Genomic DNA, 102,961 nt, shown 5'->3' on the forward strand with positions numbered 1-102,961 from the left:
GCGAAAGTATCAGCAAAGGACAACTCTATTCAATTGCACGAGCTGTCCGGGAAAGCGATTCTCGTTGAGTTTAATGTGTCATGCAATGTTGGGGCATGACACCTTGACGATCGCATTCCTCAATATATTTATCGCATAACCCTGGCGGAACACAAAAAATTGTTTTGTTTACTCATAGCAACGTTGCTATGCTTCGCTGGTTTAACGTGATGAGAACGGTGCAAACTTAACTGATGGGATGAGATCTAACTATGAAATGATTTAAGCATAGCCTACAGCAAAGTACTGTAAAATATGTAATTTTAATATAGCCCAAAATGATCGGCTATTAAAGAAAAGTTAGACAAGGCTTTCTGCCCTACCAAAATGTATGGTCACCGCACGCTACTGTAGCCTAACAGTCGGATAACTTTAGACATCAACATAGGGAGCGGGACGGGATTCGGGAGTCTTTCTCTCGGGATTTTGCGGGACAGAATTTTTTTGGGGGGGCTGTCACGTGATCGGGATATGACGGGAGTATTTGTGCGGGCTCGGGATGGGACGGGAGTGAAAATTGCTTCCCGTGTCACCCTCTAGTAGGCTACACTCATATGGTGAAAAACTTTCAGACAATTTTAGTAGGCTACGTCTACAATTAATAAGACTACAGGAAAGGCCTCAGGATGTGAACGTCACCCTTGGAATTGGCTACCCTAGCATTATCAGATTAGGATACATTTAGGCTACAAAGCAAAAGCAATGAAAAATAACTACAATTTACAGTGCGCTTCGCCTGTGATCCGTCATAGCAGATTTATGTTACAACGTAGAATAGACAATCCTTTTTCATCGACGCGAAAGTATCCCAGACGTCATTCTAGCGTTATGGACATATGCTATAGTAAGCCAAGCAACTATAAAACTTCGAATTTACACCATAGACTGTATATGTTTACACATAGGCCGAATTACCTGTCGAGGAGAAAGCAGGCAACTTCGGCGTCCCTTTTAAAATCCTTGCTCCTCACGAGCTCTTTCCATCTTAGAAAAGCCACTCCAATATTGACTTTGGTCTGTTGTTTTTCCGGTCGCGTTGGCGTTTTAATTTTCTTTTTTCGCTTCCTTGGCGAATCCTTTTCATGTCCTCGAGAATAGGTGTAATCCTCCATCTTCAACAGACTTTCAAATCTGCCGGCAGTCGCGAGTAGACTAATCATGCAATGAGTGTTGCCTACAAGCGCGAAAGGCGGAGCTGAATTTCCAGGAATGGCCCTCGTTGGCGAATGTATTTCAAAGATGGAGGCGCAACATGGATTCAGCAAAGATTGTTAAGGCGGAGCAAGATACTTCATCAGGAGCCACTTCCGGGAACCCGGATCGCACGAGGGGGGGCTCAAAATCCCCCTTTATGCAGAGCAGAAGCAGCGACTGCTCCATTGAAGTCTATGGGCATAGCTCAGAATTTTACCACATATGCTAAGGTCTTAGTTCTATAGAGTTAGGAATGTGAATTTCGGGCACGTTTTCATGATCCTCAAACCCTTGTGAACATTTCAGGTACATTTGTAGCATTTTTGAGCATTCCAGTCTGGAGAAAATCGACTTTATATCAGGTGTGCGCCGGTTATTTATGCCGCTGCTGTTGGCGGTTTGCAACGTACGCTCATCAATACGTCATCGACACGCCTCTTTATGCAGACAGGATTCGATCCCCATTTCGCGCCCATAGACATGAACTATGACGAAGTATCTTGCTCCGCCTTAACAATCTTTGGATTCAGCCATTCGCGCGACTCATGCGTATGTATTTGGAATAGCAGATTCTACACTTACGAGAATACTTTGATTAGTAGGTGGAAATAATTACACATGAATGAGCACATATTTTTGAAAGAACAAATGGGTTTTTGCTAAGAATTAACTCAAAAAAGTACACAATGTAGCTTTAATATATTAGTAATATATAACTATTAGTCAGACGGTGAAGGGACTGAGACCAAAACTGGCTTATCACATTTATTCCTTTAAGAAAAGTTAAAACAAAACATGCCTTCAGGCACTGGTATACATAAAACAGCATCTGCACAAGCAAAATAAAAAGAAGTAGTTGAATGGGCTATATTACATGCATCATTCCTATACCATCACTGTCAGCCCTACTAGCAAGGGAGACGTGCGACATGGAATGTTCAGGTGCACAGAACGAGTTTATTAATATTCTGAGACTCACTAAACACTCACAGACGTAGACCATACGGAGGTAGGCCTAATGCATAAACATAATGCTAAACTAAATGTATATTCATTTCCTGCTAGACTTGAATTGCACTTTCCATGAGCACTAAGCGAAACTACACTGAATGCATGGAAAGTTGCTAGCGGAGTTTACAGCTAGTCACGTTAGACTCGTGTGTATGAACTCGTGGTCATAATGAAAACATTAACGGTGTGTCTATTTACACCCCTGGTACGAATAGACTTGGCCACTCAGCTGAGCTATTCATACCCTGTGACATAACAACAAAAAGACGTTGCTCATGTGACCAAAAACATGGCGGACATTCGTTTTTCGTCAGCAGAAAGTGAAGAATTCTGAAAGGTTTCGGCACTATATCTGTTCAAATTAAGTTTTAGATTGAAAAGTTGTGTTTTATTTTCATAATCTTGGTTCAGTGAACACATACAACCGTCAGTTTGTTAGTTAACAGAAATTTTGTGAATATGACGTTCAGGCCTATAAACTATAACTTTACCTGCAAACACTATTTCCTTGTGGAAGCAGATAGTGCAGTGGTCACAGATAAGAGCAGGCATGCGGGAGACTGGGGTTTGATTCCCGTGTGATGCGTTTTGGCAGAGTGAGTGTGCATGTGTACCAACGTCTCTGGAGAGAAGACGAAATCGGTTCTCAAACGGAAGTTTTGATTGCAACAATTAGCTAGTTCATGCACCAGGGTGTAAATAGCATGCAGTACTATAAACACCAGGGTACGAATAGCATCCACTTCTAACTGTACATTGATGCAAACAGCATACCTTATTCAGAGTGTCTATTACACAGCTGAGCTATTCACACCCTGTTACGTAACAACAACAAAAAACATGTTGCTTGTTTTTAAAAAAAAAAAAAAATATTATTACATTGTGTGATCAATATGCCAGAATAAATGCACAGGGGTGCAAATAGCATACACTGATATTTGTACCAGACGGGGTACTAATAGGACACATTGCTGTGTGCACCGGCGTACGAATAGAATTCACTTCTTATTGCACCAGGGTACGAATAGCATACACTGCTAATTGTACCAGGGGTGCAAATAGCCTTACCCAAACATTAATAAACGTTCTCTAAGTTGCTAGAATTGCACCCAAATCCTAACAATACATGTAAAGTAATATAATACAGGTGGTATATCGAAGTTTTCAACTTAAACAACATTTTACAGTTACAAAATTAAAACAAAGTGGAGAGTGCTTTATACATTCACTGATCAGCTATGGCAACAATACAAGGACAAAATGCAGCAGAGCTGCAGTATACCGTTTCTCCAAAGGGGGCTCCAAAACACCAATCTCAATAAAGCGGCTTAATTACGGCGAAAATCACATACAAACACTAAACTAAATTTCTAACTCTGTTACACCACCTCCCCTGAATTTCACCAAATTTAGCAACCAAATAGTACTTCCAAAAACAAACAGTAGCCTACACTACTTTCAAACACTAGACAGAAGGTCACCAATTACAGGACAGCCAACCACAAAGGTATCCAATAAGGATGAAGTGGAAGAAGAGGTGTGCAAACTCAACCAACCACTGGCAGTAGGGTGCCTTATACACCCCACAAGACCATAAAGCCATAAACCATAAATTCCATAAATTCTCCACAAAGCTAATCAGAAAAGCTAGATAAATAATAATATGTCATTCACTTTTATATTAGTACAGTATATAGTTTGTAAATAAACATTTAACATTTAAATGATGTAATAAATAACTGTTAATTAGTGCCAAAAAGACATTTAGTTAACTATTAATAAATATTAATACAATATTAGTTAATAGATTTGTTAAAACATTAACATACAGATTTTATGCAAACAACTAATATTTAATTAATGATGAAAAAACTATTAACTTGTGCCAAATAGATATTTTAGTAAAAATTAACAAATATTAACAAAGGATTAGGTAATTACTAGTTTGCTATTATGGCACCTTATTATGGAGTGTTACCGATGTTCATTCTCACTACAGGACAGTATTAAAACCACTTAATGGATTTGACATGAGGATTTATGCCTGGGATAATAACATCTGCAGAGGTATGCATAAATAATGCAGGAGACGGACACAAAGACCTCCCCGATGCAGAAAGAGTTTTCTCCACCAAGTTAATTAATTCTGTATATCGGGACACCTTGCAGGATGTTATTCTGTTTGTCCCCCATGTTGCCAGTCATTTATGTAGGCAATAGGCATGCATTTATAGCACAAAAAGGGAAATGCAGTCCAGTTTAAAAAGAGGCCGACCTGTAAAATTTGCCGTTCTACATTCATTGGTTACGGAAATGATGGTGGGTAGTATGCCATGCTATGTTACAGTTGATTCCACTGTTGTGAAGTTTGCTTCTTGTCAGTTCAATCATCGATATGGGATGCTGTTTACATTTTTGTTTACCAGATGATCTACTTCATAGGAGCACCAATGACAGAATTAATACCCCTTTGCCAGCCAATCAGAAAATAGTATTTCTTGTCTCTTGGGGATACGTTTTCAATAATATGCCTTGTAGTTTCTTTTTAAAAGGTTGGTATACCATGATTATTGAGTGGATATTTTTGTATTTTCAAAAGACTAATTACTTGTATTTTAATTAAATACATTTTTCACATCAGTATTTTGTATTTTATTTTGTTACATTTTACGAACCAGTATTTGTATTTTGTAACAAAATAGTTTTTGATGTATTTGTGCCCACCTCTGCGCTTACCTTGGTGGTAATGAAAGTGTTTGAGACTCTGCCTCCATCCCCAGTACCACGGATCCACTCCAGTTCACCTACCGCCCTAATAGATTTACGGGAAACACCATTTCACATGTCTTGCACACCACTCTCAGCCATGTTGACAAGAGGAATGGTAACTACATGAGACTGCTGTTCATTGACTACAGCTCAGCTTTTAATACAATATCCCCCTCGAGATTGTTTTACAAGCTGGGTGACTTGGGCCTGATCCCAGCCAACATTTGTATATGGGGCCCATGTGGGTACCATATGTGTTGCCAATATGTGTCCAATATGGGATTGTCCGCGGGTTCCATAGTGGCCCCATGTCATTTGCCCACATGGGCTCCATGCAGGATTGCACTTGGTTTTATTTGGGTCCCAACTGGGCAACATACACTGGACCCTTCTGGAACCCAGCCTTAAATTTTACCTGGGTCCTACATGGGTACCTCATGGGTTGAAATATGGGTTTTTTTGTGGGATTGTCCGCGGTTTCCAAAGTGGCCCCATGTAATTTGCCCACATGGGCTCCATGCAGTATTACACTGGGTTTTATTTGGGTCAGAACTGGGCAACATACGCTGGACCCTTCTGGAACCCACCCTTAAATTCTACTTGGCTCCTACATGGGTACCTCATGGGTTGAAATATGGGTTTTTTTGTGGGATTGTCCGCGGTTTCCAAAGTGGCCCCATGTCATTTGCCCACATGGGCTCCATGCAGGATTACACTGGGTTTTATTTGGGTCCCAACTGGGCAACATACGCTGGACCCTTCTGGAACCCAGCCTTCAATTCTACCTGGGTCCTACATGGGTACCTCATGGGTTGAAATATGGGTTTTTTTGTGGGATTGTCCACGGGTTCCTAAGTGGCCCCATGTAATTTGCCCACATGGGCTCCATGCAGGATTACACTGGGTTTTATTTGGGTCCCAACTGGGCAACATACACTGGACACATCTGGGCCCCAGCCTTAAATTCTACCTGGGTTCTACATGGGTACTACATGATTTAAATAATGGGGTATAGGAGGGATGAATCGCAGGTTCTATAGTGGCCCTATGCCATTTGTCCACATGGGCTTCAGGCAGGATTACAATGGGTTTTATGTGGCTCCAAACTGGGCAATAAATGCCAGACCCATCCGTGCCCCACCTTAATATTTTGTCTAGGTTCTACACATTGGCCAAATGGGTTGCATGCAAGATTATAGTCATTAAGTAGGGCAAAGCTGGGCAATGCATACAAGATCTTGGTCCCGTGTTCAATGTCATATGGCTCCAACATTTACAATAAAATATAATTAAAATCCCAATGTTTACAACATACACTATAAATACCAATCCAAAACCAGACCCATTTGTAATTCACTAGAAAATAATATTAGTCACTTCCAGGGGGCTATGGCTCTAAGGTCCCAGCAAACAGCAGAAAGCAGCCTAATTTTCTTTTTCTGCATTTGATATTAATCATTTAATAAATTACAACACAGAGAACATCAACATCAACACAAAGAACAACAACAAGAACTGGTTACAAACAGCAATACCTAAATTGAATTGAATTAAATCACTTTGTCACTCTGGCTGCCCTCAGCCCTCCCCTGTCCCTTGCCCCAGTAAACCATTTCCCTAATGACTGTTCAGCCTCCTCTGATTTGTAGTGCTGGTAAGGGGGTTCTTCTTGAGGGCCTCTGTAAAATAAAATTATATTTAAGATTAAATGCTTGGATATGAGTATTTGTCATTATCAGACAGGAAATCAACATTCTCAAATATACATTTCACATGATTCCATGTTTAATTTTTTTGAGGATGCATTTCAAAAAGCAACAAGCCCATCAAATTGAATTAGATCAATTCAATTCAGATGCTTTCTACTGACTACTAATTGCAAAATGATTTAGTTCATGAGCCAGTTGGGCCAATGTAGTGTTGCCGCACTTCAAAGTCAATATTTTTACTGTTTGTAATCAGTACTTTTTGGTTGGACCACCTGGTATTTTGGGGGTTATATTAATGTACTGAAAATATGTTTAAATTACACAGGTTTTGTAGATTAAATTGAGGCATTACACATTGAAATAGCTTCAAATAAATTCTAATACTTGGACAAGACAATATACATCATTGACCCAATTACAATATAATAATTATAATTTAATGTTAATCTGTTTTTGTATTTTGTGCATCTCTTTGGATAATAGGTCTGCCAAGTATCATAAACATGTTTTAAGAACAATATGTTTAACTTCATACATTGTAACATTTAGGCCGAACCTGGGGCCTCATTTATAAAGCGTTCTTACGCACAGATTTGATCTTAGACCGTGCGTACGCTCAAATCCATGCCAACGCTCAGATTTATAAAAAACGTCTTTGACGTGAAAAAGTGCTTATCTCCACGTCAGGTTCAAACTTGACGTACGACCATTTCCTTGTGGTAATGCCGGGGTACTGCAAGTAATCTGAGGTCCAAGTGCGATGCATTTTCAAAATTCCAAGATCAACGATCTCATGTCTTTCTTTGCCATATGCATGATCAATATCAGAAGATTTTTAAAGACGTTTTTGGACGCAGCTTAATGTTTCATGGTTTGGCATAAAACTGCTAATGAGAACTATAGCCCAATTAAGAAAGTGAAAAGACGTACTTATTTCACAATATCTAAAAAAAAAAACACCAAGACCTACGATATAATAGCCTAATTGAAACATTCTTACAGGTGATCTAGTATATTTAGTGTTCTCACCAATCTAATATTGACCATCAAATGTCCAATTACCCTCGTTTAGGAGAGGAAGGCATTCAAAAAGGCATTCGAACAGTTTGATAATGTTGGAGGTTATTGTGCAGTATTGGGAATATAGGATAGTATTTGATCATACAGTTTTGAATGTTAAAAGTGAATAAACGTTCTTGAGAGGTGGATAAACTCTAATAAGAGGTGGGTAGGCCTAAACTCTATTTCTGAAATTTCAGAGGTGGATAAACTGCGTTTACTTGCGTTTAGCCTCCACTACATCCTAATTTGCCCTCATAGGCCTATTCCCAGCTTCGTAACAGAAAGGTAATATTTGACTGTAAGCTATACAATGTAGGCTATAGATATTTTATATAATATATAGCCTACACAGCCAAGGGACGGAAGTTATCCTCTGAAAGCAGGGCATCTTCATATTTAGTGTTGCGTCAGAGTTGCGTAAAGAGATGCAGAGCGCGCACCTGTTTGCTTTTTTTGACTGGCAGTGCACAAGCTCAGATGACAGTACGTGAGTTGAATAATGTAGGATGAAATATAAAGGTAAGCCTAAAGCAAACAATAAAGGACAATGTTTAAGCCATTGGACATTATTGAAAGAAAATGATAGCAAAGATATGCAGAATGAATGAAAAATGACCGGCGAACTAGGCTACTTTTTCAGCAAAAACATAGCCTACCCTAAAAGAAACGTTAAGCCTACATGACATATCACGCTTATAATTTAGTCCTCTGTTTTGTAGGCTAAATCAGCATATTACCCTGGGTCATATTGGAAACGTACAGTAGCCTACTGTACCATAACGTACAGGATTATATAGGCCTAGAGGTCTTTCCTTCATAAGCTAGGACTACCCATTTTTTTTTCTACAAAGTAGGCCTAGCTTACTTACAAATATACGAAATGTTGATTATTCACATTACTGCAAGCAAAAGGAATGAAAACGAGCAGAGGACAATGGACATGGATGCATACGATCTCTTTCCAGAAAGCTTTGCTGGAAAAAACATAATTAGGTAAGCTATTCGAACTGACGCATATAGGCTAGTTAACATCAGATGGCATAGGCTAGGCCTATACAATGTTTTCATTCAAAATATAATTTTACATAAGCTACAGCTTTTAGGCCATTGATTTCATGAAAACATATGCTAATGATATTGATGAGGGGGTGTTTACAAGGCGGAGACCTAAAACCATCCGGCTGCGCACAAGTTGACGTTCATTTGTGATTTATAATGGGCACATCTGGAAGGGTGGCGTACGCACGTTTTTTTGTGCGTACGTTCGTTTTCTCTGAATCACACGTACGATCATTTCAGAAATGATCTAAGATCAGATGAAGGATGGTTTCTACACAACCCTTTTATAAATGAGGCCCCTGCTCCCCTCAAGAGGTGTATTACTGAGACAAATTAGCTTTCCATGGGCTATTGACAGTCAGTTTTTTAATGCTTCACATTGCACTTACTGGATTAGTATCAGTTCAATACAGAGCTTCTAATGATTTGAAATTTCACCGAAAACAGTACTGCCGCACTAAGGCAGAAGGTCGTAACTTCGATTTTGGCGAAAATTAGTTTTTGTCATTATTAGGACAATAAACATAAGTTTTATCATGTAGACAAACATCAAGTTTCAATTCGGTTGTTTTTTGGGAGAAATAAGATTATGTTTTTGCCGTAACTTCAAAAAGCCTAGGGGAAACTGTGGCAGAAGCCCGTAACATCAGATACGGCTTTATGCCTTCCTTTCACGCTGCTACTGAACACTCGATTGAAGTTACGGTGCGAAGTTATGGCAAGCTGCCTTCTGACCGACCATCAACGTGAAGTTGTATTGCCGGCTGGCGTCATGTCTAGGCTATGCATTATTCAATTAAATCACCTTAGACACACACTAACTTCAATAAAGTGTAGCCTACATGTTTTGCAGTGCTTGCTTTTTGTTAGATTGATGGCTTTGAAACATAGCCTGGGTCATTCCACGAAATCGGTGCCTTTTCAACTTTAAAAATGTGAAAAATATAATTGTTTTAAACTGATTTTTTTCAATGCCCATTTAATTAACACATCTTAACATGACAATAAATTGTGTTGGGCCATCTCAAGCTATGCATTTTTTTTTTTACCATTCACTTATTACATAGAATATTGTAGGATAGTAACAGGACTGATGGTAACAGGACTGATGATTTCATGCTAAATTGCTCATTTCTAGCTAACAGGTCAAGGTTAGGAAGGCACATGGTATGTAATCTGAAAGGTTATTACTTCTAGATATTAGTAATATCAGTATTGCTAAATAATTGTTTATATATACACTTTAAAAAATGGTAACAGGACTGATGTTGTATGCTTGCCCCTCTCTCACAACCCTGATAAAACATGAAAAATAGGACATTTAAAAAGAGAGAAAGTTACCCTTTCTTACACTGTGGAATCTGCTTCTTCTAAATGATGTCACTTCCTTGAAATTATGTCACTTCTAGTTTGTACCAATTTTTTATAGGGGGTTTTGGTGAAAGTAACAGGACTGAGATAAAATTAAGGGACAATTATAAATTACTTATATTTTCTAAGAAAACATATCTATTTATGTCAAAATCATTGCTTAACAATGAGATTTCACTTAAGACAATATAAAACTGTGAAAATTGTATCATTTTACCAACATTTTACAACTGAGAAGTGCTGTTGAAAAAGAAAAAACATAGCGTGGGACAGGCCAAAATCAACCAAAATCCTTACCCATAGCATATATTTATGTGATTTTAATCATTTTAACTTGTATTTTATTGGGTTTACTTGGTCTTATATTGATGCATATGATCTATAGTAACATTAAGTTTTTTAAATTACACATTTATTTGTTGTTAAAGCAACTTTAGAACTGATTATATGTTGTGGGACGCAAAAGGCACCGATTCGGTGGAATGACCCGCCTAGCCTAAATGCCAAGATCAAGGAATGATTATGCTGGTGCATTAAAGATAGGCTAATCTTGATAGCCTAGCCTAACTTAAAAGCCTAAACTCAACAACATATTCAGTAACAAGCGGTGCATTAGAGCATGGCTTGTAGCCTAGGATATCTTAATTCACTTCACAGCCCGTAATACAAGGCTACATGTCAACTGGAAAAAAAAATGTTTCTCATATAGCTCTCACCAGCAAATGATAGTCATTGACTGAAAACTACGCGAGTTTGTTGGAGCCGCAACGACACACCTTCCACACACACACACATCAGCAGCAGGGATGTAGTAATTTAGAGCCTACCTTTTGTTGAACCCTGGTTAAAATCCATACCAAACAACCGACGAGAAAGCAAATCCATTAAATCTGCCATGAGTTTTTAAAACTTGCTGCCGGCTAGTCAAAACTCCCAAGTTGTTACAGGCTGTCTATTCTATCAATGCAATCCTAAAGTTTAGTGTAGCTGCGGGTTAGTTGGGAAATTAAAGCTAGTCGCAAAGCAGGCAGCTTTAAATTGCAGTAATATAAAATGATCAAATAAAGGCAACCGATCACATCCTAATCTACCTAATTTTTGTGGGAGAACTTTGTTTTATCATCTGCATTTGGTTAAGTTTCCATTCTATCCAGGAAAATGTATAGGCCTAGGCTACAGTGTTTAATCATAATTTTGAAAAGACCTACACACATCAAAATGTTTTCCTGATTTCATTATAATAATGCAAATGATGCAAGTAAAATCCCAAGAAATATGAATTCCTATGTTTTCACTGAAACTTTTCAGCAGACATTAAGATGCTACAATGGGATGATTCTGAAATATTTTTGCTGTTCTAGGCTGGTTATCAAAATAAACAAGCCAATGAGTCTAAATTAGTGCCTCATATCCAAACAAAATATGCTTTATATATATTAAAACATCAAAACACTCTCATTCTTAATTCTGACATCTGTCAGAAGTGACTGTCTGTGTGGTAGGCTACTATGAGTATGAAATACAGAAAAAAAATTAAAAACTATAATTTTCATATGATGTTGATAAATGTGAAGCCATTTTATCATAGTGAGTCCAATAGAGTTAACATTGCTTACATTTTAAGTAGTGATGCACAATATATCGGCCGCCGATATAATATCGGCCAATATGGTCATTTTTTTACACATCGGTCCGATGTCAAAATAGGGCCGATGTGAACAGGCCGATAATCATTCCTGTGTATTTGACGTGTGTGTAGATCCAAGCGTGTTATCTGTATACACTGAATCCGTTAAATATGCCCTTCTATTGCATCATATTTCTTATTTAAAATAGCAGGGCAACAAGACTGACAGAAAGAACACACTGGGCATCTGACAAAAGTTCTTTCAAAACATTGCGTTGTATCGCGCTGCTAGCATTGCTTGCAGTCAAGTTGATGGCTGGCTTGCATGTCATGTCACGCCTAGCACTACATCTCTCGCGGTAGGCTAAATATAACTGTGTATCAGGCAGAATGTAGTTATATGGTCGTAATAGGAATTTAATAGGGCTGTAACGATATGCGATTCAAAACTGAAATCGCAACACTCATATCCACAAACCTGTGTCGCGGTGTGAAAAGGCAGAACCGACACACCCTTTCTAGTGTCTAGCAGTGCTTTGCAGCTTACGCGGCCGCATAAACAACACACATCTCCCGCTTTACTTGGCGGTAGCCTACGTTGCTTTCATTGTAGACTTTACCAAACAGTATAAACCCCCTGTTAACCTTTCCTGCTTTGTTTCAGACCGTAGTCAGAAACGCAGGGGAGATTCGTTATTCGAGGGCCGATGTTATAAGATAGAATAACGTCGGGGTCACGGTCCCATTTCTGATGAGCAAAATACACGAGCTGAACTTTATGGAGTTTTATTTCGGACAGTAACACCGCTCACACTGTGTACGGTACAGACTCCAACTTGAACTTCCACACTCTCTGCTCCAGTCGCATACATACACTTCCTCACTCTATCTCCCTCCTTCCCTTCCCAGCTTCTTCCCACACACACACACACACACACACGGAGCTCTCTTAAAGGAGCCGCAACACCATTTTACAACACCCCTCTCTTTGCCCCGCTCTCTCTCGCTCACTCAATGGACACGCGCGACTCGCCAACGCAATCCAAATAAAACATTACAATCGTGAAAGCAAGGACTCATAGAAGACGACTAGCTAAATTACTATTAAATCTGCTTAGCAACATTAGCATGCTGCACATATTTGTTTAAAACTCTTGGTTTCAAGTTGACTGATCATCTCAATACCAATGTTTCCCAAAAGTGCCTGTACCAAGGAGATCAGATAGCACACATTTTGGCTGAAGTCTGGCATACGTTTGGTATTTTTGGGTTTGTTTTGGCATAGAAGCAGCAAACTAAATGCTTTCGGCTGAACTGTGGCAAGATTGTGGTTTACCATAATAGATAAAAAGGCGCCAGCGGTAGATAACTAGTTATGGCATATGTCTGGTTAATATGGGTTTTTTTTCCTGCCATTAATAAAATTAAAATGAAAACAGTGAAATTAAAATGAAAAACTCGTTTTGCCATTTAATTTTCAAAGTGTCAGTGCAATTATCCTGCCAAATGTAAAAATAAAATGAAATATATACATTTGGCTTTTAATTTTCCTGATAAACACGATACATTTGTGACAAAAATAAAAATAAATTGAAAACGTCTATTTTCATTACCATCCTGGTATATAACTGCCAAAAAAGAAAATGAAAATGTTAGTTGGAAAATGAAAGTGCAAACTTCACTTTGACTTTTCCTGACAATGCGCACAATGTATGCCAAAATGATAAATAAAATGAAAACTGACACCTGCTTGCGATTTATTTTCCATTTCTCGATTTTCATTTTCATTTTCAAGTTCACAACATGCAAATGAGCTGCATTGTTAATGAGATGTATGTGGGTGGTGCTCTGGTGACGACAAATGCAAGTGACTAAATTTTTAATTCCTGGCGGCGAGAGGGAGGGAGGCAGTCGGCAGAGAGAGCCAGGACTCGCAACGAGACTACTGGGCGAGCTGCTAGTGCTACATTCTACAAACCAGCAACTTACTGCAAAACACGTTTTATTGTGTAATTCAACACGTAAACTGTGGATTCAAACCAGTGCAGCAACTCGCAACAGCACCAACGTTTCCATAAGAACGCTGTTGTCACACTACTCGTTTGTCAGATAGGAACTAGCTAGCTGGCTAGCTAGCCAGCAAAGTTAACCACCCAGATGGCAATAGGCTGGCGCCCACATAGACAGTAAAAGAAATGGACGAACAGACTCCGTCGTTTTCAATGGGAGGGCACTGAGTCAAATAGAACGATTTTTCAGTTGGTCCCCCCAGTACTGCGCAGACTCACACTTAACTTCGTGACGTTAGTCATATAACTGAATCTTGTAACTCATATGATAGATACACAGAAATTCTTCTCACACTTCCTTCGCCTTCAAAGTCATCAAAGTTAAACATTTATTTATGTATTATTATTAATATCATCCTCACCAAGTCGAGTTAATGTTGAAGCTACCATACATGATCATCTTCAAAAACAGTCATGCTAAAACAAAACAAAGTTATAGCCTTGAAGCTAATCTTCTTTCCACTTTTCCGACCTATGGTCAATCCATCGAAAACCTCTGAAATGATTAGTGCCCTTTTTAAAAAAAAGGTTTACTTTTTTATTATTATTAGGTTCCCTCTGTGTAATGCTTTACCTTAACATACGGTCGTGTATGTTAGGTTATGCTTATGAGTTACCGTCATAGACAGTAAGGTGGACTGAGCTTCTTATCCAAACAATACGGTTATCTCCCTACGGCGCGAAAGAGAGATTACGTCAAAGCTAGCTTCCCTCCAACCGAACAAGCTAACCGTTCTTCTTACGGGTAACCAACGTTACGGACGAGATAGTGGAGTCTGTTTTGCCTTTGTAGTGTTTATGTGGATTACACAGAAGCTACAATATCGGCACAGGATATATGTTATATGAAGTTATGGAATTTCAAAAAAATCCTACAATGAATGGACTTCTATGGGAGTTAGCAGAGAGGTGGTCCCTCCAGCCTACATCGATTCTTCTACTTCCGGGAATTCGCCTGCCCCCTTGGCGGCCCACCGGTTTCGCTGTCGCCGGCGGACCGCTGAGTTTTTGCACATCGGTTCTACCGCGGTCCGCTGGGCTAACGAGCCTCAGATTTGACAACCTTTTCTTTATTCATTTATACGGCGGACTGCCGGTGGCCAAACGTTACCATCGCGGGGTTACTGACAAGTAGCCCGGTGGTCCGATAGCTGATTGCTATCTGGGCAGTAGCCTATATTTGAGATGAGGATGTCGAGCTTGATCTAACCGGTTAACGTTACAAAATGCATGTTTCTGGTTCATCTGTTGTTAATAAAGCAAAATCGCCCCTTTGTAGGCTATTTGGTTGTAATGGAGAATTCTTGCTGTTAAACTGATAGTCCATGATAATGAAACAACACACCATTCTACTTTTGAGGGCTAAATTAAATGAAATATGGCTCGTTTTCCGTTTGAACAGATGTCAAAACATTGCCTGGTGAGTGCCTAAATGAGTGTTGGCTAACATCTCCCAACACCATTTCAATTACCATTTTAATTATGCTTTGTAACTGATTGGATCCTGATGACCCAATCAGAATGCAGTTAGGGCCTGTAACTTGATCTGAGAGCACAGACATCAGACAAGACAAGCATGGCTCTGAAGCTAAATTTCTCCCCTCATAAATATGAATTTATGTTTATGATAGCCTAACCAATTTGCACTGAGTATAATTCTAACCATTGCAGGTGATGATATTTGAAGTTAGTTTGAATATATTTCATAACAGTGTAGTACAGGAAGTTTAATGTCCATCCCAATGGACATCAGGTGTTGGGAGATGTTAGCCAACACTCATTTAGGCACTCACCAGGCAATGTTTTGACATATCCTCAAGACCCAAGCGATAATTTTGAATGCATTTTTTATTTATTTCAGCTATTTTGGATGAATGTGCACTCATTTTACTAAAATGTGTCGTCATTTTTACTAAATCGTGCTCTCATTTTATTAGATTGTGCACTGAATTCAGTCAAATGTGTGCTCGGTTTACTAAATAGTGTGTCCATTTTGCTAAATGGTGGGCTCATTTAGTCATTTTTTTGTACAATGAGTGCACATTTTAGTACAATGAGTGCACTATTTACTAAAAAGAGTGATTTAGTAGACGAGCACACTATGTAGTAAAACGAGTGCACAATTTAGGGTGCGTTCGTAAATTCAACTGAAAATAGAATAGCTCTCTCAAAAAACTAGTTTATTACATTTTACATAACATTTTAATATATTGTGTGCACGTTTTACTAAATTGTGCGTATGTTTACTAAATTTAGTAAAACGAGTGCACTATTTAGTATAACAAGTGCATGATTTAGCAATATGTGCACACAATTTAGTAAAATGAGTATACGTTTTCTGGATATATAATATCTTGCAATGACTGCTCTAGGGTTCCGTTCTAACCATATTACAATCTATTCTTGTTAGTATAACAGTACCCAGAGTACGATCTGGATGCTCTGAGAGTGTGACACTTTGAATAAACGAACGATAATTCCACCCACGGTCCAAATTTACGAACGGTTAAAAGTTAAGAGTTGGCTCAGAGCGCTTGGAGTGGCAATTTACAAACGCACTCTTAGTAAAATAAGTGCATAATTCAGTAAAACGAGCGTATATTATCTTGATATACAAAAACAATCTTGCAATGACATCTCCTGGGGGGTGTCATTGCAAGATTTTCTATATATTGAGAAAACATACACTCGTTTTACTAAATCATGTGCTCGCTTTACTAAATTGTGCACTCGTTATACTAGATTGTGCACACATTTTTGTGTATTGTGCGCTTGTTTAACTACAGTACATAGTGTGTTCATTTTACTAAATCGTGCTCTCGTTTTATTAAAAAGTACACTTATTTTACTAAATTGTGTGCTCTTTTTCCAAAAATTTAAATGAGAATGTGATGAAAAAAATGAGTGCAATTTAGCAAATGAGCCCACAATGTAGTAAAATGAACACACTGTTTAGTAAAACAAGCACACGATTTACAAAATTGAGCGCACAATTTAGTAAAATGAGCACACACACTTTAGTAAAGCACATTCCCTCCATATACACAAGCAAATATGTTGCAAAAATACCCCCGGTGTTCCTATTGGATCATGTAATTAAAAAAATCTATTTAACAGTTCAGTTCACAAGACTGTGTGAAAACAACAGTGCAAAATGCAAAAAACAACGCAAACTGTGTGTGTATATTGAAAACTGCTAAACATTTTGTACTAGCACCACAGGTATTGTGTGGACGCAATCTGGCACATTAGTTAATGTGCATGTTTTGACCTGCCCATAGACATATAAAAACATTTAGACACATGCAAACATCCAGTTCCAAATGTTTAAGTCATATGTGATTATTACTTTCAATACTATATGTAAAAAATATAGTGTTTTTTTCCCTAAGTCCTCATGTCATTTTACACCTATTTAGTCGAGGCGTCCATTGTAATGGACATTAAAAAATAGTAATAAAGACATGATTTATCAAATAATTATTTTTCCCCTTTATTTCTACATTGGAGAGGAGTAAACATCAGCTGAATAATTTTTTTTTTGCTCAACAGAAAAAAATCAGGTCTGAAGGGGTTAACTTCCAGATGTAATATTGGCGACTTATTCTAGCCACCTTATAAGACAGGCTATATGTTCACAACACTAGATTTATAATGGTCAATGAACAGACGGCATGTAAAACATTGAATGTTTTATTAAGTATTCGCTGGAATTGCAGACGAGAATGACGCACAATTTATTCGGGCAACACTTGTTTCAATCCGAGATAATCCAGGAGTCCTTCTGCCTTTGGATGATGGGTCTTTCAATGCAGCTCCTGCGAACGAGAGAAGACATGACACTAAATCTACGTGTTCTTTTCAAATGCACATATTTGGGTTACCTGTTTTCCTTGGATCAAAATCACACTGGATTACTGGACGAGAGATTGGCAGGTATGTTAATTGTCCAATGCTTTTGAAAACATGTTCCGCACCAAAAGGCTACATCGTTATGCAGGCATACTGTTTTAACCACGTGTGTGTGAAACAGTGCATTTTCCAAGGCATGGTTTTGGCCTAGTATTTGATTCATTGTTTACAATGTAACGTTACGTGTGCAGTAGCAGTACCTGAGCTCATATGGTCTCTAGAATCCAGCGACACGTCTGGCCTCCACTCCATGTGTTGGTCTAAAAGACACAAAAAAGCCAGTTGACAAACAATTCGTGATATGCATAGCTATACACAGGTAGTATAACTAACTTTTTCAGAAAATGTAATTTAACAGCGAATGGCAGTAGCCCATATTATATTATAAGCCTGTAAAACATGCATGATCTGAAACATACTGTATGATCTGAAACTGACTACATGCTATATGGCTGGCTAGTAAATGCATAATGCTTAAGACATAGTCGTACCGTTTTCTTTACCGAAGCAGGCCTCTGTTGTGTGTTCACAGGTGGGATTATACATGGGCCATGGGTGACAGCTGACCAAAGTGCTAATTTTCATGTCCTTTCCAATAGCATCCTTAGGAGGACAACGAAAATCAAATGTGAGTATTGAATCACAAGTGCACACTGAAAAGACAAACATTTTTCTATTTGGATAAAAGGACACAATTTTTATAGACTGATATTGATTCATTTTCCTTTGCAAGATTTGTTTAAAAGCAGTAATAGTGCGTACACAACTTACATTAGAGGTTGAACGTGCACATCGCAGGGATCCATGAAGGTCTTGAACGCTGAAACAAATAAATTATAGTTTTAATTTTCCACACAGGAAATGTCAGATATTTATAAGTACGTTCTCAATGAATTTGACCCATCATGAGTTGGCAATACTTATCAGCCTGGAGCAGAGTTGATTGGTACTTCTATCCTGACATAGATTATTGTGTTATACGGCTTTGTGGGTGATTGAGTGAAGCGTGCATAACGTTATTAACTTGGCCTATACCATCATGTAGCCAATGTCTTTGTAGGTTGTAGCTAGACCTGTCGTCAGATTAACTAAAGCCTGCACCTTTCGTGGTCATCAATTGTCATTATATGACTCTTATCTTGTTGAAATTTAGTTTGATGTGTTGGTTAATAGAGGATTGCCCTTGAATATCGATAGCAGATAACCTAGCAGCTGCTTGGTTAAATGCTAACGTTAACGTTAGTAACGTTATCGTAAAACCACCAATTACCAACCCTTTCGTTCGAAAATTCTAAAACAGCGATGTTTTCTAATACTTCAAAATAACATTTGATAAATGAACCTTATATTTTTCAGTAGCCATAGGTGTGTAGATTTGAACAAAATCTAGTTTGGTTCTTGGTTTGTGTAGAAATGAATATTAAGTGACACATAACGTTAGCAGCTAACGTTAGCACTTTCTAGGCTAAGAAAGAGGTTTGGAAATACCTTAGTTAGCTCTCAGCGCAAAACGTAACGTAACTTACCAGTGGTGGTGACAGTGGTCTTTAGTGGTGATTTGCATAATTATTTTCTCTGAGATAAAGATCTAAAAATAGCAGTGTCTATATGTAGATGAAAGCAGTGCAGACCGTCGTCAGCAGAGAAGTCTTACTTCAGTGGCAGTTAGTGAAGTAGCTGCTAATGTTATTGTCGCGAGCTTCTAGAATTTAGAATGCTTTTCTAAATCAGGCTTGTTGACCTGTGTGATAGGCTAGTTCAAGTTGGTAATCAGAATTTTATTTAGGCCTATACCTACGTACAAAACTAAAGTTAGAACTAAACATGGTGAAGCAGCTTTTAGCTGCTATGCGGCTCAGCTGTGGAACCAACTTTCGGATGACATCAAAAAGGCCCCAACTGTAGCCAGTTTTAAATCTAGACTTAAGACCGAACTGTTCTCAGATGCTTTCTGCTAACTGTGCCGAGTTACAAATTCTGAATCTGCCTTGATAATTATTCTACTTTGTCTTTTATTACTTTTTTTTACTACTTTGCCTTTGTTTTTGCTTACTAATTATTCTTTATTTTTAAATGATTTTACCATGCGTCTTATGTTTTTGTTTTTATTATTTTACTTTTTAACTATTCTTTGACTATATTGCCCTTCTATGCTTTTACTTGTTATTATTGTTTGGTTTTGTTTATGTAAAGCACATTGAATAACCTCTGTGTATGAAATGCGCTATATAAATAAACTTGACTTGACTTGACTTGACTTGACAAAAGGAATTTGATTTTGGTAGGTGTTAACTCTATGTACAGTCAACAAATAAACATGTACTAGTATAATACACCAGGGCTGCCAATCGAATAAACAAATAATCTAATTAATTATACTCTTGTAGATTTTTATTCACATAATTACTAGGCTGTTGCCTTTACTATCCAGTAGGTGGCAGTCCAGGATAAGAAATAGAGCAGTTCAAGAAAATATTAAACTAAACAGTAGGAAAACGAGACAAAGAAAAGTAATGCTATTGGAATTGAAATAAATGTAAACACCTTCAACAAACTTTTGAAGACTTTTAGTTTCTGTAATTAATACATTGAAATGAATGTGTTATTTTGACAGCACTAGTGTACACATAGGCAAATAGTAATATGGATCGGCTACATACTGTAATAATAATAATGTAGGCACATATCAACATAATATACAAAAAATGCAAATAAGACATAGGATTGGGATGTAAAGTACACATGGATTGGGATGGAAAGTGCAAAGTAATATTGCCTGCCAGAGGTTAGGAGGTTAAAGAGAGTGTGTACTCTCCAGATGTGTAATCTGTAATTGTCAAGTACTCCTAAATAACAATTAACCAGCAATGAGTTCTTCTTCTTCTTCTTATTATTATTATTATTATACACATGTGCCAGCTCAACTTAAACAAATACAGTATTTGTTGAAATTAGAAATTAAAATGAAATGTTTGTCAATAAGTCAACAACAGTAAGAATGAATGAAAGCCTTGGACATAGAAGAGAAAAAATAAAGTGGCAAGTGGTGTTTGGCCCAGACATGTGGACTCGAGTCACATGACTTGGACTCGAGTCAGACTCGAGTCATGATTTTAATGACTTCAGACTTGACTTGATAAAATTCGGCATGCCTTGCGACTCGACTTGGACTTGAATACTATTCACTTGAGACTTGACTCGGACTTTGCCTCTTTGACTTGTGATGACTTGACATGTCTCGAATCAAAAACTAAATTTCCTGATCGTGGACCAGTCACCCCACAGACGCTTTCCCACTTTTTTTCCACTAAAAAAAAAAAAAAAAATAGCGGAGACAAGCGGCCAGAGCACAGTTCAGTGCTGCCGCTACCCCCACACGCGTTACGCACTGTGTGTAGGGCACCAAGAGACAGAGGAAGGACCAACATTTAGCCAATCACTAGTAGCTTTACTGCAACCTGATTTGCACTCTTGTTAGAGAACGTTTAATGTCAAAAAGCACCAACAGCATGTTACATAAAGTTGATACTTTTCGAGTCCTCTCCATTAAGATCCAACTTGAACTTATGCTAGCCTACTGCATTTAATTGAGAACGCTAAGCACGCATGAGAGGGAGAGAAAATGAGTAGGTTCCAGCTGGCTTGTCATTGTTGATGATGATTGATATCTTCTTTTAAATATAAGAAACATATAAAAGGAAATCGTGAAGGCAACAAATACGAGATTAGAGGAGATTGTTAATTTATCCGGTTCTCACTAGCCTACTGTACTGTTGTAAACTATGAGATCCAGGTCATTATGACATCCCAGATAGCAATTTCCTTTGGGCCGGATCCGCACAAAAGCCTTTAGATCCGTCTGTAGCTTACATCCGGTTTCTGACTGTGGGCCTGCTCCACACCAGAGATGTGTTTCAGCTTAACATTTAAGGAGTTTTTGTGCCGACTTTCGGATAAGGCCCAGTTCCGTTTACCACCACTCAACCAGGCTTTGTGTGCTGGTTTGGCCCACACCAGTTACACGGATCTCAGCCAATAGTGCCAATTGATTTTTGGAACGCCTGCGCTGTGTGTTAATCTGTTATTTGCATGTCTCCCACACTGTTTGTCCGACTGCTTTCATAGCCCTATATAGGTCTTATGGGCAAGAGTGTAGCTTAATGTGAAGTAAGTCCCGACCATAGACTAAAAAATAGGTCCTGCGACAGGGAGAACAGAACCCCGACGTGCGACTTTGCCGTTGATAGTTAGCGGGATAATGTGTTGAACGCCGGTCATTAAGTTAAATAGCCTACGTCTCTTCAGGGCAAAGCAACACCTCCGCTGGCGCGTCAGGTCCGGTTCACCCTGTCGGGATTTATTTTGCCAATAACCGGCGTTCTATAGGTCTACATTAGGCCCTATCCCTTACATAAAACATGCAAAAGTAATTGTTAAATCTATCCACGAATGTCAGGAAAGTCTTCTATAGGCGTTCTATAGGTCTACATTAGGCCCTATCCCTTACATAAAACATGCAAAAGTAATTGTTAAATCTATCCATGAATGACAGGAAAGTCTGTCTGAGCTGTGTAGGCTATGTCTAGCCGTTTGTCAGATTAATTTCACACTTGGCAGGTGTCTTGCTACAAGCACGAGTAAGTGCAGTGTCAATGTTGACATTGTTTGAAAAAGAAATGCAGACATCGGTAAATCTCGGTAAAGCACACTTTGCCGCTCTCCGCTGGCCACTCCCCCTCTCAGCGCAGGACCAGCGACAGAGGAAACAGAGCTTTAAATCAGTGCACAGGACGGTAGAAAGTCGAGATGCAAGTTGTTTGGATGATTATCATGTCTAACCTCAATAAAGAATGCCTCTACTTTCGTCATTAATGATTCCGCTGCAACACACCAACAAACATGGGAGCAGTGGCTATTCAAAACGAAGTATAGGCCTACAAAAAATGTCCAATAAACTGATCCCTTCAATAGTCCAGGCTACATTACACTGTCTGTAGACTTTCAGTAAACAAGCGATACTTCCAGTTGCAAGATCCCAAACTGAAACGACCGATAATACTCCCCGACTGAAAGGACGTTTCAGAATGCCACCTAGTGAAAGCCCGACCAGTAGGCCTATAGCCTACAGACAAGGAGTGGCAGAGAGACCTTGATTTCACTGATAGGCTACCGGTGACTGTTTTTGAGTCATATGTCATGCATCATTCAGCACAAGGGGCTCTCTTCTGTATCAAGTTATTCAATGGGCTAAACATATACCTTAAGCTTTAGGCATATGCCTTGTCGTGTTGCTCAGCAACAGACAACGAATAGACATGCGTGATCTCATTTGCTATCAGAGATTGTGTTTGGCTTACATCGTTGTACTTCAGAACTGTTAACGTGGACAGTTCCCCTTAGGAACTATAGAACAGTGCAGGCAAGTTCACGTTATGAGCATGTTCGGGAAACAGCAAGCACACAATCAGTCAGAAATATATCAGCTGTAGGCCTAGGCCTCTTAGGTCCGTAATGCGGATGTCAGCCGCACGCGCGCTTAGAATGAAACAAAATGAAACATTTCATAGGGGTGTCATTTACCAGCCTATACCTATTCATTGAATTGTTATGGCAAATATTACATTGAGACACATAGGCTGCATGCGCACATTATGTCCAATGCATTTATACATCAGTCGTGTTGTGTGTTTAATTAAATAAACCAATGGAAAAAAAAACTTCACAATTGTATCGGTATGCTTATACCTACACACATCAAATGCACTACTCCAAGCTGTCTCATCGAACATCACCGGCGGAGAATTATTCACTCTGTGGACATGACCAACCCACGTAAGTACATTACACATTTGCTTTTGATGAAATTATGCTGAAATTTTGTTTAAGTTATTTGAGCTACTAAGTGGGGTGTAGTCCGACATGTTTCTGTGGTTGCAACGCCAACTTCAGTTTAGGCATAGTTGGAGCGACTTTTTAATAATAGGCAATTTAGCTAGAAAACTGTAGGCATTTAATAAAAGTATTCTCTTAGACAGTGTGTGTAATAAGTGTAAGTCAGTGAGTGAGAAAAGGTAGGCCTATTTGTGTGAAGGTTTATAATGGCCTAGCGTAATGTTTTTCTTAGAATCATTCATTTGTAAAATGTTTATTCATTTAGCCTAATTGGTAAGCCTAAACGGCAAACACTGTCTTCCTCTTAAGCAGTTAATTAAATAAGACATGTCAACTTTAATCACAAAGTTGTTGTGACCAACTTCAACAGAAAGCAATATAAATAGAAAGGTGGCAAGTTGGCAACTAGGTTGCAGCGTGTGTAGATAATTGTACAAAGCTCGCCGTCGCCAAAAGCGTAAAAGGCTGTTTAACCGCATGTAGGCCAAGGCCTAGCACAAGGCAAACACTTTCTTCCTCTTCGGCCGTTTATTAAATTAAACGTTTTTTAATCAGTTTCAACAAAGTAATTGAAAGGTGGCGTAGCCTATTGTAGCACTAAAGGAGTGGTTAGGCCTACCAGCGCTTATAGGCAATTAAACAGCCCTACCATAAACCTATGACACCTGTTCTCTAACGTGTCTACATTCCAGAAGGTCGTGCTGCTTCTTAAGAATATTATTTGTATGTGTTTTTTGTAGCCTAATAAATGGAGAAACTATGCACTAAACACCGAATTAGACTATGCTACTTAAGCTGGCCTATGCGTGGGTAATGTGGGAGAAGGTCATTTATTACAGCTGCTAACAATTAATGGCTTAGGCTATTAGCCGACTTTCATTGATTGCAAGCCGATGTTATTTCTCTTCATATATCCAGCCTACACAGCATTACATTTAATGAGTCTGAAACGTCTGTCACTGTTGTAGCCTAAATTCAATAAGCAAACAAACCATTAAAGTCACCTGTTAAAGTAGGCCCCTATGACATTTTAGCCCATTGTCCCATTCAACTAACACATCAGAATTATAGCCTACTGCAGCTTATCTCCGGAGAGAAGAACTGCTCTTTTATGATTTGCTGGTTCTTTTGTGTACTAAAAAGGCATGCGTATGACATAGTGGCAACCAGGTGATAAGCGGGACAATGGCCTTCAAGGTGTCCCATTATAAATAGGAATGAATGGACTCTGGCAGGGGAATACCCTCCGCTGCGCGTCGGGAGTTCTTCGCATCCCCCTCGTCCATAAATTCCGTAGGCCTATACCCCACTAACACAAAACGTTAAGGGAACGTTCGGGAACGTTAGTGTATGGTTCCCTAAAGGGTAGTTCGAACCAAACCAAAAACTAACGGTTAGGGAACGTTACCTAAGGGTTTCTTAACGTTCCTAAACGTTAAGGGAACCAACCAACCAAAACGTTCTCCTGTGGTTGCACAGTACCTTCACACAACGTTCCCGTTTAGTTGTTATTGGTTGTTTTTGGTTGTTCTGAGTGCACCCCCACGCCAGTAGGGGGAAGACGCCTGGTCTGCATTCAGAACCGATTGCAGTTTCACGTTGGATTAAACAAACAATAATACTTCGGTAAATAAAATATAAAATATTTTTATAATAGTTTTCTGCTATCACTAGAATACATTCAGAACATGTTTCATTTGTTCCTGTAGCCTACCATTACCATTTTACATTCACACATTTTACATTATTTGCATTCGAGGCTTCTGATTAGGTGGCAACGTCAATGGTAATGCGTCTCTATTCATTCCAATTCCATGCCGTGTTAAATGTGTTGGCATTGTGTGATTGATTGCGCCTCTATCAGCTTTAGAAACTGGAGACAATAACAGCTATAGTCGATACTAACACAAGCTCCATTTCAGTTTTTGAAGTAACATACAAAATGTTTGCAGTCACTTGATTTAGATCCACTCAAATGATTGATCTAAGTAAGGTAAACATCATATCAAGATAATATTTATTTTAGGCTAATATAAATTTTACTAAATAAAAAATATATACTTTTGTGCTTTTTTTTTACGTATTAGGTGAACTTTAAACAAAAATCTATCAATAGAACACTTTTCACAACTAAGAAAATTCACTTCTTTCATTTCACAATTCACTTCAGTTCAATCAGACAGGCTCTCCCTTACACGTAGGCCTACCCCCACGCCAGTAGGGGGAAGACAGCGCCTCTGCTTTCAGGTGATCGATTGAAGTCTTGTCCTGACTTCCGTAAACGGGCTCTGTTTGAATTCCGTGATTCTTGAACGCCGCTGGAAGAAGTCTTGGAATGGATTACACTCGTCTTGAATTCGATCTCACGAAAGTAAGTGAAATATGTTACAGTTTTATGATGTAGGCCTAGTGGTTGTAATGCAAGAGTTTGAGGTTTAACCTTAAGTCCTTTCACTTGTAGGGCTTTGTTATATTCTGATTCTGCCAAGTTTGTAATTTACCAGAGCACATTGCTCGTTCGTCTTTGTTTGAGCTGTTCTCAACGTGTTATGTTTTGCAGCATTGTATGTTTTGTGTCATCGTGTTAACCTGCTCACGTTGATGTTACAAATAATAGCACTAGGCTACCGTTTCTTTTAATTAGTTTTAGTGTACAGTCAGTCCTTTTAGGCAAGTCACTCGGCAGCAGTGGTGTAGGCTAGTGGATATAGGCCTACTGTATGTAGCTGGATCTAGGCTACTGTGATGTAGGCTAGTTAGCTGTAGTGGGTAGGCTATACTGTGATCAACCCCAAATGTATCCTAGTCTATTTTAAGTGGGTATACTGAGATGGTGATGCTTTTTAAGTTGGTATAACCTACTGAACAGTCCTGCATATGTAGGCTACACTAGAGCCATATAGATAGCTATAGAGAATGTCTAATAATCCTTAGAAGGGCTCTGATAATGTATAGGCTACACTGTCGGCGGCCATTTTGTAACACAGTTGATCGGATAGACGATTCAAGTGAATAGACCTCTGAATTTTGCCTTCAAAAAGCTGAGTAGCCTATCTTGCAATTTTTGCTATGGGAAAATAACATGGGGAGAGAATTATTGCACTCTCCCGGGGACGAAGAAGTCTGAAATGCAGACATTTTGCTCAACACACGTTTGTCCTCTGCCTTCGAGTGGTAGGCTAACTGTGATCTTCAACAGGCCTACGTTAAGACAGCAACTTAGATTTTTGCTACCCCAGACCTAACTTGCAATGTAACTTGTCATAGGTAGTTAGGTTAAATTAACACCCTGATCTCCTTATAGGCAAAGATGGCAGTTTTGGTTCCTTTTTGTAGGCGAACTTCAGAGGTCTGTTGGGAAGCATACAGGAAGGGGCGGAATGTGTGTAGTAGGCTATACACAGCTGCCATACTGGCTTTACAAACTAAGCCCATGCATATATATGGATGCTGTGTCTCCCCATTAGAAATTCTCTGGGCTACAATACAAAAATCAAGTCAAAAGCTGGGCCAAATATCCAGTCAAGAAAATCTGGTTGTGTACAGATGACTGATTGCTGCAATACTATCAATAATAGTTTTCTCTATATGGAAATACTGCTTTGCTCTACTACTGGCTCACAAAAGCGTTGTTCTCTTAACGTAGATTCATACACCAAAGCTATGGAAAAATGTCAGCGGCTGATGGACACTTCTAGCATTGAGGCGGAAGAAGATGCGAGCGTCCACAAAAGGCAATGCATGGTCACGTGATGGTAAGACCTCTTAAATACAGACTACATTATTTGCACAATTAAAATATTCTTTTTGCAATCAGTGCAGATTGTATGGTCTTTTATTTCAGATGAATCCGTTCCGCAAGCAAGAAAGCATTCCAGGATGGTGCGTGTGCCTGGAAACCCTGTCTGTAAGTTAACATTTATACATGTATTATTTAAGAAAACCAGTTGAGTCATATTTCCTACCATGGAACTACTGACATTCATGTTTATTAACCTAGTGCATATCATGTTACTGTTCTGATGTATTTGTCTCTTCCTGCCTTTTATTAGGTCAGCAGATGCCACTGCCTCCACCACCTGCATGTGAGTTTTTCTTTTTAGCGATTGTTTAATGTAACAGCATAGGTTTATCTTTTGCAAATGTCATGTGCAAGAAACCTACCATAAATTAACTGACCAATATTCATATTTACTTTCTTTTTAGATGAGTCAACACCACACAGGCAACCAGCTCATTGCCCAGAGCTGGATGGGTCTATTATAACGCCTGCCACTTCATCTTGGGACCCAGTTGAAGGTACAGTGTCTTTGAATTTTCCATTTCCAAGTAAATACTATTTCATGACAAGGAACTTGAGAGTAAGTAACTTTTTTTTTTGTTGTAAACAGCACAAGTGACTCATCACACAGAGGGAGGTGGCTTGGCCATGGAGACGGAAATAAGAGGTAAGAACACTCACTTAATTTGTTCACATATGCAGGTATATAATGTATTTAACAACTAAAACTAACACCATCCATTTTCCATAGCAATAAGGACAACCATTACCGCATGGCACAGCGAATGGACGCATTTGAGGAGAAGATGGATGAGCTGCTCATGCTCTTAAGGAGCTCCCAGTCACCTCCCTCTGCTCCAGTCGATGACATATTGCTGTCGTCCTGCTCGACAGTCACTGAGCTGCAGGAGAGGAGGAACAAAATGCCCTCCCTCCAGGACTTGGGTGCCAGTTGAAGGTACAGCGGCTTTGAATTTTCCATTTCCAATTAAATGCAATTTCATGACAAGGGATTTGTGTGTAACTTAACTTTTTTGGTTGTAAATAGCAGAACTCGTCACACAGAGGGAGGTGACTCCTCGCCCAGTCGGTCGCCCAGTGCTGGATGGGTCAACTTTGACTCGCCCTTCTTCACCTTGGGTGCCAGTTGAAGGTACAGCGGCTTTGAATTTTCCATTTTTTTCCATTTTTCCATTTTTGAGAGGTAAGAAGACTCGCTTAATTTGTTTACATATGTAATTTTATAATGTATAACAACTAACACTATCAACTTTTCCATAGGTGTGAGGACATCCATGGTCCGCATGGCACAGCGAATCGACTTGATTGAGGGCAAGATCGAGGAGGTGCTCAGCCTCTTAAGGGGCTCACAGTCACTTCCCTCTGCTCCGGTTGAAGACCTTTTGCTGTCCCCCTGCTCGACAGTCACCGAGCTGCAAGACTTGGACCAGAGTCTTGGTAACCAGGAGAGGAGGAACAAAATGGTAATTAAATGGCCATAGTCCTGCCCTTAAGATAAACACTATGTAATTGCATAAATTCAAATCATTATAACTGAACTGACTTACAATATGAGATTGTATAAGCTCTCCACTTTCTATATGTTGTTCTATATAATTTGTATTTCTATGTTTTACAGCTACTTTTCTTGGCATCCCTTGGAGGGTTGACTCCAGGTGCTGCCATCCGTTGTATGCTACGGCGGGTGGCAACCAACAACGTTCTAAAGGAGTACAGCCTGCGGGGCAGGAAGGCCAAGAAATCCTTTCAGGACCTAACCCTCTGCAGGGTTTTAACAGGCAGGTGTTATTTTATTGTTCACATCAGTATTATGCTTAACTTGGCTGATAAGAAGTTTTAATTTGACTTAACTTTTCTCATTTGTTGATTTCTACTATAGCTGCGGCCCAGAAAAACTTCCCTGCGCTAAATGCTGCAGAGGCGGAGGACCTGATTGGGCTAGCACTGAAGTTTGCCCCACACAGACGGTAAATTGAAATTTGTTCATAACAATCAAAGTAATGGGAAAACTACTTTTTTTGTGATCAGAAAAAAAAGGGTTGTTAGTAAGGCACTTTGTCTTGTTTTTTTCAACATGTTCATTCTTAGTATGACATCAAACTTTTTTTTTTTTCTTTTTAGGCAAGCTGAGGACTGATCCTGTTGAGACTCGACTCGGACTTGAAGGACTGGAGCTCTATTTTTTTTTTATTATTTTTAAAGCTTTTGTATTTTTTTTTGTTGTATTAAACCTTTTGTATTTTTCTTTAATTAAAGCTATAGTATTGTCTATCAAAGCTATAGTATTTTTTTGTATTACAGCAATTGTAATTTTTACACACAAAAACAACCACACACAGGAGCAGCTTCTTTCGCACTGTTATCACTCTGTGGATAAGTGGAGTCATCCCCACTTTGACCACACCTGCACATTACTTACTTTATCATTCCAATATAAGTCTTGCACTCTACATTTGCACTATTACTTTGCACTCAACAGCCCACTCCATGTGTACTTGTATTGGTATTATGTCTTTGTATATTGTGTTGGTATCTGCCACAATGTATATTGTTGTCTATTGCACAGTGTGTCTATTTGTTGAATGTAGCACCTACCAAAGTCAAATGCCTTATGTTAATATACTTAGCTAACACTAAGTCTAATTTATATATATATATATATATATATATATATATATATATACACAGTGAGGCCTTTTATATTGTTTTTTTTGTCTTTTGATAATTTTATATTAAAGTTATAAGTTCCATCGATTTTGCCTGTTCATTCTTTCCTGCTAATATATAATAATGCATTCCAGCTCGTGCTGTTTAAAGTAATCGGTATGCAAAGGTTGCAATGTTAGGGGAGGGTTCCCTAAAGGTTGCAATATTTAGGGAAGGGAACGTTCCCTAAATGTTAGGGAACGTTATGGGAACAGTTAGGGAACGTTAGGGGAAGGTTTCTAAAGTTTGCAATGGTTAGGGAACGTTAGGGGAAGGTTTTTTAAAGTTTGCAACGGTTGGGGAACGTTAGGGGAAGGTTCTCTAAAGTTTGCAACCTTTAGATAACGTTAGGGGAACGTTCAGGGAACGTTTTATATAACCAAGAACTAACGTTTCCGGAACGTTCAGCAAACTTTCCATGGGAACCAAAACTTGCTCAAAAACTAACCTTAGGGTAACGTTTGGGAACCAAAAACTAACGTTTCCGAAACCAAAAACTATGGTTCCCAGAACGTTTTGGAAACCATAAATTGTTAGCTGGGTAGGACAGCTTTGGGGACTTTATCCCTGAAGCTACTTAATATGGCTACACCAGCTGATTCACCAGAAAGTAGGCTACTATGACATAAGTTTAATAGTCCAAACACTAGGCCTACCATAATCATATAGGAAAATATCTACACATTAACCTAAGCACAACTGCATAGGCCTTAGGCTACAATGTAGGCCTAGCCTATGACCGCACAATAGGCTACATTAAACACAACAGTGCCAATATGGCCTACTGCTGTTTGTAGCATAGTTTCCAGCAGGTAGCCTAAGAGGTCACACTTACCATCCCTGACTGGACTTCAGAACTAAAAGAAACCTATGACGTACCATTTGATGTTCTCTGTAAAGGCATTCCATTCAGCAACGTCATTGACACATCCAAATAGTTCGCTGCATGTCGACACTGCGCGGGCTAGTAGACACGTTAACAATGAAAACTCTCCTGCACGTAGTGGTCTGCAGGGTCACGACACAAAAGAATGCGGCGCAGGACAAGTTTTGAAAGCTCTATGTGGGCAGGAGCGGACCTAATGTTACAGATGCGGGCGGGAGCGGGACAGAATATAGAGCGGGTGGCAGCGGGACTGAGAAATCTGTCTGCTCAGACCTCTACCTTCACTTTTACACCTGTTTAACAACACATGTCCCAATTCCAAGCAGGCCTTACTCAACTGTAATTTTTGATATCAAAACAGCTAAACACGTTTCCAGTCAAATTATTTATGTCTAACTAAACGCTATTTTGTGGGACATATGGAGAAAATCTACATCATTATACACACGGATATGGCAAACCATGGCCATGATGTAGATGACACAAAATTGGTACAAATTATAGCTCTACCAATCAAGTCCATGAACAACAGACTGAATGTCATTAAATAAATTGTACCATGCCTGACAAAAGTCTTGTCACCGCTCACCAAAATGCTGCAGGTAGTGTTATACTGTCGGTCAAAAGTTTTGTCACCCTTCACAAAAACTGTATTTTGCACTGATAAAAGCACACTTTTCATTGTTATAATCCAGTGCTAAAGTTATAGCCAGTCAGAGGTTAGCTGTGAAAGCATTCCTGAGAAATATCAGTCCATTTCTAATGGACCATAGACTCAAGTTTATAATTATCATTATTATTATCAGTGCCAGAGGAAGCAAAATAGCCCTAGAGCATCACCTGGCCATGGTCATGCTTCACTTTAAACATGGTGCAGAATATTCCTCATTCTTCCTCAAGCATGAACAAAACCAAAGAAGAATACCAAATCAAAACCATATAAATGAGTGGCAATAGGTTTGGCAGTTAATTCTATGGAGCAACGGAGCAAATCTAGAACTTTTTGGGCCTCCTTACCAGTGGTTATGTCTGGTGGATGAAGATGCACCATGTTTAAAGTGAACATCTATGGCCAAGTGATGCTCTAGGCCTATTTTATTTCCTCTGGCACCGATAATCAGCTGCATATAAAAGTCAATCAAATATTTGGACATCCTTTGATAAAACATCATACTGTCCATAGACACCAATAGACATGTAAAGTGAGTAAACTTGAGTCTATATGTCCATTAGAAATGGACTGATATGTCTCAGAATGCTTCCACGGCTCATGTCTGACTACCCATAACCTTAGCACTGGATTTTAACAATGAAAAGTCTGCTGTTATGAGTGCAAAATACACTTTTTGTGAAGGGTGACGAGACTTTTGCCCGTGTCAGTTTGACAGTATTACACTTCTCGCAGCATTTTAGTGATATTTTGGGATGAATGTGGGGACATCAATTGTTTTTTCAGTTGTGTTATGCTATTGAAACTGTCCTGGTTTGTTTGTTTTCTCAAATAAACTACAGAAGTGTGTGTATTTTGCTTAAACACCAACATTTGTAAAGGGGTGACAAGACTTTTGTCAGGCACTGTAAGTGCACTACGGGGACTCAGAGAGCTGAAAGATTCATGTCAAATAATGAGCATAACTTATTGAAATGCCCAAAATATACATACAAATTCATTTTGAAACTGTGTCTTACATTTGACATTCAAAACTCCATTTTCTAACCAGACAAACATGGCGTTGACAAATTAGGCAATTTGGGGCTCATAGTGTTTCAATCACAAAACCTTAAAACTGAATTATTCAGCTGACATAACTACCCAAAATACGTAAACATTGTACATAAATAATACGACTTTTCAGACCAAAGACTTCAGTGTTGTAAATGGCAATAAATAAATACAATTAGTAAACACCACTGAAAACTCAATTTGATTGCCAGCCATATTCCCAATGTTGCTTTATGAATCGTACACTAACACATGTTCCATTTCTTTTGCAGATACAGCAAACATGATGCCTGGTACTTGTCAGATGAAGGTATAACACAGATGGGTGACATTATTTCCACTCCTCAATTTCAATTTCAAAATCTTCTATATATACACTCAATCTAGTAATAGTTTAAACATGAATAGATGCAAGAAACCTGTTTCCAATTCAGCATTGAGGAGGAGAGCCAGGGTGGATCTGAACAAAATGTTAAGGGACATTGGTGAGGGTATATGTGAGGTGACACCTCCTCCCAAACACCTTGAGGATGTTGTTGCACCTGCAGATATAAACATGGGAGAAACTGTTTTATTGGATCCCGAAGCAGCTGTAGGGTCTGTGTCAGGGGAAAGGGGTTATTATGATAATGATCATGATGACGATGAGGGTGACAATCTGGGCGAAATGTCTGACTGTGAGGAATCTGAAAACCTCACAAGTTGCCTTTCCAACTGGGCATTGACTTATGGCATTTCGCATATTGCCCTCACTGCTCTCTTGGCCATCTTAACTGTGTATCATTCAGATCTGCCTAAGGATGCCAGAACGCTTTTACATACTAGAACAGTATATTCTGTCAAAGGGCTCTGTAATGGTCTATATCATTACTTTGGCATTGTTGAAGCCTTTAGAAACGCACTGTGTCAGTGGAAGGACAAGCTGGTTGATGGTTGCTGTTTACCACTTCAGATCAGCATTGATGGCCTTCCACTATTCAAGAGCTCTAGCATACAGTTATGGCCGATTCTGGGTATGCTAGTTAGTGTTCCGAAGAAGGAGCCAGTAGTAATAGGGCTGTTTTCTGGCACACATAAACCTGCCCCCTCTAAAGACTTTTTAACAGATTTTGCGTGTGAGCTGTCTATACTCCAGGAAGGGTTCAGCATTGAGGGGAAGTGGTTCACCATGCGACTTCATTCAATCATATGTGACACACCTGCCCGTTCATTTGTCAAAAACACAAAAGCATTCAATGGTTACCATGGATGTGACAAATGTATACAGACTGGGGTGTATATAAATAATCGCATGACATACCCCCTTCTGGATAGTATTCCGAGAACTGATGAGGCTTTTGCAAGGCAGGAGGATGAGGACCACCACATGGGTCCTCATGCCTTTGTAGGTTTAAATGTTGGACTGGTTTCACAGGTCCCACTTGACTATATGCACCTGGTGTGCTTGGGTGTGGTCAGGCGTCTCCTCCATCTGTGGCTCAAAGGCCCATTAGCAGTCCGTCTTCCCTCCAGAGATGTGATCAGGATCTCAGAGAACCTTGTGCATTTGAAACAGCACATTCCAAGGGAATTTGCACGAAAGCCAAGGTCTCTGAAGGAAGTGGATAGGTGGAAGGCTACAGAGTATCGGCAATTTCTTTTATACACTGGACCAGTGGTGTTGCGGGATGTGCTGAACCCTGTGGCCTACTCCAACTTCCTCCTGTTGTCGACAGCTATGTGTATCCTGATCTCTCCTCGTCTCTGTGTCACATACAGTGACTACGCCAACAGCCTCCTACATGCGTTTGTCACTCACTTCAGTGCCATATATGGGAAAGATCAGATTGTTTACAACGTCCATGGCTTGACACATTTAGCACAGGATGCAAAAGTCTTTGGCAGTTTGGACAAGATCTCCTCTTTCCCATATGAAAACTATCTATCACAACTGAAAAGCATGGTGCGCAAACCCTCCTGTCCACTGGCTCAAATCATAAGACGACTATCGGAACAGTCTCAGTCTTCCCATGAGCCAAAAGCCAGCTCACAGCTGAAAAGAGAGCACAGTCGAGGCCCTGTGCCTACTGGCAGTGGGGTTTGCCGTCAATATGACGAGATGACAGTGGAGAACTTCACTGTCAGTACAAAGTCCAATGACTGCACGTTTTTAATCAGTGGGAATGTCTGTAAAATCAGCAACATCATCAAGAGCCACAATGAGGTTTACGTTGCCTACAGACAACACCAGAACAGCTGTTCATTTTTTAAATATCCTTTTGATTCTAAGTTCCTTCACATAATGACCACATCTGAGCTGGAATGTGAAACGAAATTTACAACAATGGCTAATGTGAGGCAAAAATGTCTGGCTTTGCCTTACAAGGGGAAACAAGTGATCATCCCCTTGTTCCACACAAAAGATTAGGCCCATGGACAGATCTTTTAATCGTTTTCAGTTTTTGTTTCCAGTTATTGATATCAAGTCTTTTTTTTACTACATGTTATGTTAGAAATATTGTGGAGTCGTCTTCACAGATGAAGGCACAACAAACATAGTGCCATGTCATTGGTACAAAGACGGAAAGTGTGTGTGGCCAAGCTACGGCTCAGACCAAAAAACACAGAAAGCCATCAGGAGATGCGAAGTGCCGGGTCCCGGGTGGGAATTGTTCAATGCCCGCATCATATTTGAAAGAGGTGAGGAACATTCCAAAGCTATTCCACTGCACTATCCTCTGCTCCCTACCCAAAGGGAGAAATAATGTGGTTATGATCACCATACTCATCTCTGACAAGCAAGGTTTTGGGTGACTGCATGAATATTTTGGTACCTGTCAATGTGTAATTGCTGTATTCTGTCATCAAACTAGATGACTTCACTGAAGCCACGCGTCATCTTAAGAATTATCTGCAAAGTGGAACAGCAGGCCTCCAGTCGGAGGATGAAGACATGCCAAGGAAGAGGAGACGGAACCTAAGGTATGCGGATTGCGGATCATGGTTTTCACATGCATACTACAAGCTATTTATTACTATAAATACAAGCCAGCCCATGGAGTAGTTGTGCTATCTCACATTTCCCCTGTCTTCACTAGATACGTAGAAACAGACAGTGACACAGAACATGCAGAAATGCCAACAACAGGGCCTATGAACCTAGCCATCACTAATGCCGTAAATCCCACAAATGTGGATATGCCTTTACCCTCTGTACGACCACCCCCCATCCCCTGTAAGTCTACATTTCACATAACCAAGTCACTATACAGTGTCTATTTGTCATATCCATATGTAGATTCATTGCCATGTGTTAATATAACGTCATACCTTCCATAAGCAGCCCCTTGTCAGAACAGGTCAGAACCAACTTACACGGACATCAGCTGGAATGTTCGTAAGGGGTCAGCTTCCAGGCCATTCACCGGTAGGAAATTTATAAAGCAATTCTAGTGCAAATAATAAAAAGCATACATGCATAAGTACTGTGGTGATGTCCTTTTGTAAGTCTTGTTCCTGTCTCCTGTCATCACTACCTGTCCTCTTCACACTTTCCCTCAAAGTCCACCAGCTGTTAGGAAATGGCTCGTTGAATGCAACTCCCCCGGGAAGACAATCTGTGAGCCCACTGTTGTTCAGTGAACCAGATCTGACACCCCAATTTCTACCAACATGTAATGGTAAGTTCTCAATGTGCAATATAAGTGTACTACAAACAACAATGCACAATACACAATGCTTGACACACACACAACTTGTTGTGTATTCCAGTATACAGTACAAGCACATGGAAACTACATTATGAGAAAATCAATTAAATTGATAACACGACAAAATTGCTGATGAATCTTTCAAGTGAATGCTGGACAAACCTAGGGTGAACATTGTTGAATAGTGTAATCTTATTTGATTTTAACTGGCAAATCACTATTTATTCACAATTTCTCAATTAGCAAATTATGCTAGAGAACAAGGGAGCACCTTCCTCTTCAGGCCAACTTTTAGGGTGGGACACGACACTGGCCCGATAACCTGCACAGGTAAGACAAAATTAAAATGGTGAACAATACTGTACACCTGACACATAACAGCCTTCACATCCACTTCTGTTGGAATTCCTGTTTCAAAATAGACACACACAGGCTGCAACATGTAATAAGTAGATGGTCAATTTTTATGGGCCTACTTGTTATTGGAAATATAAAGTTAATAGGACATGATCAGACTGTAAAATTTGCAAATAAATATGCAGAGAAGCAGTATTTGAATTGTGAATTTCTTCTCTCTCTCTCACCAATCTTTCAGAGGCACAGCTGCATGGCCTGTTGCTGCTGGAAAATATCAAGCAGCAGGTCAATCAACTTGCCACAACTGTGAATGTGGTGCTGGCAAGATTAGGGACCAGGGATGGCCAGCCAACATGTGAAATGCCTGATGACTTTCAGTTCCCTCTCGACAGCATAGAAGAAGTGAGGCGATTTGAGGAGTGGCTACAGAACCCTCAACATGACCGCAAAAAACAGGCCCTGGTAAGCATTTTCCTTCAAATCAAGAACGTAACAAATCTGACATTGTCATTATCAGTCATTGAATTTGCCCTGACGGACCTTCAGGACACAGCCATTGAAACCAACTTGCACCAATCATGGAGATAGATGTTGCCTCTTCACTGTCTGTTGCCATTTATTTTTGTATGTTTTAAAAACAACTGATGGGCTCCAGATCAATTCTCAATGTAGCCAGAGTGAAGTTAGAACTTGTTATTCTAACTTATTCTAGGTTGCAACTTCAAAACAGCACACTTACTATGTCACAACATAGATGGAAGAGAACTTAGGTACTGACTGCTAATTTCAGGGGGGGGGAGCATCACAATTGTCATGTTTATTCTATCATTTTTTCACCCTCATGTCCACATAGGTGACCTCCTTCTCCTCTGTTGGAGGGGTTGATGTGAAGAGGGTGACATGGAACATCTTGGCATCAATATTTTCCTGCTCTGTGGCTCGCAGGATTAACTGGAAGGGTGTGAATGAGAAAATGGCCTTTAAGAAGATGGCATCCAAAGTCATCTTAACCAGTAAGTATTACTCCAATGTTTTCCATCACAATCACTGGCCATGGTGAATTGACATGAATTCACGTAATGTCCAACTCATTGGACACTTATCCAAACAGATTAGAGTAGAAGCATCTGTTGACTCCCTGTAACTACATCAGTTATATATATTGTATGTACTTTATTTCACAAATCTCCCTTCTCATCCTTAACTTCACTTATTTAGCAAGTAGGCCTAGTGTTTATGTTTTACACTGGTTATCAGCGGCAGCCGTGAAAACAGTTAGGGGCAAAGGGCAAAGGCAAACAACATTGCAGACCAATGGAACATTATAAATCCTTCTTGCAATTGCAAATGGGTCAACTTGTTTATTACATTAGGCTGATGCATTTTTAGCCAAAGCGACGTACAACATGGCAAACGGTTTAAAGAGTTTAAAACAGGTCTCTCAACAATTCCAGAACAATGTAAAACAATTGAAAGATGTAGAGTAGCCTACAGTAAGAAAAAGTGCATCAGTGAGTGCTGTTTTTTATACAGTCAATTGTCAGTTCTAGTCAAGTGCTATAGGAAGGCTAGTGTGAGTACTACAAGAGGATATATTCTCTGAATAACTGGGTCTTCAGGAGTTTTTTGAAGATATAGAGGGATGTCCCTGCTCTAGTAGGAACTGGTAGCGCGTTCCACTAACGAGGAACAACAGATGACAAAAGTTTTGGCCTGAGCGTACTGATGGCAGAGCTAGACGTCATTCGTCTGAGGAGCGCATGGGTTGTAGCATATGCCTGTATGAGGACATTCGAGTAGGTGGGAGCAGAACCGGTGGCGAGTTTTTAGAGGCTTGAATTTGTTTAGAAGTTGAAACATTATCAGGCCAGGTGTCTCTTGTGTAGGCCTTGTGTGGTTATTTTGAGAGCTTCAAGTTCTCACTTAAACACTGTAATGGGCCATGTTATTGGGATGCCTATATTTTATCACATCGCGCATGCTGTGGTTCACTGTCGAAATGAGATCTGTCACTTCACTGCCATCAAAAGCAATAGTTTCCACTCAGTAGACCTTATTTTATTCTAACTGATATTCCGAAAGATTCAGTGCAATACTTGATTTTCGTGTTTGATATCGTCTAGGCCACGGAGCTAGGTCAGTTTGTTAAAAATTGCAAAAGGACAATGTCATTACTTAATGATATTAATTGTGTTCATGAGAAGAAAAATAAATAAAGGTGTTAGGCTACATTAATGCATAGGCGAATGCTATCCTAGATTTATCTGTTAACGTAACCTAATGTTTAAGTAACATTTCATGACTAGACGGTTATTTATTTATTTATGTAGCGTAATTGTTATTAACGACAAAATGAATATAGTCACCAAGCATTTTGACAAAGCAAACATACTAGCTACACAAGCAGTTATTAGCACACACGAAAAAAATCTGAAATGTTCTCTTCACCAGATTGCCATATCACAGTGTCAGAACGGCCCATATGGGTAGCTAAAAGACAGTAATCAAGCGGTTAGTGTTCAACTATGAGATCGCTGCAAGACTGTTTGCCATGGTGGCAAATCTTGACAGATTTAGCCTAGATCTCTTTATTTTCTACTCCATACCTACTGTTGAACTATTGTCTGCCCCACACTAAATTACTTGACATCAGTAAATTAGCAGTAAACATGAATACTGGTTAGGGCAAGGAATTAAATATATTTCTTAATTTAGATTAACAGGTTGCCACTGATGCAATGGCACTCCTGAACTATGTCCTCATTGAGTGCTGCAGCTCTGGTCTGGTCCAGATCTCGCATTTGTCATATCAAACTCATCTTTATATGTGGCCCTACAACAACATTGTCTGTGTCTGTTTTCCAGGAGCAGTGCGCAATTGTGCTACAACGGCACAGGCTACAGATGATGAAATATGCCATCATGCCATCCGATGGTTCTCCCTGGCCCATGATAGGTTTGGAGGCCGCCAGGAGAGGATGGAGAGACAGCGGCGGGAACAGCAGCAGCAGCAGGAACAGGAAAGACACCGGCCGCCGCCGCGGCAGCGACCAAACTCCACTGCCTGTTTGACGGCGGAAGCCGCAGTCCAACAGCAACTGCAACACTACCAGTAGCCTAGTAACAACGGCCCAATTCCCCCCCCCCCCCTGCCCTCCAAAGACACGCACGTTTTTTGTTTTCGGTGTACAGCATGTGGAGCTGTTTTTTTATGTTTATGTAGGCAACAAAATATATTGGAATTAATCAATTGCTTTTGTCATGTTTCATGAAGTTGTTCATGTAGGCCTAATAAATTCAAACATTTATCTTGGCTTCTTTTGTTTCATTTCCTGATCCCATTGTAGCCTAGGCCTACATCCAGGCAACCGTGTAACTTTGTAAAGCAAGTTAATGCTATAACTTAATGCCTAGATATTAAAAAATTAATGCCAAGGATAAGGCAAAATAGAAGCTGGCAGTGGTCTGGTAAGCAGATCCGTATCGCATCCGTAGACAGGGATCTGATAAGCAGGTCCGTGCCACATCTGTAGCGGATGATCAGACAGAGGACAAGTGCTGGTCCATATCCGAAACAGATATGTACCGCGGATCGATACCACATCCGTAACTCGGAAGATCACACGGACCTGGACCAGTACAAGTCCATATCTGCCGCAGATCCGTCAAACGGATCCAAACCAATTTTGGACCGATGTGCGTTTGGACGCCGGATCAGGTCCATTATTCAGATCCGTGCCGGACGTTGTGGTAGGTGTGGCCCAGTTCAGTCCCAGTGTATGTTTGCTATCTGGGATAGCTGCACTCACTGTGATTTGGAAAGTGGACAAGAATATTATGAAGAGTTGTCTTTGCCTTGTGTAATGGAACTGGTGAGTCTTGAAGTATTCAATAATTTATTTACATGAAGCACATGATATGCCGATTGAAACGCATTTCACTCATCTACTGTAGCTAGGTGGCTACTGGCTACCAGGCTCATAATTCACTTTTAATTGCAAACAGAAAATGTCAAGCAAGCATCATGTCATACATGCTTCTCTTTCCAAGGGAATGAAAGCTGTTTGTGCCAACTTAATACCATGCTTATCATTCTTAATATTGTGCTATACATGTGGCACAAACAATGTTTGAGTTTGTGGACTAGCCATAGGCTATATTTGAACGGAGCTGGTAAAAAAAGATCATTATGAGAACGTGTGGACAGTGGCACACAATGACACAATGGGCTTAAAGTGACAGTGCACCATTTACAAATAAGATAAACAGCATCAAATGTGTAGTATTTCTTAAGAAATGAATACTTTAAAACAAAATGACTGTCCTTATTATCTTTTAAATAATATAAAAATGTTGACCTTGGCTTCCCTTATGAGTCGCCACTGCCAGACAGCCTAATAAATTGTTTGCAGGCAAATCTGTGGCCTAGCGCAGTGAACTGCCATCAGTCAAATTATTACTCATCCTTACAGTGGGCTCCGCAATTTGGGAAACAATATATATATATTTGCAGCTGTGCTGAGTGTTATGTAGCTATCCGTTTACAGATTACTCAGGTATGCGCATGCATATGTCGTAAAAGATTACAAGACAGAAACATTGAACATATTTTAATCTGTATTTATAAACAAAAAATACTGTGGATTAGATGGAAGTGCTAAAATTATGATCGATAGTCTAATAATGGTATTATTAAGTGAAGAGTACCTGATGACTTGTTCAGGACTTGAAAAAGATTGGGACTTGGACTTGGACTCGACTTTGATGTGACTTGGACTTGGACTCGACTTGCCCTTCTCTGTATTTACTTGGGACTTGACTTGGACTTGACTGCTAAGACTTGGGACTTACTTGTGACTTGCCAAACAGTGCCTTGGTCCCACCTCTGGTTTGGCCCATATCTGTGAAACAAATTGAGTGGAAGTGAGTGTGTGTGGGGTGGGGTAACCAGTTAAATGTGTGATATGTTTTCTTCACAGGTCTTCATGAGGAGGAAAGCCTGTGGGGTAAGTTCTGTCAAGGACTCCTAGAAGATGCGCGGATGTGATCCCATACCATGTTTACCTAGAAGATCAGCCGCAGCATTAAAACAATTAGGTAAACCATTTACAGGTAACATTAGTCAGCTTAGATACAGTTGTGATGGAATGCACACACCACAGATCTGGTGTCAATATAGTTGTAAAATGCATTGAATGTCTTGTATAGTTTAATTGTGTTTGCGTGTGTGTGTGTGTGTATACTAATTAACTAAATAAATAAATATATATAATTGAAGCTTTGAATAAATTTAAGTTTTGTTAACCATGTTAAGACAGTTCTAAATAGAAAATACAAATAAAATCCTTTTGTAAACCTAACACTTGTGTCAGTGTCTCTTTATTCTTGTTTTCATAGTAGAATGTTATCGTGTTGTTAGCTTATGTTTGTGTAGGAGTGCCATCTAAACTAGGCCAACATGGTTTTTAGCATTGTGTTGGCATGCATTTGTGTTGGACTGCCATCTAAACTGGATTAACAGGGGTGTTAGTATGTGTTGGTGTAGGACTGCCATCTAAACTGGACCAACATGGTTGTTAAGTTAAGTTAGACTGTAGGAGATCTCTGCATTTTATCCATCCGGAGGCACACACACTCAGAGCAACAAGCTCACTAGAAGCACACAGAAAAGCAGACATAGTCTGTATTACATGTATAGCTTTTCTCTTCCCTCCACACAATCGATTTGGCTTATTCAGAGTCTTCATCCCATATTTACCTATGCATCCTCAAAGAGAACCTTTAGGGAACGTTCATAGAAGGTTAGCTGAATGTAAAAAAAACCTTTAGGGAACGTTCCCTAAAGGTTCTTTAAAAGTTCAAAATATTTACCTTTAGGGAACGTTCCCTAAAGGTTCTTTAAAGGTTCAAAATATTTACCTTAAGGGAACCTTTAGGGAACGTTCCCTAAAGGTTATGTGTTTGCTGGGATAGCTTCGTTTTGGTGAATAGCTTTGTAACAGCCCACTATGCAAACGTTATTTATCGACGACACGTCTTTTTATTACAGTAGGTTTAACGTAGCCTACTGGCTAAGTAGCTATTTAACGTTAACGTTAGCTTGTTAATCTAAAAACTTGTGAAACACAGGCAAACTTAAATCACTGAACACATCCAATATTGTGTGGCAGGGAAGAGATAACTTTGAGAATTTGTTGCATCGACTACGCCACCTAGGGGACGGGAGGCCGGCCCCTAGGACAAGGAACTAAACTAGATTAACCCCTGAGGGTAATTGGAGCACACAGGTTCGTCAAACCCAAGGAGCCGGAGACATGCGTTGCATCAAAAATATTTATTCAAACATGACACATTAATTATTACAGTTGCACAGTAAAACACAACCACACAATTGACACAGTGACCAGGGGGCTACTATATAAGGCACTGTAGTTATGTGGTTGACTAGCACCTTGCTATTAGGCAAGTGACCTGGTCTCAGGGGAGGGGTAACTAGAGCAGGGCAGATGCTTACCACAGCGAGCCGGACTACTGCAGGACAGAGGGGAGGGGATCCAGAAAATACACACCATGCATGAGAGAAACACTGCAATCCAAGCAAAAGACACCTCAATGTGCACACAGCAAGGGAAAGTGAAGGCCTCCACCACGAACTCAGTCCTCCGCTCACGTGGGCCACACTGCTCCTGTCTGACAGAGGGGAAGAGGAGACACAAGCACTAAATAACAGGGTGATTGATCTTACAAGCCAGGGATGCTAGCAGTACTACAAATGCTACTTATCTTCGGCAGCAGGTTTGGTGCTCCAGCTCATCAATGGTCAACTGGGACAGCAACCCTGGTCACAGCATTGGGATTATAGACAGGCAGGCATACACACCTACGCACACACACAAACATGCACATGCACAGCAAGCAGGGTAGCAACCCAGACAGACTGGGGGTTATCCCCGAGCGGGGGAAGAACAGCAACCCTGGTCACAGCATTGGGATTGTAAACCAACATGCACACACCCACACACACACATGCACATGCACAGCAAGCAGAGTAGCAACACAGGTAGAACAGGGTTTCTCCCACAACCAACAAATAAAAGTAAAAAGAAGTGCATGCAGGTTAGGCCCGAGAAACGGCGACACAGCACTGCATAGCCCAAGCATGCATTGTAACAAACAAAACAAAAGTCCTAACACCAGCCAGAGCCAGTAGCTAGCAAGATCACAGATTAACAAATATAATAATAATTGGACATGACATTACTAAGTTATAATGACAAGACAAACACTAAAAGGAGACAAAGCAGCAGTCTCTTAGGACGTGGGAACAGCCGATGAGTATAGCCAGCATATAGGCCAATCTGTAAAGCACAACAAAAGCTAAAATTACGATTAGCAGCTTGTTCTAAAAATAGACTGCACAGCGTTGCTTTAACGTACATACCTCAAAGCTGGCGATCCTATGATCCAATTACAGGTACGAGGAGGAGAGACAACGCACTCACCACTCTACTGCTGATAGCAAACTAAAGCGGACAACAACGTTAGATATGTGACAAAGCAGAGAGGCCGTAATAGTATGTTGAGCATGATAGCCTACCTGACACCAACAAGTTGCCCGCGTTGCGGTCCACTGGACGTAATGCATGCGAGTTTCCAAAGCAAATACCAACCGCACTAAAACACACGACCGAACAAACAGCTAAGATTCCACCTCAAAGAGAGTCATTTAAAACAATGGGAAAGCAAGCAGTGCTTACCTGTTGAGCCAGCGGTTTCACCTACACGCACACAAAGCTACCGGTATCCCACGTCACTAACCAGGAAGTCCTTTCACTGACTGAACGACGTCAGTCGAGAGTAAAGGTGTTTGAGTCGTGACTCACTCGGATCTTTCACCCGTGTCTTTAAATTAACCCATGAGTCGCGAGTCTCTAGTATCATTAACCCGGATCAGTTGAGTCCTACTACAATTCAATCTAAAACGATAAACAGCGCCACACACAAACCTCTTGCGACATTAGCTAGCCTCCTAGCCCTAGCCATCGTAACTGCCAAAAATGTAACAATTCCGTAGGCCACCACAACTCCACAAATCAACTCAAGCGACTGAGTGAGCAGGCAGTCCGAGATAACTGGTTAACTTCCCGCAGAGCCGGAAACATTGCAGACTCACAGACCATGGGACTCAGATTGGAGCGGCTGAGTAGCAATCCGGGTTAGTCGGATCAGCCGGCCGGTTAGGCTACGTTGAGTACGGGTCAGTCGAATCAGCCGGCTACGTTGTCATGAGTGGATCTGCAAGAGCGAGTAGCTCCTCCTCGAGGTGAAGCAATTCCACAACAAAAGCCATTTCTTTCACTTCTGAAATAACATTCAATGTTCTGCATGTAGCCTAGACATAATTAGATTTGGTGTATAGATGTAGCATATTAAAATGCAATTAGGTCGTGCAGACAGTCCGAACTGCACGCTCATGGAGCTGCTTGAGTAGCCTATCTACCCGGGTCAGTCGAATCAGCCGGGCTGGCCGGTTAGGTTGTTATGAGTGCGAGTCAGCCGAATCAGCCGGCTACGTTGTCATGTCATGAGTGGATCTTTAGAGTAACTCCTCGTCAAGGTGAAAAACATATCCACAACAAAAGCCATGCTTTCACTTCTGAAATAACATATGTTCTGCACGCATAGCCTACTTTAAAATGCAATTAGGTCGCGAAGACAGTCCGAAACATTGTAAGCTCTGTATGGAGTTGCTTGAGTAGGCTAGCCTACCTGGGTCATTTGGATCAGCCGGGCGTACCGGTTACATTATGTTGTTATGAGTGCGAGTCAGTCGAATCAGCTGGCTACATTGTCATGAGTGGATCTGTAGATGAGCAAGTAGCCTAGTTTCTACTCGTGTCAAGGTGATAATAATAATAGGCCTAATAAGAATAGTAGTAGTATTAATAATAATAATAATAACAATAATAATAATTTATTCACTGCAGGGCATTTCTACGTACCTGTTTCTATGTCTACATTGAAAGTCAATTGCTTAGGCTAGGTTAAGACAATAAATAAACAGTCTGGCTCAAACTGCTTTCTTTCCCGTGAGTGGGTGGAGGTTTTGATGCTATTATATTAGGCTATTTTATATTATATTATATTATATGATATTATATTAGGCTACCTAACATGATATATATATATATATATATAGCTATGATTAATAGGCTAATAATATTAGTTGCCTAGTATTACCTGCCTATAATACCTATTAGAATAGATTCCTAGTAGCCTACTATTAGTATAGTAGTGGTAATAAACATTGTAGCAGAGTAGCATTAGACCTAGGCAAATTTTCTATTGTTAACAAAACAACAACACATAATTAATTATTATAATATAGGCTACCCTCTGTCAATAAGATCAAAGTTTCTGAACATGAGCACCAAAAAGATGAACAATGTGTGGATGCACTTTGACCAGGAGAGCAAAACTCTTAGGCTAAATGCAAGTACTGCAAAAACCTGGTTTCAAATCATGGAGGATCCACATCCAACATGAGAAGGCACTTAACGAAATGAAGCACCCCACTGCACTGCTTGAACGTAGGACTGAATTTCTTTGTGATTTAGCAATACTGACTCAAGTGACTCAAGTGACTCGTTCAACCCGGATCAGTTTAGTGAGTGACTCAGAATAACCCGGATCCTTAAAAGGAATCGAGTTTGACAGGCCTAGTCGAGAGCCACTTCCTTAAATACTAATCCAGGGTACGCCCCCTAATCAATAACCTGTCAGTCAAGATGACTCAAGGTGGAAACCCATTTCACCACAATCTTGCACATCCAATTATTTCCCTTTTTTCTGTTCTGTTTTCAGTGCATAATACATTCAGTGGAGCTACAGCAAGCAGTATAAATGGGTACGTTTTTATCATGGCAAAAGCCTCATTTTGCCCTAATATAGCTAGCTAAGTAGCTAGTTAACATGTTAACCTAAATGCTCTGCAGTGGTAAACTTTTTTAAAACACAGACAGACTTAAATCAATGAACACATCCACTTATTTCCCTTTTTTCTCTTCTGTTTTTAGTGCATAAGGCATTCAGTGGAGCTGCACCTTAAGGCAATAGTAATGGGGTAAGTTTAAATCACTGTAGGCCTAATACAGCCTCATTTTTACCCTACACTTAATGTCCCGCATCTGAATTAAACTTCACTAAACAATTTCCTAGGCTATTTAAAGAGTAGATTTAGTAATTGTGTTTATTCTATCTTTGTGTGTACCGGTATGTTGTCAATTTCAGATGCTATAAATCTGCAGCAAGCGGTATAAATGGGTAAGTTTTAATCATGGCAATAAAGCCTCATTTTGCCCTAATATAGCTAGCTAAGTAGTTAGTTAACATGTTAACCTAAATGCTCTGCAGGTGGCAAACTTTTTTAAAACACAGAAGACTTATATAAATGAACACATCCACTTATTTCCCTTTCTTATCGTCTGTTTTCAGTGCGTAAGGCATTCAGTGGAGCTGCACCTTATGGCAATAGTAATGGGGTAAGTTTCAATCACTGTAGGCCTAATACAGCCTCATTGTTACCCTACACTCAATGACTGCATCGGAATTAAACTTCACTAAACAATTTCCAAGGCTATTTAAAGAGTAGATTTAGTAATTGTGTGCTTATCAATAGTAATGGGTAAGTTTCAATCACTGTAGGCCTAGAGCCTCATTTTTACCCTACACTCAATGACCACATCTGAATTAAACTTCACAAACAATTCTCAAGGCTATTTAAAGAGTAGATTTAGTAATTGTGTTTCTTTTGTCTTTGTGTTTATGTTGTCAATTTCAGATGCTGTGAGAAGAAATCTGCAGCAAGCAGTATAAATGGGTAAGTTTTTATCATGGCAATAAAGCCTCATTTTGCCCTAATATAGCTAGCTAAGTAGCTAGTTAACATGTTAACCTAAATGCTCTGCAGGTGGCAAACTTTTTTAAAACACAGACAGACTTATATCAATGAACACATCCACGTATTTCCCTTTCTTATCTTCTGTTTTCAGTGCATAAGGCATTCAGTGGAGCTGCACCTTAAGGCAATAGTAATGGGGTAAGTTTCAATCACTGTAGGCCTAATATTACCCTACACTCAATGACTGCATCTGAATTAAACTTGACTAAACAATTTCCAAGGCTATTTAAAGAGTAGATTTAGTAATTGTGTTTCTTTTGTCTTTGTGTGTATGTTGTCAATTTCAGATTCTGTGAGAAGAAATTATGTTTGCTCTGCCAACAGTCGACCCGTTTACAGTAATAAGTATGCTGATATTACTTAATAAATACAATGAATCACAATGAAATGCATTTAATCTTCGTGTTTTTTTTTGTTGCAAAAATATCTATTGACATAATAGGCTAATTTAACAATATGAGCCTAGTGCACTAGGACATAGCAATTAATGTATAAAACTAATGTAGACATATTGCAAAATATGGGCCATATATGGGCCGTACATCCCTCCAAAACTCTGCCAAAATGCCAAGCCAGTTTTGGGCCAAAATGAATGTGCTATCTGGGGAACAAGTATTACCTTTAAACTTAAACACACATGGGGAAACTGAACAGTCCAATCAGTAGACTATGATAAGCTAGCCAACTATGCTACTATGCTACTTTGTTTACAATATTTTCAGGCTTCAACCACACAGCTGAATTAAAGAGGGAGAGTTGTAATATAAATAGTATGCCTATAGTGTGCCATACCTATAGGCTAATCTGCATAAAGTGCTGTCATAAATATCAGACATTCAGTATTCTCTCTTTTTATATCAGGATATAAAATAATACAGATATATTCTATTATATTGTAATCCTCTGGTGTTCTAAGGTAGGCTATTGAAACGTTATTTAAAAAAATTCATTTTGGAAAATAGCTCTTTATTTGATTATCATAAGAATGTGTTTTCTATACAGCTATATCGACATCGGTAAATATCGGTATCGGCCATAACAGCAAAATTAATATCGGTTATCGGTATCGGCCACAATTTTCACATCGGTGCATCACTAATTTTAAGTGAAAGTTATCATTGTTATCATAACATTGTGCTATAAAATAGAAGTTAAGGTATTTTGCCTTAGTATGACCGATTGTCATTTTGTGGGGAATACTAAGGCAGAATATTTGAATAATAACTAATAACTTCCAAAAAAGGGTCAAAGGTTAAATTTGAGTTCAAATTTTGTTGTAGATAGATTAATACAGGTAAACACTTCAAAATGTGAAAATTACAATATTATACCTATTACTCAATTGTCAGGACATTAAGATAACTTTAAAGTCATTTTTCTCAGTTTCACACTGTGGTGAGTTAAGGTCTTTTGCCTTAGTAGGGCAGAGTAGGCAATTCTATGCTGTATTGTTGTGCTAATGTTAGCATTAGCTTGTCTAGAGCTTGCTAGCTTTGCCTAGCACAGTGATTGGCCTTATCATCAATAAATGGGGCGATTGCTCTGTACTAATAAGCAGGGGCGCCGCTAGGGTTGTATTTCATAGTACACACCATACGTGGCCCAGCCCCCCCCCCCCAAAAAAAAAAGATACCCGACCTTATTTACAAAATTTGCGCTTTTGGTAAATATAGGCTAGCCTAACGTGTAGCCCTCTCCTTATTGAGTCTAAGAAAAACCTTTACAAAATTGGAACAGAAAGCCCCTCTTAATCACGTCAACCTATAGGCCTACCCATGTCATCCCTTATCAAATTGCCTACCGTGTCTAACTTTTACAACACTGGCTGTAGGCTACGTGGGCTATAGTGGTGTTTCAAGCTTTTTAAAAGTTCTGGGATGAGGGAGATTTCTCTCCCGGGAATTTTTTAAAAATCTGGTTGCTAAACACACTATTTTAACGCAGTTTGGAATGGACAGGAATACCTTTACAGAGCAAGAGGCTCTGACTCAAATTAGGTGAACATACCTTATGCGCATTATAACTTCACTGCCCAACCCAACAACACTCACAACACTCTAAATACATTGCACTGCTGTTTTGGTTGTCCCAAAACTTTTAGATGATAGGCCTAGGCCTACGCAGTCAAGGACTTGTAACACCCGCACCAGCCCGACTCGTCATGACGTGCCTTAGCCCCAAAAAGGTTGAGAACCTCTGCTCCATGCATTAACTGAATCCCTGTTCCAAACAGTGCGTTATTGTTTTAAATACTGTAATCCTACAGAGAAAAGCAAACAATTCAACATTTTAAACATGTGTAAGTGACCGTGACCGTAGAGGAGAATCTCTCACTGCTGTCAGCATCACTGCTAAGAACAGTACGTCTTTTAACGTTACGGTTAAACGCCTGAAAAATAATAAGCTGCTGCTGTTGTTTTCTTTTCATGACTGAATGATTTAGGCTATTATCCTATGAATGAATGGAATGTTGTGTTTTTAAGCGCCAGAATTGACCCATCCAAAGCCACGCCTGAAAACCGCCACAAGCCAACCGTTATCATGTCATGACAATCCTACGTTTTCATATTTTATAGTCTATGGTTTCCATGCACACCATATTCCGGTTTTATTCGAAATAATGGCAATATTCAGATTGCACATGAGTCAATAAATATAGGCTAGTTGTTTTTTTTATTGTTGTAGGCTAATATTGAATGATTTCACAAATGAAGCCGTGAAAAAATTGTACGCACGGTGCATACAGGATTACGCCTGCCGGCGCCACTGCAAATAAGATCAAGCCAGGCAGAGTATAAATATGTGTATCATCTTAAAGTGTAAAAAAAATTCAAAAAGTGACTGTTTTTTTTTTTTTTTTAAAAACGGCGACGAAATTTTGAATTTCCAGAGCGTGTTACAACACACTCATCAATAAGACTCCTACGTACTTTCCCCTGAAGGTGGCGGCAAATATGGCAACATTTCCGGAAAGGTACTGGCTTGATGAAATTCATTCTGGACTATCTATTCGACCACATAAAGACCTTGGGATACTTCGGTTTGGCTTTAGGGACCCTCTACTCACTACCACGTAAGTGTTATGTTGTTTGGAACTGTAGAAGAGGTATAAAAATAGCGTTTTGTAGCGGCGCAATTGAAATGCCCCGCTGACTTCCAGGCTACGAGTTGTGACTGAAAACGGTACCATCAAACTTTCTCAAAACACATTCGAATGACATGATTTTGATGTCAACTCAACGTATGTACCCCCAATCATCCGTAAATCGATCTAAAGTGCATTTTACTCCGGATAATTCCTTTAAATAGGAAAATTACCGGAAATCTTAGTCACTTTAAACGTGATGCTAGCAGGCGAGATGCAAATGGTCTAATCCGATTCAATGATCTATGCCAGGCTGGAGCTAAAAGTGGTATCCACATACTCAGAGAACGGCTGAATGAACTTGAGAAAGGTAAAAATCAATTGTTTAACTCAAGGGGAGGTGGAAAATGAGTGTAATTCTCCAAATGGTGGAATATCCCTTTAACATAGTCTTTACTTACATGATTTTGGTTTTAATTTTCTAATAGGAATAAGTGTTTGTGACAACATGTCATGATAAATTTGATAATGTTTGATCGCTATTTTGGTATGAAGCATCTTTCACATACTGAATGCACACTCTAGAAAGTGAAAACTCTAGAAGTGAAAGTAGGCCTACTATATGCTCCGTGTCTGTGGCTGTCTGTACATGTCCGCAATCGATTAGCCTACGTTCCTGAAATATTCCATTTACATCAGTATTCACACCTTTTGTCACTTGCCATTGAGCTCTGGTGCATCCTACTTCTATCAATAGTCCTTGAGATGCTTCTACAACTTCATTCAAGTCCACCTGTGCCTAAATGAATTCACTGGATATTATTAGGAGAGGCACACATCTCTTTATGTAAGGTCTCACAGTTGATGGTGTATATGTCAGAGTAAAAACAAAGCCACGAGGTCGAGAGAATTGTCCATAGACCTGCGAGACAGGAAGGGTATAAGAAAATGTCTGCGTCCTTACAGTATATAAAGAGATGTGTGCCTCTCCTAATAATGTCCAGTGAATTCATGGAATCAAGTTGTAGAAGCATCTCAAGGACCATTATGTCATAACAAAAGGGGTGAATACTTATGTAAATGGTATATTTCAGTCTTTCATTTTTTTATACATTTGCAAAGCACTCCAAACACTAATTTTTTGGTGGGGTCTGAAACATAACAAAATGTGGAAAAAGTGTAGCGCTGTGAATACTTTCCGTATGCACTGTATGTAGATCAGATACTGTATTGAGGGTGACTTATCACATTGAAATCTCAATCTGGCAACCAACGAGAGGCTTGTCTAGCGATTAAAAGGAACACTTGCCAATGTTTTGAATGTGAACATTCTCTGACAATCCTACATAGCTACTTAAATGAAATTGACACTTACATACTTGGGAGGGACAGAAAAACGCTTTCCAGTATGATAATAAACCTCTCAGTGTTTTTTCCGGTTACCAGAGTGTGTTGCAAGCGTAACAGGTATCAGAATTCACTCTGTGTGAAATGGAAACTGTCATATCATGGAGTAAACATACATCATTTATCTTAAGATAATTTGTACATCTTTTTTGTAGTCCAACATTTTTTCATGAAAATTGCTGTTTTACATGACTCCATTATGTATAATCACACATTTGGAAATGCACAACTTATTTTCCCAATGTAGAGTCTCTTTCTATATATTGTTTTGTAAACTACAGATAACGTTTGAACTGGCCATCATCCAACTATCAGTAATTGTGATCTGATCTCTCCACATACTGGACAGATTGATAAAGAGAAATCAATTGGAAAACTCCATCCATTCAATTAGGCAGATGACAAAACGTTATACTGGACAACTCTGTTAGATGTTCATAAAATAGTGACCAACAACTCCTCCCAAATTGACAGTTTATATTCTGAATCGTACAACACAGCATTTAGGGACCATCAACAACAACAACAACAACAATAATAATAATAATAATAATAACAATAATTGTTTTCAAAATAATATTTAAATAAAAAAGAATACTTATTAAAAAACAGATTTAACAGCACTAATAAAACCTGGAATATTACCTTCCTCAGTAAAAATAAAACAGAGTATCCTCTTACCTTCCCCAGGTCTGTGTCTCAAACTTACTGATTCAGACTCTGTGTTGTTGATTATATATCTTTATTAAGTTTCGATTCATACATTTCTGGTCGAGGAAATGGGGAACTACAAACAAGATCTGTGGGATTACCTGACACCCAAAGGTATGTAGGCTTCTGTGACTGTGAGATGATAATGATGGCCTTAGGCTTTGTATCGGCTTTTCATTTCAAAATCAGATTAACAATCTTTGACCTACACAAAGCTTGAAAATGCAGAGCATTCAAAACTCCAAACTCGAAAAGTGACGAATACTGTAAATGTAACTAGACCTACATACCATCACCACATTCAACTTTAGGTTTGTAGCTGTAAACAATTTCTTTGTTTGTTTTGTCAAACCCTGTTAATTATAAAATAAAATGCATTTTATTCGCGATCTCTTGGATAAGTACTTCATTACCCACAATCCTGAACAATCCCACAATCCCACAGTGATGCCTCTGATTGGTGGAAAGGCCGTTATGGTCATAGTTTGAAACTTTCTCAGTGGAAAAATATTGACAAACATGGCGAAAATCTTAATGTGATTAAAAACGTTCTTGACAAATATTGGTACTTGTATCAACAAGGATTGGGGTTTATACATCACACGAACTTAGTCAGGGCCAATACACTATCAAATAGACCACTGTTAGTTTAAACACTCAAACTTTTCAGGTAGGCTAGCACTAGCCGACAGGCTAACCTTTAGCATTTCCGACATTGTATGTCATTACATAATGCAGCTAACATTAGCCTACATGCTGCAACACAGGTATGAAATATATTATGTTTTAGTGAGTGTCCAAAGGGGTGAAAGCCACTTTAAATCGGGTCACATTATTGACTGTTGTGTGTCCGAGAGTCAGTTTGTGGGTTTTGTAAGGGTCAGCAGCATGAGGGACAAGCCTAGCAAAGTTGTGGTGAGTTAAGCAGGGAGGTTGGTAACGTTAATGCTGCTAGCAGTGCTAGTTAACATTAGCTAGGCTACTGTAGCCTTCATACTGTATGATTCATATCAATCATTAACCTAGGAATACTTTGTGCATTTAATGAACATTTTGTGTAATAATTCACGGCAAATTAATAAACTGAATATGGTGGTCCAAGAGCAGACCATGCACCAGTCCATGCATCAGCCTGACTGAGCAATGATGACAGCATAGGATGAGTCAGGTAACGTTACGAAGCACTGCCGTTAACGTTAACCGCTTTCACACACACGATATAAAATACACGATGATAAATATAAAATTCAATATCAAAACACTATTATTTACACGATTACTCCTGAAATAACTGATATTAACTGCACATTCACTATATAAAAATCACTGTTTGGAGGAAAGGGTTCGCGTGCTGTAGCCAGTTTTGAAATAATTTCGCGCGGTTCGTGCATTGCTTATATTATTCAGTGAGGAGCGGTGGTTTATGGGATGAGTAGTTCCTTTGCTCGGAAATGAAAATATGTACAGTCTTGTACCTTTGACTTTTTTTGGATTTTCTCTTCGTTTTTTCACTCGAAATGATATGTTGTATGCTTATGAGTTATGCCGTAGCTGGTTAGCCTAAGACATGCTGTAAAACTCTTTAGATACGGATTTTTCCAAACGTCAATGGGACAAATTAATGGGAATCTTACATCCGGCACCTAACCGCGTTTTGGCTGTGGGCGGGACTGTGCAGCTCTATAGAGCTGGTAAGTCCCGCCCTTTCCGCTATCCCCGCTGGACCTCTAGATTGAAAAATCGTTAATGCGAGTGAATGTGAGAAAATAATTATTTTCTGGTCCCGTTTGAATTTTGCCATCAATGTGAACATATGTTGTCTGTGAATTTTTTATATACATTTTCGTGTAAAGATTGCTACAATTGAGCGGGTAGAAGTTTGATGCGGTTAAACTTTGTGTGAGAGCACTTTGTGGACTACAACTTTCCGCTAGACGACATCTAACTAGTTTCCCATAACAACCATCAGTTGGTCGAGATGTAGAGGGTTATTAAGATTGACTTTGAACACAGTGAACCATACAACTTTACAATCACACTGTATCATAGTGTTAATGTATTGAGTGAAGCTAGACATGTTTCGAATATTTTTGTTACCATGTGTGTTTATTCCTGCCGTTACAAAAACTAGCATCTCAGTTAATGTTAGCGATTAGAGCTAGCTCACGTCACAGGCGACATGTAGTCTTTCTCGTTATGTCTTTTCCACAACTGATAGCCGAAGAATCATATAATATACTGTCAAACTCGTAACATGAAAAATTATATAAAAAATTCACAGACAACATATGTTCACATTCATGGCACAATTCAAACGGGACCAGAAAATAATTATTTTCTCACATTCACTTGCATTGACGATTTTTCAATCTAGAGGTCCACTGGGGGTTTAGCGGATGGGCGGGACTTACCAGCTCTATATGGCACCGGTGCCGACACAAACGGTAGTAACTGCATCGAATAACAACGTGGATTTCGGTGCCTCATTTCGGTGCTTAAATAGCGTTTTTTTTTTTTTTTTTGAGGCATCACTGCATGTCATGCGCCATCTCTAACGTCTTGCTCTGATAGCAACACATCCAGATACAGTTAGCTAACATATGATAAACACTGGATGTATAAACCAGAGGGGTGCACCACATAGGCGAGTGGACAGTGTTTGAAAGCTTGCGTGAACCCAAGTAAAGCGATATCGCGAGCTCCTGTCAAAATCTAGCAGTGGGCCTAACTACACACAAGCAAAAGGCTATGAAACAACATCAACAGTAGGCTAGCCTATATGTTACACAATATCCTTGCTAATGCGCTGACATTTATTTGAAATGTTATCAGTTGTAAGGTGAAAACTTTATTTCACGGTGTGTTAAACAACATAATGGCATGATATTAATCTTTCATGTGCATGAGGCCCATAGCATCACAATGAATATGAAGATCATGTTAAAAGTTAGCTGGCAAAAACATAAATATGTAGGTACATACCTGATGTCACTGAGCTGTCGAAGAGGCTACGAAACCATCTCCGTAGCCTACGTTATCGCTAATTAAACTCAGCTGACTGGTGTTAGCGCATAGCCATAGTTGCTGTTAAAATGCCTACTAGGCTAGCGCTGGGAATCTAAAACTTCAGCACCGACATGTAGCCTTATATGTTCAAAACTAGGCTACTGCGTGTTGTGGGTTAAGACATGACATTTCTTGAAACATTTGGGAACACACTGAATTAACTGGAAAGTAGAGTCCCTGTTACGGCTCCCACACACAGCTGCGTGCTTCGCGTTGCTGGAGACGCATCCCATTCACTTTACATGGGCTCACGTGATCCGTTGCCGAACTGAATTGTGGGTCCGTCGCGTCGCGTTTCTCCCGCCGCTCGCGTTGAGGAGTTCAGCTGTTGCTGCACCGACAGACGGCACCGGCCAATCAAGCCAATCTACGGATGGCACCAACCAATCAAATTACGGTTTTACTTCAAGACATTTGCATAGCTACCGTCGGGAACACCCACTGGCATGCATTGACGGAACGCAGCTGTGTGTGGGAGCCGTTAGATTAGCTTGCTTGCAAATGCGGTTGTCCATGACCTGGCAGTTTTATGGCAAGCGGTTTTAACATACCTTATGGCAAACCGCCTACACTGGGTAAACTTGAAAGCAGAACTTACCATTGTGTGTGCATGCATGGCAAGCTGTTTTAACATTTAAATGTATTATTCGTAGGAGCAATGAGATATTGATAGTAAATTGAATATTTCAACATTGAACAGTTCAATTTCATGTTCAAATTTGTCTTATCAATTTCATGTTCAAATTTGTCTTAGCCTATCAATTAAAAAAAAAAGCAATTCATGCTTGGGAACTCTGTGATGAATGGAAATGAAATATATGACGAAAACTCATGAAAACGCACAATCTGGACATTTTACATCCGCTTTGGGTCGAATCAGTGACGCATGCACATCAGATCAAAACCAGGCCATTTTCGTGGGTCTATCACTAGGTGGCAGTCTCGCCAGGTCTCGCTAGGTCACTTCCCGGAAACTTTACAGGCAACACTTCATATTTCATGAAAGACGTTATATCTCCATTTCTAGAAAAAAAAACAGGGATTTTGATGAAAACTAGCCACTGTTCAGCTTGGGATCAGCTCAGTTCTCAGGAACAGAGGTGTGTAGAAATACACGGTTTACACCCACTGAGAGCTGTTTGCTTTTGTTTATGTAAAGCACATTTCATACACTGACCTCTGTGTATGAACTGTGCTATATGAATACATTTGACTTGACTAGACTTTAATTTCATTTTTTGAACTTTCATTTTTATTCATTATTTAAATCAGATACAGATCATCTGATAGATATGGTGCAATGGTGCCAGAAGACAATGACTCCACTCTCAGCTCTACAGGGAGTTTAGCTCAGTCATGACTACTGATTACCAGTAGGGGGCAGAAGGTGAAAAGTATGGAAATGAAAAGAGTGAAGAAATCAAAGTAAAGACAAACTCAGGAATGTAAATTAGAAACATGAGATTGGGAGGTTTTCAAAATCATTTTGATCACATTTATTAATTTAGTCGTGTAAGGAACATGTAACACACAAGTACATACCACATGTAAGGGAAAGATGACAAAATGACGGTAATGGTCCTGAATCACAACCAGACGCAGAAGGTGGAAAGTGTGGAAATGAAAAGAGTGAAGAAATCAAAGGATGGACACCCTCAGGAATGGAAATTAGAAACATGGGACTGGGGGTGTTCAAAATCATCACATTTATTCACATTATTCACATGCACATGGCAACCGTAAGGAAAAGTAGACAAAATGGATAACAAAGGGATTATCATGTAACTGAATCACAAGTTCACACAATAGGTGCAATGACTTTAACTAACAAGTAAGATTCGATCAACATATCTGTACAAACAAGTCATTAATCTATTAGATAATTTACAAAAAAGTCAGTAATTTAACTGACACACATGTTTGCCTGTAAAACACAATAACAAGCTTTTTTTAAAGTATATTTTTGGGCTTTTTGGCCTTTTACTCAGATAGGATAGTGAAGACACTGGAAGCAAGTGGGAGGGAGAGTGATGGGGTGGGATCGGGAAATGACCCGACCCAGACTCTAACCTGGGTGGTATGTGGTACGGAACTGGAATGTTTCATTTATCAAGAGAATATCACAGTCAGAAATCAAGCAGGCACTGAGGACAGTTCAGTAATCCAACAGGTATAGTTTACCCAGCAGCACTGAGGAAGGAGATGTCAGTAATCCAACAGGTAGTTCACCAGCAGCACTGAGAGCAGAACTGAGAGTCCAGTAGAGCAGCTGCTGACCATCCTACCGCTGTTACACTGAGCCCTCACCTCCTCCAGCCTCCTCTCCCTCTCTCCCAACAACCTCTCTAGCGCCTGTCTTTTCTCCTCCTCCTCCTGACGTATTTCCTTCTCTAACTCCATCTTCTTCTTTTCCTCCTCTGCCCTGATCTCTTGTTCTCTCTCCATTCTCTTCTTCTCCTCCTCTTCCCTGATCTCTCGTTCTCTCTCTTTTCTCTTCAGCTCCTCCTCTTGTTGTCTCTGTTTGTTTCGCTCCATGGATGTTTTCTGGGAGACTGCCAGGACGTCAGAGTCTGTGGAAAAGGAAAAGGAAGGAGAGAATATTGCTGATGGAGTGGAAGAAGCAATGCTGGCAATGCATCACCATATTTCCCATTTCAATAAATCCATGTGCACACACACACACACACACACACACACACAGGAAGAGAGATAAAACAATGTCTCTATCTCTATCTAGTGGGGTATACTATGAATCTCGATTAGTGGGTTAGCGAGGTATGTTGCGCTCAAAGCCAGGGTATGCTGTGACACGAAAGTGGATCTGTTTTAGTGTCGCTATATCACCATGGTATCTTATGCTGTCAACCAAACTTGGTCGGGAGGAGGTTATTTGCTAAGTTATAGCTCACCGCCCACTGACTAATCAATTGTCTTAAAAACGAAGTTATCTCACGTGTAGGATTCTGTCATATATCTTGTAGGTGGAGCTTCGCCTCTACTAACATTTTGGATCTCGAATGCGCTGTAATAGTGCTGTGCGTGCAAATATCCCACTATGGACGTGCATACCATACAACAACTGATGACAATTGATTTATTTCATGTTATAGGCTAGACACTAAAAATGACCGCAGTGTAGATTACCCTATATCGCTCATAAATCCGGAAGTAATTGTTTTTTTAAATATAGGCGGTCTTGTGCGTCTCTACATTTCACGATTGGCCAACATCACCTCAACACCGAGAACGCGCACAGATCTGAGCTGAAAGCCTAGTTTGACAAATATATCACATAACTGCTATCGTAGTATCACTTAACATATACCCCTGAGTCAAGGCTTTGTCAAGCCTTGATATGTCTACATAGCTAGATATGTCTAACGTGCTTCGTAGTATACCCCACAGGTGTCTCTATGGTATGTGTTGATTTGTTTCTTTCCTAGAGGCCCCATAAAACTGATATTTGAAAATATTCTAAATTCCATGAATGTCTATCATCTGGACATACAGCTGGCAAACCGGTCATTGTCACATGCATCCTATATAGCCTCACACAGTGCACTGCATCCATCATACCTTAATGTCATAACTTAACAGTACTCAACAGCAACAACAACAATGGTTCCTTTGTGAGCAATTCACTGGTGTTGTCAGTATTGTGTTGAATAACAGAAATCTCAACACAGGTGTCAGGCATACCAGACCCACCTCCCTTTATATTTAAGATGGACTATAAGATATGTCAATACCAGAGACCGTAACAGCAACACATCACAATAACACCCCAAAACATTTCCCCCACACCAGCCACAACCAAATTCCAGTTCATCTGGTTGCTTTGGCGATACTTTGCCAAAGATAATAAATGATTATTACTGGTAAAGGATTGGCACTGAGCTCATTAATGTGTGGATAAGCCTGCAGTATAACTGTGTCTATAAGTGTGGATAAGACACTGAGATATAGTAAAACCCATATGGCCACTGAGGACAGAAAGAGGGAGGGACTGACCTCTGTGCCAGTCAAACAGAGAAACAAAAATAAATCAATAAATAAATAGGGACTGACCTCTGAGCCAGATCCCTCCTATGATAAAGACGGTGACCAGTAGCAGCGCAGTGAGGGCGATGAACACAACGGCCGTCACTTTCCACGTGCACCATTGGGTGGGACCTTGGAGAGAAACACGTACAGGGAATGATTATGACCTCAATTTACTTACAGCTGGCGGGTGGAAACTATCAACAACAGCAACAACAAAATGGGCAGTAACGAAAAAACAAAACATTAATACTTTTTAGAGGAACACAACATGTAGTAAAATCTAAAAACAACACCCCCCAAAGAAAATAAAAAAACACACCAACCTTTATAACCTGGGTCTGACTTGTCATCATTATCGAAAGCATATTGTGTTTCAGCTTTCTGGATGTTAGAGTAACAGTCGTCACTGTATCGGCCTCCAGCCTTGAGCGCCTGGTTGTTTGGGCTACTGAGGAACAGAAGGGGTGAAAGAGGAAGAAGACAATGTCCATGAGACTGAGAACATCATGAATTATGGCATCACTGCAAGATGAAACACGTCTAATTTTCTCTCATTCACACACACACGCTCTTCCTAAGCTCCATCTTGTACAAACAGTGTACGTGTTTATTTTTCGTTTAGTGCCTTAACTTAAGTCACATTGTCTGCTGTGCAGAAACTCAACAATTTTGTGCCACAGACTATTTCAATGCTCACCAACACTCTAGAACTTCAACATACAGTACACACACTGAATGGTTTGTGTAACATTAAAACATTGCTTTCTATTATAACTTGGTTAACCTAAACTCAACCATACTATTCATTTTCCTCAAAGATAATATTTCTGTTGACTATGGAAGGGATAACAGTGGTGTCCCGATAGTAAAATAATATGATAGAGAACACTTACACAGTTTGCTTGGCATCGTTCAGTGAGTCTTTTTTATAAAGCGTGTCACAGTTCTTCTTGTACTCCATTTTTGGATTCGGCACCTACAGCCAACAGGAAAATAACATGTCCTGAACAATGTATGGACAAGACAACAGCAGAAACAAGTAACATGACTAAGAACCAAATAGTTGAGGCCTGACTATACTGCCTAGGCACAATACAGTACATACACAGAGAAAGATACCAGGCAGCAGAGGAAGATAAAATGGGAGACAGAGACAGAGAGAGAGAGAGAGAGAGATTGAGATTAATACAAGAATCCCAAGGTTACAAATCCTGAAATCCTGAGCACTCATTTAATGTGAGTGTGCGTCTGCGCAAGTTAAACTGAACCACTGGAGATAGCCTAACGTGGATAGAAGCAACAAACAGCGTTATTTACGAACGAACGAAATGGATTCTTGGTGTCCATGAAAACAGCATAGAAACGGGCAAATCTAATCCAAATTAATGGAAATGACAGGTCTTTGAATTGACACTAAGATGCAACGCAAATATATTCCCTTTGCAATGCTTTACGGGCTCCCAAAACAACGATCGGTGATCACCAAATTTCTCTCTCATATTGCTCCTCATGACCCCTGAAAGCTGTCAAATAATATAGCCTGATGGGGCGCGTCTAGATTCAGGCTAATAGCCTGACGTTTTTTTCCCCTTTTTGAGCACGTCCGAATCCCAGGACATCGCACCTGTCAAGTTCGCAAGTTATCATGCAGTAACAGCCCAGTGTAGACATGGGTTCACATAGCCTTTAGTCTACTCGAAATTAAGGCTGTTGTAGGCTTACATTAAAAGTTTAATGGGAATAAGTCATGACTTGTGACAGTGGTAAATGTCATAGCAAATAGCCTATTTATTTCACTCTCGCTGGAGTGAACGCAGAACATGGGCTGTTGCGCAAACAAATGAATGAGGAGGATTATCTGCATCTCCGTTAACCAAAACTATGTTTTTGCTAACCCATAGGCCTACTATGTTTTCCCTACCCTCGATAAAAACACCCTCGATAAAAAGCCGAGCTCCTTAACACCTGCGGAAACAAATCTCTGGCGCCGCCACTGCTGATTACAGAGACAAGCACTTTAAATAAATTTCCTCAACAATATACGAGACAACACATTAAGAAACTCTTACTTTTGCTTCTTATACAGACTATAATTGAATCCTTACCCAGAGTGGTCAGTGGTTCAGGAAAGGACACCACACTTCCCAGAGTGGTCAGAGGCTCTGATATGACTGCTGCCTTCTACTGTTGCCGTGGTAAGGATCACTTTCATTTCCTCAGAAGTGGAGTGAATGTCAGCATGTCAGCGTAAGATTCACTTTCCCTTCCTCTGTTTTCAGACATGACCAGACTGAATGTGTAAGAAAACTGGTTTTGTAAATGCAAACATATTTTTTAAGTATCTTTGTTGGATCTTTTCCAAATGTTTTACTGACAGATTATAGATTATTTAGTCCACAGACGAACGAGAACATGTGGGTCACTTACTCGGTTTGCCCTGGTGTTCATCTTCCGGTTGATTTGAATAGTTGATTGTAAAACGAGTCTTTAAAACTCCTATTGTTTTTAAACAGAGGTACAAAAATTCCTTCATCCCCTTTTCTATCCAAGTACAGAATGCACACAACAGGAAAATATAGATTTGTCCATTTAGTGACCCCCCCCCCCCCCTATTCATTTCCTCTTATATCTAACTTATTTAATGAAGTTTTATCTTGGTTTTACTGGCTTATCTTTTTTTTAGGCATCGTCAGACCTATTTATCACAGCTAAATTATTATTTTGTGCATATCTGTCTGTATTGTAGTGTGTTGTGTCTATTGTTGTGTGGTATGTGATCCTGTCTGCAATCAAATTGCCCATTTGGGACAAAGAAATAAATTGAACTTGAACTTGAAATAGTCTAGATGTTGTATCTGTAAACAAAACTAAGTTTTGTCAATCTGAGCTCTGTGTGTGTGTGTGTGTGTGTGTGTGTGTGTGTGTGTGTGTGTGTGTTTATAACAATATCATCTCACTGAGGCCATCTAGTGGTGTTATGAAACATTTGTTTGCAGTTATGGCCACTGTAGGGGGAGGACTTGAGAATGGGTCTGAATTGTTCAACTTTCCAACTCATTTCAAAAGAAAATACACATCTGTGTAGACCCACATCACAGTCTCCCAGCTTTACTGTTGACATCTGTTTTTGTTGTTGTTTTTTCAGTTGAATTACATTTGGACATTCTGCTTAGATAACTGCTCCTTTCTTATGTTTGGAAAATGGATGATGTTACCATTAGGTAATTATGTTCAATAATTGTGATCCCAATATTGACTAAATGATGTTATGCCATAATCTAGCAGCCCTATACTTTGTGTGTTTGTGTGTGATTTTGCCATAATTGAGCAGCTCTAGTGTGTGTGTGTGTGTGTGTGTGTGTGTGTGTGTGTGTGTGTTTCCATAATCCAGCAGCTCTACTACACATTCACTTTCGACCTACATTAGGTCTGACCAACATTGAGCTTCTCAATGACTCAATTCAATGATATAAACAAACAGCCACCAACATGCACTACATCGATGTGCACACACATCTGAGTCCTAAGAAACAGGTTTATGAAAGCATAGGGGCCCAAATGACTCCATTCAATGACATGAAGGCAGCAAACAGCCACCAACATCCACCAGAGCTATTGGTACACACATATGAGGGCCTAAGAAACAGGTTTATGAAAGCACAGGGGCCCAAAAGTTATGTGCACAAAAACACGACATGAAATCCAGTCCATTTCTGAGTCAGAATGGCATCTTCATACCATAACAAATAAAGTTATAGCAAACAGTATACCTGTATGTACCTCAATGGTCAGCATAGTTGGGTATTATAAGGGATAATGTATAGAACGCCAGTCATTATTGGGAAAATAAGTCCCGACAGGGGTCTTGTTCCGCCCTGAAGGGACTTATTTTCACAATAATGACGGCGTTCTATACATTCTCCCGCGTATTACACGGCTACTTGCCAAAATGAAATAATAAACTCCCCACTATATGACTTTAGCCTACATAGCCTAGCCTATTTGGACACACGCTGAACTTGAATCAAACATTCTTTAGAACACAGCTGATCAACCGTCTGCTTTCACTTTTTAATGAAGTTCCAGTCCTTGCGTAGTGATATGAAACACCTGAAATAGAATCACAAACTCCGTTGCCATTGACAGCGGTCATTATTTTTTCAGAGGTCCTTTCCTCGAAAATAATGACCACTAGAACTTTGTGAAATCCCATTCAAGTCAATGGAGCGTTCTACTTGCCTTGTGAAGAGCCGTGTAACAATGTAACCTGTATATGATTAGCTTATTAATGTTACCTGTGTTTATAATTTAACCTGTATATATAATGTAACCTGTATGTACATACATGATCTTTGGGTATTAATGTAACCTGTATAATGTAACCTATAGGTACCTATGGTCAGCATGGTTAGGTATTAATGTAACCTGTATATATAATGTAACCTATAGGTACCTCTATGGTCATCTTAGTTGTCTAGACCTACATACCCTCAAGTCATTAAACTCTGGGACTTTGTGCTCAACAATTTGCTTACTTTAATTTTTATTAATATAAATCAGATACAAATCATCTGATAGATATGGTGCAATGGTGCCAGAAGACAATGACTCCACTCTCAGCTCTACGGGGAGTTTAGCTCAGTCATGACTACTGATTACCAGTAGGGGGCAGAAGGTGAAAAGTATGGAAATGAAAAGAGTGAAGAAATCAAAGTAAAGACGCTCAGGAATGGAAATTAGAAATATGGGATTGGGAGGTTTTCAAAATCATTATGATCACATTATTCATTTAGTCGTGTAAGGAACATGTAACACACATGTACATACCACATGTAAGGGAAAGATGACAAAATGGGACGGTAATGGTACTGAATCACAACCAGACATGATGGGTGCCATGACTTTTACTGACACATAAGATTCACTGTAATCATAGTGACCAACATATCTGTACAAATAAGTAATTGATCCATTAGATAATTTATCAAAAAAAGTCAATAACTTAACTGACAAACAAGTGTGCCTTTAACACACAATGACAAACATTAGTATTTGTTTTCCATCTTTATTCAGATCGGATAGTGAAGGGCCTGACAGGAAGCAGGTGGGAGGAAGTGATGGGGTGGGATCAGGAAATGACCTGGGTCAGATTCAAACCCGGGACGTGTAGACACTTGGACCCGCATGTGGTATACAGATCTGATCTGTTTCAGATATCATGAGAATATCACAGTCAGCACTGAGGAAGGAGATGTCAGTAATCCAACAGGTAGTTTACCCAGCAGCACTGAGTAAGCAGAGGTCAGTAATCTAACAGGTACACTCTTAAAACAAATGTGTTGTCCCTATCTGGACACAGAGATGTTTTAAAAAATAACGCAAGTTGTGTTGTTTTTAATGCAAGTTGTGTTATTTTTAACACATGTTGTGTAACAAAAAACAAAAGGAATCAACTCAATCTGTGTTGTCCCTATCTGGACACAGAGATGTATTAAAACAACGCAAGTTGTGTTGTTTTCAACACATTCATTTTAAGAGTGTAGTTTACCCAGCAGCACTGAGTAAGGAGAGCTCAGTAATCCAACAGGTAGTTCACCAGCAGCACTGAGAGCAGAACTGAGAGTCCAGTGGAGCAGCTGCTGACCATCTGACCGCTGTTACACTGAGCCCTCACCTCCTCCAGCCTCCTCTCCCTCTCTCTCAACAACCTCTCTAGCGCCTGTCTTTTCTCCTCCTCCTCCTGACGTATTTCCTTCTCTAACTCCATCTTCTTCTGTTCTTCCTCTGCTCTGATCTCTCGTTCTCTCTCTATTCTCTTCTTCTCCTCCTCTGCCCTGATCTCTTGTTCTCTCTCCATTCTCTTCTTCTCCTCCTCTGCCCTGATCTCTTGTTCTCTCTCTATTCTCTTCTTCTCCTCCTCTTCCCTGATCTCTCGTTCTCTCTCTTTTCTCTTCAGCTCCTCCTCTTGTTGTCTCTGTTTGTTTCGCTCCATGGATGTTTTCTGGGAGACTGCCAGGACGTCAGACTCTGTGGAAAAGGAAAAGGAAGGAGAGAATATTGCTGATGGAGTGGAAGAAGCAATGCTGGCAATGCATCACCATATTTCCCATTTCAATACAAACATGTGCACACACACACACACACACACACACACACACACACACACACACACACACACACACACACACACACACACACACACACACAAAAAGAGAATAAGAATAAAACAATGTCTCTATCTCTATCTAGCTCTCTCTATGGTATGTGTTGATTTGCTTCTATCCTAGAGGTCCCATTAAACTGATTTTATTTAGTTATTAACAAAATAAAATATTCTAAATTCCATGACTGTCTATTGTCTGGGCATACAGCTGGTGAACCGGTCATCGTCACATGCATCCTACATACAAACCTATAGCCTAACACAGTGCATTGCATCCATCATACCTTAACGTCATAACTTAACAATACTCAACAACAACAATAACAACAACAATGGTTCCTTTGTGAGCAATTCACTGGTGTTGTCAGTATTGTGTTGAATAACAGAAATCTCAACAGAGGTGTCAGGCATACCAGACCCACCTCCCTTTTTATTCATGATGGACTATAAGACATGTCAATGCCAGAGACAACACATCACAATAATATAACACCCCAAAACATTTCCCCCACACCAGCCACAACCAAATTCCAGTTCAGCTGGGTGCTTCAGCGATACTTTGCCAAAGATAATAAATGATTACTAGTAAAGGATTGGCACTGTGCTCATTAGTGGGGATAAGCCTGCAGTATATGTCTGTGTGGTCAAAATTAATCCAAGACAACTGGTGTGAGACTGCAGCTTTATTCACGACGCCGGGAGCATGTTACCCACATGAAATGTCAAAGTAACAAGCCCACACATTTGTGGGTGAAGCCAACTCTTATACCTTACCCCACACCCATGGAAAATCACAAGTTGTCACCCTCCAGTGATCACTTAACCATCTGGTATTTTAACAGAGATGAAGAAATGTTTACGACCCCCCATCCTGAGGGTTACCCACAGTTCGGTGACACAGGGGTTAATTTAACTAAACATTCCAACATAGGAGTTTCAGAAAACACAAGGGTCAGGGTAAGGAGAAGACAATTAGATTTCACTACATGTATATAAGGTATACTAAACATTCAATGAGAAAAATAAAAATTATCCCACGTATGTTAGTGTGGATAAGCCTGCAGTATAACTGTGTCTGTTAGTGTGGATAAGCCTGCAGTATACAGTAACTGTGCTTGTTAGTGTGGATAAGCCTGCAGTATAACTGTGTCTGTTAGTGTGGAAAAGCCTGCAGTATAACTATGTCTGTTAGTGTGGATAAGACACAGAGATTCAGTAAAATCCAAATGGCCACTGTGGACAGAAAGAGGGACTGACCTCTGAGACAGTCATAAATAAATAAATAGGGACTGACCTCTGAGCCAGATCCCTCCTACGATGAGGACGCTGACCAGCAGCAGTGCAGTGAGGACGATGAAAACAACGGCCGTCACTTTCCACGTGCACCATTGGGTGGGACCTTGGAGAGAAACACGTACAGGGAATGATTATGACCTTAATTCACTTATAGCTGGCAGGTGGAAACTATCAACAACAACAACAAAAACAACAAAAAGGGCAGTGATGAAAAAACTAAGCATTAATACTTTGTAGAGGAAATGAAAAAAATCTAAAAACAAAAAATATATATTTACCTGGGCCTGACTTGTCATCATTATCCAGAGCATATTGTGTTCCGTTATTTTCAGCTTTCTGGATGTTTGAGTAACAGTCGTCACTGTATCGGCCTTCAGCCTTGAGCGCCTGGTTGTTTGGGCTACTGAGGAACAGAAGGGGTGAAAGAGGGAGAAGACAATGTCCATGAAACATGAGACTGACAACATCATGAAACACGGCGTCACTGCATGATGAAACACGTCTAATTTTCTCTCATTCACACACACGCTTTTAAGCTGCATCTTCCACACGTAGTCACACAGTGTGGGCGAATGTCAGGAAACTAAGGAGGACACATTTGCTTAATTTTTGTTTGGTGCCATAACTTAAGTCACATTGTCTGCTGTGCAATTTTGTGGCATATGAACGGAACATTTCATTGCTCACCAACTCTAGAACTTCAACATATATGCAATCAAGGTGTTGTGTAAACATAGGACATTAAAAAAATATCTATTATAACATGGTTAACCTATTTTACTTTAAAACTCAACCATACAATTCAATTACCTCAAAAAGAATACTTCCATTGACTACGGAAAGGATAACAGCGGTGTCCCGATATACAGAGAGAACCTCACAACACAAATCTGCCAACAGTAAAATAATGATAGAAAACACTTACACAGTTTGCTTGGCATCGTTCAGTGAGTCTTTTTCATAGAGCGTGTCACAGTTCTTCTGGTACTCCATTTTAGGATTTGGCACCTACAGCCAACAGGAAAATAACACGTCCTGAACAATGTACGGACAAGACAACAGCAGAAACAAGTAACAAGACTAAGAACCAAATAGTTGAGGCCTGACTACTGGGAGGGCACAATACATACACAGAGAAAGATACAGGCAGCAGAGGAAGATAAAATGGGAGACAGAGAGAGAGAGAGAGAGAGACAGAGAGACAGACACTTTGTAACTTTCCTCAACAATATACCAGACAACAGTTAATGCTTTAAGAAACTCTTACTTTGTTCTTGTTATAGGCTACAGACTAAAATTTAATCCTTACCCAGAGTGGTCAGTGTTTCAGGACACCACACTTCTCAGAGTGGTCAGAAGCTCTGATTGGACTGCTGCCTTTTAGTGTTCTACTGTTGCCCTGGTAAGGATCACTTTCATTTCCTCAGAAGTGGAGTGAATGTCAGGGCATGTCAGCATAATATTCACTTTCCCTTCCTCGGTTTAAAAAATAAAATGCTAATATATTTTTAAGTGTCTTAGTTGGATCTTTTTCCTAAATTTTTCTGACATATTATAGATTATTTACAGACGAACGAGAACATGTGGGTCACTTAATCAGTTTGCCTTGGTGTCTTCTGGTTGAATAGTTGATTGTAAAACTAGATGTTGTACCTGTAAATAAAACTAACTTTTGTCAATCTGAACTGTGTGTGTGTTTATCTAGTGGTGTACTGTATAATGAACCATTTGTTTGCAGTTGGCCTCTGTCAGGGGGAGGCTTGAGAATGGGTGTGGATTTTTCAAATTTCTAACTCATTTCCAAAGAAAATACACATCTGTGTAGACCCACATCACAGTCTCCCAGCTTTACTGTTGACATCTGTTTTGTTACCATTAGGTAATTATGTTCAATAATTGTGATCCCAATATTGACTAAATGACGTTATGCCATAATCCAGCAGCTCTAGAGTGTGTGTGTGTGTGTGTGTATGCGTGCGTGTTTTGCCATAATCCAGCAGCTCTACTACACATACACTTTTGACCTACATTATGTCTGACCAACATTGAGCTTCTCAATGACTCAATTCAATAATTTAAACAAACAGCCACCAACATGCACTACATCGATGTGCCCTACAACATGCACTACACCACAGCTATTGGCACACATGTATGAAGGCCTAAGAAACAGGTTTATGAAAGCACAGGGGGCCAAAAGTTTATTAAATGTGCATAAATACACGACTGAAATCCAGTCCATTTATGAGTCACAATGGCATATCCATACCATAATGAAAACAGTTATAGCAAACAGTATACCATACAATAGCGTGCAGGCCAAATCAAAAAGATATAAGCTCTGAATTCTGACCTAAATCTCCTTTAGCTGCAAAAGGAAGCTGTAACATTAGTCCTCAGCTGGGAAATAGCCCTCAGCTGGGAAATAGGAAACCCTCAGCTGGGAAATATCCCTCAGCTGGGAAATAGCCGGGAAATAGCCCACAGCTGGGAAATAGCCCTCAGCTGGGAAATAGCCCACAGCTGGGAAATAGCCGGGAAATAGCCCACAGCTGGGAAATAGTCCTCAGCTGGGAAATAGCCCGGAAATAGCCCTCAGCTGGGAAATAGCCCACAGCTGGGAAATAGTCCTTAGCTGGGAAATAGCCGGGAAATAGCCCTCAGCTGGGAAATAGTCCTCAGCTGGGATATAGCCCTCATCTGGGAAATAGCACTCGTCTTGTCACAACTTAAGTTCAGCTGAAGATCTCAAAATACTTTGTTTTTCTTCTCAATCTATTCTTATCTCGCCTTATTTCTCGCAAGGGTCCAACAGAAACAGGTGAGATCTCAACTTTACTAGACGGAAAGCTATTTCTCAGGAGATGAAATGAAGAGACACAAGGTGATGGTCAACATCTTACACTGGTGTGAAACTGAGCTCAACTGTGTCTAGACGAAATAGACGAGACAAAGAGTTCTCCTTTCCTCTGGGTACTCCTGCATGGACTAGACCATGCTGTTATAACACAGCCTGGAGGACAGGACGATTCAAATCAGATCTCTTCTTTGTCAGAAGTACAGTATTTGCTCCTATAGACACACGAGGAAAATAAAGAGTTGAAATTCAGAAATACAAAAATCGAATCGCCATTTTTTTTTTTTTGTTAGGCAGCGTAGGTCGCGCTGGGCAACTCGAGGGCCGCGGGCACCTCGCTGCACCAGTCCAGGTCTCCCTCGATGTCGTTCTTCATGGTGTCCAGGTGGGCCAGCACCGCGCTGTGGCTGCGCTCCACGATGGTCATGACGACGTCCCTGTAGGGCGCCACGGCCGCGTCCAGGCAGGCCTCCTCCGCGGCGCGCCGCTGCTGCTGGACGTGCGCATGCAGCGCGCGCTTCTTCTCCTGGAGGTTGCCCTGCAGGTGACACATCAGCTCGGCCATGCTGCGCTTCTGGTCCTCCGCCGACAGGTGCACCCGCTGGCAGCACGCGCGCAGGTCGGACGCCTCCGACTCCGACATGAGCTCCACTGGCATCGGCTGAACGGCCTCTGGGGTGGGAGGAGGGAAATGATCCATTAGAGGAGGGTGGAGAGAGAGGAGGAGAAAACACACTAGTGGTGGCAATCATATCATACTCATAATGAAGGCATTTTTCATTAAGCGTAGCCTGTATGTACCTCTATGATCAGCATAGTTGGGTATTAATGTAGCCTGTATATAATGTCACCTGTATGTACCTCTATGATCAGCATAGTTGGGTATTAATGTAGCCTGTATGTACCTCTATGATCAGCATAGTTGGATATTAATGTAACCTGTATATTTCACCTGTATGTACCTATATGATCAGCATAGTTGGGTATTAATGTAACCTGTATATGTCACCTGTATGTACCTATATGATCAGCATAGTTGGGTATTAATGTAGCCTGTATATAATGTCACCTGTATGTACCTCTATGATCAGCATAGTTGGATATTAATGTAACCTGTATATGTCACCTGTATGTACCTCTATGATCAACATAGTTGGGTATTAATGTAACCTGTAATGTAACCTGCATGTACCTCTATGATCAACATAGTTGGGTATTAATGCAACCTGTATATACCTCTATGATCAGCATAGTTGGGTATTAATGCAACCTGTATATAATGTCACCTGTATGTACCTCTATGGTCAGCATAGTTGGGTAATAATTTAACATACCTCTATTAACATAGTTGGGTATTATTGCTGCCACCAGCGCTGCCAAGACCATCACGAGCAGCCACGACCAGGACACGCCTGCATTTCCTGGAGCCACTGCTGAATCGAGTTGTTGGAAGTGTGAAAACAAAACAAACAAACAAAACAACAGGGAAAAAGTCCTGTCTTCTAATGGTAAAATTTCACCACTTATTTCCAGACAGTTGTGTTGAAGTTATTACACATCTGATGCAGCACATATATTCACCACTTTCTGTCATTACAAATAGCCTACAGTACAGTGAGGCCTGTTCTAGATAGATAGAGATAGATAGTTATATAGATAGATAGAGACAGACAGACAGACAGACAGACAGATAAATAGATAGATAGATAGAAATATAGATAGATAGATAGACACTTTATTGATGCCCAAGGGGAAATTCATCATGTTCTACCCACCAGGTGGGGGGGCTGCAGCTTCCTGCACTCTGGGTGTGCGTGCGGGGTGAGCCAGCACGTGTGCGGACGTGGCCGGGGCCTGGTTGTGCTCGGCCAGGTGGCTCTGGCAGAGGGAGGCGCTGCAAGTCTGGCAGTGTTTCACAGCGCCGTGGACACTGTCCAGGCAGATGTCACACGATCCTTGAACATGCCGTTTTATACTGTGAATTACAGAACACGCAGAACAATAACTATACACGGCTATACGATTTGTTTTATTCTGTACATTGGAATACATAATAAGAAACATATTGTTCTTTAAAGCATAATGTAGACTCTACACTTTCCATAAAATGGTGCATGCGTAACAGATCACTTAGTTTGTGAACACCTTGACTTGAGCAGTTATTGACACTGTGCAAATAACAGTGAATTGATTTGAACAGTGTTATTATGCAATAATAATGAAACAACTTTATTGTGAATACAAAAAAACATTGCAATGTATAATATGCCCAATTCGCATTACCTTGCATGCAGATCAACTTCATTCACAGAGTCATCACGCAGCTCTCCTTCCATGTTGTCCTCACCCCTGTAATAGAAATAATGATAAAATGACCAGCTAAGACAGACCAGGCAGTCAGCATGGACAGACATCCCATGCATTAATTCACCATGTATCCTCCGAAAAGAAATGCTACAGTTGGAAAACATGTATGTTGTGGGGATCATTTGTGCTTTATAGACTTGTAAACCTTAGTAAGGTACAGTAGTAGTAAAAGGCTGAAATCTATGTTCTGTCTATAACAGAACTAGGAACATATTGCCTGACACTGGAAATGTTTATTTGCCTTTTTTTTTACCGACTAAGATACTTAGACTGCTATAGACTCCTAGTCTAAGGTGCATAGGCTGCTTAATACATCAAGCTGATGAGACCTAGTGGGGTGTGTGTGTGTGTGTGTGTGTGTATGTGTGGTAGCGACAGAAATGTGCAGTAATCAGACTATAAAACACTTTGGGGTGCTTTAGATGTCTCCTTGGGTTGTGGGTGCCTTACTGGCTGCACTTTAAAAGAAATGTAGACATTTCAGGGATGATCGGAGTTATGTTTGTCCATGACCCCTGAGGTCAACCTCCCTTAAAGAGAAATAACAGCACACACTCAGGATGTGCACTTACAGTGTCAGTAGGTTGTATCACCAGAACAAGATACACTCCAAACTGTAAATGTGTGGGATAACTTTGTGTTTTAATAGAAGTTTTGCTGATTTTTTTACTGACTGAGGCTGAAGGCTGATGCATGACTGGTGTTAACTAATAATGGAATGCTTAGTACCTCAAGCTAATGCGACCTAGTGTGAGTGTGTGTGTGTGTGTGTGTGTGTGTGTGAGAGATGCTTCTACAACTTGATTGCAGTCCACCTGTGCCTAAATGAATTAATTGGACATTATTAGGAGGCTGACATCTGTCCATGTAAGGTCTCACAGTTGAGGGTGTATGTCAGAGTGAAAACCAAAATAGCAAGCGGCTAAAAGGGGAAGCTCACAGCTGCTGGTTTTTGAAAGGGCCTCTGAAGCGGCTGACTTGTTTTGGAACAGCTGAAATTTTGTTAACCCAAAACTGCTTTTAAGACAGTGACTTGGGATAACTGACCTCCTGAGAGGTCCCTGATAGCTGAACTTTGCGTTAGCCCAAATCCACCTTGATATTAATACAGTATGACACATTTCAGTTCCATGGGATTCTTATAAGATTGAATCAGCAATCCGAATTTCATTGAAATCTGTGGCTATGCTAAAGTCCAAAAGTGTGATAATTTTACACCAATACAAATGTATTATTTGTATGTTTCAAGCATATCTTCACGAGTCATTCCAGCATTTTGTGTGTTCGAAAAGTGAAGTCTATACAGGTTATGCACCTTTTTTGTTTAGGGCGATATGCACTAACAGTGTCAGTAGATCGTGTCACCAGTTGAGGATACACCAACTACTTTTTTTTATTATTTTGTGTTTAGTTTAAGTGCTTATTTACTGCTAGTCAAGTCTGAGAAGATTTGCCTGTTGTTCTGCTCAGTGCACGTCTTACTATCTATGCATGTGTGACTCCAGGAAAATAATTGAGCTGAGATTGTCATCACAGTAAATAAGCATTTTAAGCATCTTCTGTTTATGCATGTCTTGCTACTTATCTACTTATTCGCATCCAATAAGGTCTTCTCTGTAGTGAGTAGGTCTGGCATGATGACCCTATTGTCCCAGGCCTGGAGGGATTTCCCCTGAGGCAGACATGGGAGGCCATATGACATACATTACACATCTGCAGGGTTGTTCCCACTAATAATTGACTTTACGAGACCGACAAGACAACACTGAGGAATGCATATAGTAGTTCTGAATCTAAATAGTACTATTGTTGTGCTTTGAGTTGACAACAGACGCACAAATGAGACTTTACTAATAATGTTCTAATTGGTCTAAAAGGAATTAAGTGAATCTTAAAATTCACAAGTGCATGTATCTCATTGTTTGTACATGAATGGGCCTCTGTTTCCATACACAGGCCTGGTGTGTGTGTGTGTGTGTGTGTGTGTGTGAGTGACCATAAGTGCACGCATGTTGTCTGTGCAAGACTACCGTCTCAGCCTCATAGTCTAATTAATTACCATTATAATTATCCTTTATTGGATTTTGCACTCTAAAACATGGAATTGGGATTCTATGTTCAACGGTTCAACCTATGCATGTGTTACTCCTGGAAAACAATTGAACTGAGATTGTTATCACAGTAAATAAGCATCTTAAACATGATAATATTAAACAGGTTAATATTACACTTAATGCAGATTTGGGTCTGCTTTGTGAATGTTTAAGACACACCCTGCTGCTGCCTTTGCATTGAAATCAGATGGGCATAGCGGGAGTAAAAACATGCAAGGAGCTCTAGTGCAGTGTTTCTCAAAGTGTGGTCCGCGAGCAGACGTGGTAAAATATAATATAGATGAGTTGTTTGCAATATTGAACCAACTTGTATGTAAATCCAAACAGTTCTGCAACACTGTCTATGTAGGATATGCCAGTTTAAATCATATGAATCCTCTGACACAATAAACAAAGTGCAAAGACAATAAGCAAGGTGGTTCAGTGAGTAGGCCTATAATTGTGTAGGCTAATATACTTTTGAAGTAGGTCTTTTTTAGCTAGGAGGTCCGTATGTTTATTTTTTATTGGTTAAGTGGTCCTTCATCTGAAAAAGTTTGAGAAACACTGCTCTAGCGGACACCTACATTCCGGTCAGCAGCAACTCTGTGCCATGCATGACCAACGACACACTTTTCTGTCACCTTAGATGACGTCTGACATTTCACAGATCAAAGGTATGCTGCAGGTGATGCATTGCATAAGGAAAATTGTGCCGTCTTGTTTTTTTTAAGAGTGTGTTCACTCAGGGCCCTGATGCTCAGCCTCCTTTGGGCAATTACATATAAATATCTATATTTATACACACAACATTACAAACATACAAAATTAGGAAAGCGAAACCTCAAAATCTTAAGTATGAAAAAAAATACAGCTTCCGAAAAATCAATTTCTTTCATTTTTAAATAGAAAATGTAACATATAAGACTTATTATTAGGCCTACTACACGAGCCGTCAAATAACACGTAAATCTAAGACAAATGGAGACCAAAGAAAATACTGTCGGGTAGCGTGACGACGGTGATGTGATTTGAAGTTATCGTGTGGTACTGGGCGATAACTAACCGAGGACCGTGTTTTGCAGAAACGGCAACAATGTCATTATTCTTTCTTGCGCGTAAGCTAATGGCGAAATCGCTTGTAACTTTTTTGAATGACAGTGACAGCTTAGAGCTTCCATTAGCCCTACGTGACACACACATATATATTCGAGAGATATAGGCCTATTTCTTTCTTTTGACAGAGTTCTTTTGACTGTCAAAGAGTGGCGAATGAGATGTAGGTCCAGCTTACCTGTGGATGTGTGAGATGAGCAGCAATCCCGAGGAGCGAACAAAACAATGTAGAGGAACAGGAAGTCTTTTCAACTCCCTCCACGCTGTTGCCTAATAATCATCCAATCCGCTGCTGTTGCTATGCAGAAACTCTGACAGGAAAATATTCGGTTTGTACAGACGCAGTAGCATTGACTTTGGTACAGTAGTTCACAGTAGTTCTGTTTTTAATTCATTGTAAAATTATTTTTGCAGCAGTTAGTATTGATTTATTATGCGTAAACTTATATTTGCACATTAACACTATCACTTAGCTGCCGTCTGCTGGATGGATGCTGTTGCTTCCTGTTTTTTTTCTTGCTGCTCATTTCAAACGACGTTTCCTTCCACGCCTGAACAGACAGTTGAAAAGCAGGCCTACTAATATCAAAAGGAGGTTTTGGCATTGCTTGTAAGACAAGACATGCTTATTTTTTATACAATTAATCACTGTGTGATGTGAGGGGTGGTTGGATTGTAACATTATAAATTATAAAAACTGTTATTTTAGTGCTGATATTTAAGAGCAAAATGTTGACATTGTGTCATTTTCCAGAACAGTCAGCAGACACGACTTCCCTTTTTTCTTGCAATGGGGACTTTCAGCCTGTTCTACATAATGCAGTGTGTATGTGTGTGTGTGTGTGTGTGTGTGTGTGCGCGCAAGTGTGTGTGTGTGTGTGTGTGTGTGTGTGTGTGTGTGTGTGCGCGCAAGTGTGTGTGTGTGTGTGTGTGTGTGCATGTATGTGTGTGTTTCTGAAAACAGTAAAAATATTACATTACATAAGCCATTTATAATGTGACTATCAAGTGTGACATACACCCTTCTTGAATGTTTGTAAGGACAGCTTGATTCAACTTTCAACTGTCAAGGCACAGTGGTCAGTGGTAACCTTCTGTTCAACTACCCGCATGTTTACAGAGAACTACCAAAGTCCTTTTAGGCCCTCCACTCGGCAGCCATATTGCAATGCTTTTTGGGCACTCATCGGGCATCCTATTCGGCAGAAATGCGCGTGCGCAAGGCTTCATGACACCAATCTTGCTCCAGCGGCGAGTTCACAACACATGATTAGCACGATGTCTTCACAACACACCACATGATTGGCTCAGTGTATTCACATGTCGACGTTTTGCCGAGGAAGGAGTGGGATATGTTTAGACAAGGCCATATTGGCGTTACAAACTAGCCCCATGCATTTCTATGGAGGACCTTTTAAGTGCTGTGTCTCCACATTAGAAAGTCTCTGGAACTACCTCCAACATTTTGCTAGTGAATGCTTGTATATTTGAACACACTTCATGGGTGCAGCTAAAGGCTGGTTTGCCTAATGTTAACGCATTTGTGCAAAGGAAATAGCTCGATAAGGATTTACTAGTTTGTAGGTCAAGATGCCACAGCTGCACCAACAAGGTCTCTGTCTCCATACAGTATGTAAACATGTGAGCCAAGGCATTGCTCTCCATATCTAGGCTCCAGTCATCTGACCTTCGAGATATCCTACAGTACCTATCACATGACCACCCCCAAATACGGTTGTGTCCATTTTGTTGCAAATGGAAACATCAGCTCCATGATGACAGATTTACGCCTTTTTGTCTACGATTCCTTGTCTCACAGGTACACTGCAACTTCGAAGCAACTCTACTGGAAACCCAACGCAGCATTCATTGGGCAAACCAAAAAAACAAAAAGCTTTACTGGAAAAATGCAAACTATATGTAACCATTATCAATGTTTTAATTTTATCAACCTTTTCATTTATCAATGTCAGATATTTTAATACGCTTTTGACACAAAAAAGACAAGAGCCAATACCATTGTATTATCTTTGTAAAGAGAGACAATGATATAAAACAATGGTTCGCACCGAGACTCTGATATGTGATACATGTAAGCTTCCTTATATATGTTTAGGTCACACAATCAGGGTGTGACAGATAACACATGGCCTAAGGCATGATTTCTTCTTAGGCCCTAAATGGCCTTAGACATATTGACGGCTAACACATCTTGACCTTTCAGGTCAGACAGAATATTCGATTCCATTCCAGTCTTTTTCTGTTCCTCTTTGGTAGATTTTCAGACACAGCCAGTCTGGATTTGATTTAAAAGCGGACCCAGCCTGTCTGGATATTACAAAAAAGCGGAATCATTAACAGAACATAAGGTTGATGCTTGTAGACTAAAACATGATAAACTACAGAACATAAGATTTATGCTTGTGAACTAAAACATAATAATAAGCAAAACATAAGTGATAAGCATGTGAACTAACGGTACGGGTAGCACATGCCTCAGTCCTGAATCCAGTAACCTCCGACCCAATTAAGTCGTGGATTTGACAGAACACCGGACACAATGAACACCAGAACACAATGTTTTTAAGGCAGTGCAATAGCTAAAAACAAAACACCAGTGTAATAACTTGTATAATAAGTGTAATAACTTTTCTTAATTGTCAACATAAGTCAGCAGATATATAGTTTATATTTCTCCAACAATCAAGTAAAGACTTTGCATTCCACCATAGTCTGTATGGGGGCCTAACGTGTGATATCAGACACAGACTGCACATTCTTGTTTTCTTTTTTTTATTTTGGGGGCCTCTTGGTAAGATAAGCTCAAGGTCACAATTAAGCTCCTCTTTCATTGGTATCAGTGTCAGACAGAATGTCCTTGCAGACTGTGGGGAGTGAAGCAGCTTTGGTTGTTGCCCATGAGATAAGGATGATTTGCTCATAACTGAAGCGTTTGTCCTCCATCGGGTCTCAGGAGCTCATTGTGTGAGCACGGTGGGTGAGGGCATTGGGCCCCATCACGTGACTGAAGATGGATGCTGTTGTGTGGAATAACACACTCCTCCGGAGTACAGGGCCCACACATGCTTTGTGTGTCTTGAAAAGCGCTACATAAATCCTGTGTTGTTGTTGTTGTTGATCCAAGATGGACGCTGCTGTGTGCTGTGCGTGTTCTTCTTCCTCTAGAGTTGGGGGACTCCGAGTCATAAAAGGGGTCAGAATGAATTACTGATGTGTTGATGATGCGAAGCCGTGTGATGGAAAAGACTGCTACGTAGTTGTGATGGCACCCACACACACACACAATTAATAAGTAACACATTGCACACATTGAGCAAGGCACCCAACCCCCAACTGTGCCCTGGATGAAGGGCTGCTCACTGCTCCTAGTGAGCTCACTGCTCCGTGTGTGTATGTGTGCTCCTAGTGTGAATGTGCTCCTAGTGAGCTCACTGCTCCGTGTGTGTATGTGTGCTCCTAGTGTGAATGTGCTCCTAGTGAGCTCACTGCTCTGAGTTTGTGTGTGTATGTGTGCTCCTAGTGTGAATGTGCTCCTAGTGAGCTCACTGCTCCGTGTGTGTATGTGTGCTCCTAGTGTGAATGTGCTCCTAGTGTGAATGTGCTCCTAGTGAGCTCACTGCTCCGTGTGTGTATGTGTGCTCCTAGTGTGAATGTGCTCCTAGTGAGCTCACTGCTCCGTGTGTGTATGTGTGCTCCTAGTGTGAATGTGCTCCTAGTGAGCTCACTGCTCTGAGTTTGTGTGTGCATGGATGTGTACACTACCCCCAGATGGGTAAAATTCAGAGAACAAATTTCCAGTAGGAACTTCCTACAGCACTATACAGTATAACTTAACTTACCCCCACCCCCCCAAATTAAAGGGGGACTAAAGCACATAATTAAAAAGTCACAGAGCAAAGCCAAGAGAGAGCTAAGAAATCATTTATTTATTAGACATACAAATAAAGTCCTGTGGACAGCAGTGGTTACCATGACAGCAAATGAGTATGACCAGACAGATGATACTGTTTTTTAGTCAGATGTTGCAGTGAGGTGTTACATGGTAGGGGATTTCCTACAGCAGCCAATCAACAACCAAGGAAACAGTCTCATATGATAACTTCCTCTTACAGCAACAATAGGGGGATTCGACTTGATGCAGCCGCCTGCTGCTGTCTTAAGCTGACTGCATAACATGATTATTTCGGAGATTCTGATATGTTTTCAACACATGAGGTTGTAGGATCAGAAATTTGTCTAGGGATTGTTGAGAAAAAGAAGTCTCAGCCAGTCAGGAGTAGAGTCAGAATTCTCAGAGAGCTTTATTCACGAATATCCGGAGACCTACGTTGTGTTGCTAACAGACGCAGTCTGATGCAACAAACAAGGAAACACTCTTTATACCCCCCCTGACAAGTCAAACAAGACATCTCCATTAATGGTACGCAAACCATTTTACATATCTATAAGGTTGTATCCCATAACGACCGACATCTATGGAATCCAGTCAAGATTGACCCCAAGACAGTAAATAAGGTCTTGGACGCCAGCCCGCCGGAGCAGGGTCTACACAGACTCATCTGCAGACACACACACTCACACACACACACACTCTCTCTCTCTCTCTCTCTCTCACACACACACACACACACACACACACACACACACACACACACACACACACACACACACACACACACACAGCATGATTTCACAAACACCTTGAACATGGCATTCCACAGATGTTGTCTCATAAATCTCTCCTTCACGTTCCTGCTTACTGCAGCAATTCCCTCTTTAACATGTTCACAGACCACACCAAAAGAGTAAATGGTTGAAAATAGGACACTCATATATGGTGAACACCTTTAAGGCCAAAATTTCTTACTACAAGGTATGCACAATTCCAGTTTGAAAACTTCAGAAATAATCATGTTATGCAGTTAGCTTAAGACAGACGCAGGCGGCTACATCAAGTGGAATCCCCCTATTGTTCTATACAAAACTCACTGTATGCAGTGTGTGTACAGTGTATCCACCTAAAGTCATTCACAGATGAAAGACTTCAAAAAAAAAAAAAAAACAAGAAATAACATTAACTATTGATATCAAAAGTGTAAAACATGAAAAGAGAGCAAACAGCCTTCTCAGAGTGTTCAACACACCACTGATTATGTCAAATCAAACACTTTGTGACACTTCGTAACTTAGTAACATTTTGTCCTGCTTCAACTCAGCCTTAGTCATGTGTGTGCTGCCTGCAAAAAAACTTGAAAAGAAGATTCCACAACCACATGTTTTACAAGGAGCTGAGGAGAAAGTTTAACAGAATGAAAATGAACAATGACATTTAACACTATTCCTGTGTTGGAAACATTTTGTAGAAGTTTTTAAAAGAAAGAAAAAAAAATCTACGGATTTGATTATTGATTTTTTAATCCATTGATCTGATTACTGAACAAGCTTGTCTGGGAACAGTTAAGTTAGTCAATTAGTTAGTTATTTAGCTAGCCAACAAGACAGATGTGAGCATCAAGCAGAGAAGAAGAATCCACGCTTCAGCTGAATAACATCACAATCCAGTGCATCTCTGAGCAGCGACAAAAAAAAAAACGGCTCGTTATGAAGACTGAACGGCGTCGGCCTTGGCCAACTCATCACACCACTTCTGTACTCCCGCTGTGTACGTCCGGTTTTCCAGCAACGAGTGCAGGATGTTGTTGGTGCTGTCGACCATCGGCATGATGACGTCCTTGAAGACTCTGTGCTCGCTGCTGAGGAGGCTCTCAAGGTGCTGGCGGTCCTCCTGCAGCTTGCTTATCATCGCGCGCCGCTGGTCCTTGAACGTCGCCTGCATGTGGCACACGCGCTTGGCCAGCAGGAGGCGCTGGTCCTCCACGGCGCGGTACATCTCCTCGCAGTCCTGCATGCGCTTCTCCACCCGCGGCCGCTGCTCGCGCACCAACGCCCTCATACGGGCATCTGGGGGGCACACATCGAACTGAAATTGTGACATTTAGCACTATTCCTGTGTTTGAAACATTTTGACGACGTCTTTAAAAGAAAGAAAAAAAAAAAAAGAAAAAAAAATCGATGGATTTGATTATTGATTTTTAATCCATAGATCTGGTTACTATAACTATTTAAGCTGGTCTGGGAACAGTTAGCCCAACGCACCAACTCACGCACCAACGCCCTCACACGGGCATCTGGGGGCACAAACTGAGTGATTGACTGATAGGCTGATTGACTGAAATTTAGTGGGCATCGGGAGGTATAGATGGAGGGGGTAGTAGAAGTGGTTGGGAGGGGAATATGGGGGGATTTGGGAGTTGATGGAGGGGGCAGGAGAAGCAGTTAGTAGGGGCATATGGAGAGGTATAGGTGGAGCGGGTAGAAGAAGCTGTTGGGAGGGGCTTGGTGGAGAGGGTAGTGGAAGTATAGGGAGGGGAATATGGGGGGAGGGGGTTGGTTGAGAGGGTAGTGGAAGCAGTTGGGAGGGGAATATGGAAGGGGAATATGGAGAGGTGGTGGGAAGTGGTTTAGGGGAGGTGAATCAAGAAAAAAGGGTCATGAATGATTGGTCATACGCAATAATAATAATAATAATAATAATAATAATAATAATAATAATAATAAAAGCTGCAATAGAAAGTTAAATGTACCTTCATCATCTGAAGACATGTAGAATACGGGTACCATCACTGCCACCACAACCACCAGGATCATAAGGGCTCGTGTCCAGGAAACTAGAGTAGGGGAAAATCAACATCACTTTCTTATTAACTGAAATGCTTTTGAATGTAGCATAGCACTCTAAGGTACGTTATGCAGAAGTGGACAGTCAGGTGCGTAAGGGGGTAAACGTCCTACTAATCCCATGTGTTGGTTCTCCCTGTGCACCTGACACAGGTGACTTCACTAATTAGCTTTCTGAAGCCAGGATGCCCACCTCTGAGCTGTGTTCAAATTCGCCAGGCAGATTCGTCTGGCAGATGTTTGTGGCGAATAAAACTGTGTTCAAGTATTCACAAACGCCTGCGGAGAACTTGTTAAAGAAATGTAAACCAAATATATCTGTTGGCTTACGTTGACAATTAAGAAAAGTTATTGCACTGCCTAAAAATCTATAAGTGTTCTGCTTGTTATACTGTTTTAGTTCACATGTATGAACCTTATGTTCTGCTTATTATACTGCTTTAGTTTACTGTTTAATAAAGTTAGCATTGCTTACATTTTATACACACATAAGTTTGAGCAAGCTGTAAATAGAGTGTTCCAGAAAATGCAAAAACAAAAACAGGAAGACACCCCAGGTGTGGTGAAACTGATAACAGATAAAGAGGAACTGATGAGCACTAACAGGAAAATAACAAGTTACAAAACTAATGACTGATGACTCTTGCTATTCTGAGCTACTGTAATAAAAAGAGCTTGTTCTGGTTTGGAGGCAGAGATTGTTTTGGAGAAAGGGGAATCCCTCCTCTGATCAGAGTTTGCTGGTTGAAAAGCTTACATGTTGTCGTGGTTCTTGTTTCTTAGGAAAAGGGGATTTTCCCTTGACATTCACATTGTCTGAATCTTATGTTCACAAACATAAATCTTATGTTCTGTATATTATTGTGTCTTAGTTAGTCTACAAGCATGAACCTTATGTTCTGTTTATAATTCTGCTTTTATAATATCCAGACAAGCGGAGTCGCCAGAGTTGCCCAAATCAACCAGAGAGAAACAGAAAGAAATTAATTTCCACAGTCTCGGAATATGCTGTCTGATCTGAAGGTCAAGATGTATAAAGATGTATTAGGCCACTTAAGTGTGAAGAAGAAATTATGCTTTAGGCCATGTGTTAACGGTCACACCCTGATTGTGTAACCAACATATATAAAAGGAAGCTTATATGCAGAACCTACCAGAGTCTTGGTAAAAAACATTTGTTTTGGATAATTCTCTCTCTTTGCAAATATAATACAATTGTGTTGTTCTTTGGGATCACTGGCTCCTGTCTTTTTTGCATCAAAAGCGTTTGCTTAGCATTTGAACACACCTCAGATGATTTGTCATGAGGCACTATTTTACCTGAGCTTGCTGATGCCTGTACATAACTGAGTATTGTGTGTGTTGCAGAGGCACCATTTTACCTGAGCTTGCTGATGCCTGTACATAGCTGAGTATTGTGTGTGTTGCAGAGGTACCATTTTACCTGAGCTTCTCCAGTGAGGTATAAGTATAAGTATATATACCTTTTTTGATCCCGTGAGGGAAATTTGGTCTCTGCATTTATCCCAATCTGTGAATTAGTGAAACACACACTGCACACAGTGTACACACAGTGAGGTGAAGCACACACTAATCCCGGCGCAGTGAGATGCCTGCAACAACAGCGGCGCTCGGGGAACAGTGAGGGGTTAGGTGCCTTGCTCAAGGGCACTTCAGCCGCGTCTACTGGTCGGGGTTCGAACCTGCAACCCTCCGGTTACAGGTCCGAAGTGCTAACCAGTAGGCCACGGCTGGCCAGTTGAACTGCCTGATGCCTGTATATAAGTGAGTATTGTGTGTGCTGCGGAGACACCATTTTACCTGAGCTTGCTGATGCCTGTACATAGCTGAGTGTTGTGTGTGCTGCGGAGACCGGCGACTCGTTGTGCTCATTCAGGTGTCTCCCGCAGTAGGCGGCTCTGCAGCTCACGCAGTATTTACGAGCATAGTGGACACTATCGAGGCAAATGTCGCACGCCGTCTGATTGAGCTTGTAAGCCTCCAACTGGCTTCTGAACCTGTAAATGAAAATGCAAACATCGTCAAAACAATGTCTTGGAGTTTGTGTTGTTTTCATCAAATTCATTCACCAGGAATTCTAGAAAATGTCAGGAAACTAAATCTGAGGTGGAAGTGTATAATTATCAGAGGTGGAAACGCTGATATACATCGGTACACATCCTGGAACGAATTCCCTCTTCCTTCGCACTACCCTCCCTTTTGCTGTCACTGCAATCATACACACAGAATAAGGGACTGAGTAGAGCTGTCTGATAAACACTAATGTTTAACCAATACATTAACACATGTGTTAACTGTGTGACCAATGCTTTAGCTGAAAAATTGCCTGACTAACTCAAACAACTGGGCAGGCCTGCATAAAGGGGAAATAGACTCTAACTCTCTGGTGAACTGAATGATATTGGGATGTGTTACAGATCCTTTGATATATTCTTGAAACAGACCTTTGACCTCTATACTTGCCATTGGTTTTGGCAATATGTTAAAAAAACATTTTGGCAATATGTTACAACATTCCTTTTCCAGCTTGGTTACTACGTAAGGGATACGCCGGTAATTATTGGGAAAATAAGCCCCGACAGGGTGAACCGGACCCCGACGCACAGTAATGTTTGAAATGGACGTGGGCTACCTTGAAGGTGGTTTGTCATTGCAGTCTGAATCACATTTTGCTGGAGGCCTTGTTGAGTCCTCATGCTGTTCCTCTTCCATGTTGTCCTACAACAACAACAACAACAATAAGAACAACAACAACAGTCAAAACATACCAGGAACCATGGAGATGCATTATGTGTACTATTGTCTTTCATCTTGCCAGTACTACTTATATCAAGCATATAAAAGGACTGCCCTACCAGAGGAAATAAAATCTCCTTTGACAGCTGGTGGTGCGTGGTGACTGACTGGTGTGTGTGTTTGTGTGTGTGTGTGTGTGTGTGTGTGTGTGTGTGTGTGTGTGTGTGTGTGTGTGTGTGTGTGTAGGGGAAAGGAGAGGAGAAGAGGAATTTCCCATCCAAACAATGTCAAACTCAACTCTGGCCCTGCCAATGTGAAGCTGGTTGAACACAAATAGTTTGAGAGATATGTGAAGGTCAGATAGACACACAAGCAGACAGTCAGAAATGCCATTAATTAAGATAGATACCATTATCAGAGTTCTGTGTTCAGTGCATAAAGGTCTCATCAGATCGGACAGTAGCTTTGGGTTTGTGTCTGCCAGTTTAATTTTATTTATTTTTTATGTTTGGGTTCAGTTAGCAGTTTGCTTATTTAACAGATTTTCTTCCCACAACCGTACAGATAACTAGCCCCCCCCCCCAAAAAAAAAAAAACACCAGCTGGTTTCTAATATCAGTTCATTCTTCCTAGTTTAGTACGGTCAAACAGATAACTGGGCGATTTTGGAACCTGGCCTAATCAATCTGCTTGTATTTGAGTTACCATCCATCCAGGACCTATACAGCCAGCGCTACAGAAGAAAGGACAAGCGTATAGTTTCTGACCCCAGTCTTCCCAGCCACTGTCTTTTCACCATCCTGCCTTCTGGCAGACGATACAAGAGCATAAGGACCTGTACCAGCAGATACAGGGATAGTTTCTACCCACAAGTCATCAGGATGCTGAACCGTCCTTGGAAATCCCCACATAATGGTCTGTAGAATTCTGGGGTATTCTCACTGTATCAAGATAATTTTTTAGACACTTGGAGCACAAGGAATTTCAATGCTGATAAATGCTTATTTATGAGTACAAGATAATAAACTTGAACTTGAACTTGAGTAGTGAAGATGGCCCCCAACCATTACCTGACACCTTCAGCAGAATAAGAGGACCCCCCCCCCCCACCCCCATTTCCCCCCTCACATTGTTGTTAAATATTACAGCACTATATTTGGATATGAGGGGCAAATAGTCACACCACTGGTTTCATCATCACCAGAATCTATCAACATTTACATGAGAATTATATTAAAGACAGCCATCTTGATCACAAGAAACTCAATTGTATAACTTTCATACCGGTACGCACATTTTTCTATCCAATATGAGTGTTGTTGTTTTTTTAACTACTTTGATTGCATGCACATACAAATATCCTACACCCTGTGTTTGTCATTTAGCCTACAAATAGTCCCACCGTGTGTGTGTGAACTAACCTGTGCAATTCTGCATGGACGAATAATAAAGCCGCCGTGGTGATTATCTGATGTGTTTTAATACCAACAGGCATGAACGGATGCTAATTTGAATAAATGACAACAACACATTTCTCTAATTCTATACAACACCACCAGGCTACACGCCATAACCACCAGTGGATCGACGCACATAACTGTCGCGTAACTAACCTAAGTTCTAGGCATGAATTCGTATAAGAACGAAAAAGTGACACCATGACATGACAGTCACTAGGTGATTTCCGCTGCATAGTCGTGCGCGCTGTGCAAACAAATTATTTAGTAGCCTTCCCCAAAACTGCATATTTCCGTCTAACTTACCTTTGGATGTGTTTTCGAAGAACAACAGACTAATTCACTTGATTCCGACAAAGCAAAGCCATGCAAGTCTAGAGGAACGAACACCGGAAGGGTTTTGCTCTTCTATAACCCCTTGCCCTCTTTGGGCAAATATTCATCCAATCAGCACCTGTTGCTAGGCAGAATTTGTGGTATGAGCCCGAGACCAGGTTTTATGGTTACTCGGTTTATCAGTAGCCTATCATTGCCTCCCTGAGGCTGCCAAGGCCTAGTGACCACAAGGATGTTGTCAGGAATCGTCCCATGAAACAGACACGTGCTACAGTGCCACAATGTGAAACATTCATCTGCAGATAATAGTTGCTGACAGAAGAATAGCATGGGATGTAATTTAAGATTGACAGAAAGAGTAAAGAACTGCATGGTATTATTTTGAACACATGCAATTGTGTCTAGCAACCGGCAAATAGATAGATAGATACAGTAGATAGATAGATACTTTATTGATCCCCAAGGGGAAATCATATTTACTTAGAGGAAACTACCTAAACTAGCATGCTGCTGTTGAATACACAAACTGTCCATGAGGTGTCATGTGTATCCATGTTTATTTTTCATAGAGACACTAAAACTGTGTGCATGACTGAGGATGGGGCTTCCACTGAGCTTCAGATTATGCTGCTGTTTGAACCTTGTTCTGGATGCATGGCCCAGGTCAGTGTTTCTCTCTCTAGCCAATATAGCCTTTCTCCTCCCTGTTGTCTGTGTAGTCTGGTCTTTATGAATGCCTTGCTAACACTTTTTTTAGGAATTAAAAAGCATATTTCAGCTTTAAGCTGCTGTTATAAAAGTAGCATTCCTCTTGGAGGAAAAAAGGAAAAGGCTCGTTGATCAGGTGATATACTGGCCAGAGCATGCCACCTAGTGGTGGACTAGAATAACTCCTCAGTTTCTGAACAATCCCAGACAATACAATATTTATCTTTCACATGTACGTCATTGCATATGTTTATTATGTTATAACTATTGTGTTTGAATAATACAATATTCACTGTAAATCGCTTTGGACAAAAATCTCTGCCAAATACCATAAATATAAGCAGAAACATATATTATTGAAATGTGTCATTCATGTAATGCTCTCTTAACAGACATCTTTGTTGTGATAGATACTGTGCGTAGATGTTCAATAATCTCTTTCCTGTAATAGTGAAAGTGATAGCCTACCTTGTGTTCTTCAGCAGAAATGACCCAGCATGTTAACAGCAAAGGGAAGACTAGACTGAAACAGTGTATTTCTCTCTCTCACTAACACACAGACACACACACACACACACACACACACACACACTTGTGTACACTAACACATGCATAAGTGCACACATGCATAAGTTCTTACTAAATAACTCGAAAACCGTTGCGCCCAAAATGACACATTTTTAGTTGTGTGCTGGTCTGATGGAGTCACATCAACCTATAGCCCATGGAGAAAAAAAAGATCTAGTGAAAAATGTAAATGCAAAAATGTGGTGATGACCTCACCAAATCATCATCACGACAACCACATTACCACTCTCTCTCTCTCACACACACACACACACACACACACGGACGACCACGCATGCTCACACACGACTACCACACCATACAAATGTGTATGGAATTGCAACAGTAGACATGGAGATGAATTGAGAAGTGTGATTTATTTTCTGTGGAAAGAACATGCAACAATCAGCAGCAGTCACTGCTATACGGTACATCTAGTTTCAAACAAGAAAGAAATGGCATGATGCCAGCAAAGCTATGATAATTACAGTAACTTTTTTAACAAGACATATTGATTATGTCTGTTTACAAGGATGGGGATCAAAGGTTTTGCTTTTACTGAACTAACACATTCTAAAAAGATGCTCAGGATCGACTGAATTGAGAGTTGTCCAAAGGATTTCTACAACACCTGCACAGAACCATTGTATCTGATATGGTCAATGGACTGCATTTGTACAGTGCTTTTGACTGAAATTTCATTTTGTGAAATTCACCCATTCACAGACCTATACACAGATGGTGGAGTCTGCCATGCAAGGCCATGCTAGCACTTCAGGGTTTAGTGTCTTGCTCAAGAACACTTTGACAGGGTAAGGAGGAGTGAGGCTCAATCTGGCAGCCCTCTGGTTGCCGGACGACTCCTTCACCTCCTGAGCCACTGCCTGTTTGTTTTTTGAGCAATTCTATGCGACCTTTATCTGAAGTTCCAGGGCTGATAACAGGAATGAATGTGGCATTGTGTATTGATCTAAACAGACAAAAATGATGTCCATTGTCTGCGTCATAAAATGAGAGGGTGTGATTTTCACAGTTGAGAATCACTCCAAGTTTTTCTGGGACTTCTTCGGCATCCACCATAAATGGGGGTTCAGTGTTGGTGCGTAGCCCACTTCCTTCTGTAGAACCCAGAAGCCATTCTCTGGGGTTAAAGGGACTCCGTGTCCCCTCTGTGTTTCTCTGCAGACTCCCACACACCAGGAACCCTATTGCTATTCACCACATTTTGTAAGCTACTGTAACAGAGGACGTAATTCGTCCACCGCTCACGGCCCTCAAACCCGCCACCTCAACACACACCGGCATGGGAGTCAAACGCTCTAACCACTGAGCTATAAGCCCAGGCTTCCAACTCAGCGGTTGGAAGTATCTTATGGTTACGGGTGCGAGGATTTACACGGGCAACTAGATGCTAGCTCAGCTATGTTACACTTTATGTATTTATTCAGAAAATCCTGTTTTTATGTATTCAGTGTACTTTTTATTGTCATACTTATCCAGCTAAACTTATTTTATTCTAGCCTTTAGAGTAGATATTGAATGAATGAATGAATGAATGACATTTTGAACTTTTGATGTCAGAGAAACACCTTCTTGCTTTTTTGGCACCATGGCATGAACAAAAAAACAATAAAGTTCAATTTCATTTGATTGATGAACATGCTGCAGTTCGGTACACAAACAAAGGTAGCTAATAAAGCTACAGTTAAGTCACCAAAGAAAACATAGTTACATGCCCAACAACAGAAATACATAATGACATACATAAACACATAATGTACACAAAACATAAACATATAATGTACAGTAACAACAGCTTAAATGTCCACACCTTCAACTTCCTGCGCCCTCATTTCTATGCAGGGCAAAGTGCCGTCAGTCTATAGAGTATGTGAAAAAATGTCATGCTTGAATTAACAGCATCATGTGGTGTGAGACAGAAGCTAACCAACTGCTTTTCTCACATTGAATTTGCAAATAGATTTGGCATAGTTGTGATCCTGTGGTCAGGCACTTAGTGAATGCAACAAAGACTCCAGCCAAGGTCACTCGCTACTGACAAGTTGAAACAAACTTATCTTACCTTTATCGGGCAGGAATGGGACAACATTTACCGAAAGTTGTTCAGTGAATAGGTGAATTAGCAATCTGGTAAACATGGCCCCATTCCATCTTTTTTGAAACATGTTGCTGACATCAAATTCAAACTTAATTCAAACATAATTCATTATTTTATTTATTTCCATGAAATAGTCAACATTTTCATTTGACAAGATATGTATATTACCACATTCTGTTTTCATTTGCATATTACACAACATCCCAACTTTTTCTGATTTGGGGTTGTAGAAAACATCACTGGAACTGATTGAGTGATACATGTTGTGGTGATGGTATGATGTTATGTTATTAATGACGTACTACACATTACAGCACCTAATGGAGACAGACAGATTGTTAGAACTAGGCTAACTCTCTCCTAATTAATAATAGTTGTGTGAAGTTGTACTCATGCATGCATACATGAATTTGATATGTCATTTGGAGTTGTGGAAAAACCTGACTCCACACTATTGGTTGACAGAAGATGACATGTCAATCTGTTTCACAAAAGGAGTTGTGAAAGGAGTTGCAAGAGTAGGGGAAATATTATTTATTTTCTTTTGAAAGAGAATGTAGAATGAACTGATTTAATTTTAAAAGCTCACATTTGCCTGAATTTACCTTTGTCCCAAGTACTGTATGTGTACAAGACCTGAGCAGGAACAATGTATGACTGTTTGTGTCTAGAGTAATTCTACACGACTTTGATCTTTAGTTCCAAGGCTGATGACAGGAATAAATGTGGTGTTGGGTATAAGTCTAAAAAGACAAAAATGGTGTCCACTGTCTACATCATAAAATGAGAGGGAATGATTTTCACAGTCGAGAACCACTCCAAGTTTTACTGGGACCTCTTTGGCATCAACCATAAATGGGGGATCAGTGTTAGTGCATGGGCCACTTCCTTCCTCATGCTGTAGAACCCAGAAGCCATTCTCTGGGGTTAAAGGGACTTTGGTCTCTCTCTCTACTGTCTCTCTGCACACTCCAACACACCATGAACCCTTCACATACACCTCCCAGCAATGCTTCCCTGAGCTGAAACGCTCTTTACACTGAACATAAGGAAACAATGTTTCACTCTTAACAATGTCTTCTTGTTCGGACCACTTCACAGTTTTCCCACTTTCAGTGAGTTTAAGAAAATGAGGAACAGTCGCTGAGTCCAGGGTCAGAGTAACTGAGGAGACACACACAGTATTATGGTATTGAATGGTATTGAATGGTATTGAATGGTATTGTGTATGGCATTAGAAGTGTTATATGTTATGTAGTACTTCCCACCTTTCGCTGTCTCCAATGTGGCCCAGTCTGTGTGAAAATGAAGAGGTCAAACATCTAGGACATGACACTCTTTAAAAAATATATAATACTTTGCATTTGAGACTTACCGTTAATCTGAATGACTTCAGAAGCAGTACCAACTCCTTTTTCTAACATTTCTGTTGACCCTTTAGGAAAACATACTGTATGAAGTCATTATTAATTTTTTTAAATTCCATTCTCTGAAATTCTGAGTTTAGAAATGCCATGTTTTAAAAAAAGTTAACCTGTAAGAGGAGATGTTTCTTCTGAAAAAGGTAAAAAAAAAAAGATTTGAAGGAATAATTGGGATACCTGCACATATGATTAGCACTCAGTAAATTGCTGTATAGAGTAATACCTGCTGCTTTGGGAATTGACAAGAATTCTGGACATCTAATTAAGCCTATCACAAAATAGTTTAAAATTAATATGCTTAAATGAAAAAATATAACATAAACAGAAATGTGTCAGACTTCAAAAAGACATGCAAACATGTATGTACCCTTCCTGTAGAGTTTCAGTGTCACACCCACACTGGTTGCAAGTATGCAGAATACCAAGATGGTCAACAGAGATCCCCTTTGAGATGCAGTGTGCAGCATGTCTTCACAGGAATTGTTGCAAAAATAGGAGAAGTTATTGACAACAACATACACACAATAGTTGTTTTCTTATAGGGCAGGCAAAGTTAAACTACAAGAGACTGCTTGCATCCAGGCACTCACCAGTGTGGGAGTGTGGTGCTATTCTGCTCTCTCTTCTGTCTTGATCAGCCAGACCCACAGAGCAGGAGACCCACTCAGACTCAGAGGGGGAGACCAGCAGCCAGGAACTCACGCTCACCAAACCGTTATTATCTAAAATTGAAGAAATTGAGAGGGAATATCAAAATACCAGTACAGAAATAATACAATAATTATGCATATAGACACAACACATAGACTATTTTTATAGTTACACTTTCCTATACCTATGGTGATGACATCACTTCCATTCATTTGTGTCTCTCTTCCTTTGCTGGTTGTCCAGAGAACTGTTGGTTCCGGAGACCAGCCATCTGATGCACAAGTAACATTCACCTGTCTACTCTGCTCCGTATCACTGAGTGACATCACTGGACTACATCCTCTTGCTGAAAAATAATTATGGTCATGAAGAGAATACATACTGTAGATAGATACATACATACAGTAAGTTACATTACAACTGCACAAGAGGGTGTTTTAAATGGTTCTTCTTTTCATCACTATGGTTCCATAAAGAACCATGACTTTGTGTTTGACAGACAGATTTTTTTGTCGCGACAAGTTAGGGTTAGGGTTAGTAGGTTTCAAATAAAGTGTTACCAAAAATTCTTCAAAAAGACTATTTTCATACATTTTTGCCTTTAACTATTGCCTTGTGGATTCTTTGAATCACTAAAATATATTCTATAACTTTGTTCTGAAGAATCCATTGTGCCACTATTATTTTTTAGAGTGTATTGACGAACTGACTTGCCTTTCACTGTGAGCAACAAAGTTGCCTTGTCATACCATACTGGACTTTTAACGAAGCATACATATTCTCCTATGTCTGCCAGTGTGAGGTTATCCAGTTTTAGAGAAACATTCCCTTTCTCCAGGTCCCCTATCAGAGATGTCCTGTTCGAGTAGAGAGGGTCTGCGGCCTGTTCTTGGATTTGCTGGTTGTTGTACAGCAGAACTGGGTTGTCAAAATCATCTGGTTTGTGCCAGCGCACCTCTAACAAGACTGTGCTGCATGCAGGGGAGAGTCCACAAGGGAAAATGACAGATGAACCAATCCAGCCAGAAATGTCATCAGGCACGGACAGGGAAAATGTCTCTGGAAAAGGGAGATGATTGCCCAAGCAGTGAGGAATGAGAATAGGGGGGGAAAAAACATTATAATACCATTATAATATATTTGTATATTCTCGGGAGAGCCTTGGCACAGACTACAACATAATACAGTGTATAGCATGTAACATCTAGTACATAAACAATCTAGAAAGGGTATGCATACTGTAATTTCTAACCTGCTTTAGCATGTGGGTAAAACACAATCAAACATAGCCAGATCATCTCCATAACTGAAAAAAATCATCAGTTTAGATTTAGGCTGTTGGTTCTTTAACATGGTGATCAACACAAATGACTGGAAAGGACATGGTAACAGGATCTATGCATATAAAACATTCAAGTTCTGATACATTTCTAATCAACTGTAGAGAAATAGTGACACAGAAAATCCTTAAAATGTCAGCAGAAGCAACCACTTTTTAACATTTCTGACAAATACTTTATACTATCAGTGAAAAATCAATGATAATTGAATTCCCTTGATAATGCCCCCCCCCCTCCCCCATACCACTACTTATACTTACCGGTATATCTCTAGTTTTAAAGTCAGTCTGATCTCAAATATATCTCACACATTGTGTTGAAGGATATACTGAACTGTTTCCATCATCCCAACTCTCTTTCCTTTTGGTCTTCTCTGCTACAGCAGCCACTTGCTTTGTTTCTAACTGTATCTTTATACCAAGGCCATGTTGATGACACTTTCATAGACAAGATTTTCAAAAACAGTTTTCTTTGTTTTCATGTGCATCTTTATTAAAGGTGCCATGTGTAAGAATTGAGGTAAAAATATCCAAAAAATGAGCTACACGCATCAAAAGAATGAGAAGAAATAAGGGCGATGATGTCATTAAAAAAATGACAAGGTATAGTGCGGCAGAGATATCAACCTGAATTAGCATGCTAAATTACTAGCCACAGCCCGACAGGTGTCATAATACCAGTTTCGGCCATGGGAGGCAGTATGCGGGCAACATAACCGCCAGCCAAATTGCAATACACGTGTCTCGGTTGTTACTCTAGGGTAGACCAACTCACTTTCTGGAGGTATACTGCCCCCATCTTTTATGGAATGTGGAGTATGAATTGATTTTTTGCCGGACATTACACATGGCACCATTAAGAAAGGAACACTAATATTTGAATTAAACTAAATGAGAACTTAATTAAAGATCTCCCATGAAAATAAAAGAATCCCATGAAAATTTGCTTTGATCCATATGTGGGAAACTTTTTTGGAATGCGTTAATGATCAAACAATGTTTCAAATAGGAAAACACCCCTACAGAGATAAGATACAAGAAAAAGCATTGCTTTGTCTTCTTTAACATTTTTTTTTCACACAAAAGGTCAAGGTTCTCTCACAATACATAAGTCAAGTGGTTGATCACAGAAGATGTTGACAGACATTGCATTCTCATTCTCTAGATCAGTATTTCTCAAACTTTACCACTTAACCAATAAAAAAGAAACGCACAGACCACCTAGCTAAAAAAAAAGATTAGACCTACTTCAACAGTATAATAGCCTACATAATAGGCCTACTCACTGAACCACCTTGCTTATTGTCTTTGCACCTTGCCTATTGTGTCAGAGGATTCATATGATTTAAACTGGCATATCTTACATAGGCAGTGTTGCAGAACTGCTTGGATTTACATACAAAAGTTGGTTCAATATTGCAAACAACTCATCCATATTATATTTTACCACGTCTGCTCGCAGACCACATGGGATAGCTTGCAGACCACCAGTGGTCCCCGGACTACACTTTGAGAAACACTGCTGTAGATGTACTAACACATTTATGCCGACTTGAGGCGTACAGTAATATCCTCGCAACATGTGTGTAAAAACAAGGCATGGTATAGGCTGCACTTTGAAAAACCACAAACTGCCTGTAGCAGCAGCAGAGAAGGGCAAGTTGCGCTTTAATTTCCGTGTTATACATTTATGGGTGGGTCAGGGGAAAAGTGGGAGTTTTGAATAAAAAGATGATATGAGAAGCCTAAAATGTGCCTAATTATGTATTCCCCTGTATGTATAAAAACTGCCTGTGAAAGTGCAAGTCTGTTTTGCAGTGAAATATTTCCGCCTTTTACCTTCCATTTGAGACCAGGATTATGCCTGTACACAAAGGGATTCATATAATAATAACCATTTTATTGTCAGTATGCATTTTGTGTAACCAAAAGTGGGGAATCTCCATACGGCAGTGAGCAAAATGCATGGACAAACCTTTACAAACATACCCCAATAATGTTTGATCCTAAGGATATTTATACAAGTTGCTGCTTACATCTCTTGAGAGTGCGTCTTCAGCTGTGCTTTATATGCATTCTTTGCTATAGACCAGGTTTTTCTTGGTCAGTGGCGTAATGATTTTTAGAGGGTGTAAGATAGCAATTTTTGGATTATGCGCCAGACCACACCATATGTTGTTAATTGCCACACACCTGAGTTCAAGGTTTAATAAAAGTGCAGCACATGGCAAAAAATTCCTCACTTTATTAGATAAGAATAAGCCTTGTGTTGCGCTTTGCGCCACATTTCGCCGGGTCCATAGGGCCCATTAAGTTAAAAGCAGGTGTAATACAAATTGTAGTTGAATGTGTCGATAAGATAAATTCTCAAAGACAGAACAGAATCGGTATTCCAGTTCCAGAGCACCAGTTTTGCATGTCAAAAGCAACCTTAACTTTCACCCTAGACTTCAAGGCAGCACTGCCTCGAAGGCGCAAGGGGTAGTCAAGAGTTATGGTTAGGTTGCTTAGAAATTGACGCTGCCTTGAAGAATAGACTATCAAGCATCAGTGAGAACATTAAAGAAATGAAAAACACTCATTAAACGTTCAAAAAGTAATTTTATTAATGAAATCAGCTAAATCTGAATTAATGTTACAGATGATTATAAATCAGTTGACCTATCATTCAACTTTTTTTCACAGATACATTGTGTAATTTCATGGGGGAAATTTTGTAATGCATTTTGTAATTTAGTGAAACTATTAGGTGATATACTTATGTAAGATAAATAATGTCGTTATGGATTTATTATTTTGTCTTATATTCAGCAAGCAACTTTCGAACATTATTCGACAATACTGTACAATATATGTAGTTCAAGATAACGCTAACATGTAGCCAATACCCCTCTGGTCCCATGTTCTGAACAACACCCAAAACTAATACATTTATATAGCTATTCTCCACTGGGTATGGTGTTTTGGTGATTGAAATTTTCACCCCATCCCAAAATGGACCACTTGGTCATCATGGATGCTGATCATGAATCACTCTTCTCCAAAGATGCACAACTCAGCTTAACCTTTAAAGCATTTAGCTTTCGCTGGATTTTTTTTTTACCCAGGGACATGGGCTGAGATTGGCATGGTAAAAAAGAAGCATTAAACCCCAATGATGCCATGTCCATGTCAAGTGTGGGGTGAAAAAATATTCTTTTGGGATGTTTTTCAACCAGGGGCTCTTATGATAACAGTTATGAAAAACTCACTCAACAGAATGACTATCAACACACAGGCTCATAGAGGACTTTGACATGAATGGTAGCTTTATTGGGCCTCATAATATCACTGTTAGAACAGATACAAACACCAATCCACTACTAATACCACTGCTAGGTAACAAATAAAAATTACTGAGCATTTGTGCAATACTAAGTCAACAAAATGGCATCAATCCAGACTTAGTAGAAAAGTAGTACAACATCATACAAACCCTTCCCAGAATGCAAACAATGTTAATGATTATGATAATGTTATTTCAACGTGGGTTAACGGCTCTGCTCTTGCTCTATTAAAACTACTTGCTCCTTTTTGGACACAAGACTTTGTCTGGTGTTTTTTTCAGAGTCTGAACCACTTACAGCTTTAACTTTGAAATTTTTGGCTTTTACGCACCTGACTTAGAAACTATCATCTGAGCGCAACAATACTTCTCTGCCACGTGGGTTAACAGGAAAGTATATATTTATACAATGAACAGAGAGTAATCTAACATATTTTCTCTTCGTTTGACAGCAAAGTGCAGTTTTTTAAAATAATAAATTAATAATGTTGAAATCTTGGTGTAAATGAATGCCAAATTTTAGAGTGCAAGGAGGAAAGTGTTATCGAGAAAAGTAAAAAAAAAAACGTTTTGACAACACTTTCTGTGCTCTTCTTCTTTTCTGTGCAGTTCTAGCATATTCTTATTCTACTCACGCCTGTACTTCCAGGGCTGATCAGAGGGATGAATGTGTCTTTGGGTAATGGTTTAAAAAGACATATAACAGAACTGTCTACATCATAGAATAACAAAATCTGCTTGTCGCAGTCAAGGAGCACTCCCAATTTTGATAGTTCTTTTGCATCCACCGGAGTTCTGGGTTCCGTGTTGGCATAGAGTCCAGTTCCTACTTCATACTGCAGAACCCAGAATCCGTTCTGTGGTGTTGTGTCACGTTCTCTCTGTGATCTCACACTGCACACCCCTACGCACCAGCTGCCATCCACCATTATTTCCCATCTGTGCATCCCTGAATTGAATCTCTCCTTACAGAGCACATATGGAAACATCTCCTCATTTTGTGGGCGACTTATAACTTTTCCACTGGCATTTAGTATCAGAAAAGGAGAAACAGTCTCTGGATCCAGAGTAAGCTTTTCTAAGGAAACCAAAGACAGCTTGGCATCAGTTAATGAATTCAATATTACAAGTACATTATATGTGTTCATATATGTAAGCTATGTAAGATCTTACCATTCTTTATTGGTAAAATACTCCAAGCTGTATGATAGAAAAATAGACAATATATTCAAATGTCTAGAACATATATTTTCCTTTGCAAAAAGCATTTCAACAACTAAAAACTGCATACCTGGAATTCCTGTGATTTCTGTCTTTCGATCAGAAGTTGAATTTTCATCAGAATCTTAATTGAACCATAACACATACTTATTAGAGTTCTGTTTTTCACCTTATACAGCCTTGGTTTCATGTGTTTTTGGCATGATACATTACAGAAAGGGCAAAACCCATAGCTGTGGTCGCACTAACAAATAGAGCAGCCATGGGTGCAGTGGAGGCTAAACGCAAGTAAACACAGTTTATCCACATCCGAAATTTCGAAATACAATTTATCTACCACTTTTTAGAGTTTATCTACCTCTCAAAAGAGTTAGCATTCTAGGAACCATTTAATACCACTGATATTGTTATGAATATTGGACAATAACCACCACCACCATGAAAACATGTTCTGAATGCGTTTTTAAAAAAAATCCGATACCACATGGCACAGTCCACCTTGCAGTGATTGGCAAATTCATAGTTTACCCACCATTTATTTTAACACTACACCCCTGAGCGCAACATAAGTTTGCTATATGAATGATTTGCAAACCCAAACAGTAAAGGAGTGTCAAATCGACGTAAACTGTAGATCAGATCAGTTTCCGTCGGATGTCAAAATTATATTAACTTAAGCTTATATTAACATTTATAATTTCTGTTCAGTCTAGAAATTATTCAAAAAGAAATATTTTTATATTATCCAGCTAACTGTGAACTCACCGTTTCCAGCTCCTCTTGTACATGGTTGGAGAACAGGGGTTGATTGAGGATTGGGAATTAATGGTGCAGCAACTTCTAATAGAACATCTGATGAGGATTAATGAGATATAGTACCATAAATCCTTAAAATTACAACTATTCATAAGTGAAGGAAGCACAGTATCCTAAACTCAATCTCACTTGTTGGAGAAAGTGGTTGATCTAGAACAATTATTTCTATCATCTGTGTGGTGGCTTAAGCTAACAGCCTATATATCAGTGAAATACTAAGGTAATTACAATAAACATGTTTGTAGAGATTGATATCATGAATGATATGTCCCATGTGGCACAAAATTCTTAAGAAAATTCAGAGGAGTTAACTGAGGGTGTCCAAATTACCATTGACTTTGTCTTTGTGTAGTCGTTGACAACAGAAAAACAGAAGCAAAAGTGCTATAACCACAGTCAGGACCAGCTCTGTGTAAGTGATCCATCGATCAGTCATTGTCTGCAGCAGATCTTGAAAAGAAATTATGGGGAGCAAAACATGAAATTTAGGCAATCATTTAATAAACAAAATCATACATTGTACTTTGGCATTGAAATGAGCATCTGTGCTGTAGGCTATTGAGCTAGCATACTAAGTGGTTACAATGAATCGGGGAGCCACTGACTAGGCTCAACATAATCCCTACGGCGAAACACCTGCACCTGTTTACCTCAGTAAAGAAACAGTACAAATGAGTGTTTGTGCAGTCAGTGACCTACCATTGACTTCTTCCGGTCTTTGGTCTAGGTCACCAGTGCCTCCCGTTGACAATTCTTGAATAGAGCCTTTCCCTCCTTTAAGGACATATTTATGAGGATTATCACAGGTTATCTGTGGTGCTATTCTGCTCTCTCTCCTGTCCTGATCAGACAGACCCACAGAGCAGGAGACCCACTCAGACTCAGAGGGGGAGACCAGCAGCCAGGAGCTCACGCTCACCAAACCATCAGCACCTGAGAGATACACAAATAAAGTGGAAAGGTCTGCTCCTCATCTGTTTTCTATATGTACTTTACTTCTCTAATTCATGCACAAAAACAATTTGATTTGTACCTATGGTGATGACATCACTTCCATTCATATGTGTCCCTCTTCCTTTGCTGACTGTCCAGAGAACTGTTGGTTCTGGAGACCAGCCATCTGATGCACAAGTAACATTCACCTGTCTACTCTGCTCCGTATCACTGAGTGACATCACTGGACTAGATCCTAATACTATGAAACAAGAGCAAATACTTCAGATTAAATTTGAAAAACATAAAAAAAAAACTATCATAAAATAAGTAGTATAGACATTCACCTTGTACATTTAAGAGAATGTGAACATTTTCACACCCTTGTGGATGATGAACATAACACACATACTCCCCACTGTCTTCCAGTGTGAGGTTCTCCAGTTTCAGAGATAAGTTCCTTTTCCTCCACTTCCCTATTAGAGATGACCTGTCCTTGTATTGAGGATCTGCTAGATTTTCTTGAATATTGTTGTGCTTGAAGACGAGAACCGGCCTATCAAACATATGGGGCCGGTACCATCGTATCTCTGATGGTGCCATGTGAATCGGAGGTGAGAATGTACCGGGCAAAATGGCAAATGATCCAAGCCATCCAGAGACTAAGACATGGGAACCATACGTAGAACATTTCCCAGGATCTAGTACAAAAGTGATGAAGATGTACAAAAAACAGACAGTGGAAAATAAATCAATACTTCATCGTAGATTTAGTACAATTGTATAAAAAATTAAAATAAATCATAAACCAACCTGAAATATTTCCATACAGAGGAGACACATCCATCAAACACAACGTCATCAGCAAAACTGCTTATATATAAAACATATGTCATACTTCAATTGATGCATGAACGTTTTTTTTTAGCTATTTGTGTATCAAAATAGTAATGCAGTGATTGCAATCAATGACAATACACTCATAAAAATGATAATTATTGTTAATATATGACTAAATATCACTGGTTACCCTGTCATTTTGTAAAACGTATTTGAGATAATGTGTTCTGTTGTGGTTAAATGCCTCATTTGAAAATTACCTGCAGAAACACTACATGGTGGACCAGGCACAAGATATCTCATCACCATGACTGCAAAAAATCTGTATATAAAAACAGTAAAACAGGAAATATGGCAAAGTAAATGAATTATTGAAACAAGATTAATGATTTAAACTATTTGTTGTTACAAACTCACCTGCAATGTGAAACTAAACGTAACACCCAAATAAAAGTTGAATTTCCTGAGCAGGACCAGTCAACTGTCTCTCAGTAGTTCTAAGTTTTCCTGATCATATTTTATCTCTCTCAGTAGCTTGTTTTTCTAAAAGTATCTATCTCAAGGTCATTCACACCACCACACAAGAAAAGTCCCTTTCAGCCTCAATCACTCTTGTGATAATACAGAATTTTTATTTAGTCTGGCATGGGCTATTATTAAAGGGGGACTGAAACGGACAAATTCTAACTCGATAACATGTTGATTATTGAAATTATACACATTAAGTCATAAATAGTAATAATATTAAACATAAAATATATTATCTTTTACACCAGTGAAGTTTATGTTGGTATCCAAGCTAATTTGAGGTTTATTCAGATCCATGCAGTGTGTTCTGTTTTTTGCAATATTTATTTATTTGGTGCTAAAGCACTATGATATACTATTTAATGTTTTCTGTGTGGGTGACACATTCTTTTGTTTCTGTATGAGCAATTATCAAGGTCTTTTGATAGCAACCCTGCCTTACAGCTAAGCATCTCAGCTTTAGTCAGAATGTTTTCTTATCAACTTACCAAACTAAACTGTGGGAAAGTACCACAGCGTGCTTTAGATAAATAGACTAAAATAAGTAGCTCATTCATTCAAATTGAAACTATTTATGGAACAGAAAATAGGTAGCATTCATCTCAAGATCATGTATTTTAACAGTACATGATTTATCATGAATTGATCTCAAAATCATGTATTTTAACATTGGCTGAAAAAGTGTTGTTTCTTAACTACTTTCGATTTGTAAATGACTTCTTTCTCCAAACAAAAGGGATGGCAATGAGCTCACCAATGCCCCCTAATTTCACCAACCTATGTTGGAATATTGGAGAGGAATCAGATCCGAAATCCTAATCAGAACCCATTCTTTTCCATTCTTTTTTGAGCAAAATATGCAAATCATGACTAAGAAATTCAAAGAGATGGGCTACAAAGATTCACAAATGAAAAACGTTTCCTCAAAACTCGAAAGAAAAAAATAGAACTAAGCTGCTAAAAACCAGAAATCGACAAAAGGGAAGATGTGCGCCGGGATTTATCTAATCACATGTCCATGTGGGAAAGTTTATATAGGGAAAACGACACGCCAGCTCAAACAACGCATAGCGGAGCATAGGAGCACAATTATGCAGAAACGACACATACCCGTTAGCATGTCACTTTGCCTCATTGCG

General features: G+C 39.9%; 4 protein-coding genes and 2 long non-coding RNA genes across 10 annotated transcripts; 1 reads left to right on the top strand and 5 right to left on the bottom strand.

Annotated features, from left to right (window-relative positions):
• The first annotated feature begins 29,191 nt into the window (after positions 1 to 29,191).
• LOC143123862 (uncharacterized) lies at positions 29,192 to 29,655 on the top strand. Its single transcript, XR_012986931.1, has 3 exons — positions 29,192 to 29,294; positions 29,396 to 29,483; positions 29,638 to 29,655. It is a non-coding gene; the product is annotated as an uncharacterized LOC143123862 (long non-coding RNA).
• Positions 29,656 to 44,153: 14,498 nt separating this feature from the next.
• Positions 44,154 to 44,717, bottom strand: LOC143123869 (uncharacterized). Its single transcript, XR_012986932.1, has 3 exons — positions 44,475 to 44,717; positions 44,319 to 44,400; positions 44,154 to 44,254 (listed from the first exon to the last, which is right to left on the bottom strand). It is a non-coding gene; the product is annotated as an uncharacterized LOC143123869 (long non-coding RNA).
• Positions 44,718 to 57,793: 13,076 nt separating this feature from the next.
• LOC143123793 (uncharacterized) lies at positions 57,794 to 62,522 on the bottom strand. 2 transcript variants are annotated; one of them, XM_076285083.1, is made up of 5 exons: positions 62,256 to 62,522; positions 61,044 to 61,126; positions 60,474 to 60,595; positions 60,175 to 60,279; positions 57,794 to 58,676 (listed from the first exon to the last, which is right to left on the bottom strand). In XM_076285083.1, the coding sequence occupies exons 2-5, from the start codon at positions 61,109 to 61,111 to the stop codon at positions 58,312 to 58,314; spliced, it is 660 nt and encodes a 219-aa protein (XP_076141198.1). In that variant the 5' UTR covers positions 61,112 to 61,126; positions 62,256 to 62,522; the 3' UTR covers positions 57,794 to 58,311. The 2 variants fall into 2 exon arrangements, with proteins under 2 accessions (XP_076141198.1, XP_076141190.1); XM_076285075.1 differs by having other exon boundaries at positions 60,474 to 60,598; positions 62,256 to 62,520.
• A 2,517-nt stretch (positions 62,523 to 65,039) lies between these two features.
• LOC143123694 (uncharacterized) lies at positions 65,040 to 69,647 on the bottom strand. 4 transcript variants are annotated; one of them, XM_076285015.1, is made up of 5 exons: positions 68,919 to 69,647; positions 68,535 to 68,617; positions 67,888 to 68,009; positions 67,608 to 67,712; positions 65,040 to 66,177 (listed from the first exon to the last, which is right to left on the bottom strand). In XM_076285015.1, the coding sequence occupies exons 2-5, from the start codon at positions 68,600 to 68,602 to the stop codon at positions 65,723 to 65,725; spliced, it is 750 nt and encodes a 249-aa protein (XP_076141130.1). In that variant the 5' UTR covers positions 68,603 to 68,617; positions 68,919 to 69,647; the 3' UTR covers positions 65,040 to 65,722. The 4 variants fall into 4 exon arrangements, with proteins under 4 accessions (XP_076141130.1, XP_076141128.1, XP_076141131.1 ...); XM_076285013.1 differs by having other exon boundaries at positions 67,888 to 68,012; XM_076285016.1 differs by having other exon boundaries at positions 68,877 to 69,647.
• A 136-nt stretch (positions 69,648 to 69,783) lies between these two features.
• On the bottom strand, positions 69,784 to 76,338 carry LOC143123736 (uncharacterized). The gene is made up of 5 exons (XM_076285026.1): positions 76,221 to 76,338; positions 72,750 to 72,815; positions 72,242 to 72,441; positions 71,801 to 71,899; positions 69,784 to 71,138 (listed from the first exon to the last, which is right to left on the bottom strand). The coding sequence occupies exons 2-5, from the start codon at positions 72,800 to 72,802 to the stop codon at positions 70,756 to 70,758; spliced, it is 735 nt and encodes a 244-aa protein (XP_076141141.1). The 5' UTR covers positions 72,803 to 72,815; positions 76,221 to 76,338; the 3' UTR covers positions 69,784 to 70,755.
• Positions 76,339 to 80,340: 4,002 nt separating this feature from the next.
• LOC143123751 (uncharacterized) lies at positions 80,341 to 87,418 on the bottom strand. The gene is made up of 5 exons (XM_076285048.1): positions 87,322 to 87,418; positions 85,455 to 85,540; positions 84,623 to 84,819; positions 82,708 to 82,791; positions 80,341 to 82,024 (listed from the first exon to the last, which is right to left on the bottom strand). Exons 2-5 carry the CDS (start codon positions 85,532 to 85,534, stop codon positions 81,663 to 81,665), a joined length of 723 nt encoding a protein of 240 aa, XP_076141163.1. The 5' UTR covers positions 85,535 to 85,540; positions 87,322 to 87,418; the 3' UTR covers positions 80,341 to 81,662.
• Positions 87,419 to 102,961: the final 15,543 nt, after the last annotated feature.

Source organism: Alosa pseudoharengus, unplaced genomic scaffold, assembly GCF_046254945.1.
Source record: "Alosa pseudoharengus isolate Yale_2024_CS ecotype anadromous, Long Island Sound unplaced genomic scaffold, YU_APseudo_1.1 YU_APseudo_1.1_scf_1, whole genome shotgun sequence".
NCBI lineage: Eukaryota > Metazoa > Chordata > Actinopteri > Clupeiformes > Clupeidae > Alosa > Alosa pseudoharengus.

Coding starts and splice junctions, on each gene's coding strand:
- LOC143123793 (XM_076285075.1), bottom strand. CDS start 61,111: ATGGAGTACAAGAAGAACTGTGACACGCTTTATAAAAAAGACTCACTG. Junction 60,599..61,043: donor AACGATGCCAAGCAAACTGT/GTAAGTGTTCTC, acceptor TCTGTTCCTCAG/TAGCCCAAACAACCAGGCGC. Junction 58,677..60,174: donor AGGAGGGATCTGGCTCAGAG/GTCAGTCCCTAT, acceptor CCTTTTCCACAG/ACTCTGACGTCCTGGCAGTC.
- LOC143123694 (XM_076285013.1), bottom strand. CDS start 68,602: ATGGAGTACCAGAAGAACTGTGACACGCTCTATGAAAAAGACTCACTG. Junction 67,713..67,887: donor TGATGACAAGTCAGGCCCAG/GTAAATATATAT, acceptor TTTCTCTCCAAG/GTCCCACCCAATGGTGCACG. Junction 66,178..67,607: donor AGGAGGGATCTGGCTCAGAG/GTCAGTCCCTAT, acceptor CCTTTTCCACAG/AGTCTGACGTCCTGGCAGTC.
- LOC143123736 (XM_076285026.1), bottom strand. CDS start 72,802: ATGGAAGGAGAGCTGCGTGATGACTCTGTGAATGAAGTTGATCTGCAT. Junction 72,442..72,749: donor GAAGTTGATCTGCATGCAAG/GTAATGCGAATT, acceptor TGTAATTCACAG/TATAAAACGGCATGTTCAAG. Junction 71,900..72,241: donor AGCTGCAGCCCCCCCACCTG/GTGGGTAGAACA, acceptor AACTCGATTCAG/CAGTGGCTCCAGGAAATGCA.
- LOC143123751 (XM_076285048.1), bottom strand. CDS start 85,534: ATGGAAGAGGAACAGCATGAGGACTCAACAAGGCCTCCAGCAAAATGT. Junction 84,820..85,454: donor AATGACAAACCACCTTCAAG/GTAGCCCACGTC, acceptor TTTCATTTACAG/GTTCAGAAGCCAGTTGGAGG. Junction 82,025..82,707: donor CATGTCTTCAGATGATGAAG/GTACATTTAACT, acceptor TGTGCCCCCCAG/ATGCCCGTATGAGGGCGTTG.